Below are 144,179 nucleotides of genomic sequence, written 5' to 3'. Positions count from 1 at the left end.
TTTTTCAAACTGCACCAGCAGCAGAGTCCTTGCTGTCCTTGCTTGGGGACAACCTCAAAGACCTTTGCCCTTTGATTTGGTGCATCTGGGAGGCCTTCCTGGCCAATTGAAGGTTTTCATGTGCAGGCCTTCAGATGGATGTACTACAAAGTTCACTATGGGCTGCTAGGGTACCTATACTTCACTTGATGTGTGCCAAATGCATAGCTGTCTCCAAAATGAAGAGTGAGGCATGGTTTCGTCTTATATTAATGTGCCACCAGACTTTCAGCAGATTTCTGGGTGTCATAAGATTGCTGAAGCTACAGCTTAGTACATGAGGCTGTTCAGTGTCAAGAAGTTATATCTGGGCACCACAAGCATAAGATGAGCTATTTGAAAGCAGAATATAGTTTTTTACACAATTACAACATTGATTATTATTACCATACCATGCTCTTTACCTTCAGGAGAATCAATGATTGCAAAATAGACAACAGAATTGCAAACATTTCAAAAATAGAAAACCCAATAAAAATATCGAAATGTGAAGCGCTGCAGCCTTACGGCGTCTTTGTTAATTTATTTAACACTGAAAATATAATTTTGTAATCCCAGACTTCGTTGTACGAACTAGTTTAGAGCCACGGCAAAAGTTTCTCAAATAAGCTGGGTGACGGTTCATTGCACCCCCCCCCCCCCCCCCCAAATCTTCTACGCGCACGTTCCCCACGACCGTAATTTAGGTAACCTTGATATGGTTGGCAACTTTGCTTTTCCCATTAAATTTCACTTCGCGTACATCAATTATTATTACTCGCGTGCAATAGCAACCGATCCATCGGCCGCTGCCCGAACACGTCGCGCCAATGGAGCGCGCGCCGCAACTTCTGGCGAGTTGGCCATTTCATTCCTGAAGCTCGCGAGCACGCTGTGAAACACAGCAATAACTCAGCGTTTTATAACATCGCAATGCTCACAATGCGTCCAAAAGTTCGCTTCACGAACCGCAATTGTAGACGCACGCACCGCGCTTCCCACTCAAGGACAGACCACGGCGACGTCGCGGGCACGTTTTCGATGCGTCTTTCGAGCCGCGCACTTCCCTATTTGGCGCACGATCTCAAGCATTATCGCCGCGATAATAGTAATGTCACTGTTTAGTACCGCAACAGCTAAAGTGAGCAAACTGCAACCGAGTCGACCAGGAAACCTTGAAAACGTCGGCGGAGCGCAGTGCGCGTAAAATGCGCAGCAGCCCGGCGGCCATGTTTTTACTGTCATGGCGACGCCCAATCAGGAGAGCCGTATCAAAAAACGCGGCCGGACAGCCAATCGCGTGTTACCATCTATCGGTTGCTTCGTTTCACTATCGTTCTCTTTCTGCCGTTTGTGCGTTTGTGAGCGAGCGATGACAAAAGGACCGACCGGAAAACGAAAGTTAAAGAGCCGGCCGATCTAACGCGACCAAGATGGCGGCGCCCGGTGGCGTCGTTCCTAGAGTTCCTGTATATAGCTCCCGCAGGGAGCTAAGAGTTGCGCGACCGACCGCCATCTTTGTTATCCGGATTGCTGCGGGAAAGCCGCCCGTCGCGAGTGAAGGAGCCTCGCCGCCACGCTTCCGACGGCGGCCGACGCGCGGTGGGGGCGCTTCGGTCGGCGGCGCCTTACGGCGGCTACGCTGGATTCCTGGGCGGGGCGCGGTGCCGCCCGCGTCGGTGGCTGCGGCGCAGCCGTAGTGGGGGCTTCTCTGCGCGGCATGGATAACCGGAGTGTCGCAATCACGGCGGCGCGTGGAAAAGGGTCGCGCAACTCTTAGCTCCCTGCGGGAGCTATATACAGGATATCTAGTCGTTCCGGAGATACAGCGGTGCGAAAATATTTTGCCACCCCAGACGATATAAATATTTTTCTTTGGCACTTCGCGATCGTTTGCGGCGGGGAAACTTCGTGAACGCATAGAATATAAAACGTGCAATCCGAAAATGTGACTTCCGAAAAAACGATTTTTTGGTTACTTTTCGCAATCTGATCCCCGCGTCCCCCCTGAATAACAGCAGTGGCAGCAGCGGCTCTCACGCGTTCAAAACGAGCGGTCGGCTGAAGTGTGTGCCTCTGGAGAAACTCGTAGGATGGGCGTGCGAGGCGTGGTCCACGATCCCATCGACAATGGTTGAACGTTCAGAAGTGTGGCATCACCACGAACACGCTTGACGGCACCGAGGACCGACGAGGAGTGAGATGAGTGAGATTACTCCGGGAAATAAATCGCCCGTTTCTCTCGCATTCGTTTGTCTTGCTCACAAAGTTCCATGCACGTTACAATCGGAGGTGCAAGTTTTTTCGGTTTTTTGCCTGGAAAATCAGGTGCGCGTTAGAATCGGGTAAGTACGGTATGCATCATGTGCATGTAATCAGTTCACCAGTGAGCTCATCCTAATGCCTTATTTTCTATGCGCGTATCTTTGCAGAAGCAGTTGATGCTGCTCGGTCAAGATTACCAGCGGAAACTGTAAGGGCCGTGTTTCGCATACCTCAGCGCATTGACTTTTAGGGCTTTACATTTGTAGGCGGCATATGAAGCGGTGGAAACGGGCTGCGGTACTCAAAGTATTGTCACTTGTGAGCCTGTGCAGTGGGCAAGGGAATGGAGGTTTGTTGGAACAGGCGTTCTGTAATAGTGATGGAGTTTGCTGCCAGCGTTTTATTTTTATGAATATTGTTGTTAGTAATAGTATTGTTGCCTCTGCTCTCATAATCGATTTTTTTTTTTTTTAAGGTATAGTTCAGCTTTATATTGTACCTCTTTTATCACTAGGTACTTCAATGCAGGTGGCGGGTTCATTTCCCGGCTGCGGCGGTGATAGAGGTGAAAGCAAAAACGTCCGTGTGTACGAGATTTCGGTGCACGTTAAAGATCCCCAGGTGGTCAAAATAATCCGGAGCCCTCCACTACAACGCGCCTCATCGCCTGCATTGCGTCGGCACGTTAAACCCTACAATAAATCAGGTTACTTCAATGCGGCATTTCTACAGCAGCCAAGGAGGTGTTCAAGCTGAATTCTAAAACTGTGAGGTATACTAAGTTGGCGCTGTGGGCAGTCGCCTGTCTTCCACATGAAAAAAACTTGATGGAGACCAAGCGAGGGAAACTGATACAGCTGTGCGAAACCAGCCGCAGTGATTTATGAGAACAAAATCACATCGTATGGCAGTTTCTTGCATTATTACAATAGGAAGCGGATACTATTTATCGAAATTTGCCTCTGAATAAGAAAAATTCTGTTCCACTTTTGTTGGTTGCATTCAAAGAAACAGTCGCTCTGTAGAAGTTAATCCTCACGTGTAAAGCTGCTAGGCATGTGCGAATATGTGGAACCTTATGATATCAAAGTGAATAACGCAATATTTGATTAGCCTTTGAATGAGATATCAGCATACAGAAATTTTAAGTAAATTTTCGGTGTATTTTATGCACCGGCACTCTGTGCTCTGGCGACTGGCTTTCCTGCACTGTTCCGGTGACTTGAAGGTAAACAGCAAAAGAAAGGTACTTTTGGGCAGGGCCTCTTATCTCCTTGGCATCAAGCCATCGCTTTGTCTTGCTGCTCTTTTCACATCCTGATAATGTGGTCAACTCAAGCCGTCTCGGTCAGCACTCTCTAGATAAGACAGTGCGGTTTTGTAGGGTCACAGACCCTAGGTCACCGGTTTTCTGATCAAATTGTGCATAAATTGATCTTTTTTTTTTTACCTGTAATATCCCTCTTTGCTTTCCATACGGGACATAGGATAAATGATGAATTTTTCTAGCATCACACTCTTAGACACAGAGATTAAGCAAGCAGACATTGACACTGGGCACCAGTGTGCATTTGTATTGATTGTGCACGTTTGTTATGCATATGTGCCCTGATTTCAATCTCAACTTTTTTGTACATTTATACATTTATGACATGCCTTTCTCGGAACACATATTTAAGATTCGCAAAATATTTTTGAAAACAAGATTCATAAGTTGCTATTGCAGGGTAAGGGAGTTGTGAGCGATGGTAAAGCAGGGATGATACCGTATTTACTCGAATCTAGGCCGACCCCCAAATTTAGAAGGTCAGAAAATTAAAAGCTTACCTCGAATGTGAGCCGAAGGAAAAAAAGGCGCTGGACTGAGACTAGAACATGCACTTTATTACGCTTGCGGCGCTTGTCGTAGAATGTTCAATGCTCACTCGTCGACATCGGTGCCCTCATGGTCGCTGTCCTCTTTGTCACTGTCCTCTTCCCACAGCGTACTGTCCTCACTTCCGTCCAGCGCGTTTGAAATGCTGCACTTACGGAAGGCCCGCACAATTACCTCGGCCGGAATTTCGGCCCATGCTGCGGCGACCCAGTTCGCCAGTTGGCTGAGTGAAGCACACTTGATGCTCCCGGTCAGTGTCAGTTGGTGATCTTGCAGCATCAGCCAGTCGTTGTAATGCTTCCGCAGCCTGTCCTTGAATGGCTTATTGATGGCCACGTCGAGCGGTTGTAGCTGGCTTGTCATACCGCCGGGTATTACCGCAATGTCCGTACCACCCTCCGAAAGCGCGGACTTAACGGCATCTGTCAGGTGGCCGCGGTAGGAGCCCAGAACCAGGAGTCCAGAAACAGCAGAGCACCGGCACGTCACTGCCAAACAGTCTTGACCCAATCTTCGACGAGGACACCACTCATCTAACCATTCTCATGGGCTCGCACAACGACATTCTTAGGGAAAACTTCCCCGGCTGGAAGAGTCTTCCTCTTAAAAATAACGTACGGCAGCAGCTTTTGCCCATCGGCCGTGCAGCACAACATCACGGTGGTGCGCTGCTTCTTGTAGCCTGCAGTTTTGACCTTGTCTTCTTTCACGCCCTTGTTGTTCGCAATGTAGGCCACAGGCATGTCGAAATACACCGGAGTCTGGTCTGCGTTACCGATCTGGCCCAGTCGGTACTCCTTTTCTACCCACTTCTTGTTGATAAAGCGAGTGACCCTGCTGGCCTTGAACGGAGTCCGTGCGACGCCTCGTACATTTGCGATCTCCCTCGCCTTTGCCTGTATAATCGCCATCGTCACAGGCATTCCACCCTCTCTTTGGTGCCGAATAAAGTCGGTGACATCCTTTTCCACCTCGTGGTGTCGACCTTTCTTGGGCCCTGTGAAGACCGTACGCTTGGCAGTGTAGCTGAAAAGTTCATTCTGGTGCTCCCTCCATCAGCGCACGTTCTTCTCATCGACGCGGAATTTGCGGTGTGCTTCAAGGTTTGAAGTTTTCTCGGCCTCCAAGACTACTTTCCGCTTAAAAGCCATGGTGTAGTGGCACCGCTTGGTGGGCGCCATTGTGTCGCGAACACGGGTGCTTCTTGAGGTCACGCAGCGACGACCGAGTTCACAACATTCAAACAAGCAAAATGGTGCCTGCAAACCTGCCAGCTGCAAGCTTATGGCCGCGAGATGGCGTTGAGTGGCTAGCGGTGACAGGAAAGCCGCATCCTCGAATCTAAGCTGACCTCCAACTTTCGTGTAACGATTTTTAAAAAAAAAGTATCGGCCTAGATTCGAGTAAATATGGTAGCACCACAAAGTAGTATTTGTGAATCAGGCTAATTTCTCTTGCCTTGCATTGTCCCATATGCTTTCTTTTCTTTTTTTAGAGCTGACGAATGTTTATGAAACTGCCATTCAAATTTCTTGTTCATAAGCAAATTGTCCCATATATCTTATCAAAATATTCAGTTATGCCCTAATTGTATTAATGTGCTGAAGCAACCAGTCAAGAGGTGAAAGCGGCCCCCATTTAAAATGTAATATCAGTAAAGCTAAGAGCAGCCAAAAAGCTTCTTTGCACTTGTTTTATGGTGCATTAACAGTTTGCAAGCCTTTTGCACAAGCCTTTTATTTTTCTTGTGTGTAGTTACTGCAGCATGCTTCAGTTTTCTGATTGGAATTTGCTCAATATTTGATTTGATTTGCAGCTACTTGAATAAAATCATTATTCGCTTCATATCCACTTTAAATGGAAAAAACACTGTTCGCACACCCCTACAAGCTACCCCTACTAAACTTCTTTTGTCTAATGTGAACCTTCTCTGTGCCTAGGTCGATGCACTGCTGCCGTTCGTCGCAATGGTAACGGATCAACTTCTGGCTGAATTTCGGAACGAGCTTCACCAAGCAATCACATCTTGCATGGAGCTGACCAGAACGGCCGTTCAGGGTAGCACAACTGAGCCATGCAGTCCTCATCCCCCAGCAAGCCCTTCCATTCAAGACGAGCTTCATCAAGCACTGGCGTCGTGCATGAAGCCAGTTCTTCAGGACGGCACAACGCAAACGGACGATCCTAGTTCCCCTGCCATGAACCTTTCTGGTGAACTGACTCCAATGTTCTACAGCCCTTGCACTAGCCCCAGCTGGTGTCCGGTGAAGCCATTTAAAAGCTGGGATCCTTTGCCTTGCATGGAACCATCAGGTGCTCCGTCCATCGACTATGACAACGTATCACAGCCGGCAGAGTCGTCTGGGGGACCTCTTTCTAAAGACAACGGCGCGAAGTCGGAAGTGGAACTGCAGACAACACAACTGGAGACCACCCAACTGCAGATGCTAGAACTGCAGATTACAGAACTGGAGACAACAGCACTGGAGGCAACAGAACTGCAACCAACAGAACTGCAGACAGCACAACTTCAAACAACGGGACTGCAGACAACAGAACTGCAAACAGGACAACCTCAAACTAAAGAACTGCAGATGACCCAACTGCAGACGCTGGAACCGCTGGTGGCGGTATTCAAGGAACCTGCAGACAACAGTGCTGCAGACGGCAGACTTGGAGGCGACGCGGCTGCAGAATCTCAGGGAGCGCTAGATGAAAACGACGTTCAAGACCTGTTGGAAACATTGGAGGGAAATACAGCAGTTGTCTCGGGCTGCCATCCAAAGGACACCGTGGAACCATCGTGTAGTGCTGTGCTGCAGAAGGAGTGTTCTGATGAGACGCCAGAAGGCAGTGATGTCTTGTGATTATGGCCTGTTTGGCCAAATGGATTATTGTCCTATAAAATCAATTGGAGGCTTAAATTAAGGCAAGCTTTGGGATGTCATTCATACTTCCTATAGCTATTGATGGCCTCAGCTGAGGCAGTGATGTCTTGTGGTTGTGCATTTCTGTTTGGCCGATCGGATTGTTGTCCTATCAATTCAAGGATGAAGCAATGTTTTGTGATGTTATTTACGTTTTGTAGTCATTGCTGGTTTCGGATGAGGCAGTGATGTCTTGTGGTTATGCATGTTTTTTTGGCCAGTCGGACTAATGCTTCCTACATAGATTTGAGGCTCAAGGCGAATCTTCTGATGTCATCCGCATTTCATAGTTATTGATCTCAGGTACGCTGAAAGTTGCAAAGAAACAACAGATTTTTGATAGACCACATGTGGTAGGCAAAGTACCGTCCCTATTAGAAACATCGGTGAGGGCTTCTCCGTACACCCATGCTCTCAGCTTACGTAATGCAACCTTTGAGCCTTATGGCAATGCCCTACAGGCCTCAATTTTTAGTTCAGTGCTCTATGAGGGCATAATTGAGTTCAATGCATTATCAGTGGGTGTATTGCTCTATTGCTGTTAAAAAAATGGCAACGATTGCATTTTAATAAACTTTCAGGTGTGGATTTTAATTCTATCGTGTATTTACTCGGATGCATGTTTGTCAATTCATCATAACTTCTCCTTTGACTGCAGGCCACTCTTAACCATCATGGCTTCATTACACCATTTACACTCACCAAGCTGACGCCAAAGCCCACACTTTATGAAAAAAGAAGTCTTTTATGGAATGAAATTTTTAATGACAAAATGTCCTTACCGTTACGATCGCACAAAACCCCATCTTGGGTGTTCCCACTAAGTTGTATTCCATCACATATTACTAATTGAGCTTCCAATGCCGAATTCGCGAAAATTGCATCTCCATTGCTGCACATAAAAAAAAAAAGGAAAAGCTACCCTTGGATCTGGTGGTGCACATTGTGCAGTAACTATGATTTGCCTTGTAGCCCAAATATAACCTTAGTGCGTAAAGCTGCAATTTGATTCTGTTCAAGTGACCTTGGTACTCTGCAAAGCTTGCTGTTCCATCCATTATTTTGTTGTCTTGTCAGATGATGCACTTTCTTAATCAGTTTTTTAAACAATGTTTAATCCATTTTCTTCTTTTACTTCCTTTTTGTATAATGCATTCATTTCTTTTGTCTCTCTCCCTCTTTACTCCAGCAACAATTTACTATAGCCCGCCGGCAGGCTAGTAGATGCATTCATTGCAACTTTAATAGCACCACTCTTTGCTGTGTAGTCTGCATGTGTGGCCTGCAAAGAAAAACTTGGCAGCCCTGTTTCTGTCAACCATTGCTATCCAGACCTTTATTCAAACCTCTGCACTCTAAAAACAGCAGGTCAGACCTACAGGCCATGATGTGGTCCTGTCATGAGCTCCAAAATAATACAAATGCCAATAATAGCAATTCAGATATCAATATACTTCGAAGATACAATCTTAAAACTATGAAACAATGGGAGACTGAGTATGCTCAGCTTTACACAGGAGCCACAACATCAGTCCAGGTAGCCGAAGCCATATCACTAGGATCCAAGGAATTCTGGCTGACTGCTGAGGGAGGGAGACAGTCTAAGACCTCCTATTATCAGAACTTCTGTCGGGCATTGGAAGTTTTTTATCTCTCTCTCTCTCTCAACAGAAATTACCAAGTTTGAATTGTCATATAAATGTTTAAGCCACTTTGCTATACTCCGAGCACCCTTAAAGTCGGCTTCATTAATACGCACAAGAGCTTTACTGAGAAGACTTCTTTCCAGGAGCCATAAAAGCAACTTGATACGATGTGTAGGAAGGCATTAATACCCCACAAGATGGCTTGTGTCCCCAGTAAAGACAAAAAAAAATGTTCAAAGGTGGAAGAAAAAAAAAGGAAGACAAAAATGCAGACACAACAGGCCACAAACTGATGCCATGTCTTGTGGCAGTCCACCATTGCCCTAGTAGGCGCTTTGTCACAGCAAACTCATTGGGGTGGGTGCCACAGAAACTGAACAAATGGAAGCTGTGGTACTCCCAATCGTCTAATCTCTGGGGCAGCATAATCCCAGCCCTTGGGGAAGGACAATGCCATCTGCAGCAAGATAGTGGGCTTTTCCGAGAAGCTAAACCCAGCTTCCGTCAATGTGGTGCACTTTCGCGTCTTGTCCACTTACTGCACAGACATGCATGTAGCCGCCATGGAGGTGTCAAAAACCCACCTTGCGCCATGACTTTGGTCCTTGAATAGGAGACCACGTCTTGCACGACAGTTCACTGCAAAGCTGGACCAACCATTTGTCTCCCTGAATGGTCTTGGCTTCTACAGTGCCATTGGCACTTCTCCATCCGCTCTCAAGGTTCTGCAGAAGATTAGGCCAGGAATGTGAACCGGCTTCCAGAGCTTCGATTTGCACAGCCATGTGTCATGCCCCCGTAAGCACTGGCGCAGCAAGCCTGCGGCCTAAGTTCGATCAAAGGACTGGTGCGCAGCTAGCTAGTATATGTCAGTTTTGTACACGCCCAGTGGGGTTTCGAAATCGCCGCCTAAGTTCTATGGGCGTGGCATATTGTTGATGCTTATGGCAACAACTGACAAGCAAGGCCAGTCACGTGCAGGAGGTGATACCCGACACGGCAACGCCGCATGCACTCTTTCTTGGCGCCGCTCTGGTGGCTCCCGTTGCTGCAACCCCGGCGCACTAGTGGTCTGAACAGTGCCCGGGTAAGAGGCGATCGGTGGTGAACCGCACTCTCCCTTTCGAGCAGTCGGAACTTGACAAGCGTATGACGTCTTCTTGTGCATTAAGTTGAAGAAACTGCCGGCCACATATGGACTGTGAACGTTACAGAGTGAATGATTAATATATAGGGTGTACATGTGTTTGCGAAGTCAGTGGAATGAGAGCTGCAAACCAGTTATTTAATTTCCAACACATGTCCAACACCATTCACTTGGACAAAGCTGTGTGCAGGTAGAGGAGGCGATGGTGGAGGTTCCGGATGCCACAACACGCAACCCAAACAGGACTGACCGGATACGAAAAGGGGAGAACGTACCGCACCATTATCTGGGTAAGTATAATGACCCATTGATGCCTTTACCTTAAAAAATCGTTAAGCAGGCAATTAACATATATAATTACACACGGTTACTGCATAGTTGTAAATAAGTGGAGTTTCTAATTAATTTAATGCAGCAACATACCACTTATTAGTGTCACAGAAATTTTAAGTTATTTAAGGTATGTTGGTATTACTTCTTTCACATTTTCCTAATTTTATGTTGTTTTTATAGTTTTGGTCATGCGGTATAGCGCTGGCAACCATTCTGTCAATCTGAAACTATGGTGGTTTCTTAATTATTTGCCTGTCCAGAGAAGTTTTAAGGTTTCAATTTCGAGCAGTTCTTGGGAAGTCCAAAGTTACTTTCTACCTTCATGCCTGAAATAGAAATTCCATGGGAAAATAGAACACGGAGTTGCTCTGGAGCTTACAGTTTTGTGCAGTCCAAAATGACAAATAAAAGAGGCCTTCTATCAACTTCATGCAAGAAATAAAAGCTATGCATTCGCTTTATGACCCTATGCCTTTATCTGCATGTTCACTGTATAATGGCACGGCATGCTATGTGCAGTGGGCTCCGGGATATCGAAACTTTGCAAATGTGAGGTGAAATATATTACAGGGGACCTGGCTTCTGGTCTGATGCTGCCGTCATGCAGTTCATGAGCTAGAACGCTATATCAGTTGTTTTAGCCCAGTTAATTCATTCGCACGTCTATCGCCTTTGTTAAAAGCAGTGTTGGGAGGTGTATACTGATCCTTCATGAAACGCATTATTACTACCGTCCGACTGAACTCACTAAAGCGCTCAACATTCACAGTTCTAGTTGTTTAACTTGGGGTGTGTATAAGATTGCTTGCTTGCACTGACTTAAATGTAGCTATATACAGTTAAACTTGGATTTAACGAACCTCTGTGTAACGGGTTCCTGGATTTAACAAAGTTTTTCCATTCCCCATTGCCAACCCCATTGAAGCCCATGTGTTTGTGACCTCTATGTAACGAAACGTCGCAGCTGTTAAACTTGATGTAACGAAGTTGGCGAGCTGATCAGTCATTGCCTTTTGCACTTTTACTCACAAATCAAACAGAGAAATGAAATAATTTACGGAATACTAGCACTACCGTAAGGACCCAGCAGCAATTAATGAACACGTCTAAAATAGCCTAAACACGAAATTAGTCACGACAACGACGATGATGATTATGGTGATGATGATGATGAAAGGAGGGACCAGCACCATCCTGTGGCTAATGTAGCAGTCACTTCTGGTTCTACTTGTCTAGCGCGACACCACACCAGCTAGCAAGAATAACTACTCTTCACGTTTCTTTTTTTCGCCTGCACCGCAAGCTACGTGTATACCCTGCGTTTCCACTGAGTGAGTACTGTTTTCGTTCCAGACTTAAGTTTTGAAATGCTAGGCCATCCTGTCGGCGTGTATACTCGTGTGTCTCCACTTCCATCTGTGGTATACGTTTGTCGGTGATGAGTGCTGCTGCTAGAAAACAAAAAGTTGTGTCTATTCAAGAAAAGCGCTCAATTTTAAATGCCATCTCTGCTGGCAAAAAAGAAGAATGCTACCGCCTGGTATAGTACCCCAGCCAGCTAGCACCCTGTGAACAGTAATTGAGTGTGGTGAAGAGGATCAAGTTCGCAAAAAGGCATTTTAGCGTAAGTTTGGTTCTTTTAAGCGTTAACGCGCCGAAAGGTGTCAAAAAGCGAAATTGATACTTACGTTACGTTTGTTAACAGAGGTAAGTGACCTTGCTTCTTTGGAGCGCCGTGTAGTGTTTGAGCTCGTGCGAAAGCAGGAGGCGCAACTCGCGCAGTTTTTCGCTGTAAATAAATCTATGAAGGGTGAGTTTCCCCTTCACTGATTTCTAGCATTTTGGCTTCGTTTCTGCTTCATTCCCACTAGCCTTAATTCGAAACCTGCATGTAACGAAAACCTGGGTGTAACGAGATTTTGCGAACTTTTGTCAATTTCGTTACATCCAGGCTTAACTGTAGTTGGTGTACCGCCGGCACGGTAAACTGTTGTGAACTTATCTGGGGGGCTGTAATATTTAGCAGCACCTGGAAAGCTGAAAGCAGTGCACAAGTAAGAGCAGTGGTGACGTCGCATGCAAGCCTTTGACCCCTAAATTGCCACATCGTCACCGTGTGCAAACATATTTTGTACTGATATAGTTGTTGTAGGATGCATATTTGTTACGGGGGGACACTGCAGCGATCAGGAGATTTTTGTTATTTTTCAACCTGTATGCTTGATATATTTACACATTTAGCGTATTTTAACATCCTGAGCACAAAATATGCAGTCAGTTTTCGTCTATTTGGTGTAAGTTCAGAGTTGTGCAACATGTTATGGAATTTTATTTTGGGGAATTTTTTCATTACCCATGAAATACTCGAATACATTTTATCTATTTGTGCTCTAGTAAGACCAGGGAGTGCAACTATACCACAGCAGTAATTTTAGCATTGTTCCTGCAATTACTGTAAATGTAATAAATGTCAGGTCAACAATTACCAAAGTTCTTATAAAACCAACTGTATAAAAAATTGTGGTAGCAAAAAGAATTTATATATCTTTGTGGCTTCATTGCACCATTCAGTTCGTAAGCTTCTTTCAAACGCAGCAAAAATGATACAAATCTGACCAGTACATGCTAAGATATTGTACCCGACAGTTGACCTCTCAGGAAAAAAGTTGGCCCAGAGAAAACAAGGCACGAAGTTTTGAAACATGAGAAAATGGTCATTTGGGAAACTTCAAAGGGTGACAGCTTTGTGATTACTTATTGTACAGCTGTAATATTTTGCAGGTACATTCCTTGGGACCTGTAGACTGCAAATAAAATTAACACAGAAAATTAAATTTTTGCAAATTTTCTGTCCTCGAGACCTTAAATTGTCAATAATGCGCCCTACTCTTGTTTATTTTTCACTGCTTGCAGGGACGTTCCCATGTCCCAGCAAACAGTGAAAAATAAACAACCAGGGAAAAATAAACAAGCCTAGAGCCCGATTTCCAGCCATGACGAGTTCCGTCATGTACCGGCAAAAATGCATTGAACGCAACCCTGGCATAAAGGTTAGCAAGTAGCCGGGTCACATGGCCCAGCTACCACTGAAAGTACGTGCAGAGCATTGGGCTAACAAAATCGCCATTCGTGATTTTATACAAGAGTACCTGGAAGTGTTCAAGATCAACAAGAACAAGGTGTGTTCATATGACCAGCCGTAGCCAAAGACGTCACAAGTGACATTTTACTTTCTCGTTCACAGAAATTCCTAGAATCAAACCAGAGGATCAAGCTAAGTGAGCTGCCTGGCTACCTAGACCTCCTTCCAAGAGAGGCGCACGAAAGGTACTACGCTAATGAGTCCATGATCAGGAGCTTCATAGAAAAGCACTCCGAGGCGTTTGCTATCGATAGTAGCAAACAGGCGTTTGTGCAGCCAAAGGCCTCATCAAATACGGGGCTGGCACCAGCAGAGAATCTTACCCAACTTTGCAATGTAAGCTGCAAGGTTAGCATGATCGCAGCTGCCTTTGGCTTCATTGAAGTGCAGAAGCCTATTAGGACCACTGTTTACTTCAGCATCAAGCAGTTTGAGGATGGCCACCTCACTAATCTGCTGTCTGTTAGTGTCAAGGTAGGCCACTGCATTGTTGTGGGCGCGATTCCAACGTTTGGACACAAGGCACAGTTCAAAGCTACATACGTGAACCGAGTCAACAAACCGGCAGTGGTTGGCATGCCGGTTTCCAAGACAGCCACCTGAGGTGGACCCACACAAGACTAGTCAGGAAGATCGTTTGTACAATCAGAAGGGCTGCAGCGAAATCACATTTGGTCACAAGAAAAAAAAATGCTCGTTCTTGTACGGCACTGTTCAATGGAGTGGACAAAAGCAAAAATGATGTGGTTGATCTTTCTTTCATAGGAATCGGTAAAGCACGAAAGCAAAATGTGCCGTCACAGGAGCATTTGAATGTTTATTGTGCATTGATATGAACTTGCACATCGCTATTTATATTTTGTCGGTATTGCTGTTTGACGCATCAACATTAGGCACTGGATTACACGCGCCGGATCATTGCGTAAATCCGATTGAAACCCTAGGCGCTCGCCAACCGTGCGAATGAAAGCGAACGAATTGTCGGCGAATCGTTTGGTGAAGTCACGGTCCGCTACAGCGAAAGGAGCATGATTTGCGGGTCGGTAGCAGTCTTGTCGGTGTGCTTGGCGAGCGATGTTCTGTCGGCAAAGGTGCGACCACACTGGTCCTGCTCCGTGGTGTGTATGCCAGACGCTTGCGTTGCAACGAACTCAGCGAACTCAGCTTGTGGAGCACAATGGTGGCGTTCCACAAGCTGAGCGGCATTTCACATACATAGGTGGCGGGTGGATAAACACAGCAGCTTCTGCTGCTATACGCCACCCTATCGAGGTGCCAACTATGGGCGCTCATTCGCGTCATGACGCTCTACTTCGCTTCACCCCTCCTAGACGGCAGCACCATCTGAATGGAGACGTTAGAGGGAAGGACATAAGGTGCGTTCGTACAGCTACCTGGGTATGACTTCATGGCTCCATTGGCAGAGCATTTCACACCTCCCGTTGCGGCCAGACTGATCGGGGACTTGAATCCTGGCGCCGCCGCGTCAATTGAACTTTTTCTGGTGATGTCATTTCCGTGACAAATATGACGTCGGTGAGGTTTGTGTACCCCGGCATAAAACACTTTCGTGTTAAAAAAATCTGACAGACGTGTTCACAGTTGGGAGCAAGGTTCAGTTTCAAGCAATGCCCGATTCTAAACCCTCCAAGTGGTTAAAGTTGAAGGCAACGAGGGCGTGTTTCAGTTTTCCAGAAGACAATGCTGCCAGTGATCCAGAACACGACAGTGGCGATGAATTCTTCATCTCTGGAGATGAGGAGAACATTGAGGGTCTTTTCTGCGGCGACAGTTCGCAGGGCTTTTCTGATATTGAAACTGAAGATTATCCTGTGGGCTGCCCAGACTGGGAAGACTACAAAAAAAACTGCTGGGGCTGGAAGCCATGAGCCATCGGACCCTGAAGCCCAGGTGCTTTGAGCAGCTTGCCGAAAGGTGTGTGGCGTCGAGGCCACTTTTGTGTGCGTGACCGAAAGGACCGGCCGTTCCTCTTGGCTGGATGAGGACATTTTTTACACGAAAAATTTTCACAGCAAAAACATTTTCAACGGTGTGCTTGCTAAAATGATGAACAAGAAAGAGCTGGAAGTCCAGAACAACGCCAAGAAAATAATAATAATAAATACAACCAGGGAAACAGTGACACCTGCCGAGAAACTTCAGCGGTGCCCAATGAATCTCAGCTGTCTGTTACAATTTCTTCAGACAGCAAAAGAATCATCACCGACGTTTAGCAACGCATCGCAACCTGCAGCGTACAGTAGTCTGGTGTGTTGAGGGGGCTCTGGTTCACCTCTTTTTTACAAGGATGAACACATGTGCAACTTGGACAAGGCACTCAAGAAGGAAGATACAGTCAGCATCGACTACATGGTTGGTGCTAGCCACGGGAAGGAAGACGTGCACTGCGACCTTGCCTGGCAAGGACAGAAGCTTTCAGGCGTGCTACGTTTGAGCCCTGACGGCTTTTTCAAACGGCTGAGCATGCCGGCATTGCAGCAGGGAAAAATGCCACAGCCAAGAGCAGCGGAGCAGCTTCAGTAAGTAACAAACTCAACCCTGCCTTTGCACCGCTTCCTAGGATGTGCGGTTGAGAATAGTTAACAAGGGGGAAGATCATGTCTTCAATTTGGTTTAAATGACGGGTGACAACTGGCTATCTGTCTTGTGCATCAAGCTGAGCTTAGTTTAGCTGTTGGTGTTGTTATTTCTTATCTTGATTTAATTTTGAAAAGCCACTCACAATTTTTCTGAGGTCTTGGTTTCCCGCCACATTTATTATGATTTATAGAAATGATCAACGATGGTGGTTAAAAGTGGGTTTATGGCATGAAATATTGCAGAGTGGCCAGTTAAACAAATTGATGATGATGGTGGTGGCTTGGCGGCTGTTCTTTTGTAACGGGAGACACTCCTGGGTGTGTATAGCTGTGCGGGGGACCTAGCTTTCGCCATGGTTGCTAGAAGTTTTGCCATAGCTGATGTTGATTGAGTCATGTGGCACCTTCATGGAGAACATCGCTGCCTGTTTGGTTTTGGCAGGGTTGTGGTAAAGGCCTTTGGCTCTGAACAAACGATAAAATGTAAGGTTGGAGCACCGTAATCAAAAACTCGCATTTACGACCCGTTTGTAGTGTGTTGCAAACATGAATTGTCTCGTTCCCTGGGTTGGTGCTCTAATAATTTTTTCTGATGTGAACGGTGTCCTTTACACCAAGTCCAAAACTGAAAGCGGGTGACATTTGCTAAAAGCACGTTGGAGGGCCTCACTCTAAAGAACCACAAATTCTAGTAGCACCTCCCAAGTGCCAGCTTTACCACCCTAGTCAAAATGGGCAATCTCTAAGTGCACCAGTGTATTTTTTGCGCAGGCCTGATCCATCCAGTTTGTCCTGTGCGACACAAGGTACAAGGTGTCCTGTGCGACACAAGGTACAAGGTGCTAGCCGCCAAGCTTACTCACTGCCCAACCATTGGAAGCATCAGCCGTTGTGGTAAATGCTGCTGGATATGGCTGAGTAAGTCTTTGTGCATGTGGAAATGTGTTGTTGTTGCAAACCAATTGCAGAATCCCTAAATTTTATTTTCTTCTCCAAGTCCCTGCTGTCGCACTCGGCTGCCCCCAAATTTTCGCCATCAGCTGGACTATACCCTTAGTACTTTTACTGCCCCAAAATTTTTGCCATCAGCTGGCCTATATCACTTTCACTGCCATAAAATTTTCGCCTAGTCTAAAGGGTGTCAGATGTAACAAGAATTAAAAGACAGTTTATTTGCCTAGTTAAAAAAATTAGAGTGGAATTTCACCAACACCGAACATATATAGAAGATGGTGAAGAAGAATTTCACCAACACCAAACATATATAGAACGTGTATTTATTAAATACACGTTGATAAGCAAAAAAGTTCTTACCATGCAGTCTCTTGTAAGCATCACCAGGTTGCTAATACTGCATTTTTTGTTGTTGTGGTGTGGCTGTAATAGTGTTTGCTCTCCTTTTTGTGCACAGGAAACCGTCGAGGTCTTATATTGAATCCCTTTCAAAAAACAAGAAATCCCTAAGAAAATGTGTTCCATGTGGCTCTTTTGCAAAAGTGTGTCTGTGACATGTCTTCACTCACATAGAAGGCAGAAAATGAAAATTGAAAATTCGTGCAATATTAAGGAAGCTATACTCTCTTGCCGAAGGGTGGGGGAGGAGTTAGGAGATGGGGCCAAAGTGAACTCAATCTTCTTTGACACTGTATGAAATGTCCACACAGCTACAACTGCCCTTGGCCAGTGCCTTCCGGTAATTGCCATTGCATCGACCCAGTCAGTTGTGCACAGTGCAAAAGGAAGTTTGAGAGCTTGTCCCTTGTGTCATGTTGCCACACTTCTCCCTCTATTTCTGCATGGCTGAAAATCCTTCCCTGTGCTGTTGGCTTGGAGCATGTCTGCAGCCGCTGCGATGTGCAACCACCGACGACTATCCTTCACTGCTAACCTACCTCTGTCTTTTATCCATGTTCTCTTCAGGCTCGAAAACCACGGTCAACAAAAAAAGGTTTAGTAGTTGCAAACGCTTATGAATATCGAGGCACTGGGTTTTAATTTGCTGTGCGATGCAAAACGTGCCACCTAAAATTATACTGATACATACCTGTAGCGAGCTGCGCAGTGAATGGGTACTTTGTCTTGTGGCTGTGTAAGATTCACATATGCGCCGTGTGCAACTATAGTACATTCCACTTGATCATGTGTATGTGTTGGTGACAATCCCTACGGTGCCTAGAAGTTGGTACCGAGCATATATATATCTTCTGTTCTTTTGCAGGGGAAATTGTCCAGGATCGGCTTTCTGTATACGCCATGTAGAGTTCATGTGTTGTAACTGTATATAGTACATGCTTTTATTTACAGCCTCTACGTCGCTGTAAAAAGAAGAAAATGCTACGCTGTAATCACGGCTATATAGGCAATATATTCTGACAGAGGCCTGGCAAATGTAAAGAACGACAGGGCAGACCTAGCACATATACTAGTATATGGGCTTGCCCGCAGGCGGCTACACCAGCTCGCAGAGTCACCCAGGTGGAGCAATGGGAGGCCATGTTGCTCAGCTCCAACCCAGCACATAATGTCTAGGCCATCGAGCTGGCCAAGGACGCTGTTGGACTCCAAGGGCTCTTGGCTGACACCTTCGGGTCACCATATGCTTCACAATAAAGCTATTTCTTTCTTTCTATCTCACGCTGCATGTCTTGCAACTTCTTTTTCCATACATGGGTGGTGCTTACTTTACCTTGCCGTTTTACATTTCTGTGACAGCACGCAACTGTTCGTGGCGGAACTGCCGATGGTGGACCTTTGAACAACTGAACGTCAGGCAGTGGAACCCCACGTGATGAACTGCTGACGACAGAACGGCAGAGAACGGTACTGTAGACGACACAGCTGCAGTATCTCGGGGAGTGCTGCACGAAAACGAAGTCCGGGACCCGATGCAAACATCGGAGAGTACTAAAGCAGTTGTATCAGTTTTCTATCTGATGGACACTGTGAAACCATATACTATACATAGTACAGTGCTGTGTAGAAAGAAGATGGAGCTTGCTGACACAAGCCGAAGACAATGATTGTGGTTATGCGTGGCTGCTTGGCCAAACCACTTAATGTTTCTCCTTGAGATTCAATGCTAATAATGGCGTCTGATGAGGCAATGATGTTGTGTGATTATGTGTGTTTGCTTGGCCAAGTAAGTTAATGAGATCTGTAGTTTTGAGGCTTAAGAGAATTCTGTATTTCACGTTTCAATGCATAATTATTATTGGCCTCTGATGATGCAATTATGTCTTGCGATAACGGGTGTCTGCTTAGACAAACGAATTGATATTTCTCCTATCGATTCTAGGAATTGAGGCAAGCGTTGTGCTGAAATTGACATTTTAAAATCTCATACACGCTGACAGCTGCAAAGCAAGCACTAGAAATCCCCAGTAGACCATGGGGCAAATTTGTGCCATATACCTACTGCATATGTCTGGAAATCCTTTTGCATGCACCCAGCCAGCATAATGTAAGCATACGGCGATACTCTAAAGGCCTTCCTAAATTCCCAGTTAATGGATCTGTGTATTCGTGGTTCAGTTCTGTGCTTCAATTAATTGACATTGTTTTGTCTATGGGGGCGTAGCCCCATGTAAATTATTCGATGCATTTGTAAGCTTTCAAATTTCTTTCATGAGCTTGTAAAACAATTTCAAAGATTGTGCTTTAACATTTGTGTGTGGCTTTTAATGCCGTACGTATTGTACATATATTTACGTGGATGCGTTGTTGTTGGTTCATCACTCCTTCATCGTCTACAATTCTGATCAGCTAGTGAAGTGCAGAATTGCAAATCACTGCAAGCAATCCAACGTTAATTTTTGGACAATCAAAGCTGCTATCTCACCATTACATTGATACACCATTTCAGGGTGCATGGCACACGTCAACCTTGCGGTTTCGTTGCGCTGTTTTTGCTCCAAAAACTAGTGCCTGAACCCACAGTTCATTCGGAAAAAAAAGGCGGGCGGAGGTTTTTTATATCATTATAGGATCGACCCCTCAGATTACACATCTTGGGTGTTCCTGCAATTGCAAGGTTGTAACCTGTGAACTGACAGTTTGCTAATTCAGCTTCTGATATGTTCTGTGCAAAAATTTCACCTACATGCAAATGGAGAAAGAGGCTACGTCTGTGAAAAAAGCCATGCTGGTGGTGCACATGTGCGCAGCTATAATTGTGCCTTGTGGCCCAGATATGTAGCTTTTGCAATGGAACTCAAAACATGTTCTCAAAACATGTGCTTCCGTGATTTCTAGATACCTAGTTGTTTTGTTTAGATTGTCTCTTGATTCGAGTGAACTTCCTTGGGACTGGAAAACTGCGAATGTCACTCCAGTTCATAAAGCGGGTCTCCATAAACATGCCCAAAATTACAAACCAATATCCCTAACTAGTGTGTGTTGCAAATCATTAGAGCATGTGTTATACTCAACCATTTTCCACCACTTAGAGGCGAACAATTTTTTCAACCATGCCCAGCATGGCTTTCGTGCGGGTTATTCGTGTATCACTCAGTTGGTTGAATTCTCCCACAATATTTTTTCTTCATTTGACGCTGGCAAGCAAGTTCACTGCATTTTATTAGACTTTAAAAAAGCCTTCGACACTGTCCCCCATTCTCTATTGCTCCTTAAGATATCCTGCCTTGGCCTTCCTGATTCCGTGCTTGGCTGGGTGCAAAATTATCTGTCGGGTTGTTCACAAAAAGTGGTTATCAACGGTTCTGAATCAGATCTCGCGGCTGTCACTTCGGGGGTGCCGCAAGGATCTGTTTTAGGACCACTTTTATTTCTCATCTACATCAACGACATCATTGTGAACATTACATCCAAAATAAGGTTATACGCGAATGATTGCGTGGTTTATAGGGACATAGAAAATGACGTTGATGTTTCCTTTCCTTCCTACAGTGTGACCTTGACCGAATCCTTGCCTGGGGCTTTAAGTGGCTCATGAACCTTAATCCCCAAAAATGTAGCCATATTAACTTCAGCAGAAAACGGGCTAACATTATCCAAAACTACCACTTAGGCAGCATTCCTATTGAAAAAGTAGATCACGCTAAATATCTTGGTGTATTCTTTTCATCAGACCTTTCATGGAATAAACATGTTGAGTACATCACCTTAAAAGCTGGACGTGTTCTTAACTTCATAAAAAGAAATTTTAATAAGGCTCCTCAAGATGTCAAACAAATATTGTACTCTTCTAGCGTACATTCGATTTTAGAGTATGCTGTTGTGGTATGGGACCCAAACACCAAGATCCTTAAAAATAAACTGGAGGCAATTCAAAATCGTGCTGCACGATTTGATTACTAACTCTTACAGTTACAGAATTAGCGTTACAGACCTCAAACGATCTATTTCATGGGACACTCTAGAACTGTGACGAACCTCTTCTAGGTGTTTATTTTTGAAACAGATTGTGTGTGAGGAGGTGGCAATAGATCGACATCTGTACCTTCATCCGCCCACGTATGTGTCTAGGCGAAGGGACAACAGTAAAAAAATTGCCGAATATTTTTGCCGTACATCTACATTCCAAGTGTCATTTTTCCCCCTGTCGATTAAGGAGTGTAACGCCCTACTCGACACTGTTGTTGCCGCCCCCACTGAACTGTTTTCCGCTGCACTTTGGCAGCACTTGCGCACGAGCACAACATGACTTGAATGGGTATTTTTTTGCTCTTTTTAGTGTACTGCTGTTATCTAGCTGTATTTATCCGTTGTGTCCGGAATAATCTCAGTATGCGAAGCCCTGGCAGCACTTTAGCATGGTCACATTATCTAAAACCTTTTTTGTTTTTTTTTAGTGTGTCACTGTTGTCTGTTGTTTGCGCTGGTTTTTCTTTGTTTTTTTTCTCTTGGTACCATTATGCCGTGCGTGTGATTCTTTGTGTTTATTTTCCTGCATCACACCCCCCTAAAACTATGCCTTTTGGCGAATGTAGGTATGTTAATAAATAAATAAATAAAAACTCAAAATATGTGCAGCAACAGTTTGAAGTCACGCGAGCCCCACACAGCTTAATTTTTGCTTGCTTGTTTTGTTTGTCTTAAGTCCTTGCTTGCTTTGTTTTATTTTTCTATTTGTCCGGGTGATGCATTTTTTTAAATTTTGTTTTCACATTGTTGTTCCTGGGCTGTGCATTTTTCTTATATTCTTTTCTAAATGCTTAATATATTAATTTCTTTTGTTTATTTTTCCTTTGCCATCTTTGGACTAAATGCATGCATTTCAGCGTTTTGGAGACTAATAATATTGCACTATATACTTTGCAACGTATCTTAATTAAGTGGTTGGCCCACAAAAAAAGAAAACAAAACCCTGCCTTCGGCGCAATTATTATACGCTAGTCAACATTTTATTAACATTTTAGTAATATTTTGAACATATCATTTATGCAATTTTTTGTCAAATTTAATCTTCATGTTTTTAATTTAAGAAAATGCATGTTCGGATCATGAGACCAATTAACTGCGCCCCAGCGCGTTGCTCAGGAGCAATCCAGATCTTTTGAGCCACTCTTTTTGAAGAGCGGTTGAGCCGCGGCTCAGTAATAGTGAGCAGCGCGGTTCTTTTGTGGAGAGGGAGCCCCTTCCCGCCCGCTCAGTGATCTGTTTCGAGTGGGGCAAGCCACAGCAGAGCCATCCATGGAGGAAGAAGAGCCAACTGAGCTGAAGAGCTGGGTACGTCAAATGAGCTGGCTCTTTAGTGCAAGTTTCGCGCCCTCTATTATCGGCGCGGGAATTCAAGCAACTGCACTGCCGGGCCAGGTGGGGCTAATTTTTCAAATTCCTCCAGCACCTCCTGTCATGTGAGCAGACAGTCCGAGTCAGGAGACCCGGCTCTTCGGCTCTTCTGCTCAGTTACTGAGCCGAAGAGCCAAAGAGCCGGATCAAATGAGCCGGCTCTTTGGGGCGAGTTTCGTGCCATCTATTATCGGCGCAAGAAAGCAACTGCCCTGCTAGCTCAGGTGGGGCTAATTTTCCAAATTCCTCTAGCGCCTCCTGTCGTGTGAGCAGGCAGTCTGAGTCAGGAGAGCCGGATCTTTTGAGCCGTTCTTTGGATCTTCTGAGCCGCTCTTTCAGAACGGTGGTTGAGAGACCGCGGCGGCGGCAGCAGTGAAGACAGATCGGGAGGCCACAATGACAACAGTTAGCGAACTGAATCTGCATTTTGAAAGTAATAAAAAAATAAACTCCTGGGACCAATATGATTCACCACAGTTATATTTGTGCACTCAGCTATAGTCCGAGTCAGGAACGAGCCGCGGTTCTTTAGGAGAGCGGTTCTCCCAAAGAACCGCCACTCAACGGCTTCTTGCTTGATAAGAGAACCATGCTGAACCAGGTGGATCTGGACGAAGTGTCGGCACGTTCCGGTAGAGTTAGTAGAGGCGGATCGGTCGACCCAGCCACTTCTATTGTCAATGCAAAAAAGCGGACCCGCCTCGCTTCGAATAAACTGAGCAAAGTGTTGTTCATAAACCACAATTTATACATTTCTTGTGTTAAAATTAGATTCTTGTATCGTGTTTTCCAGAATCGTTTTTTCTGGCGCCACAGCTCACTAGTAGAGAGCGTACTTGTGTAATAAAGTTGACAAAAATTTACGTTTTTTTTCTTTATATATCGACCAAGAGTGATCTTGAAATACCACAGACATATAAAAAACTTTGTACTGACGGTGAAGCCAATTCTTTTCTGCACAAATACACATGTGCTGTCACAAAAGAAAGGTTTCCCCGAACCAGAAAAAACAGCTCTAGTCCAGCATCAAACTTCACATTGAAGGTAGAGAGATCCAGAGGTCCCAGCCCTCAAAGTCCTTGGGCTGCACATACAATCCACTAGACTAAATCACAAATTTCTCCAAACAGTAGGACGGCACATAAACCAAACCATCAGTCTGCTCAAGAGGGTCACCAATAGAAACTCAGGTTTTACCGAGCAGAACAGGGTTCGCCTAGTCCAAGCCTTCGTCGTGAGCAGAATAGTTTACTCGATTCATTCATTCATTCATCCATTCATTCATTCAAAATAGTACTCCTAAAGGCCCTCACTGAGAAGGTATTACATAGGGGGGCGAAAAACATTGGAAAGAACAATGCAAATAAAGCTAACAAACAGGTTATAGGCAAAAAAAGCAGGTACAAGTTGGTGCATGGCAAAAAATGCATGTACAGCAAAAATACCAAAAACTTGGAAAACACACACACACACCTAAGAAAATATTTAGTGAAGTTAAAAAGCTATGGTAGTGCTTATTAGTTCTTGAAATTTGATTGGATCGGTGACAGTTGCTAAAGGAGATGGGAGGGCATTCCAATCAATAATTGCACTACCAGCTGCTGAAACCAACAAAATTGACGTCCTCATTGGACGTGCCTACAAGGCAGCACTACGTCTTCCCCCCAGCACGTCCACTGCCAAACTGGAAGGGTTAGGCCTTCACAGCAAGGCCAGTGAATTAGTTGAAGCTCACCTAATGGGACAATATGAACGCCTCGCTTGCACACCCACAGGGAGACACATACTCAGCAAACTAGGAATAGTATACCACACACTATATCAGGACGCGAAAACAGTTCCCCCTAGTATTCACTCTCATATTGTAGCCAGACCACTTCCCCGCAACATGCACCCCACGTATCCCTCCTAGCGCAGGAAACAACGAGCCCGCGCCTTGCACAAGAAGTACAAAAATGATCCGCAAGTCGTGTACGTCGATTCGACAGAGTATACCACAAGGAGGCTTTCACCGCAATTGCCGTTCAAAATTGCCTCAACACCAGCATTCTCGATTCTATAACAGTCCGGACACCCATCCCAGAACCAGTGGAAGAGGCAGCAATAGCGCTTGCCCTTTCACTCACCACCACACCCGCAACGATCATTACAGATTCTAAAACTTCTCTCCAAAATTTTGCCGCTGGACGCATATCCCTAGCGGCACTCAAAATTTTGCTCAGAAACCCACTGCAATCCCTAGTACAACTGATCTGGACCCCCGCGCATTCTGGGCTCGAGGGAAACGAGCCCGCCCCTGACCTAGCCCGAGGATTTACTATCCGGGCTGGGCCGAACCCGTATCCTTACCACGGAGCCCGGTCCACGCGGGACCATCTGATCGGTTTTCATGATATTACCACCTACTACCTCCTCTCCCGCCGGATCTATCCTCGGGTGAACAAATTGCTCACATTAGAGCAAAATCACGTCTGGCGCCAACTCCAGACGGGAGTCTTTCCCAATCCGGCCACCATGACTCATGTCCATCCGAGCCTTTATCCAACCTCGGCGTGCCCCTTTTATGTGGCGCCCATGCCAACCTGGTCCACATCATGTGGGTAGGGTTGCCACCTGACCGGTTTTGGACCGGCCCGACTGGTTTTTTAGACAGCGGGCCAGTTGCTGGTCTGTACCTAAAACCGGCCCACATTGCCCGGTTTTTTGAGCATTGTGTCGCGAGTATTTCTTTTTGGCCTTTTGTAAGCATCAATACAGAAACTACGACGATTAATATATGTGTCGACAAGCTATGAAAAGACACGCGAGCCGAGAAATTACGTGGCCGGGCGCGATTACTGAGATGGAAAGGGACCAAAGGGAAGAGCAACACAACGAAATGCCGCCGGCACGGTCAGCAAGTGCACTTTTCACTGCAGCACATTCAGAGCAATAACCAAAATCTCAATCACTTTCGGTTCAAACGTTATGTGGATGAAAACGCTACAATAAATGACATTGCAAGTAAAAAAACAAACAAAAGATCGTGGCGTCTGTTTTTTTAAGAAATCCCCCCTCCCCTTCCCCCCCTTCCCAAAGGGCCGGTTTCTTTTTCGGGAAAAGGTGGCAACCCTACATGTGGGCATGCTCCCAGGACCCTTTCCCAGGTGTAATCCCCCCTCTGAGGAGAGGTGGGAAGCCTCGCTTCGCAGCCCTAACCCGGACCTGCAGGTCCGCCTGGCCAAGAGGGCGGAAGAGGTCGCCGGAAGGCACCAGCCAACGGCCAGCATGGGACCACCAACCTACTAAGTCAAGGAGAAGACGTCCAGGAGGGGGCGGGCCTGAAGGCCGTTACCTGCCATCACCATTCGGATATAGTGCCTAGAATATTCTAGGCACTGGACTTCGATTCTATACTTGCATCCAGCGTGGCATGGAACATGCAGCGTGCAGCCTGGGATGACGTATCACGTCATTACGCGCCATTATCTTTCATCGATCCCAACTGCAAATTTAAAATGCCACCAGGACTCTCCAAGCGGGTACAAGCAATTCTACATCGCATACGATTGAATGTCGCATACACGCGCAACTTCCTCTTCAAGATAAAACAGGCTACGTCGCCACTCTGCCCACACTGTGATGTGCGAGGAACTCTGCAGCACCTGCTCTGTGAATATGCTCGATTCGGTGCTCAAAGAGTATCCCTCGCAGTGGCTTTGGGAGTGCCGCTTTCTGTGGACATGCAGCTAAAGGACGTTTTAGGACCATGGGCTTGTCCCAAACGTGCTTTACGGGCTACCAAAGCTATGCAACACACAGGTCTAGACCAGTCGCTGTGAATAACTCGCCGTATATGTACGCATCAACTTCTTGAGCATCATCGCCATCATCGTCATCACGTCATCAACTGGCGTAGCAAGTTAGGCATTTTAGCCCAGCTAACATCGCCAGACTTCATTAAAGATTCTCTCTCTCTCTCTCTCTCTCTCTCGACCCTTCCTCAAAATAAAGTTTATCTCTCTCTCTCTCTCTCTCTCTCTCTCTCTCTCTCTCTCTCTCTCTCTCTCTCTCTCTCTCTCTCTCTCGAGACCTTTCCTCAAAATAAAGTTTCTCTCTCTCTCTCTCTCTCTCTCTCTCTCTCTCTCTCTCTCTCTCTCTCTCTCTCTCTCCATAACAAGGAAAAGTTCCCACACCCAAATTAGGCAATAATTTAGATCATGCTTAACACAGGTTAATGAGCCGCTGAGCCGTCTAAATGAAACGGTTCACTTCAGTGAACGGACCCATTCTGAGCCGCTCACTGGCTCACTTGGCTCACTGAAGTGAGCCGTTTCTCTATGGTTTCGCCCATCTCTAGGTTGTGTCTGTCGTGATTTGAACATCGCGGGTTTTTTTTACTAAAGCTATTTCTTAAAGTTGTTGCTAATACCTGTTACAAAATTTTATTTAAGCAATTACACAATTTTATGTTTATATTACATGAAGGGATTTTTGTGTATGAACTAAATTTTACTGTAGTGTATAAAACATTTAGCGCCATCTGGGAAGATGGAGCCTACTTTTTGTTCAATGGTTCGAGAGAGCCTACAGTAGTCGGGTGTGCTTGTAAACACTCGCCAGATGGAAATTAATGTTTTGAACCTTCGTTTATAGCGTTGCATATTGTAATTGTAACATTTTTCACGCGCGCGCTGCGCCCTTTTTTAACGACAGCGGAATGAAGGCATCTGTTACGCAAATATTGAAGTAAGTGTCGGCTGTTTAAGTTACCGGTGTACTTGTGATCCTGGCAAGTCTCGCGCGTTCGATTCTAAAGCTCTGTGTGTACGGCCAGCGTGTACTTATTTTACGGCTCTCGTTCACATGTAAGTGCATTCGGGTAATTTAACTGCTGAGAGCCAGCGTTACGTAATCCCGCTACGCTTTTATAGTGTCGATAGATCTTTCGTCAGCCATGTATTCCAAACCTGGGCGAAAGCCGCTTGCGCTAACCGAAGCTGAAATCGACGCTGCCGATCGTTCAGCGGTTGCAAGACTTGTACAGTTTTTGGCTCTACATACTAATACTCTAGATAATGCATTGGTCACCACCAGCGCTAGTGAACATTGATTATCGAGTGTTTATGGCTATGAAGAGCGAGCCCTCTGTTCTTCATGGCCATAAACGCATCTCATTTCTGTTGTTGCTGTTGTATACTGTTTCTGTTTTGTTATCTTCAGTAATACTTGGCAGATTGCATTATGCTTATTTTAGCTTGCCTTATTTTCCAGGGAAGTGGAAGGTGTCAAGTCAGCCCTTGCCGGTAAGTCTTATCTCCCCAGCAGCGTCTCTTGGAATTGCGCAGCTGGCGTCTTGGCGCTGTCTCTCAAAACAGCGTGCCGAAGTGTTTTATTTACTTTTCTTTCTGCACTTGCCACGAGTCTTGCGCCTATAGTTTAGCACTGCCTGCGTATTTGAAGGTTTGCATTGAAAAGAGCAGCGTAGCGTTGTGAGTGAAAGAAAGCATTCCCGTGGGCATCGAGTTTCGCTTACCGCTTCTCAGCTATATTGCGTGCTGCAAACGCGCACTTGCGTCTGTTATTTATTTTTGTTGAAGATAAATTAGAGTAACTGTACTGCCTTCCCGTCTGATAATTCTCTATGCCAGCTACCGGCTTTTTTTATTTGTTTTTCAACTGTTTTCAGTATACTGCAACGTTTCTTAGCGTTAATTCAGCGCTGATAACTCTCGGCCTTTACGCCCTCCTACGTTATTTATAACGCGCGTTTACTGTAGAGCACGATTTTCTCTTTCAATCTTATTACGCTGTAATCGTTGGCGACAAGAAAAATACGTCTGTGGAGAGCGGGACCGCGGCGGCATACTGTGACTTGCTGAATGCGAAGGACGAGTTCCAGTTTCTCCGTAGACTGATCCTATGCCGAACTAATGCTTCCTCTGAGAGGTAATTCCATTGGGCTCGTGTTTCGACCACAGCCTTCTTCACTTCACCAAAAGTAAGGAGTAACGATGCTGCTGAGGCATATGCAGCATACAAGCCAAACATGCAATTTATTGAAAAAAAATACCATTGCCTTAATACCCAGCTAGGAGTTAAATCGTGTTTGTCGAAAGCTGCACTTCGCATTGAAGCACAAAAAGGGCTGGAGTAATGTTTTTATGTGCTGACGAGATCTGTGTTGTCTTCAAATAATTTTAATTGCAGCACATCATTGAACCCTTCTGGGCATGTTTTCTTCGTGCTTAAAACTGTCTACAAAAAAAAAACTGTGCAATATACTTTAAAATCAAGCTGGTAAGTTACACTTCAATTAAACGGGTATTCCAAGGAAACGTACCCAATGGCCAAATGTGATATATGCCTGAGTTCAAGCAAAAAAAAAAAAATGCTGGTGTTTTTATTTATATAAAAGGCACATTGTAACTATCATGACCTGCTCCTCGCTGAGTGGGCGATGAGACGCTAATGTTGGAAGCGAAATGATGAGTGGGAACACAATGTTGCTCCTCTTCGGAGCCGCTCCGTGCCAACGAGGGGGTGGGGGGGCGTAGGGAGTGGGAGTGTAATGGTGCTCCTTATGCGAGAGGATGGGGCCAGGTGGGTAGATTGGGAGAGAGAGAGATGAAACATTTATTGAAAATAAAAAGCCTCGACTAGGCTAGAGTCGAAGTACGCACTGTTGTTGTGCCTCTCTAGGAGAGAGGGATCCCTGTCTTTGTGAGGGAGGGACCCCTCTTCCTGGTGCTGCTTCTCACATTTGAAAGAACATGTCTATCACTTGTCATCATGTTCTGTGTTCTTATCAGCCCCTTTTAAAAACGAATTATACCTGCAACTTTCTGGTGTTTTTTCTTTTCAATGACATTTCAAAAAGGTGCGCAATGGCTTAGTGTGGTGAAATAATAATTATAATAAAAATCTTCATACACACACGAAACTCTTTCACTGTGTCGCACAGTCTGGCCTATTGTCACTGTGTACTCAGGCTACAAGTCTTTGGAGCTTGCTGCCACTCGATCAGCTGGTGCAGAATTACCGTTACCGTGACAAGAGAAAGTGTAAAATTACAATATTGCAGCGCATCATTTGGGACATTAGTCATAAGAATCATCACTTGCCTCACCAGAAGAGCAACTGATGGGCTGGCCCCTTGGAAGCTTCGCACACTAAAGGATCGTTCACACTTGCGACAAAGCGACGTGATTTCTGTCGCTGTCGTCGCCCGGCTATCAGTTTTGTCATTTGGTCTTCACTAATTTTTGGTGCTGCCACAAAAAACGCGTCACTTCGTCGCAAGTGTGAACGGGCCTTAAGTGATGCAGCCATTTTTGATGCATCATGCACGTGAAGCAATTAATGATTCAAAGCTAAAAAAAGCAAGAAAATTGCCAACAGAGTCTAAAATTGTAAAAGTTAGTTCACAGAAACATTGGCATATAGCATTACATTTGCAAGAATGTTGCATTTTCATGCTATATCAAATAAGGTCTTGGCAGCAACCGTGCCATATATAGGGCGAGCCCTCGCCACTGTTCATGTACTGCTGTTAGAACGCCATGGTTAAGACCACCCTGGTGTAGCTAAACAATTCCATTTGTTGTAGTACGCACTGTGCATACCTTTGCCCACAATTTCCTACAGTGGAGCCTTGTTTATTAGAACAATATGGAAAACATCAATTCGTGAAGATGCCAGAGCATTGCTGTGTCACTAGTTGCGCTCGCTTAGGTTCATTTTTGGGCAAACCAAATAAACCATTGTTTAGTTAACAGTCGTTCCAGTAAACCAAACGTATTTTTTCTTTCTATTCCTCTTTAGGAATACTAACACCACATTTGTGTTTTTGGTTTTTGCTCTTATGAGTTTCTGCATAAACTAAAATGCACAGAATAAAAAGGCAATGCAGTCAAAATACAAGCTTGGTTTGTGAAAAAAAGACTACTTTGTCTCAATAACAATGGTGCCAACCTTAAAGGAGCACTGACACGAAAATTTTATGTTACACTTTTATTGCTTTTATCGATGCTTAATGGTCTGGCCAACCTGAAACAGCACTTCAAATACTTCAGCGTGCGATAGTTAGTTACATTGAACGGCCTGAAAATCGTTTGTTTCAAATTCCCGCGCTTTCATCCCGAATGGCGCGTATGACAGATTCCTTTCCCTGCCTGACCTCACCGCTTTGTGCGGACGTCACCGGCGCCCGCTTGAGAGGGTGTTGTGCCCGCTCGCCGCTCATGGGGCCGCGCGCGTGAAGTGACGTCACGAGTTTTTGACGAGCGCTGTCGCGTCACTTCTATTTCCTCTCCTGGAGTGATGTCACGCTGATGTCCATTTGCTTAGTGTTGCTCCGCGTGCTGCTCCGTCGGCGCGATAAATGAGATCCAATTGAACTATGTTCTTCGCGTCGCAGGCCGCTCATAATTCAGCCAGGGTATTCTGTTGAATGAAGGAAGCGAACTGTGCAATAATATTAGCGCCGAAAAATGGTGTCAGTGCTCCTTTAATGCAAACTTGAAACAACTGAGCTAGATGTGAAGAAAAATGGATGAACCAGGGGGCCTGACCTGCCACTTTCTCTTTGGGCCCTTATGACATCACAGGGACTTGTCTGTGCAATTAAAGTATTTTGAGCACGTTGGCAGGAACTTGCGGGTTTTTATTGCTATTTTTCTCCTTGTGAACATGGCTTTTTTGTTTTCCTTGTTATAGCTCCAGAAAATATTAACCACTAGGTGGCCCCCGAAGTTCATGTTGGGGATGAAATTCTTATTTGTACTCTACAACACTCGTGGAGACATATACAAGAGACGCATGGGCAGGATAACCCGTCACATGAAAAGTGAAAAGTTCCTGATTAGGCAGGACACGAGGCAGAGCAGCATCTCACCATAACTGTTTACAGCTTGTTTTGAAGTACTGTATTATCCAGGAAGTTTGATTCAGACAATTCAGGGTTATGAGTAATTTGGAAGTACTTGGGCCACTCGAGAGCAGTGGACAGAGAAGGGATGATGATTGTTGTCTACAGTGCCTGCACATCCCAACGGTGGTGGCAGTGGCATGTGTAGGCATCAGTAGCCCCATTGATTGGGCCATGCCCCATGGTCCAACAATATCAGTGGTCAGCAGCAAACTTTATTGATGAGCAGTGCTGGCAGCTGGAAGTGTGTTCAGGGCTGTAATACTCGCCGTTGCTCGTGTTGGTATTTTCCTTGGCTATGAGCAACTGGTGCACAAGTGTCGGGTATTAAAGCAGCAACAAAACCTTGGAATGTTCTGCGTTAATGCTGAGTTTAGCACAGAGTGATTAGGTGACATTTGGTTCCTAAGATGCTTTTGTGGTCGCACATTCACTTGGGTGATAATCTTCATGACATGCAAGTGTAGAGTGTGTACTTTGTTGGTGTAGCTAAAGGAATTATTTTTACATTCGCCAAGGGATTTTATGGCGACTAATTTTTCAACCTGCCTGATGGTTCAGATATTTTTATTGGAACTGTGTAGGGACATATTAGTGATTTTTAGGGCTTGATTTTTTGAACTGCATTATTATTTAGACTTTTTACTGTCCCCATCATGTCTAGAAAATTGCTCATCGGCTGTATTTTCAGTGCTTCTCTATTTGCAGTCATTCTCTTTGGTGGGGATTGCGCCAAACCTGAGGTGTCACATGAGCTCACCAGTCCTGCATGGCAGCTGACAGCAGCGTGCTTTGCATTGTTGCTCCTTTAACACCCAACATCAACGTGCTTCCATCAAACCTCACAGCAGTGCAGTTTACTCTGTCATGTGCAATGATTGCAGATGCCTTATCTTACTCAGAGTGCTTCATTGCAGGTAGTTGAAAGGTGAAAGAAAATATGTTTGAAGCTCATCTCTCTTTTGATGGTTGGAGGTAAGTCCCTTCATCGGCTTTTTGCAAAAAGCCAACGAAGGGACTCAGTTGGAGGCAACTTGGCAGCTAACAGCTCGTGACGTGATTTTTTTGCAGCTGTAATATTCGATGTCTGTACTACCTCCAGTTATTGTTTAGTACAGTGTGATAGCATTAGTTAGATTAGTCCCCAACCTCCTTATTTTCTTCTGGTTTTGTTGTTTGAAGACGTTGGAACTGTTAATTAACACCGAACGGATATATGGGCTACACGGTTATGTGTTTGTGTGTGCACACGCACCAACGTAACGTTCTTCTCATTAAAAAAAATAGGCACTCTCGCAGTGCAATCGTTTGTTTTATTACTTGCGAAATGGACAACGCTTGCATTTATTTCATTGAAAACTAACGTGTAAGGTATCTCAGATGATACTCATTGCCAAAGGTTGGCAGTGTTGCATAAATTATGGATGCCTCGTGCTACTCTGGGTCAGCCTGATGCATTTTAAGGAGTCTCCCTTTCTTAGCTTGTAATTGAAAGTGAGACGCTAAGAAAATAAGAAGTCATGAATTTGCTCCTGGCAGCGATGGGCAGTAGAGTTTTGGCTGATAGCTTGTAGTGGGCCCTCTTCAAGGTTTAGAGCAGTGCATAACTTCAGTGTTCACCTCAACGTGCTCTGTCCTTCTTGGAGTGCTATGCTGCGCCTTTCAGGCATTTTTGATTTGTTGACCCTGTGTCTCTCCTAGAGCGTTCTATCTCTTTGTGTGATGTACTGCCATACTCAGTAGGGCTTTTTGTTGTTTTTATCACATGTGCAGAAGACAATCCTCGGAACGCAAGGGCTTTCCAGCTTCGCGCACGGCTTTGTTGGCTGTTAGAAGAGTTGCTCCTGACAGACTTGGAATTTGCGCTGGACAAAAAAGTAGAGCAAGAGCTATGGAACAGCGCTTTCCGGAACCCTATTGCAGCATTTCAGTCCAAGCCAGCTGAGAAAAAGGTATGCAATAAGTGCTTTGACTTAATGCTTTAATGTGGGCTGTGTGTGTGGATGGGGGGTGGGGGGTCATATGCTTTGTGAACAACCTCGTATCTGGGTTCTGTGTTCTGTTTGCAAGCCTCGTTTTGCATACGACTTCACGCAGGACAGAGCGAATGGCGAGTCGCACACAACACTGTCAACACTGTTGGAAACAGCCAGTGGCTTCTACCTTCAGGTACGTAGGTTTTCTTCCACACTTGTATTGCACCTGCCTGCCTAATGACAGGCAGAAAAAAATTGCAGGAGCTGGTGGAATAACAGCTGCAAAAGTGTTGTTTATTTGTGCCCCTGGCCCTGTCCCTGGTCGAACTTTGGCGCAACTTTGACGAAGTCCAAAGGATTACTTGAAGGTGTAAGGAACGGCTATGGGCAGAATGAAAAAAAGTAGAACAAAAAGCAGCGAGTAAAACCTCTAAGGGGAGCAACTGTGAAGAGGTTTCTAATTAGGCAGAGATTGGAAAATAGAAAAAAAAAATTAGCTTCATCGTAAATTTCTTTTAGCTGAAGTTTGTTATATTGAGGTTTTACTGAATTGCTTTTGTGAACGTCCTATTTTCACAATTTATGATTTTCACAGTATGAACTCAATAGCATCATTGTCAGTGCAATTTCTGTATCCACTTACGCTTAGCTTCTCAGTGCCTTTATTTTCCATCTTTTCCCCTGCAGTTCAGTCGTGTGTCAAACATGGAATGGCTGAAATTGACTTTAGGCCGAAATGGAGTGCCTCGTGGTCAATTCTAAGCCAGTCTCTGCATTTGAAGTTTTCCTTCGTGCACATGATAGGTTGAAACAAGCAGTTGAGTGCTCTTTTTGATGTCCACAGTATCGTACAAAGCTAGAGAATAGGCTGGCACTGGATACAACTCATTTCTAGTTGTACTGATAGGTCACTTGCTTTGCAGTGTGCCCTTGGCAGGTCATTATTTGTGGGGTGTTAACTCCCTTTCCATTGCTCCGGGCAATTTTTTTTAAGGGGGGGGGAGGTGCTGCGCTTTGCCAGTAACTCGAGCTTTAGTTTCTTGGCTCTCTTCTTTTCTCACCTCCAAAATCACCATTTATGTTGCAGTCGTCTCGTAGTTTTCTGTACTTCTTGTAATGGCAAGAGGCTCGTCACATAATAGGAAGGTACACAGTTTAGCATTTTATGGAGACAGCCATCAATGGTTTATTATAGGGGGTGCTTTTTCTCTTTCTGTGCTTATCCCTGTGTATCATTGGTCCATGCTGTATGATTACTGAGCACATATCCGAAAAACAATGCTTTGACAGTCCAGAAGTTCTGAGTATTGGACCGATGCGCAATGCTTTCAATACTAAAGAACATTCTTTCTTACCAACTGTACCAACTAGCTGCGCCAACTAGCTGTACCGAATGCTGTACCAACTAGCCTCTACGCAAGCCTTTGTCATCTGTGCTTGATTGCAATTCGGTGACTTTGCAATTTGTGGCTGGCAGAAGGAGCAAGGGCTGTTTTCTTTTTAAGAAAAACATTTTGCTTGAGCTGCTTGGCTTCTTTTGAGTTGGTGGTGCAGGACTATTGCACGAACATAAGTTCTTGTTCTAGCCAGCACTTAAGCTATCGCTTATGTGACAGGCTGTTGTAACAAGTCACTCGTGTGACAAAAGCCAGACACAAATTATAGCATTTTATGTCAACCTGTTTAGTGTCAAATGTTTACGTTAAGGATAAGCTACTGCGTATAAGCTGTTAATATCTGAAGGAAAAGAAAATTAACAGCGACTTATCTTGCATAACTAACGAACCACCCGAATATGCATTACCTTTTATGTCAAAGCAAATAAAATGCATTAGGTTGAATGCGGTGGTGTTTACACCTGTTGGTGTAAACGGTGGTGTTTTACACTGTATTTACACCTGGCTTGTTTTTGTTACGGTTCGAAGTAGGCGTATGCTCTACAAACAGGGTCATGTAAGAAAATGTCGCTTACGCTAATCGGCCAGTGTCGAGTGAGACAACCACAAAGCGCCGGACTGCTGTGCAGCTATAACAAGCATAGTGCGCGCAGTGCCAGCAACCGAATGCACTGGTACTACTATGTTTACGTGGGCTTTCATAACTTCCATTGTTTACCCCACCATTCTTGCTGCTATAAGATGAGTATGCATTACATTTAAGTGAAAATAGCTCGCTCTGCAAGCTTATGAGCCATGCCTTACTTGCATTTGCTTTTGCTGGCCAATGGCACAGCTGTGCATATTACGCCGTAGGTTCTAGTGTGAGAAATGAGCGAGTGAGTCGCATGGCCATTCCCTTTTTCCTTAATTATATGGCTTATTGGAGCGAAGTTTATGTTAAAAGTGATGTCAGTATGATTCTAACGAGGCAATCTTTCGAATGAACCAGACTTGTGTTTTGGCTGCATGGCCCCTTTAATTATTCTACTAGGGTATAGTGTGTTCTGGCATACATGTTAAAAAACTGAGTTGCTTTCATTGGTTGGTCAGTAAGAGCTTCAGGGACCATAAAATGCCTTAGTGGACTGTGCATCTCCATTTGGATACAGTTTGCCTGGTGCAATATTTAAAAGTGAGCCCTCGAGATTAAACTAAGTGAATTAGTAATTGACTGCCCTGTTTTCTTTTTTCCTCTCTCTTGGTTGCCTTGATTTCAGCTTTTCCAGAAGCTCTGCTCTGTGTACAATGTGAGCTTGAGGTGCCACTTCCATGAAGCAGACTTTGGCATCTTTCACTGTAAGTGAACTTTGAGTAGCGAATGTTTTAAATGGAGTGGAAAACAGTAGGAAGGCGTGCTTCTTTTTCTCTTCTTGCAGTGGATGAGCCAGAAGAAGAGGAGAATGCTGCAGAGTCAGAGACTGAAACTGACATTGAGAAGCCAAAGAAGTCCTCTGTCTTGTATATTTGTCAACATTGCTTGGTTCACCTTGGAGACATTGGCAAGTTTTCTGCAAACAGCTAAGGATTATGATTGCATTTCTGTATAATGTTATTATTTCTATGAAAATTGCTTCGTTTCTGCAATTCCACTAGTCTTCTGCCAGATAATTCTTGTTCAACTTAATCGGGCATAATACTTAGAAATTTTTAGAAAGGGAAGGACAGCTAATAGGTCCAAAATGGGCAAATATTTGCTATGTTTCAAACGGGTTGAAAGGGTCATATTTTGCTTCTTATGGAGTTAATTCCTGTGCTTGGTGTCTGGTTAACAAAAGTGAGGTGGTTCAGTTGTTATTGCCCTGCTCCACTTTCACGCCTTTCCTTCATGGCTTCGTGTTCTGTGGGCTTGTACGTGCATGTGCAGTGCTGTAGCAAAAAGCCTGATAAAACAGTCCCACTGAGGGAACAGTGTAGTGTTGCATGTGTTAAGTGCGAAGTTTTTTTAATTGAGCACACTTCTTTTTACAGTAGACTTCAGGTTAACCATGTTTGTTTCGGCAAATGTCTTTATAAATTTCACAATTTTTTTTTTTTACAGATTGATTTAAACGGGGGTGGGGTTATGTTTGCCACTTCTTACATAGCTTAGCCAAAATAATATTTGCGTCTATGCACAGCCATAACTTCAGCTAAAACAAAAAAATATCTCAGCTCTGATTTCCTTGAGAAACCAAATATGTATTCTGCAATGACTCCACTCTGAACAATGCACGGTCGGATCTTGTAAAGCATTTATCTTTGACAGATAAGGTACAGTAGAGATTGGAGATGCATGTATTTCTGAATAGGCAGCGCAGAAATTGTTAACCCACTTGTCCAAGCTTCCAAAATGTCTACAACCTGCAGGACAGTGCAAGTGACCACAAATACATGTTCATTTTCATTAATTGTTTCTAATTCACTGTGAGCTTCTCAAATACCCTTTCTTGAACTGATTTCAATTAGGTATAATGGAAGAAATAGCACTGAACTTAACCCGACGACCATAGCATAAAAAGAAAAAAGAACACACAAAATGAAAGATGCGCTACTAGCAACTGTGAAAAGTTTAATAAAAGAGACAACATATAAATACCCCTGCCACCTCGTATCACTTCCCAGTGCACACGCGAGTCATATCACTTCATACAACAGTTTTTTAGATATCGAGTCTTTCTTTCCAGCAATGAGACTGACGGAGCGCTGACGCCCTCACCTTCTAGGCCAGAAACCATAGAAAATGCTTCGCAGATTTCCCTTGCAACTCTGTCCCGTGATTTGAAGAGCACCTTCGTGCTTGGGAAATCTGGAGTGCATTTGCACTAGGTGGAGCGCTGTGCCAGATTGCCAGGAATATCCGTCTGCTGCCAGAGCGCATGGTGCTCCTTCAGCCTTCATTCAGACATCGTCCTGATTGCCCTATGTATGCCTTTTTGCAAGTAAGCGGGACCTTGTATACAATGCCAACAGAGCACTTCACAAACTTGCGCATGTGCGCAACACCACAACCAATATCTCTACTAGTGCCCATTTTCTTGGCCTCCAGCGCTTTATCTACCAGATTGCACATGCTTCCAAGCTTATCTGGCGCAGAACAAACTACCTGTACCTCATGTCTGCCCCCGATTTTTTTTCAACCGATGGGACAAACCATGAATATACTTTATCACCACCGCACGTCTATCTGGTTTCTCACATGTCGATTCTTTTCTATAAACAACAACGGACATAACCGTTCTTGCAACAGAACCAATCAAAGATACCGGATAGCCACTTTTTCTGAGCCTGGCTGTTTGGATGTCAAGGCTTTTGCCCATGACATGATACACGATTTTTTTATTGTTTGCATTAGACAAGCTCTGGCTATGCCTCACTTTACTAATTTACTATGCGCAGAATCAAAAGGAAGCAGCTGTTTTTCTCCCCTAGTATGGTTACACCAGCAAGTGTGCCCCTGTTTGAACTTAAGCCTTAAGTTTAAGTATTGAAGACAGTTATCTGTGGGCAATTCAAACGTGAAATCCAACCCCTCATGCACTGCTTTAAACATATCCAACACATTCTGGACAATGCCATCAGTATCATCTCTAGAAGCCACGCACACAAGGAAATCATCCACGTATCTGGAGCATCTAACCACACCAACATTCTTAAGGCTCCCCTCCAACACACGGTCTCCCTGTGCCAAATAGATGTCGCACAGAACAGGTGCAATGCAGGAGCCAATGCTGATACCATCTTTTTGTACCAACAAGGCACCATCAAACTCAATGTACAAGGAGTTTAGGTACAGGCCTAACAGGTTGAGAAAATATCTGGTACTCATAGCGCATTCATTTTGAAATCTAACGCATCCGTAGGCATCAATGCATTGTTCTACCGCTGCCATAGTGGCAGGGCGCGGCACACTATAAAAAAGGTCCAAAACATCGATAGAGAAGCACGACACAGGTGTACACTCCTTTAGAAAATTCTGCGCCAGATAAGCTTGGAAGCATGTGCAATCTGGTAGATAAAGCGCTGGAGGCCAAGAAAATGGGCACTAGTAGAGATATTGGTTGTGGTGTTGCGCACATGCGCAAGTTTGTGAAGTGCTCTGTTGGCATTGTATACAAGGTCCCGCTTACTTGCAAAAAGGCATACATAGGGCAATCAGGACGATGTCTGAATGAAGGCTGAAGGAGCACCATGCGCTCTGGCAGCAGACGGATATTCCTGGCAATCTGGCACAGCGCTCCACCTAGTGCAAATGCACTCCAGATTTCCCAAACACGAAGGTGCTCTTTAAATCACGGGACAGAGTTGCAAGGGAAATCTGCGAAGCGTTTTCTATGGTTTCTGGCCTAGAAGGTGAGGGCGTCAGCGCTCCGTCAGTCTCATTGCTGAAAGAGAGACTCGATATCTAAAAAACTGTTGTATGAAGTGATATGACTCGCGCGTGCACTAGGAAGTGATACGAGGTGGCAGGGGTATTTATATGTTGTCTCTTTTATTAAACTTTTCACAGTTGCTAGTAGCGCGTCTTCCGTTTCGTGTGTCCTTTTTTCTTTTTATGCTATGGTCATCGGGTTAAGTTCAGTGCTATTTCTTCCATTATGTCTAGATACCAACTAGCCCAACACCAAGCTTTATTGAATTCAATTAGGTAAGTGAAGTTGCACGTAAACAAAACTTTTTTTGGGGTTACCTCAAGCTTTGTTGACTTGCTGTTTCACTGTATTTCTTTGTGCCCCGGTTCTACTCCTTCAAGCTTTCTTCTCAAATGAATTAGTAATTTGGGAAGAGAATGGGTATGCGAAGCTCTAGGATAAGTTTGATTCAAGTCTTTGCATTTATCCTGGCATTGTTGCTTTACAGTTTAATGCTTTTACGTCAGAGTGGTTTGACTGATTTTCATTCTTGTTCCCTGTGTTCATCTAATACTTTTGTGTATGTGTGCGTGTGTTTGTGCAGCGCGCTACCGCAGTCAGTCACTCCAGGCTGAAAACTTCTACCGCCATGCTGTTGAACTGGGACCACAAAATGGTGTGTATCCCTTGAGCCCTTTTCTGGATAATAGAATGAAAAGAGCTGTGTGTCGACATGACAGACTGGGCAGCAAGGCTTAAAGGGACAGTGAAGTTATTTGTAACTATTGTGGGATTACTAGCGCAAATTGTAATTTGGAGTCTCTAGGCCATGTTTCGACCACACTCGCTGCATTTACGCGACTTTATACAGTAGAAAAATCAATTAGAAAATGCTGTCCTCCTCTCTGTAGCCTCCTTGCCGATTTCCTATGACGTTTCGTATGACGTCAAAACGAGATTGCTTGGCTTGAATGCGCTACTGCATGGCTCGCCGACCCTCCAATACAATCAAGTCAGCCCAGCGTTTAGTCGACCGGCCGCTGGCGGGTCGTTACAATTGTTTGCTCAGTTGAAAATAAGCGACAACACGTTTGTGCCTGGAAGAATGTGCCTTTAGTTTGTTAGTTTTTAGGCTGTATCAAGCTCTAAGTCCAAGTCGCTCTTCACAAGCACACATGCGATGCTTCATTTCATTTCATTCTCATTTATTCAACCTTAAGGGCCCGAAGGCATTACAAGTACATCGAAGTTGAAGCTTCACTGGATGGTGCGCTTGTAGAAAAACCTAAGGCCAATTGAAGGCTGGAGAAGAGTCAACGAAGTTAATATAGGTGCTAAGCAATTAAAATCAACCGAAACTTTAATTGTACAGTGTAAAACCAAGGTGTGAGAAGCACTTTTTGTGCTGGGTAAAGTAGCACAGTGGTCAGCAGCACGACCGTACATCTGCGAACGCTTTTCCGCCTAAGGAATGCAGCCCCTAGAGATGAGATATTTGTGCAAATTTGGGCAACACTTACTGCATGAGTGCTATTCAAAAAATCGTAATTAAGTTGCTTGGAATGCTAAAACTAACTAAAAATGTAGACTGGCTATACATTATATACTTTATGCTTCCGCCCCTTGCAGCGTTAGCTTATGGCCGAATGGTCTGGAGCCTTAGATCCGTTGTTTTACATTTAGCTAGTTCAAATTCCTGATAGCACGTTTTCTTTCTTTAAGTTGACTTATTTGTTTTTGGGCTACATTTTTTATACAGAGTTCACCATTCTTGCGCTGTAACATTCATTGCTCCACGAGTGAGTAGGCAGAACGTGTGCAGACTGACACTGATGCGCTGGCGAGTTCTTGTTGGCGTGGTGTTGTCATAAGCACAGACAGCTTGCGGGCACAGTCCCGAATCAGCCGACCCTTGGCCTGGTGCAAACACGCCTTCTACGATACAGGCACGAGCCAGGCAAGCTATAAAGGGGGGGAAAAACGCATTGCATTTGAGCATCTGCGGTGATGCGGAGGGCGTTCATCCACTGCGTACGCCTTAGCTAGTGATTGCTACGATTCCAAGCTGTCCTGGTAAGCTTATCTAACGCATATTACTGCCGACAACATGGCAGAAGTGCGATATGCCTATTACTGAGATATCGAGAATGCCCAGCCAATGATAACAACGGATGCCAAGCATGCTGTTCCACAGAACTGAATTTGAAACTGGTTTGAATTGTAATCTTGGACATCACCCAATCACATTGCATCCCGTACGGACGTCTCTGCTTTAGTTGGTGCGGCCGCCGCAGACTGCCCATGGTAGTTTTTCTTCTTTCGGGCTTTATAATATAAATATCGCTTTATCGAACGGATAAACGATGAAAAGTGTGTTTTTTTGAGCCAGTCTATGCAATGCAAGCAATAACAAGACCTTGACAAATTCACTACAATGTCCCTTTTTAAAGGAGTAGTGACGCAAAATTTCAAAGATGAAATAACTATTCAAAATGCTTCCTTTTAATCAGGAGATATCTCCCAGCAAGTTTCAACAGTAACCGTTCAGTATAACATATTTAAAATCCATTTTAACCTTTGCCCACACGAGAAAGCTCAGAGCGGGCCAGCATGACATCATCTGCTCGTTGCCCAAAACTGCCGATGTCGAGGCTCCCGTGATGTAGCCAACACGCTGGCTCCAGTTGGTGCGCGCTGCTACGCCGTGTGTTTCACGTCATGGTTTTGGGACTGACGTCATGCTGCCCGGGCGCGTGGGGATGGTGAAGACCTCGGCCGGTCTGGGTGCGCGCGTCCAGGCCGGCCGCGGTGCAACAAGAATGGTGACGTCAGGGGAGCCCTCCTGTCATGGCAGCCACTCAGTGTTCTTTTTGTCAAAACCGAAGCTGATACAAGTAAACGACGCCGTAAATGATTGTTTACGCTGCAATCGACGGTCTAATGTGCCATTCTATGTTAGTGGGCTAATAGGCACCCATTGCAGCGAAAAAAACGTAACAAAAATTTCATGTCAGTACAGGTATTTTGTTAGATGAGCCTTTAGAAGCAGGATTTTATCGCTTCCTCTGTACATGTCAAATCATTGTATATTCATGCCACCTGGTCATGGAAGCATTCAGAGTTTTGGATTCTATCAGTTCTAAATTTTTGTTGCCCATGCGTTTTCATTTTGAAGGGTAATCAGAAATAAAAATTTATGCTGTTACGTAATTTCTGTGCTGCAAATAGGCTATTTTGATAAGTGTCATCGATTGGCCCCGAATGCCTGATTTTGAGCTGAGTTTGTTGTTTGGCATCTTTACGAAAACTTCCTTGGGAATTTGACTCATGTATTTACAGGCATATATTTTCGGGCACAGAAACACGGTCTGACTACTTTACCTGGAGTGTGTAGCCCATGTTCTGAGTTTTTTTCTAAATAATTTACACCACACCCATTTTTGAGCAAATCAAGAAGTTTTAAAAGCTTCATTTTCCTTTCACTAATGATCTGCCCCTGCACAATTTTTGACATCAGCTGTGACAATGCACTTGTAAGTCTGCGGGGCAAAATTTATAATTGCGAGTACTTGTGTACGATGTAAATGAGGGCTGAAGTAAAATCAAGTAAAAATTGAGAGGAAATATAGAAGTTAAAATTCAGAAGTTGTCAAATTGTGTTGTGTTCTTGAGCCTTTGAAATTTCAGTAATGAATGGGAAACAGACAGTTTGGTCATTGGTCATTGTTTATAAGTGCACAATAGTGTTCATGGCGAAAATGAGTTTAGGGTATAATTAAAGGGAGCACTCGTCCTGAGGTTGTTTTTATTATTTTTGATTCTATGTACCTGAGGTTTTCACATTAGGTTAATTATATTATGCTGAGCATGAATGTGCAGTGAACTTTTGCCTAAGTGGCACTAGCTTGGACTTGAGCATTATTATGCCAGTCCTTTGTGCCAAAATTTTTTATGGTCTAGCTATTGAACACTGGCACACATTGTATCCATTTGTGCTCTAGGTGAACTTAGGGGTGCAAATACACCACAGCAGCAATTTTGAACTTTTTCATTACAAAAGCTATAAACATATCAAATATCAGTTAGGGAAATACTATTCTTTTGGTGAAATGAACTGCCCAGTATATTATATTCACACAAAAAGAAGAATGTTACATTTTTGTGGTTTGTTGCACTGGCCAGCTGTTCTTTTGAAATGCAGCGAGAATTATACTCAGTGCATTGTGAGACAGTGCGGGCAGCAGTTGGCCTTGCGGTTAAAAAATTAGTTCTGAGATAACAAGGCAAGGAGTTTTAAACCTTTGCGAAAATGGTCAGCTAGAAATCTTTAGAGTGTGGAAGCTCATTAAAATATTTTAAAACATACTGCAATATTTTGCAAGTATCTGCTTTCGGATTTGCAGATTGGAAATTAAATTACTGCATAGATGTGATTTTTTGCCAAATTTTTATCTCTCCATACCGATGTCTTCCTTCAACTGAAGCATGCATATCAGTTATACCTGCTGGGGCTGAGTGTGATGATAGCATTGAGCTACTTGAATATAAGACAACCACTTTATTCACTGGATGCAGTTAGAAAATGCTGGTATACGCAGCCTTTGTTACATGTCAGAGAGAAGAGAGTAGCTTGAATGTCATGTGGTGTTCTCAGTCATAATTCTCATCATAAATGTTGTGCTAACCCTGTCAAAACCAGGGACTTTGGTGGGAACCTTTTGTTTCAGGACCTGTGAAGGCTTTTAGGACCTGCGAAGTTGTATGGACTCATGTTAGCATGCTGTATTTAGCTGTCATGTGCATGTGCTAACAAAAAGGCAATCAAAGTCAAGAACTAATGGCTGTCACTCATGGCTGGAAGCATCTCGAATTTTGACCTTGTTTGTGTTCTGCCTTTCAGGGCATCCGTACAACCAGATCGCCCTTCTTGAGGCAGCTAGCGGGGAGAAACTTTCGGCCGTCTTCTTCCATGTGCGCAGTCTGGCACTGCAGCACCCATTCCCGGCAGCCGCTACCAACCTTTCCAAGCTCTACTCCAAGATGGTCTCGGATGTGTGAGGAGGCTTTCTCTTGCTGAGTGTTCGCTTTCATTCAGTGTTGATAAGCGCGATGCGCCTTGCTTGAAGGGTGCGCACAGTAAACCAGCCTGCAGGGACATCAGAACTAAAAAGTAAATGAGCCACCAGTTGTTTCCGTAGCAACAGAGAGGCTTTTAACAGTGGAGCTGTTTAAGCTTGAGCTTGGTCTGGTGGCGTTAGCCAAAAAAAATACCAACATAAAGAACTCCTTAACGCCTTACTGCATGATTTTTTTTTTTGCGTGAAAAAATTGCAGTAGCCTTGATTTGTAACACAAACACCCAAACTGAGCTTAGTTTTTAAAAATAATGCGCTGTTTAGAATTTTTACAGCTTTCTCTTGGCATATCACATATGATAGATACACCATGCAGTTATGAGTAATATTTTTGGACATGAAGAAAAACATAAAAGGCAAAGAGAAAAGAGAGGCGGGATTGAAAAACGAATAGAAAGTTGATGAAATATCATTTATTGCACAAAGGTGCTGCAGTTTCTCTGACACTTCATCACTAATGCAATTTCAGGGTGAGGATGATGCCGTTGCGGCTTGATGATGACGCAGCAGAAACATGATGATGTCATGTTGAAGCTGCAGCGCTATCATTTGGGAACTTTTGGCACGGTTGTAATACCATTTTCATTTTTTCTCGCAACGTGACGTTGGGATTTTTGAGTCAGGGCGGCTAACTGCATACCCCTAACTGCATAGTGTATCATTTGTGATACGTGTCTAAATGTAGTCTTTGCGGTTCATAATTTCAAAGATATTGAACGTTCATATGGTCACAAAAGGAAGACAAGGAGCCATTTAACGCGCTAATAATTTTTTTGAAACAATAGTAGATGTCACAAGTACAAAAAAATTGCATTCACTTACCAGTTTGAAGCATTGAGAACGCGGCGTTGTCTCCAGGTGTTGTGGAACACAAATGGGGTTCAAAATAGCTTCGGAAGATGAAGCCACTGCTACAGTGTACTAGAAGGAGAAGTGTGTCATTTGTGCCGCGGAGCAATGGTGGAGGCAAGGTCGCCGCAGCGATGAATTTCACCCAGCTCACCCAGAGGGTGCCGCACGTACGAGGACTGCTGACCGGCTCCACGTCCCGGCCTGCCGGGCACCGAGCGAGCAAAAAGCGCGCTGCCGGGCTGGTCGTTCTCGTTTCGTGCTGCGACGTACCTTTTTGTGTCTTAACATCTTCAGCATAACTATGTCTGGTTTGGGTGAAAACTTGCATGAAAATGAATAAAATACTATAACCAAGGGCTTTATTCAAAGCATTCGCAATGCTCTGGAGCCTCTTTGACCCCCTCCATCATGGGGTAGCTTTGACCCAAGGAAGCAGTTATTTATTTATTTATTTGTTTGTTTATTTATTTATTTATTTATTTTATTTACAGATACCTTACAGGCCCTTGGCTAGGGCATTGAGTAAGGGGGGGCTAACAAAGGCATGAGTACAAGTTTAGCAAATACCACAAGTAAATGCGTAAAAAGAGCCCCCCCCCCCCCCCCCCCCCCTTTTTTTTTTTTTTTTTGCTGCGGTGCATAAGAGGTTGGGGGCGTATATGTGAGCAAAGGGTACGTAAAGATCTCGGGGGGTGAAACAGCTGTGCCATTTGTGCCATTGAGCACCAAACTCGTTTATCAGCACCATCCTGCCGTTTATCAGCACCATCCCTCCCTCCCTCTTTCCCTTTCTCTTTCCCTCCCTCTTGTGAAGCTGTTCCAACCATATTCCGGGACCCACCAAAGTACCGCATTTACTCGAATCTAGGCCGGCCTCGATTCTAGGCCGGCCCCCAAAATTCAGAAGGTCAGAAAGCCGAGTGAAAAAAAGGCACTGGACTAAGACTAGAACATGCACTTTATTACGCTTGCGGCGCTTGTCGTAGAATGTTCAATGCTCACTCGTCGACGTCGGTGCCCTCATTGTCGCTATCCTCTTTGTCACTGTCCTCTTCCCACAGTGCACTGTCCTCACTTCCGTCCAGCGCGTTTGAAATGCTGCACTTACGGAAGGCCCGCACAATTGCCTCGGCCGGAATTTCGGCCCATGCCACGGCGACCCAGTGCGCCAGTTGGCTGAGTGAAGCACACTTGATGCTCCCGGTCAGTGTCAGTTGGTGATGTTGCAGCATCAGCCAGTCGTTGTAATGCTTCCGCAGCCTGTCCTTGAATGGCTTGTTGATGGCCACCTCGAGCGGTTGTAGCTGGCTTGTCATACCGCCGGGTATTACCGCAATGTCCGTACCACCCTCCAAAAGCGTGGACTTAACGGCATCTGTCAGGTGGCCGCGGTAGGAGTCCAGAACCAGGAGTCCAGAAACAGAAGAGCACCGGCACGTCACTGCCAAACAGTCGTGACCCAATCTTCGACGAGGGCACCACTCATCCAACCATTCTCATGCGCTCGCATGATGACAATCTTGGGGAAAACTTCCCCGGCTGGAAGAGTCTTCCTCTTAAAAATAATGTACGGCAGCAGCTTTTGCCCATCGGCCGTGCAACACAACATCACGGTGTTGCACTGCTTCTCGTAGCCTGCAGTTTTGACCTTGTCTTCTTTCACGCCCTTGTCCTTCACAGTGTAGGCCACAGGCATGTCGAAATACACCGGGGTCTGGTCTGCGTTACCTATCTGGCCCAGTCGGTACTCCTTTTCTACCCGCTTCTTGATGACAAAGCGCTGGAATGCGACCAGCTTCTCCTGGAAGTCAGGGGGCAGCTTTTGGCACACAGACGTCCGCCGTCGCAGGCTGAACCCGAACCGCTTCATAAAGCGAGTGACCCAGCCCCTGCTGGCCTTGAACCGAGTGTGTGCGACGCCTCGTACGTTAGCGATCTCCGTTGCCTTCGCCTGTATCATCTCCGTCGTCACAGGCATTTCACCCTCTCTTTAGTGCCGAATAAAGTCAGCGACTTCTTTTTCCACCTCGTGGTATCGACCTTTCTTGGGTCCTGTGAAGGCCGTACACTTGGCAGTGTAGCTGAAAAGTTCGTTCTGGTGCTCCCTCCATCAGCGCACGTTCTTCTCATCGACGCGGAATTTGCGGTGTGCTTCAAGGTTTGAAGTTTTCTTGGCCTCCAAGACTACCTTCCGCTTAAAAGCCGCGGTGTAGTGGCACCGCTTGGTGGGCGCCATTGTGCCGCGAACACGGGCGCTTCTTGAGGTCACGCAGCAACGACTGAGTTCACAACGTTCAAACAAGCAAAATGGCGCTTGCAAACCTGCAAGCTGCAAGCTAATGGCCGTGAGATGGTGTTGAGTGGCTAGCGGTGACAGGAAAGCCGCATCCTTGAATCTAAGACGACCCCTGACTTTCGTAAATGACTTTTTTAAAAAAGTGTCAGCCTAGATTCGAGTAAATACGGTATGTTTCAAAGACCCTACGTGTCAAATACGCACCAAAATATGTTTCAAATATTGCAGCTGAACGGAAGCAATGACCACCCCACCCCCGCTCAGCTTTTAGCAGCAGTGAATGTGCTCGCTTTCTACAACCTCGCAAAGCCGCCTCATACTGGGAACTGCAGTCCTGAAGTAGTCAGCTCATTGCTTGGTCATAACAAAACAACACCCGAGCAACACTTCCCAGGCCCCATCGATGCGTTAGATCAACTGATGGACAAAGGAAGCCTAGACAACGCGGAAACTGCCCTGAATGCTTTACTGCCAGCAGACCATGCCAGCTACGTTACTGAGAGCGGCTCAAGCCTCCTTGATAACTATGTTGCAGGGTACGTCGCCCGTAAAATGTTGCAAAGAACGGGCTGTACCCTTTGCACCGAATGCTTAACGACAAAAAGGACACCTGCAAGCCTCAATGAGCACGACTTCATTTGTCAGTTTGATTATTCAAGGTTAATGTTGGTGGGCGAATGGCAGGACCAACGTGGCATTCCTGGAACATGGGACGATTGTGCCTCGTTCAGCGACGTCACACCACGTGACATGCTAGCATGCTACAAAAGGCTTCGCTCGTTTACCCTTCTGGTGCCCTTGCGTACCTGATAACCACTTTGGGAAACTCTTTCACTATCTTTTTTCCAATAAGGAAGATGAGTTCTGCTGCAATATCAGATTTCGCAGGGTTTCTGCAAGATGCCAACCTTCCCAGTGTCAGCTGCAGTGCTCATGAGGATGAGCTTTCCCTGCAAATTGTCAAGTTCTACGTCCTGGTCAGGCTCCGCTTTTACGCGAAATCCCTCAACAAAGACAAAAGTTCTCAGCGAGAAAGAGTGAAGCACCCAAAGCTAAGAAGGTGCAAGTGAATGTGTGAACCCCACGGATGACGAAGCCCCGACATGTTTAGAATGAAGTGTCACTTCAGTCGCTTTCGTCTGGTCTGATTTGGAGACCGGAAGGCTTACAGGTTAAATGCCTTTTCAATAAAAGTATTTGCCTGGAATATAACGCTGCATGGGCTAAAAATTAAGCTTGCTGACCGCCGTGAAAAAGAACGCATGTAGATGAAGCCTGTGCCATTGTAGCGGTGATTCTAAAAGTTGACAAGAATTGACCGCGAGTGCACTCGCGGTTCGGCAGCAGTACACCATGGGTTCGGCAGCAGTACACCGGGCACAATGCTCACCAACCCATTTTGCTTCATGGTGCAGGTGTTCGCTGCCATACTTCAAGCACTTCAAGTTCAACTGATTTCGACTGGTCGCGCGCAGACTGAATCACCGACGACCCATGTCGTCAACACAAGCTTCACGCTATCAACTCAAGGTTAATGTTGGTGGGCGAATGGCAGGACCAACGTGGCATTCCTGGAACATCGGACGATTGCGCCTCGTTCAGTGACGTCACACCACGTGACATTCTTGCATGCTACAAAAGGCTTCGCTTCGTCTGCGGGAGCCAGTGGGTTCGGCAGCAGTACACCAAGCACAATGCTCACCAACCCATTTTGCTTCATGGGGCAGGTGTTCGCTGCCATACTTCAAGTTCAACCGATATCGACTGGTCACGCTCTAACTGGATCATCGACGAGCCATGTCGTCAACACAAGCTTCACGCTATCAACTCAAGGTTAATGTTGGTGGGCGAACGACAGAACCAACATGGCATTTCTGGAACATCAGATGATTGCGCCTCGTTCAGTGACGTCACACCACGTGACATTCTCAGATGCTACGAAAGGCTTTGCTTCGTCTGCAGGAGCCAGTGGGTTCAGCAGCAGTACACCAGGCACAGTGCTCACCAATCCATTTTGCTTCATGGTGCAGGTTAGTGATTACTTGCCTGTGAAATGTTACAGAAGCGATAACCGATTTTTAGTACTGCTGCCTTGCCCACTGAACCTTGGGAATGTCTTTACTGATACTCTTTCCATTCGACTAAGTTTGCTGTCATGTTTTGACATGGAACCAAACCCAGGGCCAACTGAAAAAGAAATGCTAACTAAACTTCTGGAGGGCCAAAATAAATTGACTGCATCCGTTAAAACTATCCTAACAAAGCAGGGTGAGATAGAAGAGTGTTCTCTTCATAACAAAAAGGCTTAAAGGTTTGGAACTACAGTTGACAGCCATGAATGTGCTAAAGATGCAAGTCGATAATTTGAAAACCGTCGTTGAACGTCTCAACAAGAATATGTCATATCTACTGAACAGAGTCGATGACTTAGAAATCAGAAGTAGGAGGAACAACATTATTGTCCATGGCCTCAGTGAACAAAGCGACGAGACAAACGAGAACTGAACCGATAAAATACGACAAGAGCTGTTTAAAGAGAAACTGGGGATTGAAATTAATAGCATGGAGCGGTGCCGTAGATTAGGCAAGCCCAGAAACGTCAGCCGCCCTGTTATCGTAAAGTTGCAGGACTACCTTTAGAAGGACCTGATTTTTGGTGCATTCAAAAAATTGAAGAAGACGGGTTTGTTGGCAATGCATGATTTTTCGAAGACTGTACGAAATATAAGAAAAAAACTATGGGAAAGCTCGGCTGATGAAAGAGATTCTGGCGCAAAAGTCAAACTGATTTTTGTTAAGCTTAGTGTCGACGGAACAAAATTTGCGTGGGATGACGTGAAGAACAGACGCTATAAGGCGAACAAAGCTGGTAAATGACTTCAAAAACAATGTAGGCGGGCTTTCTTGATCTTGAACATTAATTGCTGTAGCATCGTAAATAAAGCCGCTCTGCTGGAGGCTTTGTTTATTGAACACGATCCAGACATAGCTGTACTTACCGAAACCAGGCTAAATAGCGACATTTACGACTGAATTTCAACCAAAGAATTATCATGTGCTTCGCAAAGACCGTGACCAAAGAGGTGCTGGAGTAGTGATGGCTTTTAGGGATTCACTCCAGTTTTTGAAAATGTCATAGTGGGAGACAGTTTATTTTGTAAACTATACGTTGAAAATGTTAGATACGTCCTGGGAGCTGTCTACCGTCCACCCAGCTTGCCTGCCACTATTTTGGAAGTATCAGAAGAATATTTGCATAGCTATGTTAAAGTGGAAGGCAAACTGATTCCAGCTGGTGATTTTAACTTACCTAATATTTACTTGTGCAATTTTTGTTGTCAATCATTGCTACTAGTTAACAACAAAATGCTTGACATTGCCTTCACGTTCGATTTACTTCAAGTCATAGACAATTACACTAGGATCCAGAATGGCTCTCAGGCAACTCTTGATTTAGTTTTTGTAAGCGGAACAATCAAAAACAAAGTCTCATGTGAGGTTACAGCTGGCATCTCTGATCACCTAGCTGTAGTGTTAACTTTATTGAACGTTCCTCCTACCAGTTTAGACAGGGTACAGTTTATCCAAATTTTTCAAAGGCCGATGATGAAGCTATTCTTGACCTTCACTACAATACATTCTGCATTCCCGTGTGATATCAATAATTTGTGGTTCATATTTAAAGATATTGTCTTCGATTGTATACATCATTTTGTCCCTAAAATAGCCAAAAAATCGAGCAATTACAGCCACTGGGTTACTCGGGAGGCGTTACAATTGCAGCGTAACCTTAAGTGCCTTAAGAAAAAATAAAAAATTCAAGCACTCCTCAAATCAAAGTAAAAATTAATGAAGCATCGCTTCAATTAAAACTAAAAAATGGTTGCGGCTTAGCTCAGCTAACCTTGGATATGCAAAGCAAAAGCTTGGCTGTTGAGCCTTGGTTTTGCTTGGTTAACCTTTGATGTATCTGTATTGCCGACCATGGCTCAAAGCCGTTTGGTCCCATGCAGCACTCACAGAAGGAGGCCCGGCCTCGCTTTGATTCTTGGCAAACGCGGTACAAGATGAGCCGCATAGCCCGAGGCGACCCAGCGGTGCATGCGTTGGAGGCTGCGGGTTTGGTCGGCTGCCAATCAGTTGAGCGGCTGCTCCCGTTGCGGCCGCCGCCGCTACGTGAGCAGAATGACTTAAAACGGGGCCTTGCGTGCAGCACCGACAGCGGGCCCGGCGAATCACGCGATGTGCTTCGAGGGGTGTGTCACCGTGGGTGTGTCTCTGGTGAAAAGGTTAACTTGCACATCCTCCGCAAAACCACTGGACAAAAGTAGTAAAGCTTTGCTTTAAAATTGCTGCAGATAAAGCCAACTATTATGGTACAACTCTTCCAAGTTTAATCAAGACGTCTCCCCAGCGGTTTTGGCAGTTGGTAGCGCCCACCTCAAGCTCAAACAATACATTTATGATAGACAACGAATACATTAGTGACGACTCTATGCTTTGCTCTGAGTTTAACGAATATTTTACATCTGTATTCACGAAGTTGACAGCAATTTGCCTGTATTCGCTGCGACTTGTCCAAGTATTCCTGACAGTTTTTTCCGAACAGGGTATTTTGAATTTACTCTTGAAGCTCGAAATCGAGAAGGCTTCTGGCCCAGATGACACCCCCAATATTTTTGTAAAAGCAACATGCGGAATGGTGCGCTAAGTACTTATTTGTTTTATTCTCCAGGTCTTTGAGTGAATGTGCGTTACTGGATGTCTGGAGAACAGCCAGGATCAAGCCGATACACAAAAAAGGAGACAAGTCACGTTTTTCAAATTATTGCCCAATTTCAGTTCTATCCAGTTCATGCGAAGTTTTAGAACATATAATACACAAGCACATTTCTAATTTTATGGAACAGCATAACGTCCTAACAAAATTTCAACATGGCTTTAGGCACAGCCATTCTACCTGTACGCAGTTAGTTGATACTGTTCATGGCTTGGCTAGTGCAATTAATGATGGAATTCAAACTGATGTCATTTTTATGGATTTAAAAAAAATCTTTTGACCCAGTTTTTCGCAATAAATTTTTGCACAAGTTAGACAGCATATTAAAAAACGATAAACTAGTCGCATGGATTGCAGCGTACCTCTCTAACCGCCAACAATTTGGTTGTTTCAATTGTACATCATCCAGATATGTTCGTGTTGATTCTGGCGTTCCCCAGGGATCGGTGATTGGACCGTTATTGTTCTGATTTTTATAAATGACATTGTTACCGGACTGGTGTCAAACTGTACGTCAACGATTGTATATTGTACAACAAAGTTGTGTGTGGTGAGGATCAAACTAGGTTAAATCATGACTTTGAAAAAGTTGTGGATTGGTGTAGGCAGTGGCAAATGAGCACTAATTTTGACAAAACTGTTTTCATGAAAATAACACACAAGAAAGACCATTTTACACTTACACACAGCTATACTGCTGGTAACATTAGACTGACAGAAGTAAACCACTATAAGTACCTGGGCTTGTGGATTTCTAACGATTTTAACTGGACTAAGCATATCGATACGGTCTCGTCTAATGCTCTTTAAAAACTTCTTTTTAAGACAAGACGTGCTTTAAAGTTTTGAACCCCCTCCAACGCCTCCTAGCTTACAACACAATTATTCGTCCCATGGTAGAGTATGCAGTAATTATTTGGGATCCATACACTCAAACCAATATTAAAAATCTAGAAAACATTCAAAAGAAGGCGGTGAAGTTCATATACAATTCTTACGGGCGCACATCGATAACTGCACTTCTTCATAAGAGCAACCTGCCAACAGTATCAGAAAGGAATTGAATCTTAGGTCTTAAATTTTTCTATCAAATAGTTACTGCTCAGTATGCTATTGACACCTCCAACATCTTAAACTTTTCAACTGGTTACGATACAAGACGCCGACATGCACTATCAATCACGCTGCTCAATCCATGCAACAACTGCTTCAAATACTCATACTTCACAAGAATCATTGTCGATTGGAACAACCTCTCGAACAATGCGGTAAATGAAAAATCACTGTGCTTTCGAGTCGCATCAGCTCACATGATGTATCTTTTTCTGTTTTATGTATGTTTTTTGTATGTTTGTGTGTGTTTTGCCACGAATGGGACTCATGTAAATTATGTTTCTCCCATCCTGATAAGATCTTGAACAAAGATCGCGATATTAATAAATAAATAAATAAATAAATAATGGTTAATTCTTGTTATTCTTCTCGCTTCATTTGCACAAGTTGCTGCACTCAAAATAAAGCTTTTACACAAGGGGAAAATTCTGTGTATTTGGCAGAATAGTTAAGAAGCTGTATTAATACAAGCCTGCCGATTTCTACAGCGCGACATACCGCACGGTTAGATGTACAACCTACATGCTGGGGCGGCGGGCTGGTGGCATCGCTGCGGCAGCAGTCCTCTGACGTGTAGCGGTCTTTCGCGCCTGTCGGATTCGTCATTGCGAAATGAGCCCGTGCTCCCTTTTAAGACTCCACACTTCTCCTTCTAGAACACTGTACCACTGTGGATGTAGTTGGCAGACAGGGTATAAATTCAAGCTCAATGTGTAGCAATGTTTTTCTTTTCATTCGCGCTCCGGGAGAAGTAGTAGTTTGATGCGTATCGTATATGATACACTATGCGGTAAGGGGTTAACTTGTTGCTTTTATTTAAAGGGCGAAAATGTATTAGATGTTGCGGAGAGTCATGGACAACTATCAGTTAATTTACTGCACTTATGAAAGTGAATGCAGTAAAGGCATAATGATAGGTGGTGTACTTAATGTACGCAACTTTTTTGCAGTTCCGCATCTATCGGCAAGACCAAAATGACACCCTATGAGTATACAACCGCATTTCTTCAGTTTCACGCTCATATCTACCTTTACTCAGGTAAGTTCATCCAATGTCCTTTTCCTCTTTTTTTCCAGTTCCTGTTGTTGCTTGTGTGGAGAAAACATATGAGGCACAGTAGTTCAGCTACTTGGGCGGGGAAAGTATATAGTGTAGAATATACTAGAGGAATGGCCGGGTGTCCGACCGGTGTAGGGGAAACTTGGGTGATTAAAATTAACTGGGAAAGTAGAGCTGCTTCGCGTGCAGTACTGGAAGGGCAGCTAAAATCCATTTAGCTCCAAATTTTTTCTTCGGTACTTATCGAACATTTCATTTTAATGGCACAGCACAAGGGAGTGCGATGTATCACACATGTTAATACAGTAAAAGCTTGTTAATTTGAACTACAAGGGGGAACCATCTCAGTTCAAATAATGAAAATTTGAACTAATGAAAGTGAACAACAGTACACTGCGATTGGGAAGGAGTAGGGCATGTCAACAATTTGGTGCTTGAAAAAGTCTCCGAATGCAGTCTGCCTTTTGACCTTGAAGGCGACAGCCAGCACTTTTTGCTCTAAAGAGGGAATGTAGTAAAAGCTGAAAAAGAGGCGGGTGGCATTCAATCTGGTCCTAACGTCCAATCGGACGCCGCACCGGTGCTTCCCCCTCCTCGCCGTCACTGGCAGCAACCGGTTCTGCGCTTAAATATTGTTGCGTCCTGCCAAATGAAACGCAAATTGGCTCCACACAAGGAGGAGGACTTTATTAGGTGATAGGCCTAGATGGCGTGATCCGGAAGAGCAAGCACCAAAGGTGTGGCCAATATGGTGAACAAAGTAAAAGCCGGCTCTTCTTCGCCGTTGTCTTCCGTGGTCCATTTTAACAGCGTGCTGCATTCCATGGCATGTACCCACACGGGGGATAGCGGCTGTGTCTGGACGGCGTAGATGTACAGACAACAATGTGATGCTTTCATCCATCAGCACACCACACACTACTTCACTTGTATCCACATCAGAGTAGTCTGCAAAGAATACATCTTCCAAAACGTCCGTTAGATTGGTTTATTTCTCTTCCTTTCGCGGGCAACGCTGCCTCGTGTGTAGGCACCGGGTGCTTTTTCTGTTAACCAGGCGCCATGCTGCCAGTGTGGTGGTGTGTAGTTCGACCTATCTGTGGCGGAACCTGCTCAAGTTCGAATTAACAGGCTTTTTTATTCATAGACTTAGATCGAGCTTGGCTGGGCTAAATTTAGTACAGTTTGAATTATCCATAAATTTGAATTATTGAAGTTCAAAATAACGAGCTTTTACTGTACAACTGTAAAAGAGAACGACATGAACATTCTGCTGGTGTGTTTTGATGTTGTCCTATACTATTTGTCATTTGGTATAGCATCCTGTGTTACGAATGCTTAATTTTGTACTATGTTGTTCTTTGCCTTCACGACAATGCAAGTTAAAGGGGCCGTGCAGACAAAATACAAGTTTGTCTTATTAGAAATAGTGCCCTCAGCGCTTGCCAGGCTGCAAATGATGCTTTATGCACTGAGAAGTTAGACATTTTGAGTCAAAGTTTTAATTCTCCCAATAAATCGTGGGTTTTCGGGGCGTTGACAATGACATATCCAAAGCAGGGCCTTAAAACTAAAGATAGCCTGCTCTACAGGGCTGCTACCATCTCACAGGTGGCTGTTTGGTTATCTTGTTATCGCTGACGCTCATAGATGGCGCTGCAGTACTGCTGACCTGCCAAAGTTTGCACTTTGCTTCTGGCTGGGCTTCTATATCTGCCGTATTTTTAGTAGGGCTCACACTAATCGTTTCCTAAAACATAAGCTATGACTCAACAAACACGGTCATGTAAGTGACCGTGCGCTTATGTCAGTTGGTCAGTGTTGTGTCAGACAAGTGCAACGCGCCCGATGGCTGTGCTAGGCACTGTCAGCTGGCAAAGTGCTGCACTAACTGCTTCGGTGTTTACGTGTTCATTTGTAACTTTAATTGTTCACCCTGTAATTTTTACTGCTATAAAAAGAACGTGCCCTTAATTTAGGCGCAGATAGCTTGTTCGGCAAGCTTATAAATCCCACCTAATTTGCGTTTGCTTTTGCTGGCCAACGCAAACGCTTTTGCTCAGCCAATCGCATAGCTGGGCATATGGCTTCGTAGGTTCTGTTGTGGGAAATGAGCTAGTGGATCGCATGGCTATTCATTTTTTTCCTAATTATATAGCTTATTCGAGTGAATTTTAGTTAAAAGTGGTATCGGTATGATTCTAACGAGGCAATGTTCCAAATGTTTTGTCTGCATGGCCCCTTTAAAGGGACTGTGAAGATGACATGCAGCTTTGATACAAACAAAAAGATTGCCTTGGTGTGATAACAAATATGCAAAGTTTAATGCGAACTGCATTTCATTAGGCTAGATAAGTATAAAAAGTGTGGATGTTGTAGAGGCACTTTTTGCATTGATGTCCGTGGGCAATGTCCACCTCTGGCTTGTGCGACTGGCTGACGCTGTTAAAAACAGACATAGGATTCGCGAGGACGGGGCCCTATCTCTGTGTGGTCCTTGCAACAGAGTGAGACAAGTGTTGTCTACTCGGGCCGTGCGCATTAGAAACTAAAACAAATATTTTGGTGGTTCTTATTGGAATGTTAAAAGTTCAGTTAAGAAAGCTTGGTTAAATACTAGTGCTAGGTTCCTTAATTAGTTGAGTAGGAGTAAAAAGTGGTTATGGCAACTGCACCAATGCAGCCTATAAATGTGATTGCTTTGTTGCTAAATTTATTTGCCGTTTATTTGTCTGCAGGGTGTAACCCAATGTTTTGTTTTGAAAATTTGAGTACACATAGAGCCCTCCTAATGATGTACTCATTGCAAAAGCATTAGTGTCCCATTGCCAAACATGTCCTATTGTCATTATCTCTTACCTTTTGACTTCTTTTTTTTCTTCTCTCGGCTACCGTGAGTGTGCACATACCCCCACTCGCATTGCTGCTACTCTAATTGCTACTTCTGTAATTAGCAGGCTCCGTTTAGCAGGAGTGTACTTTGTTGCTAGTCCGTGGTCACAAACTCCCGATTCAAGCTGAAGCTGGACCATTTCTTTCCTAGAATTTAGGCATTCTTCCCATAGTGCTGTAAAGCACTCTGTGGTGCATAGTAGTAGCCACTGTCTTCGCAAGAGGCCCGAGGGGGACCGAGCTGAGCAGCAGTTCCCCCCATGTGCGGTGCAGACATGGTGCGGGCAGAGGGCCTGCTGGGCTCCCTGACGAGCTCCCTGCCGGCGTTGGTGATGGTGGAGAAGCTGGACACGTGGCAGCTGCTGCAGATGGTGGCCATCTGCATGTTCAGCCAGCAGCACTGCGCCCAGGCTCCCGAGCCTCCGGAGCCCAGGCCTGGCCGGAAGCCCTCGCAGCTCCTTCTCGACCTAGTCGGTGGGTCTGTCAAGCTTGCGTTTTTAGGAATGTCAAGGAGTATCTTGCCGATCGGCTGTTCTCATGTAAAGACAGGAGCACCATTTTGGATCTACCAGAGGCATGTGCAATGTGTGCACCCTAATCCCTGAAACCCCAGTAGCTGTGCACAGGGTTCCCTTTGCCACAAAGCACATACATCCTTCTGGCTTCATCACGCAGGCATTGATTTTCCACAGAATGCCAAAGCCATAAAAAAAGAAGACCGACGTAAAACTAAGTTCTTGCAGCCCCTTTAAAAAAAAGGTAGTGCAGTTCGTACCTTGTGATGCTCTGGTAGAAAAAACTTTATTGAAAGGCTGTTTCAGTGTTATGCACGTTCGAAACCGATTAAAAAGTGCAGTTTTCTCCTCCAAGTTGCCAGAAATTTGATTTTTTAGGCTCTTAAGGTGACATAATAAATGTCGTTCTTTGGCTCCAAATCAAGGTTCTTCTGCTCCAAAATTGAAATTTCACTGCTCCAAAAACTGCTCCCAAAATAGATTTAGCTGTCTCACCCCTGGGCTGGTCATTTTTTGAAAAGAATGTACCTGGTTATGGTAAGGGCTTTGGTACCGCGTAATTTTTGGTTTGTATTTAGATGGCAGCGCTTAGGGTAAGCAAGAACTTCTAAATTTATTCACCATGTGCAACGATCTCTGCACGTTTCAATTACTTTATTCTTCATAGGAAACTGTCAGGTTATGGGCAAATTTTAAAGATGAAGCTCGATAAGTAATATTTTTAATAATTTTAAATTGTAAATTGTAGCAACACAAAATTTTTTTGGTAAGTACGTGTTCAATTTTGAATAAAAATGGCAAAAGTTCTGGTTATGTCTGGTGGTTAAGTCACAATTAAGCCGGAGCCCTCCACTACGGTGCGCCTCATCGCCTGTGTAGCGCCGGCGTGTTAAACCTCATAATCAATCAATCAGTCAATTATCAAAGAGACCAACTGTATACCTAATCATGAGATTGGCAGAATTTGTGAGTATGCGCAGCTAATGTGTAGGTTGCTATTTTTTCAACCATGATCGGTTCAAAAATCCTGGCCAGGAGAAAACACTACATAGCGTACCAAAACTGAAGGAGTACAATTATAGCTGCATGTGAAGGGGCAGGATGGGTCTGAGAAGGTTGAGGAGCTTTGAAATACATGTCTGAATCTGTTGCTGATGCTGAGTGGTTGTTGTACTGGAGGAGTTCATTGTGCAACAGCACTTGCATTTGGAGCGGGGAACCCGGACAAACTGGTTTAGAAAGAAAGTGTGTTGATCCGTCCAAGTGGGTGAAGAAGTCGTAGCGTGGAAGAAAAATAACAGTAGATCCTGAGACTCGATGAGCAGTTGTCTGGCCTATGTGACATGATGGACCCACTGCAGTCTTTGTGACTTTAGGGAGAGCTGTGCAATGTGTTCAGTGAGGCTCTCGAGTTGTGCTGCACCTTTTTGTTCTCCCTGAACTCTGCACTTTGTGTGCAGCCGGGGCTCACGTTCGGGCGGCTCCCCGTTGTCTCTCTCTTGCAGCAAGCATGTTGCACGCCTTCCTGCTGCCCATGCATGCGCTCCAGGACCCTCGAGACATGCGGGACTGCGTCAGCGTGCCCGTGGTGAAGGTGGTTCTTGACTGGCTCCTGTGCAAGCAGGAGATTTTGCGCAGCGAGGCTTTCGTGAGGAAGCCACAGTGAGTGCACACTCTGGCGCTACTGGGGGAAGCCCTGTCACGAGGGGATGCTGGAACTGAGATAGCGCAGCATTTGTTTTCTATCAGCTTCCACGGTTGGCCTTGTCTGGAAACTCAAGGTGCATAGTCACATGCCATTGCAAATGTTAGGGTGTTTTTGTGCACCTCATGTACAGGCACGGCCACTGTTAGAACTAACACGGAGTGCTACGACGGGCACTGCAGGAATCTTGTGGCACATGCGCAATCAGTGCCAGAAACGGAGATAGCTGCGCGTTGTCTGCTACGGTTCCTTCCACTTCGTCACGTGCAGCGAAAGGGCGAAAGTACTGCTGCCATGGTGCTCTGTTTAAGTATTTGAACGGAGTTATCGAGGCACGCATGCAAGATGCACCCAAAAATTTTAAATGTTTTGTAATTTATCGTCTAATTAATCTGAAGCATGGGCTTACTAAATCAACGTTGTTTCTTGCGTGATTTTTCTTTGCAAGGTTAAAGTTCTGAAACCGACCCTCTGTAACGAAAATGACCCTCCGAAAGTGGAAGGCGCATTCAAAATTTTCTGTGCACAGCGATTGGTGCTTTGATAACTCAGTTCGAATATGTTATGTTACAACACCGTGGCTAGATTGTTTGTGTCTTTTCTCCACGCGCGGCGAAGTGGGAGGAACCATAGCAGACGATACGCAGCTATCTCCACCTCTGGCACTGATTGTGCATGTGCTGAAAGATTCCCGTGGTGCCCTTCGTGGTGCTCCATGGAGCATGGCCCCGTTCTGCCATGTGAAAATGAGCCCATTTGAGCCCAATGAGCCTGAGTGAGTGGACTCATGAGTGAGTTCGCCAACCTCTGTAACAGCCTGCGATTGGCTATCTGAACAAGCAGTGCGGGTTGGCCAGGATAATTTTTAGTATGGGGAGTGTCGACGGCTTGCCTGACATGGCACAGTCATGTTGAGGGCATCAAGGGGAAGCAGCTGCCCATGAGCTGCCAGGCTAAATCACTCTTCAGGTGTGTTAGTGGGTTGCTCCTCCACCGCCAGGAAAAGCCAGCTTGGGGGGGGCACTTTTGCGCCACTTGACGTTTGACATATGGGGGACACTGCTAATTTTGTTCAATGGAAGTGTAATTTTTGCTTATTGTTCACATCGTAAATGTATAACGTTCATAAATTGTTTGATATACAAGATAGTTCGATGTAAACAGGTTCATTACAGTCAGGTTCGACTGTATTTTGAGAGAGAGAGAGAGAGAGAGAGAGAGAGAGAGAGAGAGAGAGAGAGAGAGAGAGAGAGAGAGAGAGAGAGAGAGAGAGAGAGAGAGAGAGAGAGAGAGAGAGAGAGAGAGAGAGAGAGAGAGAGAGAGAGAGAGAGAGAGAGAGAGAGAGAGAGAGAGAGAGAGACTTTATGTCCGGTCGGATTACATTTTCAATTGCTTTGTGAATTTTTGCTGATTCTCATTATAAATATATTATGTTCATAAATTGTTTGCTATACAAGATAGTTTGATGTAAACAGGTTTGTTACAGTTGGGTTTGACTGTATTTTCGATTGCTTTGTGGTTGTTTGCTTTTTGCTTTACTTTTTTCTCCTTTTTTGACTGGCCCCCTATGAAATGAAATCCTGCATATGCCACAGGTTCAAGCAATGCATTCTGCAAAGTATTCTACAGTATTCTACATTCTATCAGCCAAATGCCTTTGGCATTTGATTAAGAGGTGATGGAAGTGAGAAGTGCCTGATACTGTGCTGCATTAAAGGGGAATTTGACCCACGGCTGCTGATGTGATTGGTTGACTTTGCCTACGGAAGGCAAGTTTTGCATGCAAAATAAGAGGGCCTTCACTGCTCATGTGAAGCGAAGTTGTCAAGTCGTTATTAGGTGCTCATTGGTGGGGCACTGTTCTTTAATTCACAGGGTCTGGCATGGGTTTTGCAAGCTCCTGAATGCCTTGGTCCTGGTGGTTCCTGCAGATTTCCCAAAAGAAGAGTGTGAGATTTTCTTTTTCAAATCATCGCTGAAGCATACGTTGTACACTGCATTAATTTCCTTTTAACTGTGGGCAACTTCAACATTTTTTTCAGTTACCACTATTCCCTTGCCAGAAGACTGGGATGTTCAGTGTTTCACACCACTGCAAGAAGCCCACAGGTTTGTTCACTGCTCTTTTTCAAAGAAAATGTTAATAGGGCATGAGAGTTGTGAAATTGGGCAGGGGCATGCTTATGGTTGGAAAATTATATAGGTAGCTTCGAAATTCAGCCTCACAATATCTTTGCAGGTAAAAGCAGTATCGTATTGATACGAACAGGAATTTGTGTAGTTGTCTTTTTGAATGATCGGAGCTAATTGCGTTATCAAACAGCTGTGATAGAAGTTTTGGCAATGGTTGTGTGCAAGATAATTTATTTTTGCCTTTGTTGTCACTTTTTACAGTCTAGTGAAAGCAAGAATGGGGCTAGTAGAGGATGGCCTTGTGTGAACTTTTAATTTATGCCTTTTCAGGGATCTCATCTTTGACTTTTATGCCTTTTCAGGGATCTCATCTTTGACTACAGCAGTTCAATGTTGGGCAGGGAAGAAATGGGAGACCTGAGGGCAAGCAGGCTGCTGGCCATTGCAGAGGTGTTGGGCAAAATTGTTGTAAACAAGTGAGTGACTTGCTCCTAAAGATCTCCTTTTTAGCCCTGCTTGTTTTGTTTTTAAATGCATTTCCTTGTGGCAGAATTACCTTATGTAGACTTGGTGAAGGCTGCACCTTTTTTTTTTACCCGTGATGTCGATGCCATGTAGCTTTTACATAGGTGCGCCATATCCAATTCAATTTTAGGGCCATGTGCAAACAGCTCGTAATTATGCTGTTATTATGGCATGATATCTGGCACTGAAAATTGTGCTACCTAGCTTATGATTGGTAACTGCCCCCTCTCCTGACCGTGCTCCTAAGGAACCCCTCGCTCCTGCCTGGTTGCAGATGCGCTTGGTAGCAGTGTTATTGTTATCGCTGTCGCCTTTTCTCGGGTTCTGCGTATCAGCGTCTTTTCAACGCGTGTACGGAGTTCGGTGGGTTTTCTCTCTTTTTTTAATCGTAGTTGGGCAGGACCAGTGAAAGGTAGGAGCACTCTAAAAGGCAGGTAAGCAGGGTAAAGCAGAAGAGAGGCTGAAAAGTTGCTATGCCATATTCGGTTGAGGACAAATGGGGCGGAGAAAGAATTATCTTACAGATAGGGCACATTGCTCCATGTGCTGTGTAGTAGAAACTGCTGAGTAGCTATCACCACAGCCACTAGCAGAGCATGCATACAGATGTGAGAGAGGCTGCATATTGACCTGCACAGACCATGGCAGAGGTTCTGCCGGTGCCACTAGCCTGCAGTACCTTCACAGCGCTGTAGGCAGGGCATGGCTGTTGTGTGCCAATTTTTTGTACCTAATTGAAATTTTTCTTGCCCAAGCTGGCAGGTGCAACCCTTATTCGAGTACAGTCAAACCTCGATGTAACGAACTTCAATGTAACGAAACCCTCGATGTAATGAACCTCTGAATTTTTTTTAACTTCAAGTGTATGCACACCATGTATTTTCGCCCTCCATGTAATGAAGACCCGCTTGCTGAAATTTCAATGTAACGAAGTCCCATGGACAATTAGGCACGAAATTTTGGTTGTAGAAGTAGAGTTTGGGAGACGCAAGTGCCAAAACGGGGTCTCTAATAAAACGCGAACGGCGACACGGGCCGCCCAATGCCGTGGATGCAGCGAGCTGCAGAGCCCATGAGCGAACTCCTAGCCTAAAACTGCATATAGCGCTACCGCCGCCGCATGCCGCCGTGTTGCCTTTCGTTCGAGTTCACTGAGGCTTGCGGGGTTTCGTCATTCCAGAGGTGCACGGCAAGGCCTTTGCGGGTCATTATGAGCCTTGCGTGCACGTTTTTTTCACACCTGTGTCCGTGACTGCGCGCACCGGTGGCGGCTTCTGTTTCGGCTAGAAAGCAAGTCTCGCCGCGGGCCGCAGTAGGAGGAGCCTGGCGACTTTAGCCAATAGGGAGGCACGCTTCCTATTGCGGGAGCTTGGAAGTGCTTGGGGGTGCCAGCTCGCCCCGCCAGAGACAATTAGGCTTGCCACCGCGCAGGATATTTGATGGGCACTTCCCTAAGCGGCGTGTATGACAATTTGAAATGCAAATTTTGCCCATATTATCATGTTTTTTCCCGCATGAACAACTTCGTTTGCCCCTAGTGTTGCATTTGAGCGAGCAGTTATAAGCGGTCACTGGAGCTACCGGCATCGTGCAAGGGGTCTCCGTGGCTGCATCAGCATGCCTCTGGCTTGCGAGGCCCATTTTTGCAGGCAAAAAATGCTCCATGCGGTTCACACTAATGCCCGCGTAGACGATTAAGCTTCGACAGAAACAGTGCGCCAACTGTGTATGCGCACCACGTTTTTGTGTGCAGGAACTGCTTCACGTGGTTAACTCTTCATTTTAACCACGAATTTCAATGCAACGAAGTAAATTACGAATTTTACTGGCTTCGTTATATTGAGGTTTGACTGTATATATGGTAGTAACCTCTGGGGAGAAATTTCGTTTGGGTATAGTAATCTGAAACTCTGCCCCCTTTCCAGGGCTAAGTGTACCTGGAATCCCATATGCAAGTAAAATACATGGCCTTTTTCATGCAGTTTGAAAATTGGGCTTTATCGTAAAGTCTCATACACGCATTTGGTTTGAGTTTACACATAAGCATGAAAGAGGTGCAAATGTCTTGACTGCAAGTTAAGGATCTTTGAATAGAGATATTTTAAGTTTAGTGTGCATGTAATTTCTAACTTGCATGCCAGTAGCCTCATTACTTAGAATGCTTTCTCTATCATGCTTTTGGGGCCTCTGTCATGCTGTAGGGTTATGTTGATGTGTATTCCTGCTCCAAGCTGTGGCGAATTGATATGTTCTCAGTGTCCTATGCTGGGCAAAGACGTCATTTTCCAGCTTAGGAAAGCCTGTGGAGGCGAAAACTTGTGCTTCATGAGCCAGTAATATGCAGAATGCTTCGTGTGATATACCATCACAGTTGCAATTCGGCTTGTGAAACATGGTTTAGTAGCACGGTATAGACGGGACAATATAGAAGAGACCACAAGGAGTAGCGCTGGACATAAACTGAAATTTTTACCACACACATAAGAAGATATTCAGGCTTGGTGCATGCCCTCAAGAAGTCCTGTCAGCACCAAGCTGCCGATAGTGTTCAGCACCAAGTTGCACGTTTGAAAGATGCCGGCTTCCCTCAGGAAGTAATAGCATCGGTGGTGGAAAACCTTTTGCGAAACGTTAAGTCAGGGGCACAACGTCAAGGGCGAGATGAAATTCACAAAGAAAGGAGGCCTGTGGTCGTCCTTTACGTGCACAATTTCTTTCGCCGCCTTATAAAGGTGGCGGGGAAATGTGGTGCCAACGTTGTTTTCCGCCCCAGAAAACTAGCACGAATGTGCTCTGCTTTGAACGGCGAAAAAAAGGGCAAGCGCTGTGCTAAGAGGCATGCCACGCAGTTTGTTGGTTGCAAACAAGGTGTTGTATACAAAGTGGAAAATGCTACATAGGGCAGACTGGTAGGTGCATTAATGACAGGCTCCGAGAGCACCGTACAGCTGTTCAAGCGCCCGCTGCGGAAGAAGGCCGTTTAGCTGACCGTTGCCGCCGCTGCCTGTGCATTTCACAGTGTGTTGCACTTTTCGAGAAGACACTGATATTGCGCTGTTTTAAAGACCAAGCCAGCCGTGAGTATTTTGAAGCGGGGGGCATCATGAAAGCTGGCGATAACTGTGTATGCACGGCATCTATAAGTTTGTCAAAAAGGAAATAGATTATCTGAATGTGCACTTGCCACGTGCGTAACAAAATGAACCACTTGACTTTGTTGCGATTTTTCTTGTTGCTTTGGCCATGTTCACGACGAATGCGCCGTCCCTGTATATCTTATGCGTGTGGTAAAAATTTCAGTTGATGTCCAGCGCTAGACCTGTGTGGTCTCTTCTATATTTTCCTGTCTATACCGCGCTACTAACCAACTAGCCCAAATTTATTTATTGACAGGCAATTCGTCATTGTGAGCTGTGCACACGCTAGCTTCTCCTCACGTGTTACTGGCAACTGGGTGCTGAAATTAGGGGGCTTTTCAAAAGAGAGCGTAGGGTGGTTATAGCTACATCTTTGCCTTCTTGCCCTTTACTTTGGGGATTTTAGCTTCTGTTTCTTTTGTACGAAACAGTTTTTTCCCCCCTTCCCACATCTTGTGGCTGCAACCTTAGCGAAGTCGCATGTTGCCAAAAGCAGTGAGGTTGGCCGAGAAATGTGACAGCACCTTTGTACCAGTATAGTCGAACCTGGGATTGGGGCATCACCAAAGTTAAAATGGTTGAACTGTGGGAATTAGGCAGGCACAAGGTTATGGTGTGACTAAGTAAACTTTCTTTCCAGCCACCTTGACTATTACAGTTGGTAATCTTGGTTGCCAGGTGTGAAGGTAGGCTAATTGGGTGAGATCGCCTCCTCAGTAAGTGTTTGTAAATGCAGCAAAAGCCTGATTGGAAAGACCGAGGACACACCACCCAGGTACATTGCTACCCACTACACCGAAGCCATGCGTAAGCAGGTGATGCAGCAGATAGAGCAGCTCTCCATTGAGCCCGAGGGAGACTCTAAAAAGTCTGGTAAGTACTACTCACTGTCTTCACTGGAAATTTTTTCGCCTTAACACTAGTCGTCTTCTGCTGTAACAGCGCAGCAGTGATAAAGAGCTTGTTTTAATAGACACTTATCCCCAATCTCAGCATAATCTCGCATAGCTTGTGGGGTTCTACATTTCACACACTAGTTATTCCCTACCCCACAGCCATCGGCGCTCGGCAAACATGCCTTGCGAGCGCCGCCTGTGGACGGGTCCATTGTTTGCGGAGACAGACAAAGGCAGGAAGCGACAAGGACAGAACATCAATGGCAGCATTTATTGCAATGTGCAAATCAAATATACTGCATACAGACTAATCGTGGGCCATAATGGTAACATTGGGAGTGAGGCATTAAACAACGCTAGAGATCAAGATGGTTCGACGAGTCACAAGGACGGATGTTCAAACGAACTTCCAGTGCATCATGAGGCTGTGCAGCCTTGCTTATCGTCAGTCCCCCCTGATGGCGCTTCCATACTCAGCCGTGGACCATTGTCCGCCGCTGCTTTGTTTTTGACCGTATTTCCACCTGGCTTGGTTTTGTTACGGTAGAAAGTAATCATTTTGTAAAACATGGTGTGCTCGACAAATGGTCACGCGAGACAATGTCGCTTAACCCAATTGGCAAGTGCCGTGTAAGACAACTGCAAAGAGGTTGTCTGCTCTGTAGCTAAACAAGCACAGTGCGCCCTGTACCAACAGCAGTGCGCATCGGTACTTCTATGTGTACGTGTATTTTCACAACTTTCATTGTTTACCCCACCAACCTTACTGCTGTAAAATGAATATTCATTAAATATTAAGCTTATAAGCCCTGCCTAATTAGGGTTTGCTTTTTCTGGCCTCAGCCAATGGCACAGCTGGGCATATGACATCATAGCTTCTGTTGCTGGAAATGATATTCCCTTTTTTCCTAATTATATAGCTTATTTGAGCGAAGTGTATGTTAAAAGTGGTGTCAGTATGATTCTAATGAGGAAATCTTTCGAATGGACCACACTTGTGTTTTGTCTGGCATGGCCCCTTTAATAATATTGTAATGGCTACAAGATTAAGGATGAGCACCGAGGTAGTGTGGCAAAAGCATTACAAAAGGGACTTCTGCAAAGAGGAAAGTGTGCAGGATGAGGAGTAGACAGTTTGGGTCTATTCGTTGCACCTGCACCACGTGAACTAGTTCAAGCGGTGCAGCACTTCGCTGTTCGATTCACCAATGGTGCCGACGGGTGCAGGACGAGTTCGTGGCTTGGCCTGCACTCCCTGCCGAGGAGGTGCAGAAGCAGACGAAAAAAGTGCAGGTCTTGTTCCGCCATCGGCGGAACCCGCTTTGCACCACTGTGAACTGGTTCAAGAGGTGCAGGCTGAATCGAATGGACCCTTTGTAAAATGGGACGTTTGTTGGGAAGGCAGTGGGCGTTCTGGAAGAGACCTGTACGAGAAGGAAGGTGGATGGGATGAGCATGGAAGTTTGTAGGTGAGAGTGGCAGCTTGTGGAGAGAGTAAAGTAGGGCAGGCAGACTTTTCACCATAAGCAGCACTGAAGCGTTGGCAGTAGGAAGGAGGATGCCAGGATGAGGTAATTGAAAGCCTGTGCAGAAGGGAAAGACACTTGTATCGAGCCTTTAGTGCTGTCGACTCAATGCCTACCCTGGCACTGAGCCGGCAGATCCCGGGTCCAGTGAGGGCATCTCTGGGAACGCCCAGGGGCGGCAGGCTCATGCTGTGGCAGTGGGCCACCGTAACAGAGGTGGCGAGCCAGCTTCCACAGCGGGGGTTCCCTTTCCCAGGATCGGCGGTGGCTTTGGACAGGGGCTCCGAGGGTGGTGGCCCCGAGGTGCGGTTCAAACTGGAGAACGAGGGCCAGCCCAGCAAAGGCATCGACCTGATCCGGAGGGGCACCAAGGGCATGATGTCCGGGAGGGACAGGCGGCCGGCCCGCACTGTGTCCATGCAGGGCCTCCTGAAGCACGAGGGCCGAAACCAGCCCACTCAGCAGCAGGTGAGTGGCCGCCATAGAGGGAAATGTGTCGCACACTTGTTGGCAGAGACAGCGCACTCACTCATGTGACTTGCAGGAGTGTTGCTCCACGCTGGGCCTTGTCGGCCACCCCTTTCTCCATTATACATTCGGGGTGTGCCAAAGCTTGGCATGTGCCTAATTGTTGCAGTGCAGAAAAGTTACTAATCGTACCCGCTGCTGTTGTCTTCCTTATGGCTTTTTTTATTTGTCACTTAGTGCAGGTAAACAAAAAGAACAGAGCAGACCAGCAGCTACTGTATTTTTCTTACAAGAGCAACAAGAAAAAAGGGGGGAGGGGGGAGAAAAAAGGAAAAAAAAACTTTTGTGGCACGATAAAAGATCCCCAGATCGTCTAAGTCAGATCGTAGCCCTCTAGTATGGCGTACCTCATGGCACAGGTGCTTCTGTGGTGTGCAAAACTCCAGTTTGATTATAGGTGTTTCTGTGATATGCAAAACCCCAGTTTGATTGGTTTGATTTGATAAACAGAAATGAACACCTTATTGCGAAAGTACTTATAGCATGTTTCTGTAATATTTATGTGCAATCTTTGTTCATCAGTTTTTAAAAAAATCACCCGATTACGGCAAGTCTAGGACGACATTACACCATCAGCAATGTGCACGTTTGAGCACAACATAAAATAAACGGACTGAATCCAGTCCAGTAGTGAATGCGTCACATTTATGCACTTCCTAGCAAGCGTGCTTATACACCTCGAGCTTCGCGATAGCTGCGCCACCTGCCACCGCTTCTCCGCACCGTCTACGAAATGAGCGCTGGGTGTCTGATAAGGGCTCAAGCAATCCTTTGGTTCTCTTTCACTTCTTTATGCCTTTCAGCGACCTCAATAACTTGTTATGGTAACTTCTGGAAGCAAATAGTACGTTTAGGGCACTTCAAAAAACAGCTGCGGCTTGGTATAGAGCTCGAACTCGAGAAAACCCAGTGCAGCTTCAGAAATGCTAAAGACATCGTCTAAATTAAAGCCAGGTAGGACTCAACAGATGCGAAATGCACTGCTGGACAGAAGAGGGGGGGGGGGGACGCCTAATTATCGTTCTGCCAGAATGCGGAACACAATCAAGGAATGGACGTTTTAGAAATCATACACACAAGCTGCGTGTGTGTATGTATGTGTATACTTTCCTTTGGTTTTTCCACTTCAACAAACAGCTGATCACTCGGCGGATGCATTTTTTGAAGTACAGGGTAGGCACTTCACAAAGAATAAAAGAGTATGGCGGAGAGTGGTATCTGATAAGGCCCTCTGGTTTTAGTTTGTGCTAGTGTCTGCAGGCTCGCTGTGTCACATGGTGATGTTTCGAAGAAGCATTCAGTCGCGTACGCAGCGTATACCCTACAGGCCCATCGCCACTCTGCTCGCGGAGGATATATTGTCACATAGCGAAAGACGACACAGCTGTTTTTAAAGAAAAGCAAGTTTGTTGGAGTGAACTTGTGCTCTTTTAACAACTAAATCAAAGAATACAAGAGGCGGCAAAGCAGCTGTCGACAAAATGACGTGCGTAGGCAAGTGTCAGCGAATCGAATGTCGCGGAGTCTGCTCGGCGAGCATTTATCTTTTGGCAGAATCGTTTCTAAACGTCGAATTATATCGAGAACACTGGAGAACGACAGGGCAAAACACTCTCCCTATCAAACGGGATAACCCGTGCAGCATAAAAAGAAAGAATGGAATGCGCGCTTCACTTGACACACAGATAACACAGCTGGGCGCGGCTGGGCGATAAAACACAACACATACATAAACAAACCAATGCAAGGTTCGTGGCAGTATGCAGCAGACCATGAATGTTTACGAGCGCTCCCCTCTGGGCAAGACAACCCAGCATTAAATTCTTTGTCGTGTGCTTAACCCACTGGTATAATTTTGTATGTCCACCATACTTCTTTCGTAGATTGTTCGTAAAATTTATGCCACATTACTTGTCCAGGGTAGGGATTAATATCCGAGGTATGATATTTGCAAGCGTAACTGCCGTGCTGTCAGGTATGAGTGCTCTGCTGGATTATGTGAGCGCACAAAACCAATTTGCATCATTGTGTATAGCTGTAGCATGACCATCTGAGGAAACACTGCTTACCGAGACACTGTTGGTAAATTTAGGGGCAGTGGAATTACAATCAGCTCCATGTATAGGGTGGTGTGACAATAATTGGAACACTTCAAAAATTTTTCCTGAGCAAACCGCTGCTCTGTTCGCGCTCAAACTTCACACGAAGGTCGCATTTTGTGGTCTATTTTATTTGACACCGGGAAAAACGATGGTACTCACCTGTTTATTCTGAAAATAAATAAAAATTATTTTCACCTATGGGAAAATGGTGGCCCATTGGGACATGCGAGCCAGCGCAAGTTGATGTTAAAACGATGGCGCCACCTGGAGTTTGCCACCTGGGGTATGCAAAAAAAAAAAAAAGTAGTTCTGATGTACCGTATTTACTCGTGTAGTGGACCCTCCCCCCCACTTCTCTTCTTGAGAATTTACTTTTTTGTCACTTTGAATAAAAAATGCAGCGGGAATATGTTTTTATCTCACCATGGCTGCTGATGCCGTAGACGACCGCAGTAACTTGGTATCACTACAGTACGTGCAGAAATGCTAAAAACGCATTCCAACAAAAATAAATCTCAACAGTAGCCGGAGACATGAGTGCGAATGCTGTGGCTCACAATTCAAAAATTGCGCGCTTGAGGAGTGCCAGCTGCTGAACGCAAAACAAACCTTCTTGCGCCATAAAAACGCTGCGGCATGCGAACAGAGATCAAAACATACCCGCACTCCTTCCCTGCTCTTTGCCATTTCGGCTGGTTTTGGCGGCGTGCAAACAAAGCACTAAACGTACTCCACACTCCTTCCCTGCTCTGTGCTGTTCCGCGACTTCACTGACTTCGCCATTACGCTCCATGGTTATGTTAAGCCGTGTTCCGACCTTTTCTTATAGCGAAAGCTACACTGCACTACTTCGGGCAGTCTTCGCGGCGTGACCAGTTTTGACCTTGAAAGCTAGAGGTAAAAACCACACCCCCTTCCGCAAGCGCCTGGCACGGAGGCTGGGGAGAGGTAGGAGAGGAGGGAACAGAGCTTGCACGGGACCCGTGTTGCCACCTGGCGGAGCACCCGGCACGGAGCAGCGGCCCGATGGCGGGGAGAGGTAATCAATCGGCAGGGAGAAATAGGCGAAGAGGGAACGAAGACGTGCGCGGGACTTGTGTCGCCACATGCGGAGGAGGCGAGAAGGCCACGTGCAGCGCAGAGCCGCTAGTGATTGAGGAAGAGGAACATCCAGCTGTGGTCGCTTGTACAGCCGGGAGGCTTAACAACGCCGGGAGGTAAAAAAAAAGATGCTGAATAAACAGTGTATTCATTGCAAAAGAAGTTTCCCGGTGTGGGAAAAAATGTTTTGGAGTGCGTTGACGACACGGAAGACGGTGCGCTGTGGGCCGACAACAAATGTGAAGCCACAAGCGACTTCAGTGGGGAGGACAGCTTCATGGTGACTAGGGGGCCACGAGCATGTTGGTAATATAAAAAAGAATTTGATTACATAATTACCTACATGTTTTTTATGAAAATGGTAAGGCTCTGACAGCGCTTCTCTTAGCAACTTTATTGTATGAAATTTCAACTTTTAGAAAATCTGTTGTGATTTTTTCCTGCATAATGAACCCTCCGCCCAAATTCATGCCAAATTTTCTGGAAAAAAAGTGGGTTCATTGCGCGAGTAAATACGGTACATTTGAGTGGCTGGATAGAGCCTTGCATAACTTCGCCTCCAGGATTTCTCCAAAGTCTCTTTAGCGTCTTCATGAGCCTCATCACAAGCTATCTTAGTTCACTGTAGAAAGGCCAGGTCTCTAACTGCAGTTGTAATTGCCATATTTACTCGATTCTAAGCACCTCCTTTTTCCCATCATCGCGATGCCCAAAGGGAGGGGGGTGCTTAGATTCGAAAAACCGAAATCTCCCCCGCCACTTTTTTTGCCGGCCATACCTCGATGAGACGGGTGCAAGGAATAATGTTTTATATGGCAGACATTAAACAGAAAAATAGGTACATGCAGTCAATCCACAGCTTACGTATAATACCCAGTTACATTCACTACCATTTGAGTTTGTTGTGCTGCTTGGGCCACCGCTCTGAGTATCCCCCAGCATGTTGTCTGCTGTTCCATTGAACTGGTTTGGAGCTGGCAACTTCATAAATGACTTGGCCACGTCAACTCAAGAGACGCTTCCACGCGTCTGAAATTTACCTCGTGGTGGTTGCTTATAAAAGGGGGTGCTTAGAATCGCATGCACACTGTTTTTCCATCTTTTTCCCCGAAAGTTGGGGAGGGTGCTTAGAACCGGGAAGTGCTGAGAATTGCAATAATACGGTGAATACGGTATACGGTAAATACGGTAACACCTCAATACTTTGTGTGTATTAGTAATACTTTGGGGCCTTTGTTGGGAACTATCATCCCAATCAGACTGGCTTCCGTCACACACTCTACTTCCAATCATTTGTGATGTTGAGCAATTCACCAGTTCCTGTGTGCATGCTTCCACTTTGTCTCAAGTTGTCGCTTTAACAGTAATACACGTATGCCTGGTGCATCATAAAAACTGAAAAATTGTATGTATCTGCGTGCACAGGCTTCTGCTAGACAAATGTTTGTTACTGCATGTGCTAACGTAGGCAGTGGGGCTCTTCGATTGACAGTCTCGGCCTCAGCACAGACAGTCTGCGGGTAGTCCGAGGATTCTCCACACCATAGGGATGCATGGGAAAACTGAATGCCGGATTTGCTTCTTGGGGAGTCCGCGGTGAGTCCGAGACTGTAAATCGAAGAGCCCCAGTGCTGGCAGTAGCATCTTATAATTACTGAATGTATGTAATAAGAATGAGTTTAAAATAAAGTTTAAAATTTGCACCAGGAAGGATCGTAATTTAAAAGAATCTAGTACCGTAAAACATCAATACAAGAGGCACTAAAGGGACCCAGGAAACATGTCTCTTGTAACCAAGGTCTCTTGTACGCAATGTTGCTAACATGGTAAACATAGAAAAACCAACCAAACCATTTTCATATATAAATCTCCTTTATAACCAAGTGTTTCTTGTAATGAGGTTTTACTGTAATGTATAAGTAAGCAATCCATGAGTAATAAAAAAAAGGTTAGGTTTGAGCGTTATCAATCATAAACATTCTTATTGCATTTGTTTTCATTTTTTGTTTACTTAATGCTTTTTGTTTATTTAACTGTTATTATTCGGTTGTTGTAGATGACGTCCCAGGGTAGCAGCCCACGTGATGAAAAGCCACCCTGGTACCATCAGCCACAGATGTTTGTGTGAGTACTCATTCTTTCCCGCTGCTCTTCCTGCGATCGTTCTTTGTGGCACCTTTGTTGTCCTGGTTGCTCTTCTAGGACAGTTTCTGAGCTTTTGTGTTCTGTGGGCCGCTAAAAAAATCGCAAAATATGCAGGGAACGTAGACTGCTTCTTCGGCTTCAGATATTGAATCAGAACCCCACTACAGTCGAACCCGGATATATTGAATTATCTATATCGAACAGTGTAAACATCCCCTTGGAAATCTTATGCAAAATTATTGCGCTGTTGTACTGTTGATCATGGGCACATTCGATATATTGAATGCCGTGCCACAAGTGCGCCTGCAAGTGCGCTTCTACTGATGGGTTGGAGGCGATGATGATGACTACTTCTCACGGGCCCTGCCGCGCTTGAAGGAGGCGGCGGCGGTGCATCGCTTCAATGGCCTTCAACACCTGCTCGCATGCTAGCATTGGGGGCAGCTGCATGGCAGTGAGAACATGGGGATTGATTGTGTGCGAAAGGCAATAAAAGAGGAGGGGAAACCAAGTGCTTGGTTTCTGTGCTTGAGTTGTTTAGGCTTGGTGGCTTGCGCAGAGGGACCAATTATGTCCGCAGCACACGTTTCGGAGCATCGAAGGTGGACATTCGACGGGTAGAGGGCGGTGGGTGTGAAAGACAATAAAGGAGGAGGGGAAACCAAGTGCTTGGTTTCTTTGCTTGAGTTGTTTGGGTTTGGTGGCTTGCACAGAGGAACCTGTTATGTCCGCAACACGCATTTCGGAGCGTCAAAGGTTGACATTCGACGGGTAGAGGGCGGTGAAAAGACATCGGTTGCAGATTCGGATACCTCTGCAACCGATATCTTTTCACCCGTCTTTCCAGAATGGCCCGTCCGGGCCATTCTGGAGTGGGTTGTGTGCAAAGTGGCTTCGTTGCGTGGCTCCAGGTACGACGTGTTCGGATACTAAAGACGACGGCTCTGAGTGCCTCGAAAGTGAATTGAGAGAGCTGTCATCATTCCGATGCACCATCCCGAATGACACAATGACACACGAGTTCGTATATGCTGACAACGATGTGCAGGCTGTGGCAGACATCAACGATGCCGAAGATGCAGGATCTGGACCCTACTAGCGGCCCTTATTACGTATTATGTTCCCAACCATCTATTGCGGCCGAGCTTGTGTCAGTGTTAGTTGCCACTGTTGCGCCACAGTGAACAGTGCCGAATCTTCTCATTTGTACCGCGTTGTAAGACAGTTTGGTGAACATCATGACACAGAAGAAGCAAGCGAAGCTCGCAGACCTTTTTCATGCTAAATAAAGTGCGGTGGTTGTCGCGCTGTGGTTCGAATTTTCCGTGCTTTGAGGAACAAATTGGTAAGCTGCCACTTGTGATCTCAGAAAGCTCCCAGTGATGTGCAGAGTTGGGAAATAATCATCAGATAGGCCTATTTTATATTTCAAATTATCGATACATCGAACTATTTTGCAATCGCCTTGGAGTTCTATATATCCGTGTTCGGCTGTATTAGTTAAGGAAAGAAGAGATTATCGTGTTTGCCAGTGCGTTACTCACAACTGTCTTCTGAAATTAGCTGCCATGCAACCAATATGCAGAGCTTTTAAACTAAATGAGGCCATATTTTCACCCTATCTGTGCACCCCACAAGGATTGGTGTGGCCACTGGATGTAAAGTGGACCATTATGTGCAGTTGCAATTATGAAGTAAAATCTGAACAATAATTGGTGTGGCGAATTTGGGATTTTTTGCTACTACTGGCCATACCACATGTATTCTGAAAACAACAATTTTAACGGATTGGCCTAAATTGGCAGGGCCCAACAACAAACCATCTTGTTCACCTAGACTGAATTTTTCTTTTCTGTTTCTTTTCCATGTCTGATCTATTATACACAAATATGTGACTTCTGCACAGTTGGCACTTGTTTATAGAATTTTTAAGGAACAGGGTAGCTTATAAGTAGTGCAACTTATATACCGCTAACAAAAACTGTGGGTGAAAAGTTGTCGCTGACACACACATGCACACAAATGATCACAAGCAGCACTTCGAGTTCGATGAGTAAGGGGAGCTGTGTGCGAGTCTGCAATGTACAGGCCGCACTGTTGGAGGTAACATGGAGCATGTGGCCGCGCTCCGCGAAGCGCTACGACGGGAGCCGCGGGAATCTCGTGGCACACGCGCAGTCGTTGCCAGAGGCGGAGATAGCTGAGCGTCGTCTGCTACAGTTCCTTCACTTCGCCACGCATGCTCATACGAAAGCACTGCAGCCATGGCGCTCTGTTGAAAGGGGGAGGAACCGTAGCAGACAACGCTCAGCCATCTCCGCCTCTGGCAACGACTGCGTGTGTGCCACGAGATTCCTGCGTAGCCCACCGTGGTGCGGTGCTCCGTGTTACCTCTAACAGCGGCTGCGCCTGTACGTGTGTCGGTACTGGGCGAAACCTACATGTAGTGGCACGCAGTCTGTGAAATGCGTGGCCCAAAAATAAAAGTGAAGTGTCGTGGCCAACCTTTGTGCATACAGTTACAACCTTTTTTGAAAAGCTGGTTCATGTGGTGGCCAGGAGGAAGGGTAGTTAGTTGCCTTGTGCAACTTCTCTTTGCAGGCATGCAATGGGCAACAACAGTAGTAACAGCCACCTGAACTTCCCACCACTTCCACCCTTACCAAATGGACAGCCCCTAAGTGGGGCGACTGCGCCCGTCACCTTCGACCCAGGGGTTTCACCGTCGCAGCCACAGCAGGCGCAGCAGCCGACACAGCCGCTCTTTGGCCTGGTAAAGTCATCGTGCATGTCCATACCATGTCATCTCTCAGCCAGGCAATCCCATCTAGGCTTATGTTCCTTAGGGTGTAAACTTCAAGGTGAAGTGGGGCAAGTAAACATGCCATATGCCGTATTTATTTGCATGTAAGGTGATAATTTTTTGGCGAATTCTCAGCCTCGAAGTCACCCCCATCTTATTAAGTTGTGTTGGAGGACCAGTGCTTTAGTATGGTAGCTGCCGCAGCGCAGCTTCAGCTTGCGCCTTCTTCCTGTGGCCCCTAAGGAGGACTGCAGGTATTGAGAGCAATCAGGGTTAGGGCCATATTTACTTGCATATTGAACGGATTTCTTATTTTCTGCACAGAAATATCGGGGGTGTGGTCATTCTGTGAGGAGAGTAGATCTTTCCCTGCCTATTCCCCCTTCTATGTCTACTTTATGCCTGGCGCTGCACACTTGGGTTCAGTTTCAAGGCTGTCTGCGCAAACATCATCTCATTACCTCTCAACGAAGTTGCTCAAGTGCCACTACTGATGCACACGACACCCCATTAGGGTAAACAATAAAGGCTGACGAAGTTCCTGGTGTGTTCTACTGTGCATTATAACTTACTGAGATTCGGGGACGGAGTGCTTGTACTGTGGCGGGGGTTTTTTTGAAATGTGGAGTTATCTGCGGGCTTTAGGAGCACGTTCTATCAGTTTGAATGTCGAGCCGCGCTAAGCCAAGCAGGGTCATACGACAATACAAGCTGTGGGAGAGCATTTTAGGTAGCAACTGTCTTCGAGTAAATGAGTAGCTGGAGCTAGCATCTTGCTGCATTGCTCTGATTGGAAACTTAAGTTTCTATTCATTACAGTGTTTGTCTGAAAAGGCCTTCAAGAACCATGTCAGGTTGTTGCACAAAGGCTAAATGGCTCCTATCGTATTAAACGCCGTCGAAGTGTCTGAAGTTGGCATCACAGTCACTGTTTAGTGCAGTGGGTGGCTGATTCTTGGAGAGCTATCTCGAAGCAATTGGGAAGCTTCATGCAAGTAAGGCCGAATTTTGAACTCTTCTGACGGGGAAGAGGACTGCGAACTTTGCGTCTACCAGAGCAACAAAGGTGATCCTTATGTGTACGAAGGCTTATAGGGCTTGATTCTGGCTAGTAGGATGTTGAATGTAGATAATGCGCCTGCTCCACCACCCTGCGCCTGCGCAGTGACCCCAGCATACGTCATATCTTGGCTACTGTAGAATCTAGACGGATTTTGAAATCCAATTTGTATAGTGTTCCAATAAATGAGGGTAGCAGCGTATCCTCGTTATCACAAATGCAGAATTCTACATTATTATTTGCTGAGACAGTTGTGTTACGATTTATATAGTCAAGAGAATTTTGTATCTCTTATGCCCCCTGTTCTGACACTTCGGCCACATGACCGGTTTGTTGCACCTTATGTGCGCACAGAATGGGGTGAATGCATTCGTACATATTTTGTCCCTGCCACACTAAATAAATTGCCCGATGAACTGTTTTAAATAACTGTATCAAAAAAACTAAAACTTGTCGTTTACAGCTGTATACAAAATAACATAAATATATGCTGAGCACCATGTGCAGTGTTTGTAACTTCGCTATAACTATCAGTGTTTGTTATAATGAGGTTCATCATTATAACAAACACTGATAGTTATAGCGAAGTACATACAAACTTTGGTTGGTCACGCTTCATTTCAGTAGCCCTTATTCTTTTCATAATGAAACCGTAACCATGAGAGTAGCGCATGATATCGGCTGCAGTGAAGGAATATTTGGTTCTCACAAGGCTCAAAACTTGGAAGCAAACATGGAAAAAAAAAAAGCAAAATGGAAAAAATTAGGCGTTTGAAAAAGTTGAATTGTGGGTCGCGTCAGGTTGCCCGAGAAAAATGGCAGCAGCAAGAGCAATGATGATGACGAAAGCGAACCTCCGATAGCAGTGCATACACCGTGGACATGACCAGTAGGCTAGAAGCATGGAAAAGCTCCCGATGTCCAAAACCGCAGAAGTAGAAAAGGCCTTTTCGTGAGTGGACACTGTGGAAAACTTCAGCCTGCGCAGTGCTGTGAAAGGCCTCCAGACAAATAAATAAGAACCAAGGCCTGTTTTGTCAAATGAACTTTGTTCGGTTTTAATTTCCCATTCTCATGTTCAGGTCCTTTCAGTTTGACATGCCACAAGGAGACAGGTAACGATTACCTCGTTTATAGTGAGTTCAAAGCCTAGAATACTGCGTTTTTGTATCCAGGATTTTTGTGCGAGCCAGATTGCCGATTCGTTAGAGCCAATTTTTGCCTCTACTGTTACAATGAATATGGGATATAACGAACTTATTTACTGCACCTGTACTTCGTTGTAACAAGGTTCAACTGTATTATGTATGTAAACTTTCCCCCCTCCTTTTTTTCTTCTTTCTTTGTTCCCAACACATGGCTTTGATATTCGCCACTTCCAAGCATTGCCCCTCTAGCCCATGTTCAGCTTTGCCAGGCCCGATTTTTGAATCGTACTTTTTGAATGAATAAATCTTATTATTGTAATTATACAATTTTATTACACCTGCCGCTTGTAGTGCCCACGTCGTTGCCCTAAAACTTGTTTCTGCATTTTGTTCTGGCATTCACAAACAGTTACCAAATTTGTGCTAGCACCTGGGCTGAATATTGGTCAGGGTTTAGCAGTGGCTTTATTTTTATGCTTAGTTTTCATTTAGCATTTTTCTAGAATAAAGATTATATGATGTTCCTTTTTTATGAAGAGGTTCGGGTATGCTAGGCCAATACCTTGGCAAAACTGGGCGCCACTCACACACATTCATTCAAAAAAATATATTTTTCGTCACACACTCACTTTCGCCACTCGCCGTCACCACCCGCACTCACTCGCGCTCACATTCACCACCCGCACTCACCACTCGCACTCACTCATGCTTTCACTTACCGCTCGCATTCGCCTCTCGCATTCACTCACACTCACCTCTCACATTCGCCACTCAGGCTCACTGCACTTGCACTCACCACTTGCATCCTCCACTCACACGCACTCGCGTATGAGTGGAGGAGTGTGATGCGAAGGGTTACAGCTTCGATGACAAAGCAAAATGCACCAGTTTAATCATTATGAATAATATGCTCCTGTCCAACAAGAAGCCCACTAATAAAATTAGCAGGCGGGGACTACTAAACTGGTCTGCACAGTGCACTAACAAGTGGCGCTACTAAGCTCGCCCAGTACTGAGCAATTTCAAGCTCTTTTCCATTCCAAAAGCAGGAGCATTGAGCATTTTCCTAGTATCAAGCCGTGACAAGCCCCAATTGCAAAGCTCTGACCGCAAACCAACACGAGGGCAAACGGACACAAGCTCGTGACTTTCTGTTGCTTTGGAAACAGCGATAACGACAATAACGTGGCACCTCACAGTGGCACAGGTAGCACCGACGCGTGCACACGTTTCGCAGATCAATCGAACAAACATGTTGTTGCACTCACTCACTCACACTCTCACCCAGTCACTGTTTCCCTTGCTCACTCACTCACTCAAAAATTACGCTATCCGATTGCTGTGAAAGCAAACAATTCGCCACCCCACACAGTGCAGAGCGCAATGACGTATACCAGCAGTGGTATAATAGTCTGTACTCCATTGGCATGCGCACAACGATGTAGTCATAGACAAATGAAACGCGAACACCAAAATATGAACCAGAAAACACAAGTAGCACAATTTCTTTTCATGCCGTGTGGCTTAGTTATAAAAACAATGTTTGGAAATGTGGCTTTCCAAATATACCAATACCGTGCCATTACTGGACAGTAATGGCGCAACGAACAGTATTTTTCAATTTTGTGTGTTCTGGTTCATATTTTCGTGTTCGCGTTTCATTTGTCCATGACTGTACATATGGTGCACAAAATATGAGGAACACTAGACTGGGAAGCTTTTTTCAGCGAGGTTTAGCGTAGTGTAGACCATTTATAATGTAACCGCTTATGATGCGGGACCGGATATAACGCGGGTTTTTGTGACCACCGGTTCACCTCCCATAGAACTCAATGCATAAGCATACGCTTAGAATGCGGTTGGCCGAAGCACAATACTGTTTATATGTAGTACAGTTTTCTGGTGGGACTGCTGATCGACCGGCGCAGCTGGGGCATCATTTTAGGATAGCAAAAGAAAAAAGAAAGGATGAAATTGACCATCTACGCAGCGCGCACCCCTTGCTACTCCTCTAACTTCGGCACAGAAGAAAAAAAATAGGCACCCTTGTTCATGCGTACGTGATAACCACAACTGACCTTGCTTGACGCACCTCGGAAGATAGCGACCCCTGTCCCCGTCTGCGCGCGGCACGTTTTCTATTAAGCGTGAACCGCATGGCCCGTTTTCGCACACGATTCGTGCATGTCGGCGTTGCGCGTGCGTTTTTTTTTTCACGCTCGTGTCGACGATTTTGTGCTCGCGGTGGCTTCTTCGCGTGGCAGTGGGAGGAGCCTGACGACTTGCACCAATGGGAAGACGCGCACCTAATGGCGGGAGATCCGAAACGCTCCGACAAAGCGGCTGGCCGCGCCAGAGGTGTTTAGGCCTACCACCGCGATGTTTTTTAATGGGCACTTTCACAAGCGACGTAAATGGCAGTTTATATTCCTCTTTTTGCCCATATTATCAGCTCTTTTCTTGCGTGAGCATCCTCACTTGTGCCTCGTGCGGCATTTCAGCGAGCAGTAGAAGCGGTCGCTGGAGCTGCCTGCACTACTTCACGGCCAGGGCCGACGCCATGTTGCCGCCTCTTGCCACGCCGCACACCATACCAGTTGTAACCAGGCCGGCGTCGCCGCGCCTGTGGCGTGCACTGCATGTTTTCGTGAGAAGAAATCGCTCCATGCGGTTCACGCTTTATGACGTTGTGCAGATAAGCCACCGCTCTTTCCCTTTCCGAACAAGCGAGCCGCATGAAGCCGAAGATTTCCACCACCAGAATGCTGCGCTGATAAGCAGCCGCCTTTGGTATCGTGAACACAAGGTGGGGTCCCACTGGCGTTCTTATCACGTTCCGCACCATCTGTTCATAGACGCTAAAAATGCAACCCACGATCCTCCAAGACACAAACACAACAAAAGTTAAAGCTGTGCTTGCTGTTTGTAAGACCGCGCTTGCAATGTGTAAAGGCCCAAGCACATGCACGCGTAAAATCGACATACTCACGCAACAACGTACGCCTGCGGCGACATACGTTGCTGCCTTTACGTTGACCGATGACATCGGAGAGGGTGAGTAACCACATATCAGCGCAACGCGCGCGTAAACCAATGTGCCACACAGTGTGGCTCGACTACCCCGCCGGACTCAGCTTTGTGGCGACCAGTTCAACTACATTTTAACGCAGATAAAACAAATTATGCCTATTCTCACAAAAGTACATATATTTAATACAGAAACAACTAAAACAGTTCTTGGAACATTAAAAAACGTTAAGGATTAGTATGCATACTTGGCAGGCACAAAACCCTCCGCTACATTTGGCGTAAACTGCCTTGCTCCCATAGTTGCTCGTTGCTTCGCGTGTTTTGTCTGGTTGTTTGGTCTTCGTATTTTACACTTCGTTTTATTGCATAAAAAAAAAAAATGCGAGCGAAGAGGATGGTGAGTGACCTGAGTGTTGTGGGTGCTGCTGCTGTTTGTGTTTCTTTCAGTGCAGTTTGAGACATGTTTGAGCTTATTTATCAATTCGCTGTCTTGTTATGCGACCTGACTGCCATATAACATCACCACCGGAGGTCTACGTCAAGACTGTGCGCCCGAAAGTTTGCGGCGATGTCTGGCAGGCTCTGACTTGGGCGTAACAAGCGCGTAACAATGCATTCAGCATACGCCGGAGTATGCCGGTTCCTTACGCGCTTATGCCGGTTTACATCGTTGCGCAAGTACGTCGGTTTTACACGTGCATGTGGTTGGGCCTTAAGACCCTGCAGCAGTGGCTGATGTGAAAAAAAAATATGATATAAAGACCAGGCCTTTGCTTTTAAGTGCCGTGCATTTGAGTGATGATAAATATATATATTACTTCAGAGGTCTGTTGCGATGTGGTTGGATTCGCGCATGTTTTAGTTATAGTGCGGATTTTTGCGGCTCCCGCGACATACGTTATAGGCGGTCTACACTGTATAATGGTGGGGACTGCAGTGTTTGGGCTAACCACAACGTGAAATACAAAAAATAAAACAGCGCAAGAAATTTCACTTTTATAACTTGCTGGTTGAGGACTGTGCACAGACAGAGTGGACGGGCAAAGCATTCAGTGTCACAGCCGGACTCGACCTTCCTTCTCCCGTGCTCCCCTTACGGCCTTCGCACGCCGCAAGTTGGGGGTGGTGCTGCTAGGCCACTATTGCTCCGCCGCCGCCAAGCGCTTTCACAGGCGCAGAGTGTGCGCCGCAGTACGGTTACAGCCACATGTGTGACAATTTGTGACGCAGAAAGTGCATAGCTGCACATCCTCCGATGAATATGCACTATTGTCCGGTAAGCTGCCGGCATCTAATCTAGTAACGTTGGCCAGTGCTCATAGAGGCGAAAAATAATGGTGTCGCCATGAAAAGATGTCCTGAAGATCGACTGCATTGTGGACAAATGGCTTCGTGTTCTGCAGGTTCAATTCAAGGACCTAAAATCGCTACATTCACATAGCGAGCGCCTTATGGTAGTGCTGTTGCCTTCAAACAAGCTTGCATTATTTCATCACTTGAAGCCTCATTGTTGAACTGCTATCCACTCAACAATCGGATTTACGATTTATCAAGGAGGATTGCCAAGCTGTATATAAATATCCTTACCAATTTTTCCGAGAAATGAACTGGAAAAACTTGCACAGCAGGGATAGGAACACAGCTCACAAGGAATATATTTTTTTTAATCTGTAAACGACAGATGGGATCATTATACTTGCAGCAAACTGGGCTAGTCTGCCTTTGTATTTTTTCTACCCTGTTTAATTTTTAAGGACTGGCGTTTCATACCTAGTTTCCTGATGGACTGTATTGTGCAGATTAGGGCGGACTTCTGGGAAAGTTTGTATTGCATCGCAAGCCTACCATGCGGTCACAAAACGTAGGGCAGACAACGCGATGGTTGAACATGCGCTTGCGCGAGCACCTGCGGGACGGGAAGAATGCGAATGCATGCCTCTCTTTAATGAGACTAGGGATAGTAAAGCAGAAAAACCAGCTCGCAAGGGAAACCATTGGGACGTTTTAGATGGCTCACCTTGGTCATACTCGCATAAGTATGCTGTCATTGGGTTTATCGGCCAAATAAATGGCGTATCTTGCCTCTGAATAATTCCAAACGGCTGCACCCTGCTTTCTCTGCTTTGTTCTTTTTTTCTTTTTGTGTGTGTGGTACCAGGTGTCACACAGTTGTCGGTTGTTGCCTAGTTGCTATCCGTACTTAAGAACACGAGCTTTGATATTGCCATTTTGTTGCCTGACAGATGGTTATATACGCTGCGGAATCTAATTTTTCGCTGATGTGCGCATGTTTTGTGTAATATATGAGCATTTTTACGAATAAATGCTGACTGATTGATTATGGGGTTAAGTGCACCGACACTACACAGGCGATTAGGGGCACCGTAGTGGAAAGCTCCGGATTAATTTTGACCACCTGGGTATCTCAAACGTCCGCCGAAATCTCAAACACACAGGCGTTTTCGCTTTTCGCCTCCATCAGAAAAGCAGCCACCGTGGCTGGGAATCAAACCCGCATCCCTGAGCTACGAATAAATGCTAGTCAGAAGTAGCACTTGTCCCCGTCGTCCTTTTTAGTCCTTGGTGTACCGTAAAAACCCGCGTATAATACAAGGTTTTTTTCCAAATTTTACTATGTAAAATTTGTGCCTCGTATTATATGTGGATCCCAAAGTTTTCAGCTGAAAATTTGCACTTTTGGTTTCAGCGGGGGGTGCGCCATCTTGCGGTGGCGTTAGCTGGCTGCTCCTTCTCTCAGCTGGCGCCATTTTGATTATTTTGACCACGCGAAGGTTCTAGGCACGTTCACCGCAAGTCTATCACGATGTCGGGTGCATGAAAACAGTATTCGGCTGCAATTAAAAGAAAAGTTATTTTATGTGCCGAGACCATCAGGAATTACGCCACAGGACGGCAGTTCGGCGTCACCGAAGGCAGCATTCGTGGGTGGAGAAAGCAACTGGTGCTTGACTGGATAAAGTCTGTGTGGTGTCGGCGGCCTGGAACACTGTTGGGGATTCCCCTCAGTGCTCGTGTTGGACGCCTTTCGCTGCCACCTGGCAGATTTGGTGAAGAAGTTGTTGCGCGAACCCCGCACCGAATTCATTGTCATGCCAGGAGGAATGACATCCCAGCTGCAACCGCTAGACGTTTGCATCAACAAGCCTTTCAAAGACTGCATCAGGTCCTGCTACCAAGAGTGGATGAGGTCAGGAGACCCGTAAGTGACAGCTACCGAATGGCTGACGTGGATTTCTCCAGCGGTGCTTTGTGGCTGGATCGCGGATGCGTGGGCCAGCATCCCAGAGGAGCTCGTCAGTCGCTCTTTTAAGAAATGCGGCATCTCCAACGCCCTTGATGGCACTGAGGACCACTTTCTGTGGGAAGACATTTCCGACAAGGCGACTTCAGGAGACAGCAGCAGCGAATCTGACGATGACTGAACGGACGTCGGGGGACAGTGCCAGCGAAAACTGACAATGACTGAACGGTAACTGCAGTGCAAATAAATGTTTTCTGTGCTCTTTACCTCGCATTATATGCGGATGAAAACTTTTTTTCTGATTTTGCTGTCCCCGAATTACACCTCGTATTATACGCGGGTCCGTATTATACGTGGGTTTTTATGGTAATTTTTTGCGTTTGACACGTCTACATTAGGCAGTTCTTGTGGGGTGTGTTGCTTTTTTATTCAGGTATAGTCATACGGGATATGCTTCTTTACATAATTGTATAAAGATGCGCATAAAATAAAACTTTGTGTCACGGTGCGCCTCAAGTCAGGAATGTTGCAAGCAAATATAGTATATACGCGAACAACTTTTGCTCTGATCTTATTGTGTAAACAACTGCCTTGCGTATATATCGTTTATACCAGAACAAAAAAAATCTGGGCCATATCAGTTACACCAACTGCCCCGTTTCATGCGGAAATACCATTACGAAAGCTCACTGGTTATGTTGTCGACGCTCAAGCTGCCTTGCTCTTGCCTTGCGTGGAGACGCAGCGACGCGGAGCTTGCGGTGAGGTGGTGCTGCCCTCGTGCGGTCAGCCCCTCCAACTGCGTGTCAGAAAAAATCCCATGCGCCAAGCCGGTATCGCGAAGGCCATAAGGGGAGTGCGGGGGTTGAAGAGTCGAGTCCGGCCGTGGCAGTGTATAGGTGTATTCATAAATGGCAAGTCTCTCTTGCCATACGGTGCGTGCTGATAGTGCCGGTGAGAGGAGCAATCGCATGCTTGCTGAGGCGGTGGCGCCCTCTCTTGCGTTGAACCGGATTTAAGCAATTAAATGAGAGACAGACTGGCCGTAAGTTGTCTTCGTGTCACTTGCCGCAGCATGCGTCCTAGTGCAAGACGTTGGAAAACAAGTGCCCCAGTGTGTTCTTTTAGTACACCTTTTTCCCATGGAGATGAAACGTTCAGCGCAAGACGTTGGAAAGTGAGTGTTTCGGTGTTTTAGAACCGTGACTACATGAGATGACAGGAGACGCCGACAGCCCAAGCCCCTAAGGTGCTTCGCCCCTAAAAGCAAAATCTGGAGCTGGGGTCTCAATTTCAAATTGGTTATGCAATTTCACAACCGTAACGGTAAATTACAGTCGATTACAACATATCAGCACGAGCAGCGCATATTTTACCTTTTGCTATCGAGAAGATATAAAATGTATATTTAAAGGAGTACTGACACCAATTTTCGGCATTAATGTTATTGCACAGTTCGCTTACTTTGCTCAACAGAATGCCCTGGCTGAAATATGAGTGGTCTGCGACGCGAAGAATGTACTTTAATTAAATTGGATCTCATTTATCGCGCCGACGGAACAGCACGCAGAGCGGCACTCAGCAAATGGACATCAGCGTGACATCATCCCGTGGTAGCCAAAAGGAGCGACGCAGACACCACTCGTCAAAAACTCGTGACATCACTTCACACGTGCGGCCCCGCAAGCGGCGACTGGGCGCTGGCGCATTCACAAATGGCTGCACATAGCCAGAGCTACAGGCATTACCACTACCCATAAAGGCACTGTCGGCAAAAATAAAGTTCCACACACTGGAAAGGAAGCGATAATATAGCCCGGAATCGCAATAGAAGTCGCCATCAGGACTTTTATTGAAAGCGGTCATCGAATTTCCGCTGCAGTGGTAGGCCTAGCACCTTCAGGCAGCTCGTCCGTTCAGCTCCGGCGGCGGCGCGGTCGAAACAACACCGGCCTCCACAGTGTTTTGATGTCCGCACAAAGCGGTGAGGTCATGCCGGGATTCTGTCATAGGCGCCTTTCGGGCTGAAAGCACGGGAAATTGAAACGAACTATTTTGAGGCCGTTCAATGTAATTAATTATCATGCAATGAAGTATTCCAAGTGCTTTGTCAGGTTTGCCAGTCCATTAAGCATCAATAAAAGCAATAAAAATGGATCACAAAATTTTCGTGTTAGTACTCCTTTAAGAAACTGCACGCAACAGCAGCGATTCGTACTCCCCGATTCGATAAGGCGTATGAAGAGTTAGACACAACATGCAATTCTTGTCAACCTGCACAAACATATACACAAACTTCAGCAGGAGCCAGGGAACTAAGCGAAGGGGCGTAGTCGGCGATTCATAATGACAAATACTAAGGCAGGTCCTTGTGAAGGTGAGCTACTTCGTTTGCTGCACTTTGCAAAAGGTACGCACATTGGTGTATATGAATCAATGCAACATATATGCAATATAACGAAACGTAATAATTTTTGGTGAATTTTGCAACAGTATAACACTCACTGAAGTTTTCAGGTGTGTCAAACAGGGACAGCAGCAAATCACATGCCTCAAGGCAAGAACCGTAACGGCCGTAGAAGGACGTGTGATGCCAGTTATACGTGAAAATGACATATCATAAAAGTGCTGCGCCGCGACAAGTACTGACAAATACTGATACGTATTGTGGGATCCATCGACCCCCAAGGACGAGACTCGAGCGTCAAGGGGGGAGAGAAGTGACCATCAAGGTCTGTCTTTTACTGGAACGTCAGGGGCAAGTGGAGACGAAGAAGCAATGCGTGCGCTCGTGCACCCCTAGACATGACGATGCCAGAGCACAGGGGGATCGACCTCTGTCCTTTCAATACAATGGCTGGCCACACCAGGCCTATGGCAGTCGATGACGATGCGGCTGCGCCCCTTCAAAGAGATTCTACATCTTCCCGGCCGCCAAGGACGTGGAGCCAGCATGCTTCTAAAGGGTAGAGATGTTGAGCGGGCAGCCTGGTTCAATCGGGTAACGTTCACCAAAATCGAAGTCAATAACTGAAGGGTGAAGTACTGTGCACTAGCCTCCTCCGCTGTTTTCTGTGGCAGCCCGAGATGACTCTTTGCAAGGTTCGCACAGGTCCTTGAAAACCTTGAAAACCCTTGAATTTAGAAGTGTAAATTTCAAGGCCTAGAAATTCTTGGAATTTTTAAAAGGTCCTTGAAAACCCCTGATTTTTCTGGAGATAACCAATGGCCCTATCTTTTCACAAGAATTTCAAGTGTTTGTCGGGAATTTTAGGTGTTCAAAATGTAAAGAAATATTGTAACAATCAAGTTTCAGTGTATTGCGTGAAATTACGAGTTGTGGATTCTCATTATTACGAGGCAACATTGGGAGCAGCACTGCTCAATAGAATTCATGTCACGATACAATCCCGTGAAAGCCGGCTTCTGTTCTCTATCTTGCATGTTCCATCTAGTCTGTGGACGACCTTTCATTGCATGTTTGCTGTGCCTCATACGCTCCATCTGCGTTTGCTTTTACCTGCAAATGGTGGACGTGTACATAGTTCATCCTGCCTTGCAGCAACACTTGCTGAGTTAATTTTAGCTGATACTCTTGCTGAGACAGCAGGAGAGGCAGGTAATATTACCTAAGTTTTGAAATCAAACAGCCTCAGCAAAACACCAAGAAAAAAGAAAAACCTCTAAATATAAACTATGAAAAAAAAAAAAAAGCTGGGGGAGCATTCATGAACTTATAGCGCCTATCTAAATGTGCATTAATGTTCTTAGGTATTAGGCAACATCAAAATTTTGCATTTTGTTGAAAAAGTTATAAATAATCCCAGATGAAACATAAGATGGGGACCTTGAAAATGTGTATTCTGGTCCTTGAAAGTCCTTGAAAACCCTTGAATTTTTGCTTTTGAAGCCCGTACGAACCCTGTCTTTGGTTCCTGGAGCTCTCGATGCGAAGACATTCACGCAGGTTCTTCCCACCATGATGGGGACTGTAGCAGCGACTGGTCTCCTATTTGTTTTTTTTAGGGCGTCAGTCAGGTTCTCGCTTCTTGAATAACACTGCCTGTTATCCGGGGTCTTAACCAACAGGTCACATCTTCGCTCCTGTGCATCGAAGTTGTCGGATAGGTCGATGTCCTGCTTCCAAGGAAGAGCGTGTTCGTATCGTGCGTCTTCTGAGACTTGAACCCTCGTTTAAGCGCGTACTGGATCTTTACTGACTGTGGCCTCCGATTCTCCAAATCGTTCGAAGGCGAAAGGTACACCAGGCAGGCTCGCGTGTAAAACCACGACGTTCTTACAGTGGACTGTTTTCGGTGTAGTCTGAACACGTCCTCGAACTGTCCAGCCCCGTCGTGTTTCTACAGCTTTCATGCTGGGTCCAACTGTTTTTATGTTCCCTGTCACGATGTCTCAGTAGAAGTCGGAACCAATCAAAATCGATATGCCCTTGTCCTTTCCTGATCTGCACAGTACAGCTCTCGTGTCGATAGAGTGCAACTTTAAAGCATTTATGGTCTTCTGGTCTGGAACAGGAATCATCTGTTTGCAGATGGACGAAACCTCCAATGCTTCCACGCAGAGTGTCGTTAATCGCGTGGGGCCTTGCAGGTGTACTCTAACCTTCCTTAATGTTTCATTTGTCTTTTAGGGGCGAAGCTCCTTAAGTCATGGGTCTGTCCATCCCTTGTGTCTCGTGGTACGTGACCGCCGCATGCTTTCGGAGATGTCGTAAAGTGGGCCGCGTTGCACGCGCAAGAACCGGCTGCAACCGGCAGCGCAAACTCGGCACCGGGAGCGCGAGCTTGTCTGTGTTCGCCAACGGAGGCGCGAGCGCACGTGCACTGCGAGGGGGAGATCACGCAAGAGATCACGCCACGAACGCAGGCAGTCGTTCTCGGAGATCGAACGAGACGCAAGGACCTTTGCTCGTTTCCTCTCGTCTTGTTCGGGCACAAGTTCGCCCTAAATAAAAGTTCTTTCTTTACCGTTGTGTCCCATCCTACGTGACAAATTGTGGTGGAGGTGCGGGGTAGTCCTCGATGGCGCGGGGTCTTTCACCAGGTCTGGGCCTGGGAGCATTGACTCCGAAAATAAAAGTTGATTTGTACAATGTACGCACACAGTCTTACGTCTTTCTTAATGATGTAATGGGCGAACTTTCACGGGAGAGTTACGGTTACCGATGATCTCCCCCTCTCGAGCTTCGCCCCACTTATCATCATTCATTCCGTGGATAGGGCGTGATTTTTTTCCCTCCGAAGATTCCTAGGGTCAGGACCTCCTCACCGATGAACTCGCAGCCTAGCTTCCGGGAGATTTTGGTAGTGATGAACGTTCACTGACTACCACCGTCTAAAAGCACTCTGCACCTTTCAGCGCTACGGGTACCAGAAGACTGGACAGTCAGTGTCTGAAGGAGGACAACACATTCCGCCTGTCCGGAGGGAATTCGGACGGCGACGGAAGTCACTTGTCCATTTAGAAGACTTTCGAGGTTTTTGTTGCACATTGAGAGAACGTTCCTGTTCGACGCTGTTCCCTTGGTTCGTCATTCGCCTTAAACTTCGTTCTTGAAGGCGAGTTCAGTATAGCTGTTTCCAGACACTCAAGTTCGTCTCCAAAAAAGTTAATTAAGTCGTCGAACTGTTTCTTGTAGTCTGTGGGTTGGTGGTCACGCTCCACTCCAGTTGACGTTGAAGCATTAGACGACGTTTTTGAATGCCGGTGGTACCTTAGTACCAGGTCTCAAAGGAGTGCCCTAAGAAGGATCTCGCGTAGCATAGCACAATAAGTCTCTGGGCTCGTACCAAGTGCATTCAAGCTACTACAATGTATCTGCACGTTGTTGTAAAGCTTTCGTAGTTTCATTGCGTCAGGGGATGAGGAAACAGGTGGTATGTCAATCAGAGCTCGCAGGTGGTCTCGGGCAATAAGAGTCTGGTCACCGAACTGCTTCTGAAGTATCTCGATCGCGTCATTGTAGCATTGTTCGGTCATGGGCAGCCCAGAAACTGATGCAGCCGCGGAGCTGGTCAGAAGGCTACTCAGTAGTAAAATTTATCCGTCGCCCGCAGTTCAGAATTGTTGTGTACAGAGGGCTCGAAGAGACTCCAAAATCTGGCCCAGTTCCGACGATCTCCGTCATCAGTTCTATTGTTGGTAGCTTCGTTCTGGTGGTTGCGGGCTCACTATGAGGCGGTCTCATTACAGAAGGCAAAACGAGAGACTCACCAGCCTGCTGGTCTCGAGATCTGTAGCGAAGCTCCGCCATGATCTTCACCACCTTGTCATTGTACGAAGTCGCGTTGGAGGTCTCTTCCGTCACGAATTCTTCTGTGGTGTCCACAAAAATGTCCTCGTCCAGCTTCTGGATTGGTCGATACATGGCCCCGATCCTCTCCAATAATATCGCTGCGTCCATTGCTGTAGTCAGGGTGCCACTTCGGAGGCCGTCTTCTATCTCGGTCAAGACGGCTGAAAGCTTGTCCCGAAGGGCAGTTTGTCGCCGCAGCTTCCGTCCATCGAAATCATCCTTGGTCCTTGGAGGTAGGTCCGCCGGTCTCAAGCAGAAGCCGTCGAAGAAAGGCTGTCTGTCCTGCTTGTCAGTGTCGGCCTGGCAGGCACGAGTCCCGGGTCGTTTCGGCACCAAGTTGTGGGATCCGTCGACCCCCATGGACGAGACTCGAGCGTCAAGGGGGGGGAGAGAAGTGACCATCAAGTTCTGTCTTTTGCTGGAACGTCAGGGGGAAGGGGAGACGAAGAAGCAATGCGTGCGCTCGTGCACCCCTAGACATGACGATGATGCCAGAGCACAGGGAGATTGACCTCTGTTCTTTCAGTACAATGGCTGGCCACACCAGGCCTATGGCGGTCGATGACGATGCGGCTGCGACCCCTTCAAAGAGATTCTATGCGTATAATATGCCAAGGCCTTGAAAATTGGCTACTTCTTCCACAACACGTAATTCACACATCCAAACCGTTTTGCCATTCTGATACGGATTCCGTAAAAATCTATAATGCCTTTTCCAACGAGTGCGGGCACTCACAATTTGCACTTTAGAACAGCCATATATTGACAGCTGTAGCAAGCAAGCCAATTATGTACACCAGGGCCGTAGTCAGGAAATTTTTTCGGAGGGGGTTATGGGTTTTCGGAAGAGAGGATTTTGCCGAAAGGAACACTGAGTTTTGGCTTAAGCGTTGCCTGGAAAAAAAATTTGGAGAAGGTTCAAACCCCCAATTCCCCCTCCGGCTAAGTCCCTGACTACGACACTATACCGTGGTGCTTTGCAATGCTTCCATCGCAGCGCGCTGCGTTAGTAAAGTGCATTCGCTTTGTTGCGACGTTGCCAACACCAATTCCAACACAGAACGCTATAAGCCCGAAACATCATTCAGCGTTAGTGTGCACAGCAGTACCTCCATAAGTCGTGACATGAAAAAGTATCAGCATTATGGCGTCGGATGTCCATCCAAATCGTATTCCTAAATCAACACGCCACTCGAGAGGTAATTGCTTGGTGCTCCATAACAGGAGCGCCGTGATGACATATTCCTGAAGCTAAATGCAACCGCATCTTTAGCAGTGGCTGTGCGTACGAGTAAATAGTGCCAGAAGCAACCACCACAGCGAGTGGCTCCTGCCACGAATAGCCAACAGCGAGTACAAGCGTGCTCAACTTGGTAAGCTCCGCACATCGCTCGAGTACAGTAAAACCTCGTTACAAGAGACACTCAAGGGACCCGGGAAAAACGCCTCTTGTAACCAAGGTCTCTTGTATGCAATGTTGCTAATGTGGTGAACATGGAAACACGAACCAAACTGTTTTCATTGAAATGTCTCTTATAACCAAGTTTCTCTTGTAACAGTGTCTCTTGTAACGAGGTTTTACTGTAGCGCGAGGGAACTCGCCACTCGTGAGCTGCATGCGGGGCTTGTCATGTGAGTGGCTATCGGCGCTCAGCCCTCGCAAGTTGTGAGCAGGGCTCATGGCGGGCGGCGCTCGTGCTTGTGAGTGGTAAGCAGTGCTCGCCGCGAGTGGCGCTCGCACTCATGAGTGCTGGGCTGGGCTCGCCACGAGAGCCGCTTGCACTTGTGAGTGATGAGCGCGGCTCACCGCGAGTGGTACTCGCACTCACTTGTACTTGTAGGCCCGAAATGATGGTGAGGCTCACTTGCCACTCACAAGTGAGTGGTGAGGGGCGGGGGGGGGAACACACTCGTTAGTGAGCCTGCCGTCCTATGGCTAGGCCTATGATATCCATTTTTGGTTCTTATTATCAAATATTTATACATTTCATCGAAATAAAGAGTGTATTTTTTACAACATGGCTTGCTTTTAAAACATCCACTGAACAATCAGGATTTCCATTTGCCGAGAGAATACACTTGAAGTGTTAAAACTTGCCACAGATGCTGCTCCAGCATCGTAGCACAAAATAAAAACAAAAAGCACTGCTGCCTTTCATATGCAGCCACAGACACTGGAGCTTAGATCACAGCCAATCACTAAGCAGTGAAAAAAGTCGGTCTTTAATTTCAATCACAGGTTTTCTTTTTTTATATTCATATTTTTTTTTTTCCCTTTTTTCTTTTTCTGGTAATGTGGTCTATGGCTGCTTGGTTAGAGAGGAAGGTTTCTTAACTCGTTGAAGTTGTGTGTGCTTGGTATGCAAGTTTCGTTTTTGGTTTGCTTTTGGTCTTGTTTATGCAAAGTGCAGAAATCTTCATTTACTCAGAGTACTTTTACATTATTTGGATACAAAACAAAACTACTATGAGATTGTTGGTCTGTGGAAATCTATTCAAATGGTGTCTTTTACTGAGATCCTACTGCATTTAGGTCACCCCCCTCCTTTTATGCTGTAAACTCTGGAGATATGGTTTTCTTGCATAGCAGGGGTCCCAGTGAATATATGGCAAGAGAAATACCTAAAGGTACCAGTCACCTTTTTTCAAAGCTCAGTTATCTGCTGTAACCTTGTGCAGGCGTAAGCATACTCTTTTATATTGGAATATGGAGGCTATTGTTAGTCCTGTCATGAGCATAATTTACAGCACATGCTAATTCGTTTTGCTAAGTTGTGTACTTGAGTGAAGCAATCAACACTGCAATAAGCTGCATCATTCACTTCCACATTTTAGCATTGAGTGAATTCACAATGATATATAAATGTCTTCGTATGAAGAAAATTTCTTCGGAGTATACCTTTGACACCCCTTGAACAAAGGACTAGATTAAAATGGTGACTTTTATTTGGCAGAAATTGAAAGAAAGAAATTGACTGCGATTGTGATCTGTGCACGTGTGGCCTTTCACTCTGCATTTCGGTGTGAAGTCGGATGAAACCTAGGGGGGAATTGCAGCATGGTGGGTTTGCTCCTTCCCCTTGCAGCCGCCGCCGGTGGAGGGTGCCGGGAGCCAGGCGTCCTTTGTGAGCTCGGGGCCCCCGTACCTGTGGAACTTCTTTGTGCCCCAGATGGGCCCCCTGGCGTCCACCCCAGGCGTGCCCCCTCCGTCCCTGGTGTACCTGGGCACCCAGCCGGTGCCCGCCAGCCAGCAGCTGGAGAGCCTGCTGCGCCAGCAGTCGCTCGAGGGAGCCACGGCCAAGGTTGGGCCCGACATCTACCAGGCCCCCAACCCCCCGGCACCCCCACCGTCCTCCATGGCGCAGCCGCCCGCACGGCCCCCGTGGGTGCCGCCACCACAGCTGGTGGAGGTGAGCGACCCCAGCTGCACACGGCAACAGGCTGCCTGCCCCCACAGTTCTCCACTAGTAGTTCTTTAATCAAGCGATTCTCTGTTTAACTCTTTTGTTGCGGCGGAAAAACGGCCGATTTTTAGTGCTTCCACAAAACTATTTTTTTTTCCTCTTGAGCTACTGGACACATTTAGTGTTGCTGTGCATGAGCTTATAGAGTGCTCTTCCAAGGACATAACAGCAGTTTTGGGAAAGTACAATTATTTACAGTTTATTGGTCAAAAGAGCAGAAAAAAATGCTCAAAAAAGTGTGCACAAAACACAGATCAGTGATTTTAGTGAGCCTAAAAATATTTCAGGAATTCTAAGATATAAAAATTGTTCCTAGGTTCTTTGGCTATGACTCAATGTACAAATGAACACTGTACACCAAGTTTTGTGTTTTTGTGAGCCCGTCAACCTAGCATAACTGACGGCTGTGCCACTCCATGAAGGCACATAAGGGTAGATCTGTCTCTCTAAAATATGTACCCGAGCATACCTTTTTGTGTTCTCGCACAAAATCCTTATCACTTCAATGGTAAAAAACAAGAAAAAAAATCCAGCGCCCTTGAGAAGCGTCACGCATCATTCTGCAGTGCTAATCTGACAGGAGCGCCAGGTTATCTTGAAGGTGATAACGCGATACGACGCGGTGCATTTGGCAAAATATTCCTGCCGTACTTTGTCCAGACCCTAAACATCAAAGTAAAACTGCAGTCGTCAGATAGGAAGCTTGTTTTGTTTATAAATACAGCGCGTAGTCAAAAATGAACTTACCTGGCAGCACCTGTCGCATCTGAGGTATTTGAGTGGGCGCATCTTCATCAGGACTAAAATATAACAAATTTGCAGCGTTGGTTGAGTCATCACTGCTGCTGGGGTAACAAAAATCTGCAGCAGCAGCTGCCGAAGTCCCTGCCACAGCTGTTCGCATTTGTGGAGCGCGCCGTGAAGCAGACGCCATATTCGCACAACTTGCCGCTATCGCGGGTTCAAATTTCACTCTCGGCGCCATCTCCGCACGTTAAATGTCAACAAAACATACTAAAATCGAAAAGGAGTTGTCAATACACACGCCAAATGGCGTTAGTTGTCCACCAGGCGCCGTTTTTAGCTTTCGCGGGATATTTGAAATCATCGGAACTTCGTGTCTGATGACCTATGGCCCCCGTAAGGAAAGAGTTAAAAGCAGTCTGGAATCCAGTTATAAAACTTAAATCTAGGAACTCCAAAAAGTTTAACAAGGTATAATGGATGGTGTGCAGAGCCCCAGTTCACCCGCCGCAGTGGCTCAGTGGCTAAGGCGTTGCGCTGCTGAGCACGAGGTCGCGGGTTCGATTCCCGGCCGCGGCGGCCGCTTTTCTGATGGAGGCGAAAAGCAAAAACGCCCGTGTGTACGAAATTTCGGCGCACGTTAAAGATCCCCAGGTGGTCAAAATTAATCCGGAGCCCTCCACTACAGCGCGCCTCATCGCCTGCGTTGTGTCGGCGCGTTAAACCCTACAATCAATCACTAAGAGCCCCAGTTCATGTCAGTTCATGGCAAGAAACTTTGCCACAACCCATGCGCAATTGCTAGTTTCTCCACCCAGCACTTGCAGGCAAGTTGGCTTCACTGCACAAGAGATAACTTGCGCAGAAGAGCGAAACTGACAGTGACAGGCATACCTAGCACCAGTGTACGAGGAACCGCTTTGAGACTTAACAGCAAAGCGTTCCCTGGCAGCATTTTGCTGGGTTACAGTCCTCCTCCTTCAGAGGGTTGTCTCTTAATAGAACTCTTGCCAGTCCAGAAGGGATCCCAGCCCATTTTTCTTTGCGGACCATTGTTGTAACGCACTGGTTACGGCTGCAATGGGCTCGAGTGGTGATTATGAACTAACATGGAGGTAAAACTTTCAAGCTAGTTTCTATACATTGAATTTAGTGCATGCTTTCGTTTGGGAATGCAAAAAAACACCAGAAGGAGCCTGGCACCTTAGCAGGTGCATTGTTCGCAGTTCATTGTTATTTTTCATCTATGAAGTGTGAATTCCTGTGAGCATCATTTTTTTATTACTGAAGTAATGCCATTAAAATATTTGGGGATGATCATGGGACGACCTTTGAATGCATATTTCCATTGTTTTAGTCTGAACATGATAGGAAAGCAATGCACCAATATGTTTGTTGGCGAAGCAATACTTTCTGTGAGTGTGCGTGCATGTGTGCATACATGCTGCTTCTGTTGTGGGCTAATTTGTCATGAATTGTTCAGACAAATCCCGCTACAACGAAGTTGATGGAACGTGTGAAAAATTTTGTTGAAGCGGAAACTCGTTGAGATGAAATTTGCCCCAACACACCATTGGAAGCAAGAAAAATAGCCCCGTGTATTATCCTCGTCACTGACTGCGTGATGCAATGAGTGATGCATGATGCACAATTACGTCGGGTTTATTCGGAAAACAAATCTACCAATGGTGTTCTGTTAAGGGTTGAAGGGGGGTAGGTGAAGAGAGAGAGAGACTAAACATGTTTATTGTTTCTTATTAAAGAGTCCTTAGGGTGGCCTCCTCATTCCAGGAGTCCATTGGCACGGGCCGCGTCTTCTGCCCTCTCCACCAACTTGCGACGTCCAGCGCAAGTTGGTGGAGAGGGTAGGTGAAGAAATGCAGGCGCATAATGCTGTACAGCAAGCATATGCATATCTACCAAGCTGATTACTTGCAAACACAGTAATCCCTCGTTAACCCGAACTCTGATATCTTGAAATATCGGTTTTAAGTTGAAACTTTTTTTCGCCGTGCATATACCTCCCATAGGCGCCATGTCTTAGCCCCCCTTATCTTGAAACGTTTTTTGGGGGGACCACGGATATCTTCAAATGCTGACAGAGAGGACACAAGGCAAAAGTCTGCTACAGACAGCTGATAAAGCCTCCTGTCTAATGCTTAGCTCCCACCAGACGCCGAATGCTCGTGAACGGCAAATTTACGATGTTATGAGGCCGATGTCCCCGTTACCGAAATGGTGTCCAACGCCTAAATCGTCGAACAGAGCTGTGGACGATGCAGCTGGTCATGAGGACGAGGAGGACCCTCAAGAAATGCCTACGACATGAACAACAAGGATGCTGCGCCAGCTTCGCAACAAGTTAGATTGTAGCGGTGGCAACCAACAATTGATACGATGCATTAAGCCGCTCGAGAACGCTTTTCTGGGACCAGATGCGAACGCGAAACAGGCCAGCATCACACAGCTGTTTTTTCGGGGTTAATAAGCTTCGTTTTTCCTGTGAATTTTTTTGCCTTATTATAAAAGCTCCCCTGTGCAGCGAAACTTTTGTTACCAGCATTAGCTCTTATTTCAGTGACCTGGCCACATATTTTTAGAATTTCGCTTTTAACTCAAAACTCCGCTTATCTCGAAATTTTCGGCAGATTTTACGACTTTGACTTAACGAAGGATTACTATAGCTGCTAGGCCGTTGGAAGCCCCCCTCTCGCTTGAGGCAAGGGTGGCGCTTGTTATCTTATCCTCTGAGTGGGCACTGCGGCAACTGACCTTGGCTGACAAGAAGCACGCGCTTGCATTTATCACAACTGCGCGCTCGCGATCAGGAGGAGGAGGAAAAACTTTTAATCCAGAGCATGTCAGCGTGAAATGCGCTGGATGAGAGTGGCTCCCTCTTCACGGGATTCCATATGCTGCCTTCGCCACCTGGCTGCTGGTAACCAGCTGTAGCAGATCCTCCAAGGCGGGGCTGGACAGCAAAATCTCCCATCACTCACTAGGGATTAAGACTAAACATGAAAACGTTATTTTTGCTTTTGACTTTAAAGAATTGTAGAAGGTAATCTTCAATGACAGCTGCCCACAACGCATAGTACATAACGGCGCCGCACCAGCAGCAGGGAACATTTGCACGATTTCAACTCGATACGGATTAGCTGTAGCTCCAGCTTGGTGAACCAGGCCTGTACCTCGTGTAGAGACAGCCAGCCACATCATTATCACTAGCAAACAAGGGCGTCCATCTATGACTTTTGTTTCTGTTCATGGGTGGTGTGGGAATGCACGGCATACGTTTTTCGTGAAACAAAGCACCCTGAATGTATAAAAAGTTACAGATAGCTGGCATTATGCTTAGTTTATTGTAACATGGTAAAACCCAGTTCCATTGAGCGAAAATGGTTTTTTGAGGCAAGGATTTTGCTGCATTGACTTCTATGGCTACCTGACGGGGAATCGGAAATATTTCATTGAAGCGGAAATTTCATTGAAACGGAGTTCATTGTAGCGGGGTTTGACTGTATGCTATTTGTGAAAACCAAGTCGTTTTCATTGTCCAGACTTGATGAAGCACAGGTTGGCTGTAAATTGGAAAGCACCTCTTCAGGTTGTGACTGCAGGAGAGTGAATTAGGCACAGTGAACAGATGTCTGTGGAGGCTTAGTGTATGTGCACCTCGATGGCAGCTGCTGAGTGTGCATTAAAAAAGAACAACTCGTTAGTGATATAAAGAACCCAGAAAAAGAGCAGAGCGTTCTAGTTATTTTATTATTGATTGTTATTGTGGTATATGATTAAGAGATAAGAGTACCTTTGTTTTTACATGCTGATTGACTGAAGTGCTGCAAAATGAGTGTGAGAAACAAAACAACGTTGTTTCTAATATACTATTTAGCATACTTCTGAGTGGCTTAGTTTAATTTGGTAGGACTATAGACTAACCAAGTTTTACTAAACTACAATACTCGGAAGTATCTTAGCAGATAAACATGGTGCGGTTGCAGTCTGTTTCACAGTGGTTTTTCCGACCCTGGTGATGCTACTGGCATGGCATAGGAAGCGGCGCCTTTGTGTTGCCTGTATTAAAACTACGACTGCTAATTATTTATAATACTGGCTGGGGTAAAACTCCTTTCTGTTATGTGGTCATGTGAGCAATCAAACACCATAATATTTGTCTTCGGATATTTGTAGAACGGGGCTTACAGCCATTTTCCGGAAACATACTCATCCTGTAGAAGCTCGCGTATTGAAAGGAGATAAGAATTCCACCACTTTTACAACTTCATTGTGAACTGACTAATTATATTAAACAAGTAAAACTTAGCGCAGTGATGAAGTCGTCTTAGCAGTCAATTATCCTGTGATTTTTTCTGAGATCATTATGTCAGAATGAGAGCTACTAAGCTTTTCTGGGAAACTAGGCTCTACTGCAAAGCGTATTTTGTTTAGGATGTGAGGGTCGTAAAAGATTTTGTGAAGGGGACCCTGACAGCTTCACTGTAATACTTGTTGCCTGGCGACAGGTGAATGGTGGCTGCCAGGTGGGAGCCACTGGTGGTGCAGCTCAGGCCTCGGGGTCCGACCTGCCAGCCAACACATATTCTCTCTTCAACTCTCCCTGGCCTTCTGGACTGCATCACATGGCCAAAGAAGGTGTGTTGCTTTTCCCTGCTTCTTGAAGCCCCTGAAATTACACTGGTAGTGAAAAAAAAAGGGGGGGGGGGGGGGGGGGGGGGGGGGGGCTAGTTGTATTTTAAATTTTATATCTATGCTCACAGAGCAGGTGGGGATTTCTTTGCTATAGAAGCATTCAATGGCACAACGAGGTGGTCTTTGCTGATTCAAGTTGAAAGGAAACAAACAAAACATGAGCAGTAATGATCCTGGGTGACTTAACGGTCTTCAACATTTCTAAACCAAGCAACCTCCACCATGACTGTTTGGTTGGTTTCATGGTGTGGGCATGGTGGGACTAAGTGGGCCAAAGGGGGATATAGGGGGTTTTACTCCACCCGCGAAATGCCCCATCCAAAATGCCCCAGAGAGGTTCGCAGCGTCTCGAAGGACGCCACCTTGGATTCAAATCACTGAAAAGGCGACGACAGGCTCCAAAGGGCCAGGACAAACCACGAGATTTATTGGCCGAAGGGTAGAGCACATATTGATCGCCTTGACAGGGCAAAGAACTACACTGTATCAACGCGCCCCTCAAGGCCCGGCCTCAAACGGGCTGCGATGGCCGAGGCGACACATGGGCTGCCGGCGAGGTAGGACTAGGTCTACTCGATTGGCGTCCGATTGGGGCCAGGGGCCCCGCTCTGGACGGGTGGCGGTGAGGGCAGGGCCGTACCCAGATGGGGGTTCGAACCTTTCCCGAAATCTTTTCCAGGCAGCACGTAAGCAATGCTTACCGTTGCTTTCAGCAAAACTACCCCCTTCCCAAAATCCATACCCCCCCCCCCCCCCCCCCCCCCGAAAAAAATTTCTGGCTACGGCCCTGGGCGAGGGCACGGACGAGCCGTGTTTCCCCGCATTCCCTACTATTGATCCTCCATCTCCCTTCCAAGAGACCAGTGAAGTGTGCGCGCCGCACTTGTAAGGCGCGGGGGAAGGGAAAGGAGGTGGGCTCCTGGATGAGGAGGAGCCGACGGCGGTGGCAGGGCAGTGTTTGTGTCCACAGTCGCGTTGGCCCGTGAGGCAACACAGGAACGTGACGTATCTCGCCGACAAACGCGCCTGAGCTGAGGTTCGTGCTCGTGGGAAGAGGAAAAGGGGATCTAAAGGATCCCCACAGTGAATGAGAAGTGTAAAGTAGATATGGCAATAAGTACAGAAGCAGCAAATGGTAGAGGAGAGAGAACGGCACTCAAATGTCAACCATGGAGAAAATTGGACACTAATACATTTTTTTTGTTCATCTAATTTACATCACTCCTTGCAATTGTGAGCAGCATCATTTGCCTTGTCAGCATGCAATTTATTTGGTATGAAATTTAAAGTTAAATTCTCAAATAGATATACATGTACATATGACAAAAGAAGGCTCAAAAGGTCACCTGAGTAAGTAGTTGCTTCCCTCTCTGGGCATTTAAGTACCCTTTTTGAAATTGTAGTTACACCCCCCCCCCCCCCCCCCAAGCCTAATATTTGTTACGTCTTATAAAGTGTAGCTTGTTTTATTTCATGTTTTTCCCAATTAAAAGACTTTTTAGTTCACTTGTTCATTTCTATAAATATTTGCTAGGAAATTGAAGATGATGAAGCACGAATTCATAGCATTAGGCTGCTCTGAACCCTGGCACTTTTCATGGGAACTTGCAAAGCAGGCAGACATACCTTGATTAGTTAATCCAAAAATAACCAATTGCAGAACACTGTTAAATAGTAAGTATAGTCAAGCTTTCAAGGCCCTATGTTGTGATAACACCTTACCAAAAGTAGCACCTGAGGATGAGCATGAAATTCGCGAATTTACGCTAAAAAAATACATACAACCGTCAAAATTGGCCTGAGTCAGGCAGATGGGTGTACTAGCTACTAGGGTTACAACACAGTTGGCTACCTGTAGACTGTGGGCTCAGTCTCGACCGGGGCACCAGGGGGTTTTCTTTTTTTAATAAAGGTGAACAGTCAAGATGCCCATGTACGGAGATTTCGGCGCATGTCAAAGATACCCAGGTGGGCAAAATACGTGGTGCTCACTACAAAGTGTTTTATAGGCCAAGTGTAGTTTTGGCACATAAGATTGTGAATTGGGAGTTAGCTGTCTCCGTGGTTTATTAAAAGAGTACTTATTGCAGGAGGATGTCCACCGGCTGGAGCTATTGACCCTATGGTGATGCATTCCAGGATCCAGGTAAGGATTTATGAGAAGATAATTTTGGAGTTGGTAGAAGCATGTATTCTTGTTGTATTGCTTCTGTGCGGGCACCAAAACTTGCTGTAATATTTGTGCATATACTTTATGCTGCTTAGCCGCAGCATTACAGCTTAGCTTGGGCAGCTCAACTTGACAGGATTGTAAATGAACTTATCAGGCTTGTTAAATCAGCCTTTTTTAGCCAGGTAGCTACCCGCGGGTAATCTGCATCGCACGCATACCATGAAAAGCACACATTTTAGCTGCGTTTAACTGCAAGCACGACGACTGCCAAGGAGAGCAGCTTGAGAGCTGGAAACCTCACACCACGTAGTGAAGATAAGAAACTTACATAAATATTCAAGCAGTGGCAGTGCTGGCCTGTGGACAGAGCAGGGTGTGGAGTAGTGTGCACAAACTGCGAGCCACCATTGCCACCAAAAGTTGAGTGCACTCCCACTGCGCTGCAACCATGCCTACAAGGGGTGTGCTTTCATCGCCACAAATAGTAGGTAACCCTCACAAAGGAAAACAGCAATAATTTTAATAAAACAAGCTTCAGGGAAGATACTTCATGAAGTGGGACCCTCCCAGACAGCAGGGTCCTCCCAAGTACGGCAGCATTGTGCTTCGGCACGCATCTTTGAACGGAGAATGCAAAATGTACTGGTGCATAAGTGACACTACTGTAAAGAAATGGGGCAATGTTCTGGTATGTCAATGTTGCTGAAAGGATTAAGGGGTGACTAAGGGGATTTACGGAACTCTTATTGTGTATTTTATCTTTCGCTGTGTAATTTAACTCATTTACCGTCGGGCCCACTTATAATGACCACAGTTGTAACGAACACCTGATTATAACGTACCAACATGGACCAACCATGAAAGTATGCACTGTTGCACTGAAGCAATGGCATTATGCCTTGCATAGCAGGAACACGCATGAGAAGGCAGCTTCGTTACAGGGAATGCGCAGCCATGGCATGTATTTCCAGTTCCCGCTTCAAAATGGCTCTTCAGGTGCACAAAGCTTCAAGTATACTTTGCCACCCTCCCAGCTTATTCAGAAGCTAATGGCAGACAGCAAGATAAAAGAGCACAAGAGAAAGAAGCTGTGAAAAAATTGGTCACTGATTACATTTCTTTGGGATTTGAAATTTGAGTGCAGCTTCCGAGCCTTTTTTCATTGCTATGATATGTAGCTTCTGGTCAACCCGGAACCAAATGCAGCAAAAGTCAAAACTGGTTTTTGAGTAGCCGTTCTGGAAACTGCTTTTAACCAACGAGCTTCTGTGCCCCCCAAGAAAACTGATTCTGCAGTGCTCATGCGCTAGCATACCACAGGTGTTTTCTTGTGGTGCGCACACGTGGGTCGGTTTCACAGGTGAGCCACTCCACATTACCATAACTGTGAAACTTTCCCACTTCTGCTCTAGCAGCAGGCATTCTCCTCATAACCATAGTCACAGCATTGGTCAAGCATTCAGTCAGCTCTACAATAGCAAGATCATGAAGGAGCATACCAATAACTATGTGCTCCTCCTCTGCTCTCCTCCTCACTGTCCCGCCATTTTGTCCTCTTTCGCTTTCCTCCTCACACTACCACCGCACTCTCCTTTCACTTTTCTTGTCGCACTGTCTTCGCTATGGCTGTACTTTCATCCTCCGCTGTGCTCCTTGTTCGCTCGGCCGTACCGACGTCTCGACCCATGGATGGTGCCTAAGAGCTAGGCGCATACTGAAAAGAATGTTGGCGTGAGTTCCCACTGCATGGAGCAAGCTATGCGGTGTCCTTTAGCAGGAGAGGAAGAGAAATGCGGTGAAAGTGAACTTCAGGGGAAAGCGGAGGATATAGCGCCCATGGAGCTGTAGGTGAACACACTTGCTTTCTCCTCCAGTCTGACCATGGAGGAGGAAAAAAAAGGGAAACTGGGGAAACCAATGCCCATATGTGTTTGCTACGGCACGTGAAGTCATGCTGTTATTTCATCGCTTTGCTGTTGTTGTCATGAGCAACTTGTGCTTCTGCTTAGTGTTGTTTTGCAGCGTTGAGCACAGGTTCAAATAGTTACGATTGAACGCCAATAGTTGTAATTAATGCCTGCAACGTTGGATTTTATCTTAAAAGCAACCTGACGAGCCATATCAGGGATAATCAAAGTATGATATGTTGTGGTAAATGGGCGCCGCGATGTGCAAGCCATGTCGCCTTTTTTGCACAACTGAGTTCGGAATAAAAACCTGTTCACAGCGTTAAGAGTGTGTCTTGCTGTTGCTGAACTTAACAGATTGAATTTTTTAGGGAAATTATTAATACCAATGCATACATCTGCAGCTTAGTGCATATTGGCTGTGCTGCAAGGAATATTGGATGCTCTGAATGTCATGAGTACTAAAAAAAAAACGTATGCAGAATATTATACCATGCTTCAAGTAGCTCGTTTGTATCCTTGTTATATGTAAACTTTTGGCAATGAACACCTGCACGTACGAGTTCTAAGTTGCGGCTCCAGGCAAGGTTATAAAACATAAAAGAAGCTGAAAGTCAGTTTTCAAATTTAAGTAAAAAAAAAAAAAAGTGCTTCACTTGTTTCCATGGTCACAACACTGCATAGGGAAGTTGTCCAGTGCAATACAGGCAACCAGCTAACATACTTTGCATTGAAAGCCATCTCCCCCCATTTGGTCTGCAAACTGGGCTATGTACTCTTCACAGAGGAGCCGAAAATGATGTTTTGTGAAAAGGAGGAGGCTGCAAAAGGCCCTCCAATTTCAAGGCAAAACATCCCAGAAGACCTGTGTCCAACGGGACACAAAAGGCTACAACCCTAGTGACTTTTGATAAATGAAATGTCTTTCGCAACTTCGGAAACCGTTTTCTCAAAACAGTTTTTTTCGCCACCTGCGTCGCTTGTTCCAGGGATTTCTTCATCACCGCTGGGTCTATTTTGATTCCGTTTTTTGCATTACATTTCTTGAAGAACTGTTCAGGTTGTGACATTCTTGGTTTTTCTGGTTTAGTTTTTGTGAATTTTTTATTCATGTAGTTGTTCACAGTCTACATGCCTGTTGTACATTAACCTCTGAAAAACTGAAAACTAAAAAAATTAGGCTATAAATAAAAAATCTACGAATGCCACGGCCTCGTCCATTCATTCGGGGATGCAAAGCATTTCAAACAAGTTTTATACCATGTTTTATAATGCACTCAAGCTCGGTACAAGGTGAACAAAAAGAAAATTGTATAAATAAAAAAGTTTTCAATATGTTACTTTGAATATTAATAGTGTTATCACAGAAGCATTTACAGTTGCTGTGTCAATTTTCATCAAAATCCGCAAGGAAATAGAAAAGTTGATTTCGAAAGCCACGTCCACCCTTAAAAGAGGAAGGACCACTTCAAGCTTCACAGGCTAGGAGCTTTTACGTGACACACGTCATGTGGCAACCAGTCCATTTGACATCACACAGTGGCTGGGCCGCCATTTCCCAGTCTCTTGAAACTGCAACAGTAATGTCAATTTAACGCTTTCGTGACCGCGGAAAAATGGCCGAGTTTGAGCGCTTTCAGAAAACTTTATTTTCTCTTGAGCTACTGGACACATTTAGTATTGCTATGCATAAAATTGTAGCTTATAGGTTTCTCTTGCAAACACATAACAGCAGTTTTGTGAAAGGTGTAGTTATTGACAGTTTATTGGTCAACGAAACAAAAAAATATGCACAAAGAAGTACCGTATTTACTCGCGTAATGACCCCCCCCCCCTTTTCTTAAGAATTTACTTTTTTGTAACTTTGAATAGAAAATGCAGCGAGAATGTGCTTTTATCTCAGCATGGTTGCTGATGCTGTAAACAATCGCAGCAACTTGATATCACGCTACAGTATGCGCAGAAATGCTCAAAACGCATTCCAACAAAACGAAATCTCAATGGTAGCCGGAGACGCAAGCGCAAATGCCGTGACTCACAATTTAAAAATTGCGCGCTTGCGTAGCGCCACCTGCTGAACACAAAACGGACCTTCTTGCGCCATGAAAACGTTGCGGCGTGCGAGCAAAGCACAAAACGTACTCCACACTCCTTCCCTGCTCTTTGCTCTACCAGCTGGTTCTGGTGGTGTGCAAACAAAGCACTAAACATACTCCACATTCCTCTGCTCTTGCTGTTTCGCAATGTCACCATTACGCTCCGTGGTTTTGTTGTTCAGCTGTGTTCCGACCTTTTTTTGTGCTCCTGGAGCGCGCCGTACGGTGGGCTAGTACGTGAGCTACACAGCCGGTTTTAAACTGAAGGTAGTGGAGCATGCGTTGATGCACATGGAAACCGCGTGGCTGGGCGGCACTGCAGTGTTGACCCAGTGAGTGCGAGACGTTCTTGGGCGATGAACAGGGATCCCCGTGTGTTTCGTGGCCCCAAAGAAGAGAAGTTTCCCGGTGTGGGAAAAAAAAGTTTGAGTGCCTTGACCGCGCGAAATATGGTGCGCTGCGGGCCGAGACAACGAATGTGAAGCCGCAAGCGACTTGAGTGAGGACAGCTCCATGGCGAGTAGGGGGCCACTAGCATGTTGGAAATAAAAAAGAAATTTAATTACCTACATGTTTTTACAAAAATGGTAAGGCTCTCATAGCGCCTTCTCTTAGCAGCTTTATTGTATGAAATTTCAACTTTAAAAACTGTTGAAATTTTTTCCTGCATAATGAACCAAATTCATGCCAAATTTTCTGGAAAAAAAGTGGGTTCATTACGCGAGTAAACACGGCGTACCCAAAACACAAGTAGGCGATCTTACTGAGCCCGAAGACTAGCTTCAGCGATTGTGGTAACGGTGCTCCTCATTGTTGCCACGTTGCCTTCTTGCGCGCAGTCGCTGTGGTCGGGGCCTGGCCCGTCGCCGCTGGAGCGCCTGCTGGAGCAGCAGAAGCAGTGGAGAGATGGAGCCACGCAGTGAAGAAGGCCCCCTCGTTGACCCATCCGTGGAGCACAGCACTACCGGGTTAGAGGCTCTTGTCCACAAATGCCCAAATGTCTGGTTGTCCTGGGCACGGAAGGCCTTGGGCTCAACTAGAGCAGCCAGTGGGACGCCCTGCCAGTGAAGGGAAGAACCTTGGCTTTCCAGGACCCGAGACGGAGATTGGGCCGGCAACGGAGTGCCTGGCCTGATGGAAGTCTGCGCCTTTTTCCACGTCGCATGCCTCCCAGTTGGTCCCACAGGAGATGCGCAGTGGCTGCGGGAATTGGGCCACCATCCTGGCCAACTGGAGCTGGAGCTCGGTTTTTGATTCCTGGCATTTTCCTTTTCTCCCTTTATAAAGTTTGTATGTGCGCAACGTGACCCATGGGTTGCTCCCTGAACATCTGGTCTCATGCATGATGAGTCGTTAGCTTGCTTAACGATGAAAAGGAGAAAGGAAAAGATGCTTGCTTCTTCTTTTTTTTTAGGCTCACAGCCTTTTGACAGGGGCTGTGAAGTTCCAAAGAACTGTGTGCGAGAGAAAAGCAAAAAAAAAATTGCTTGGCTTACCTCCTTCAGTTATTTTTGTCTCTCGTTGCATTTCTGGGATGCCACTCTTTTTTTTTTTTTTTTTTTTTTGTGCTTACTCTTGGTGCACTGTTGGTGGCTGTAGAAACAGGGTAAGCAGGCGAGAAAGCGTGGCCGCCAGTCTCAGGGGGCTCAGTTTGAAGCCTTGCATTGAAGCTTTGCATTGAAGCACAGCAGCAGAGCCCTGGTCCGCACACACTGTCGCTTAGTTTTTCAGGCCAGTCGAACTATTGTAGCAGTACAAATCGCTCTAGTGTTGTCCTTCCTCTACATCACCTTGAATACCGGCCGAACGAGCTTTGTTCTAGAGAAGTAACCAGAATTTTTATTTCTGGAAAATACTTTGGGTGCGCGTGTGCATTTCAACACCTTTAAACACTGCATGGCTGAGGCAGTGACGGGAGTTCCTTGGTCCACAGTCATGTCGCTGTCACTATTTAGTGCACAAGGTGTTGGAAATGTCACTATATGCCAAACAGCAAATTGTTTGTGTGCCATATCTAAATGCACATTCTATGTCTTGTTTTGTTTTGGTCCTTTTCTGTATTTTTTTAAGATTCAAGGGTTGCCCCCCCCCCCCCCCCCCCCCCCGGCCCCCCTTCTCCGTTTTGACAAGAAAGTCCTTGTCATGCGTGCACGTACAGACATACTGCAATTTTTTTTCCGTACAAGCAGCGTTGCTGTCGGCACAGCCTTGTCTGCGAAATCCTCGTTTTCTGGTCAGCAGGCTTCTGTACCGTGTCTGTAATCTGTGTAGTTGTTTATTGGGGCACCTGCACCTTGCCTACAATAAAGTTTGAAGGCGGGAAGGGAAGCTGGCCGTGTTTTGGCATGGCCTCCACTTTCTCATTCTAAAGGTTGTAAGGCGAGTGGTACTTGGAATTTCTCTTATATATGTTCCTCAAGCGTGATCATTTTGTTGAGGAATCTTCTTTGTTGAGAGAGTTTGCTTATTTTTCAGCCCTGTGTATTTTTTATGCCAATCAAGTGGCATTCACTGTGCGCTCCGGCCGAGGTCACTTGTATTTTGTTACCCCCTTTAATAATATGTTGATCATTGTAGTGCGAAGCACTGCTTGTGTCAAGCAGCGTAATGGAAGTTTAAAATTATGGTTCCTGCTTGACCTCCTGTTTCAAAGTACCCTGCCGACATCTAATAAACATTTCCTTCACAACAGTTGGAGACTGTGTGTGCTTGGCATGTGGCCGTGGGGATTCTGTTCTTCGGTCCTGGGTTCACCACCTGCGTGTGGCACCAGCTGCGCTTGGAGAGTTCTTCGGGACATGAAGGGCACTGTTGGGGCAGTGATATCTGAGAGCAGTATTATCAGGGACACTTGGCCCCACCAGCTATCACTCTTCATATCCCCCTCGCAGGTGGTAATATGAGGACCTGTTGTTTTATTTTCCAAGTATTCTTCCCGAATGCGACTGCATTCAAAGGTGTAGAGATGAAAAAAAAAAAAAGGTTCATTTTAAGTTAAGCTAAACCAAGGGAGGCTTGAACTATAGTTTAGGCCTTGGTATTGTTACCTTGTGCATGTGTTTAACCAACGAGATTTAACATCGGCTGTGTAGTCGTGAAGCTGAAGAGGCACATACACCACCACTGTGACCATGTCGACAAAAGTGTATGCATTTGTCACTTTATGTGCAAGTGGTAGGCAAAACTGTGGCCTCACTTATCATGTTACGGGGCGGCAGCCCTTTGAGCTTGTGCAACCATGAGTAGCGGTAGTTGTGGACAAGTGCAACGGTTTACCCCGCCTGAGTGACTCACAGCAGGAGGAGTGAAACAGATGGGTCAACGCACGATGCTGCACTGAAGCAGGCCATGCCTGCAAATGGTTCCCCATTCTTCCTGCTTGTGGCATGCTTGAGATGCAAAGTAGCCTGAAATCAAGGGCCACTTCGTGGTCCATAGCGAGGTTTTCACTTCCGTTGTAGTTGCAGTGCAGAAATATCTGGGAGGAGCTGTCAGAATAAAGCTATACTTTTAAAAGGGCCATGAAGACAGCATACTGTTTTTATTCAGCCAGAAGGTAGCCATGGTGGAATTTGTAGAGTTTAATGCAAACTGCATTTAACTACATAATTGGGAAAGCCGAAGATATTGGGGCTCTTTGATTTAAAGTCTCCGACTCGATGCAGATAGTCCGTAGGTAGTCCGAGGAGTTCCCACACTATAGAAACATGTGAAAAACAAATGCCGGATTGCTTCTCGGGAAGTCCTTGGTGAGTCCAAGACACAATCAAAGAGCCCCATTGTGGCAGTCATTTACTGCATTCTCTGGACTTTGCTGACCGGCCTGTAGGATTGGCTGATGCTGTTTTACTAAAACACAAATGAGCGAATAATATGGCGCCATCTCTGTGGCTCTTGGAACAGAGCAAGACGAAAGTGCTGCTCACTTTGGTTAGGCAGTGCTGTCAGTTGGAATATCAGCCATTTGGGACACCCATTGTCTAATGGGAACAAATGAGAGTTGTCCAAACATGAACATGAGCTTGAGGTTCATTGCCTGAAGCGCACACGAGCACTGTGGCCACACTATTGCACACGGGATGCAATCCACCAAATTATTGGGTTATTTTGCACCAAACAGAATTGCAGTGAAGTATAAACTGCCTAATCTTTCGAATAAGGCAAAGTTGTATGTCTTCATGGTCCCCTTAAAATGGCGCGTATCAATCATTGTTCACCAAACGCTAAAAAAAGACAGCTCACCACTGCAGAAGCTGTTCATTTTTTTTTTTTTTGGCATGAACATCTTACTTGAAAATGAACAAGTTAGAATTAAGCAAAAATTAGATTGCATGTGTAAAATTGGCGAGACAGTTTCAGTGTTTGGGAATTTGCTGATATGTACTGGTGGAAAACAAAGCCTATTGCAAATGCAGCCAAATCCTGTGGGTTGCTTTGGAAAAAATGTTCTCCAAGCGAGCTTGCAGTTTTATCCCTTTGAGGCTCGGTAGCCCATCGTACTGATGTTGAACATGAATACCTATGCAAGGCGCACACGAAATGTCAACAGAAAAGTGTCATAAGCCGCACTATGCTGAATGCAGATGTTCCTGGATGGTAAGAGTGTCAGCTGCATACCTCCACAGCAAATTGCTCATCAACCCTCTATAGCACACAGCGCCAAGAGCTCGATGCCTGCAGGACTAGGGTAAAGGAAATCTGAGAAAATTGTGAGAAAAGCACACCAAGAACATATTCACCCAGTGCCCGAAGAAGCATCAGGGGACCTCGCATTGAGCTGCAAATAAGCAAACGTGCCTCACTTAAAGTGTAACCTAGAGGAGTTCATCATATTGTGTACTATTGTCCAGTTTGTCATCTTCTCTAACAGCACGGAGTACAACCAAAAGTTGTGCAGCACGAAGAGTTCTGTTGGCGATGATTGTCTAGAGGTATCTACCAAATTGCACTGACTGAAAAGAGCACAATTGTCACCCAAGTCTGGCAATGCCCCGATGGCAATTACAAATTGGCACATCACTTGAGACATACTATGGGTGGAGCAAAGCAATAGTTACCAGACCAGGCTGCTAGGCATGTGCTGTCTCGTGTGCACCAAGGCGTGAGCAACGAGACGGCGTGTGCCATCTCGCCGTTACGGTGCTTCTCAGAGACTTCCCCCATGTGTGCGGAGAGCTGCCTTGTGCAGCCCCAGCCTCGACGATCAACTCTGGGTCGTCCAGCAGGCCTTTGAGGCGGTGAAGCGGCATGATTTTGACGCCTCCAAACGGGCAAAGCGGATCAGTGGCGACGCACCCAAGCGGGTGACTTATTCCCGGTCAGCGAAAGTTCTGCAGGCATTCAATATAAAGTTTTTACCAACCAACCAACCAACCAAATGGTGGCTTATGCCGAAACGCCTTGCGGCAAAGCCAACTTTATCTGCGTGATGTAATGATGACGATGATGATGATGCCCCTCAAGTGTTCGGCATGTATACCCACTCAAGGGGATTGGCCAGGGATAAAATGTTAGACTGCCCCTGTTGGGCCTTGCCTTGTGGTTGTGCCTTGTGGCAAAGCCAACTTTATCCAGGTACTCTTTGGAAGAGACAGAAACGTTTATTGAGAGCATTTGTGGTGGTGGTGTTAAAGTAGTTCCCTCTTCACAGGAATCTATAAGCCATCTTAGCATCTTAGACTGCCCTCTCCCTGTAAGCAAACGCTAGTCCGAGAGGCAGGGGCTGGACAGCAGTGTCTCCCACTGCTCTTGAGAGGTGGGGGGTGCAAGGAAGGGATGGTAGACGCTTGTTTTTCCTACACTCTATGATAGCATTGGTGTGCCTGGATTCTGCTGGATAGTGGTGGGGATATCCGGTGCTGCCTAATTAAATTCGGGCAGGTGTTTATTTTTTGCAGTCTGAGTTGTTTCTTGGGACTTCATGAGGTTTGGGTGAGCTAGCGGGAAAGGCCATCGATTAACCTTGCAATGTGTTATTTCTCGGTACGTCAAGTGGTGTAGGCTTCTCCATGGCCTCCGAGGCCTGGTCGGCAAGTTCTCGGGCCTGTTGGCAGGCAAATTCGTTGCCCTTAATGGAGAGATAGAGAGAGAGAAAACATTTTAATGAGCTCAAAAGTGAGAGTGGAACCCTAGTCCGGGAATCCATGCATTGCCCTAGCTGTCTCAACCCGAGTCGCCAGGAGAGTCTGGTCCTCCGGTTGACAGCTGGTCAACAGTGTCTCCCACAGCTCGGGAAAGGAAGGGATGGAGAGGGGTGGTAGGGTTGGTTTGTGGGCGCATTTCATAATTATATGGAAGCATGTGCAGGCGTCCGCAGAATCCTTACTCTTGTATCGGGGGATTTGGTTGAAAGCATGAGGTGCGTTGCTGGTGCCACCCAACCCGACCTGAAGATCCTGCACACTTCCTATGAGTTAGTTGCAATCTCCGTGGATTTCATCTAGCTCTTGCTCGCCGTTCGCAGCTGGCGCGGGCACGTGCACGAGTGTTTTGCTACATCACGCCATAATGAGAACCAATCAGCGTCGTCGTTCGCATTACGCCACATTGCAGGTGCAGTCGCTCGCTCTCGTGGGTCAGTTCGCCTTCTACAGGTTTTCCCGCTCAAATTTAACCCAATCGCCATCTAATTTAATCCAGGCACCAGCCAGTTTAATCCAAGTGCCAACCAATTTAATCCAAACACCATCTGATTTAATCCAGGTGCCAGCAAATTTAATCCAAGTGCTAACCAATTTAATCTGGGTGCCAACCAAATTAATCCAGCTGTCAGAAGGTTGTCCAGGGGTGTTTTTTGCGATATTAGGCGCAGCTTTGCGAACTTTGGTGCGCGTGGTGTGGTCAAAGTGTTGCTTCTTGGTGTATTGTGTGCAAAGTCTCTTATGCGCAGAGCTTAATGGACTGACACGCGCAGACCAAGAGAGCGGCCTTTTCTGGTCCGTTGGTGCCGCGTGCTGTGAGCTTCATTACAGCCTGCCAGCCATTTCAAACTTGCGAACTTCTTCCCGGCGTACATTGGAGAGTTTGCAAGCACAAGCCCTCAGAATATGCTTGGGACTACCACAATGTACCTCTACTGTGGGCACAATTGCCGAGGCACGTGTGTTTCCAATGGATGCACTTCTTTTGTGCGAACCCCTTCGAGTCTACCTTAGATACTTCACAAGGCACGAACACCATCCATTATCAACTCTTCCTACTACGTGCTCGAGAAGTAGTTTTGCGGCAGCCATTTTGCGACATCAACATAGAATTCCATCCGGTTTCGCCCCAATGGTGGTTTCCCAGAATCCTCTGTGGGTACTATCAAAGCCATCAATCCACCTTTCCATCCCGGGAATTGGGAAGAAGTCCTCTTTGCTATCAATAGCCTTCAAACAGTTGACTCTAGCATTCTTGACAGGCAAGTACGCCGGAACTGTGCATGTATATACTGATGGCTCTGTGACTGCATCCAGGTCTACCGCGGCTGTAGTAATTCCAAGCCTGTGTGTTACCCGAGGATTCACACTAGACCACAAGACAACTTCTACTGCTACTGAGTTGGTTGCCATATGGGAGGCGATTCGTTTAGTCTCCCGTGAATCGCCTCAAGCTTGGACCCTGTTTTGGGACTCAAAGCCAGCACTCCAGGTCCTCAACGGAGTTATGAGGCAAGGACCTTATTATGCCCTTGCTGCGGAAGTGCTCCAATTATGCTCCTTGGCACTGCAACAAGAACATGTCCTCACCATTGAGTGGGTACCACGCCATTGCGGGCTGGCTGGTAATGATTTGGCTGACAAGGAGGCAAAGAGGGTTTCTGAAAATGCAGATGTTGTACGTCTGCCTTTCGCAAGGACGGACACGACCGCCCTTGTCTACCACTCTCCGTCTTGCCTCGGCGAGTCACTGGTCCCACCCTGGCAATCGTCATAAAAGACCACACCGTCTGGACCCCGACTGCAAGTTTCGGTTACCTCCTGGTATTCAGCGAAACCACTCCACACTGTTTCACCGACTACGGCTTGGCGTAGCCTTTACCCGTCGCTACAAGCACCTCATCGGCGTTACGAGTGACCCCGATTGTGAAACATGCCATGTACCACAGACTATTTCGCATGTTTTTTGCCACTGTCCACGCTACGTGCATCCTCGAGAACAATTAGCGAGAACATTGGCCCGTTTGGACTGTCATGTGGTGTCGGAGGAAGTACTGCTGGGACCATGGCCAGACGCGCAGCGTTCCCACAAGGCATTTAAAGCTGTGCTGACATTTCTGCGCAGCAGTGTCCTCTCAGCGATATTGTAGTTGAGGCCCATCCGGCTGAACTTTAACACATGCACAGTATAAGTATAGGCATCTTCTGTACATAGCCATTTATTCATTTCTTCATCATCTTCATCTCTCTTGTCCTCTATCCACGCTCTTTCCTCTCCTTTCCCTTCCCACACACAGAATAGCTGGCTACCATCAGGCCGACCTTTCTGTGTTTTTTCATTTCAGTAAAATTCCCCTCTCTCTATCTCTCTCTCTGTGAGCTGATAGTCTTGGAGAGCGCTTTCAATAACTCATGTCAGAAGTATCGTCTGCTTCTCGCTTTGCAATGCCTTCAGAAGTTCCTTTGATAACAACACATAACTTAAATGCTGTTTGCATTCTGATTTTCATTCAATGAATGCTTTTCTTCAGTGTTAAGTATCATTTCCAAATTAAAATATCGTCTGCATGCGTCAGAAATATCTCCTGCTCACGTCAGCAGTATCGTCTGCCCGCGCAACAATGCGCTAGAATGTCTTCTGGTGCAAAAACACGCGAGCAGACGACACTTCTGATGATCTCGCAGACAATCAGCACACGGCACCAACACATCTAACAAGACCGCCCTCCTGGTCTGCGCGTGTTAGTACATGTCCTTTAAGCTGTGCGCATAAGATATTTTACACGTAACGGATCAAGAAACACCACGTTTTCACCGCACCACACGCAACAAAGTCCGCAAAGCTGCGCTTATAAGTTCGCACAAAACACCCCTCAAGAACGTTCTGACAGCTGGATTAATTTGGTTGGCGCCCAGACTAAATTAGGTGGCACTTGGATTAAATTCACTGGCACCTGGATTAAATCAGATAGCATTTGGATTAAAATGGTTGGCATTTAGATTAAATTAGCTGGCACCTGGATTAAATTGTATGGCAATTGGATTAAATTGAGCGGGAAAACCTGTAGTGCGGCAGGGGTAGACAGCGCGGGGTTCGCTCCATGGAAGAGCGGGCAAGCATTGAAAGTAAACGTTCCCGCTAATCGCAGCTACAAGAATGATTTACAATGACATATACCAAACTTTTGCGTTCAAGTAAAGCCCAGCGAAATGAAAGGGTTTAGTTTTGGTTGATCGACGGTTTTGCGATTTTGGTCAATTGCACCTTTTGCTTTTAGCAGTAGTGTTTTCGTATTGCAGTCATTTTGGTCATTTTCGTTTTCACTGAAGTCGGGGTTTTATGCAATCCTGTTGTCGGAGAGAAGGGGTCATAATTTTTTTCAAAATTTCTTGCATTTTTTTTTTTCTATTAAGAAAATGACCTCCATGGCAGGGAGTTGAATAAGTGGCCAGAGTCTAGTCCTTCCAAACTGAATAAAGTTGTATTTCGTCTTCATGTCCCATTTGTTGTTGCAATGAAACATACGAGTGCTGTGGATCCATATCAAAGAAAATGTAGTGGAATGGATTAGGGTAGACGTAAAGGTAGTAAAACACAGTACTCTGCTCTCAGGCTTAAGAGCATGCAAACCCATGCATTATAGGCCACTTGGAACCTCCAACTGGTCGGTGTATCGGTGCCTACAGATTACGCAAAAAGCCTGGATATTACAGTGAGTAAAAATTACAGAGGCTATATATGAAACATGTGATCAACAGTGAAAAATAAAAGACAGCTATCCAAAATGACAAAAAAAGTCAACATTGATTGAACCGGATTACTGGGATGAAATAAATGGAATCGAAAATGTGAGAACTTCCATATCGAAACAGAAAATCTCTAGGATAGCGCAATGCATTTTGAAGCCAGAGCAGCTTATTGTTTGAGAATGAAGAGCTTTGTAGAGTGGCATACTGAAAGTGGCGGAATATGTGCTCTGCATGAAAGAAAAAATGAATAAACACGTTGTTATAATGGGATGTAGTACCCATATAAATCCGTGTGAAGGTTTAAACGTAAAGAGAGGAAGTTAATTACAAAGCTCTGGAGGTGGCTGAGATTAAATACTGGTGAAGGAAAAGTAGAGAAGCGAATACAAATTGTAACAGTATACCACCTAGCTGTTACGGACAAAATTTAATTTACTTTAACCTGCTTCTAATATAGAAAATGTAATGTTTTGGGCAGATTATTAGAACTTTAAGTGAAATGGCATAGGCCATCACCCGATACGAACAGGATGCTATTAACAATCAATCAAGCAATTACGATATCCACCTTTTTTGAAGTGTTCCTGACAACAGGAGACTGTTACAGGCTCATTAAAATTTATACCCACCCTCCTCTTGACCCCAATGCATAAATATAATTACAAAAACATGCTGCAGTAAAACCTGGGGAACATTAACTCAAGATGAAGCACACTATGATGCCGAGTTGAGATCACCAGTGTGGACATAGTGAGAGAAAAAAAACATTAATGGCATTGTTACGCAGTACCGCCTAATAATAGCGTGTGAGGTTTACGATACTGTGGGCGTCTCAACTGAAGAAGTGCACGAAATACAGCGGCCATCCTGTCCTAGCTAGAATAAGCTGTTGGGAATAAATCCATTTAGTTGCAATGCACTAGGTATAGATTAACACCGTTAAACTGCACACAAGTCCTTTCAAGTAAACCTTAGAGGTTGGTTGCAGACACCCTTGAAAGTTGGGCCCAGCACAAGAGATGACGGGCGACTCAACCAGACCACTTGCGATGTGCTGAGGTGCCCGTTCTGTGCCCTCCATCTTGCGTTCCTTTTTCGTGCTACACCTCCCAAGAGAAAATGGTAGCTTGCCCCAGCCAGTTTATGGTTAAATTCCCGGCTAGAACTAGCTGGTCCGAGCTTGGCCCAGCTGGGAGTTGAACCATAAACCAGCTGGGACCAGCTACATTTCTCTGGGGTTGTGGCTGCATTGTCAGCTGGTGGTGTCCACGTAGTCGGAGGCTGGTTGCGCAGTGTACAGATTCGTGACGTGGTCTTGAAGCCTTCATGTTTTAGGTATTCTAGTGGTATCCCGGCAGGCCAATAGGGAGGCGTTCTCTGTGACCTCGGGTGGCTGTGTCGTGGTCATTCTCGACTGTTGGCTCGTTTTTAACAGCAGCACTGTTCTAGAGCTGGGCTCGGCAACAGTCCGTCCTGGCATCCTGTCACGCTTCCTCCGGAGCAGGCTTCTTCGCCCCTAAAGAATCGCTTCCCAGTATAAAAAAGCCCTAAAAAATAAAAGGTCATAGGGCCTTTATATTTTTATTTAAGACGGCTTATATTGCCCCTAAAAAATGCCTTCCTAGCAATGCACTTGCGTTTAGAGGTGAAGCCGACTTTAAAAATGTCGGTGTAAGCTAGGACTTCGTAAGCTGGCTCTCCCTCATTAACTGTAGCGCAGTGAAGCATATAGGATTAGAGAAAACTGCTCTGGTGTAATCGGAAGTATCCCGACACAAATAACACGATAGTTAGCCGCCAAGACGACTCTACCATTGCGCCGAGTGTCATTTACTTCTCATTATTAGTTCACAGTGAAGTTGTAAGCGTTCCAGAATTACAGTCTGCTGTCATATACATGACAATCTTCGGAGGGAGTATGCGTATACAGTAAACGGCTGTAACTGCTGTTTTACCGAAAGTATCCGGAAACAAATTGTATGACAGTTAGCCGCTAGGACGACTCTAACATTACGCGCAAGAAAGAAGCCGGAGCTAAACTGAGTCTTTGTAAAGAAAACCCACAGCTCCGCTGTCTCGGCAGATTTCACATTGGGTGGAACTGGGTTTAGTTTTTTGTTTGTTTGTTTTCTTTCTTATTCTTCGGGGGCACGTTAACGGTTGTGTCGCGTTCATTCTTTTCTCATCCGCCTCCTTTCTGTACGCGGAGGCCACGATAGAAACACCTCTCCCTCCAACGAGAGGCGAACAGCTTCGCTGTAAAACTGCGCGATGGGTGCCACAATTGGTGACTGATCCAAAAGCGCCCGCGGAAAGGCGTTTCCATGCGGTGCTTGGCAGTGCTCAATCGCAGTTCGTTAGACCTGTTGGGTTGATTCATGAGCGTGGACAGCACAACGATTCACCATTACACCTGAGTCGAATCATCAGTCGAAGCATGTGGTTATAAGGTGAGGTGAAAGCGCTCGTAAGAAAGCGAGGACCATTTTGTCGGCTATGAAGGTGGTGACCACTGTTTTTCAAGCGGAGCTTCTATTGCCAACTCGCGCCGTCGGTGGTGGCGTACGCCGAATCGTCTTGTAGCAAAGCCAACTTTACCCACGTGCTCTAATGACGGGGAGGGTGATGATGGTGATGCCGTTGCAGTGTCTGGCACGTACCCACTCGGGTAGATTGGACAGGGATAAAGCGCGCGTTGACTGTGCCAACTTGGGCCACGTGCTCTTCGAGTTAAAATTGGCATTCTTGTTATTGGGTCAATGCCGTCTTTTGAATGAGGCAAACTTGTATTTTGTCTTCATGTCCCCTTAATTTTTTAACGTTTGATATATTAAAAAGGCCGCTGTGTTCTGGCTTCTAGTCTAGCGAGGCGTTCCCACAACGTTATTCCCGTCGGCATGAGCGCTACATGGCGCCAACAGGCAACCTAAAAATATTACAGCTCCTTCCCTCCGGAAGCAGGGGTGCACGCGAAGCTTGACCTCAGTGAAAACGAAAGAGGCCAAAATCGAGGCGCAGTGACCGCAAAACGAAAGCGAAAACACTTCTGCCAAAATCAAAAGGCAATGACCGAAATGAAAACGTTTTTTTCGCCGAGGTTCACTTGAACGCAAATGTTTGGTTTATGTTATTGTAGCTCATTCTTCTGCGATTATCAGGAACGTTTACGTTCTTCAATGGCGGCATGCTCGCCCGCAGAGCGAGCCACGCGCGGCCTACCGTGAACTTGCTGACGAGAGCGAGCGACCGCACCTGCGACGTGGCATGACGCGAGCGGCGACGCTATTCCATTGCGGCATGATATAGCGCGGCACTTGTACGCGCGCGCCCGCACCAGCTGCGAACAGCGAGCGAGAGCTGCGTCCGAAGAGCACGTGGATAAAGTTGGCTTTGTCGCATGGCACAACCACAAGGAAAAAGCTTTGCCGCAAGGTAAGGCCCAACAGGGGTACAGTCAACACTTTATCCCTGTCCAATCCCCCCGAGTGGGTACATGCCAAACACTTGAAGTTGGCTTTGCCGCAAGGCGTTTCCGAGTACGCCACCACCGACGGCGCAAGTCAGCCAATACAAGCTTCGCTTGAAAATATTCATCACGCGCTTCCGCGCATGAAAGAAGGACGAAACAACTTGTTCAACCGTCCTATCACCGCAGACATATCCACAACGAAACCTGCACGCCCATTACTTTTAAAAAACGCAGTGTCTAGAGTTACGTCCGACGGAACCCAAAATCGAAAACTAGAGTTACGTCCGACGGAACTTTAAGCCAGTTTCTAAAGTTACGTCTGACGGAACTCAGAATTGAAAACTAGGGTTACGTCCGACGTAACTTTAAGCCAGTTTCTAGAGTTACGTCCGACGTAACCCAAAATTGAAAACTAGGGTTACGTCCGACGGAACTTTAGGCCCGTTTCTAGAGTTACGTCCAACGGAACCCAAAATTGAAAACTAGAGTTACGTCCGACGGAACTTAAAGCTGGTTTCTAGAGTTACGTCTGACTGAACCCCAAATTGAAAACTAAAGTTACGTCCGACGGAACTTTAGGCCAATGTTTTGAGTTACGTCTGGCATAACGTAAAGCACAAAAAATTTACAGCTCTTGAAGACTCTTGAACCAATTTACATGGTTCAAGAGTAATTAATAGGGTTGGGTGTCAGTTAATATTTCAACCCGATTAATTGGCATCGATTAATTCTATTATGCATGGATTATTCGGTTGTGTGGTTTTTTTTAGAAAAAAAATGACCAAAAATAATTATGTAGTAGTACATATCAGATCGATATGCTCATACACTTGTTCAGACACATTCCGGATGAGGTAAGTACGTCATCATCACGGCGCATGATGCGGACGCGACGCTTATCAGCTCGTTCATCACTCCCATTTTTTCTCACGCCGCGCTTTGTCTTCGGCACGAACAGAGGCAAGGGACATCTGAACAGGCGAAAAGCATCTAATAGCCAGATTTCCGGATTACAATGTTTTCAGTTTCTTTTAATTGTATTTCCTTTTAGAGAGTTTTAGCATAGCGTGCTCCGTCCGCTAACGCTACGGCGGCGGGTAGCGGGGCGCGACTGGGGAGAGCAAATTAGTCACGGTGGGGTGGATTAGTTCCGCGCGGCCTGCCTTCGCCATGCCCGCTCTTTCCCTCCGCTGAGGGGCAACCTCCTCGTACTCCCCGCGCGCGCATGCGCAGTCCGGTCCCACTACCCGCTAACCTTAGCGTAGCGTACGGGAGCCGCTATGCTATGAATCGCGACCGCCGCACGCAAACGGCGGCAGTTCTCGGCCACACTCGGCAATCATGATGCCAACTCCCATTTGGGCGGGCGAGAAAGTTCAATGAAAACTACTCCCCTTGCCTCTGTTCGTGTCGAAGAAAAAGCGCGGCGTGCGCGTGACGTGCACAGCTCTGAGTGCCATGAGCGCGTGGGCGTGGCTTTGCGGCGCTCAGCTCCCGCACGGAGCCCGCTGTGCGCATCTGGAGAGCTGAGGTTCTGAGCACTGTGGCTCTGCACGAAATTACAATTTCAAAAATCTAATAATCGATATCGGATGGACTCATGATCCTTTACAATTTCCCTATAACAACCAAGCACCTAACTAAAATAAATAGAAAGTTAATTAATAACTTCTAGTTAAGTATGCCCCTAAATCGCACTTGAAACCATTTTATAGCTCCCGCCACGGTTCCTGTTCACTTGGCGCAATTAAAACAATTTTAGCTCCGAAAGCCTATTTTTAAAAATGACTTCGTCTTCCCGGAAACACCCAGTATATATATCCGCCGCTGAAAATCGTTAGTCTCCGTCCACGAGGACGACCTGCTGTATCCTAGCGATATACAGTTTCGATGCAAAAAACAAACGCACGGAGAATAAGATGAATACTTGACGTGTTGAACCCTCGATTCGCTACAATAAGGGAAGAAAACAATGCTGGTCATACACGACATGTTAAAGCGGAGCTTTTTATGGACACGCGAAAGGACCATCCGGCGCTGCCGTGTACGCAGAAAACTCCGCCGGCGCAACAGCATGCCATACGCTAAAAAATAAATACAGGCTGGAGAGGAGTTAGAAGTAAGGGGAGAAAGATTGGCTGAGTTTGTAGATGACGTAGCTATATTATCGCTTCTACCGACCCTAAGTGGGAACGGCGCATCGGACGGAGCGGAAACGAGTCTCTCTGGAAGCAGAGCGCGAGCGCAGCGCGCTATCTACGTGAAGCACAGCTCAAGCGACAACGGCGGGTAGGTTGTAATAAATAAATAAATAAAAATTTTGAATTATTTAATTGAAAAATCCATCGACCCAGCTGGGATTCGAACCCACAGCGCTGCATCGTACATCGTACGTCGTGTATCGTACAAGTGACATATTACACCTATGGAGCGCCATGGTATTGGTGCCATTAGCTGTAATTTTTTTTAATGCTTTACGTTCGCCGGACGTAACTCAAAACATTGGCCTAAAGTTCCGTCGGACGTAACTCTAGAAACTGGCTTATAGTTCCGTCGGACGTAACTTTAGTTTTCAATTTTGGGTTACGTCGAACGTAACTCTAGAAACTGGCTTAAAGTTACGTCGGACGTAACCCTAGTTTTCAATTCTGGGTTCCGTCGGACGTAACTCTAGAAACTGGCTTAAAGTTCCGTCGGACGTAACTCTAGTTTTCAATTTTGGGTTCCGTCGGACGTAACTCTAGACACTGCGTTTAAAAAAAGGGGTTGCATTTACTAACAGAACACTAACCAGTTATTTGTCACAGCATCCACTCGGTACTTAGTAACTGGAGGTAGTAAATGTAGCACTAGTGAGCTTTTGTAAGTGGAGCAGGAAGTAAGCACCATTACATTCAGTAGGAATTTCCTAGTGAGAACACTCCCCTTCGCTACATGCATTTACTAACTGCCCATGAATAACCTAGTAAAAAGCGCGACCTTAATCTAGTGTTTGCACGCTAAACTTTTTCACACTCTTTTTTGGCCGAAAAGGGTGTGCAAATTTTTCACTATAAAAATGGTGTAAGGATGAAAAAATGAAGGAAGCTCACATTAACGCGCACGACTTGAAGGTAGCGAAGCTGTACGCAACCTTGCTTCTTCGCTGCCGCAACGACCTTTACTCCACCATTTTTGCCAGAAGTGTGGGCATTTTTCTTTTTTTTTTTTTTCGAAGTGATAATCATTACACATCACCTTGGAGGGGCGTGCGCTATGACGTGCCTTTCTCGTTCCGAGCAAGTGTTTCCACGATTACGACGAACGCTGGAGATTTTTTTTTTGAGGGGGGAGGGGAGGAAACCATGGCCAATCTCTTTATGTGGGTATGGTTGGCTTGACAAACGTGCGTCGGGGACGCTGGGCGGTCGCCACGAGGCACGTACACAGGAGCGCACAACATTGTCGTGGTTTTGTTAACTGCCGGGTGGTCGCCGCGAGGTCCGCGCTCACGTGCGCGCGCTCGACAATTTCTTTTTTAACTGCGGACACGAACAATTACGATTTGCTGAACAGCGTCTCTGTTAAAAAAGGGTATGCCTAAACTAAGGGTGTGGGCAGAGCAGCTACGCGTGACTATGTGGATCGGCTGAGCACGCAGCACCATGCACATGGAGACACATTCAACACGCACATATCGCACTTAGACCCCAAATAACTTGGGCAAGAAAAATAACGGAATGCACCGCGAGACCGAGTATAACTTAGTTACCTTAGAAATGCACCTACTTTTCTTGCTTTTATAGCCAGCAGCGGAAAGTCCGGTGTCGGTGGGCTTGTCGCAAAAATCAAATATTTGGGATTTGGGATTCAAATAATTTTGGGATTCTGCGCATTTTAATGTGAGGATATACAAGCCAGCATGTGGATTTGCAAAAACTTTTCAATCGTGAGGTTGAGTGGAAAAAGTGCTGTGGTTATTATGTTCAATATGTCATAAAATTTTGTTAGTATCATGAATGTGTATCAAACAAGCAGCACTGAATAAGGCACAGCCTAGACTAGTAACGATAGCAATTAGGGTTCACACTTAGTGGAAGAGCCTGCAGACATTTCTTCGGGGTAGTAAAGTTTGCAAGGAGTTATACTCAGTTACAACTCAAGAACGGCACCACCTCATGTAGTGTATCACTCCGCCAAAGCGCCGGACCCATGACGTCAGTGCGCGCGCGTTTTGAAAGGGGTTTGCTATGAATGCGTGATATCGTCTGCTTTGTCTCGCGCAGTTTGTTTGTCGTCACTGGAGTCGTTTATAAGCATATTAAGTCCAAAAAATTACGGGAACGGCTCACGCCATGTTCAAAATAGTACCAGTAACGCCCTACTTGCGCCGCACGGAGAAACATCCGGCTACGGTGATAAGGCACAGCGGCCACTTCTGGTTATATTAGTCCTTTTTGGTAAGATGACATGTCATCACCCCGCTTCAAAGGGGAAACCAATAGCAATCATCATCATCATCATCATGGTCATACCTCCTTGTGAGGGTATCCATCCAAATCTACATGAAGGGAATATTGGGTTTCCAGAAGCCCTAGGATTTGAGGGTATCAGAGAGGAAGTTAACTTAAGAGGAAGCCGTTACTACCCCTTTACTAGTTTCTTTTTCTTTTCCAAGACTGATCGCCTGCCCACCGTGCACGGTGCTGGAGAGGAATGTGTTTTAGTGTGAAAGCACTGTTAACTTACATCTGCCGCTTTCATGGCAAAATCGCGAAGCCTGTTTTGTGGAGCCCCATTCGTGGAAGCTCCCGAATTTTTCACTGTATAACTCGCAAAGGTTGACGCGTAGCAGAGGGCGGGAGAACAATACGGGTGTGCGACGGCGCGGCGTTACCACCCAACGTAACGCTTTAGGTCTAACGTTGTCAACCGTTGACAGCAGCTCGACGTAAAATAAGTATGACGCTGCACGGCATGTCGTTAGGCCCATCATTCAGGTTACCCAACATTAGGTTGAAACTCTCTACGTTAGGCCTGACCTGACGTTTTGATGTCTAGCATCGTCAATTGGTATCCATTGGAAAAAGTACGCATTGCACTTCAAGCTGTGGGCGCTGGCTGACGGCTTAAGACCTCAAAGCGTAACGTTATAGTTACATGCCTACCCAGTAGCACATACCAGCATTGATGTATTAGACAAGGCTTTAGAAGAAATGTGTCTGTGCTTTGAATCATGTGTGCGTATTCTGAAGTCTACCAAAGTGACACTTTTGTAGATTTTGGCACAAGCCACAGAGTGGCTATGCCGCAGAGGGCAGGGTATTGGACAACACTTTATAAGCAGGAATTTGTGCTGTTTTTCGCACGATATTGTGTGGTTGGCGCCACCAAAATCGCGATTATACCCGCCGCGGTGGCTCAGTGGCTAAGCCCAAGGACGCGGGTTCTTTCCCCGGCCGCTTGTCTGATGGAGGCGAAAAGCGAAAACGCCCGTGTGTTCGAGATTTCTCCGCACGTTAAAGATCCCCAGGTGGTGAAAATTAATCCGGAGCCCTCCACTACGGCGCGCCTCAGTGCCTGTGTAGCGTCGGCGCGCTAAACCTCATAATTAATCAATCAAACTGGTATCATAAATACACACGTACACCCGCTTCAAGAATGAACTACTGCATCCTCAGTGGCTCCAACACCGTTGTTATCGTTTTAACTGTGCACCATCAAGCTGCAGCAAGAGAAATATAAGAAAGACATTGCCAGCTATCCCTAGATTGCACATGAGATAAGTTTCTTTAGTTTTAGTGAAAATTATAAAACAATGTAATCCCACCAGGGAACAAGGCTGCTAAGGATAAAGAAAATAAACACCATTTTCGAAATCACAATAAATCTGGGATTTCACGCTCTAATGTTTTATTCGCGAATTATTCCCAAAAGTTTCCGCCCCGTAATCGTTTTTCTCTCCGGCATGCATAATTCTTGCTAGTCTGTTAGAAGCTGCCTAATGGTTGGCAGAAGATCTGCCTGTCCATCGGTTGAGCCAATTGGCCAAAAGGTAAAAGAATTCTGAAACAGGAAGATTATATAGGCAAAATGTTTTCCAAACCACTAAATCTGGTACCACACATCTAACGTTAACATTGGGGAGATAAAAGAAAACATTCGTCACATTTGAGGTATAGTTAAACAAAAGTACATAACTGGTACTACGCAGCGTTCTTTTTGTTGAAAATAGATCTGCGCTCGATATTTGCGAGAGAAAATTTTTAAAAAATGAGCGTTGAAAACAATATTTTGACCCAAAAATACAAAAATGATCGCGTCGAGCCTTGATTTCGTGCCCGCATTCCAAGTCCGACAGAAACGAGTGGTTCCAATAGATGGCGCGTGAGCAGTGGAACGCGGGAAAATTGAATTGACTTGAGCAAACCTTCACTGTGTTTACCGTTGGAGTAACGAGACTAGAGGGGAAGGGCGTGGGAGGGGCGGTGGAGAGAAGAGACGCGTTTGCGTGGCAGAGGTAGCAGTAGACTATCGTCTTTCGACGAAATTTGCAGCAAAGTGAGCAGACACGCGGCCAATTTTTTATCGGGCTGTTGAACAGACAGACAGACAGACAGACAGACAGACAGACAGGCAGGCAGGCAGGCAGGCAGGCAGGCAGGCAGGCAGGCAGGCAAGCAGGCAGGCAGGCGGGCGGGCGGGCAAACGTGCGGGCGGGCGGGCGGGCGGGCAGGCAGATAGGCAAGCAGGCAGGCAAGCAGGCAGGCAGGCAGGCAGGTGGCCAGGCGGGCGGGCGGGCATGAGTAAAAAGGGTGCCAAAAGCAAAAAAACCGCGGACACGAGAAGGCACGAACTGGACAGTTAAGGCGGCACTTCCACCTTAAATTTATTATCGAAAAAAACTATTTCAATGTTAATCACACATGACGCCCCAGATGACGTCATGACCTAGAACCCGGACCAGAACGTAATTTGTGACGTGATGTGTGGCTAACATACATAGTTTTTTTTTTTCAATCATAAATTTCAGTTGGAAGTGACGCCTTGTCTGTCTTGTTCATTTCTTCTTGGCCGCTCGAACCCCCAGCTCCAGAAGGAGCTCGTAACTCGAGTGGCTGAGGTCGTCCCAAGTTCGCCCAATCCTTTAGGTTGCGTCCACCGCTCCCTAATCTACTGTGTACCTAAACGTTATTTCTCTCCCTGTGCGTGCGTATATATATATATATATATATATATATATATATATATATATATATATATATATATATATATATATATATATATATATATATATATATATATATATATATATATATATATATATATATATATATATATATATAGAGGCCAAAGTCTCTGTCAGCCTCAACTGGCCGCAGCAATTATACATCCCTGGAGGTGTTACCTCTCAGAGAGGGAATGGACAGTAATACAGGGCAGCCAATAAAAAGGTAATAGGTATAGCATCAAGAGTGGAAATGAAACACAATGTTTTTTGGGACAAGGCCTGGTTGGTTCTACAACACTTTCGCTGATAAACTTCCTAAGCTTGCTTTTTCGATAAGCTTGCTTTACGCAGAACACATTTGTTAACATATTATTATGATGGTAGAAACAATCCTCGGCGCGAAACTTGTAGCAACGAGCACCGTTCGTACAGTCATGGGATCCAAGACCTTGTTTTCGCGGGGAGAAACGACCTGCGCCGGCAGTAGAGCACTTACGATAGCAGCTCATCATATAGTTGGCCTTACGCGTAGATAAACTAAATTTGCAATTATAGTATATACTCTGCTGCACAAAATATTTATGCCTAGGCCTACTAAAAGCACGATTCAGAAGCCCACATGAGAAGTAATTATGCGCCGGGACGGCAACGTGAACGGCCGGCAGCCATCCTTCGATGAGAACTCCAGTGTCGTTTCACATAGAGTTCCCGGGAACACTATGTTCGCAATGCAGTTCCTGACGTAATCGTTCCGCAGCCGAACGCGTTTGGAGGGCTGACAGAAGCGACGCTTCGGCAGACGTTGATTACTCATGAAAAAAATGAATAAGAGTTGTAATGCTATGGAGTCCGAAGTTCTGCCTGCAGAAGCTGTTCAATGCGTGTATAGCGGCACTTCAAATTTTGCGCACTCTAAGGCAGCCTCCCGTGGTTCAGCCTCGCCACAATGCACCAGATTGACCAATCCATGCCACCAACAAAGCTACAGCGAAGATCATACCATTGGACTCAAAAATGCGATCTGCGCTGTTGTGCCCGCAATGCAGTACGCCACACTTGCATTGCGGGATGCCACAGCGCAGAACTAACTTGCTCGGCACCGTCATTCGCCAAAATTTCGTTGTCGGAGGCACGGATTGGTCAATCCAGTGCACTGCAGGGAAGATGATCCGCATTATTGTCTTTGAGTGCGTGGATTGCATTATATTTCGCACCCTCGGAATTCGTATTTCCTGTTTCGTTACCTAGGCTCTTCAATCTGTGACGTCAGTTTGCCGTGTTCGTTACGATCGGTCACCGTTCGCTCCAGAATAGGGCATTTCATAACACCAAAATACGATCGGCGTTGTTCTTATAAATGCATGATAGATTCTTACGTTCTATGCAATTGTTCACACTCAAAGTCTCCGTAGGTCGTCCTCACCACAACGCTCCAGAATGAAAAATTGAAGTGACCAAGTGTGCAAATTCGGCGAAGACGAAGCCCAACTTATGATTTGACTAAAAAAAGTGCATGTGCGCAGGGAAAACACGCGAGGCGTAAAGGGCGTTTTGCATTAGTTGAGCAATATTTTATGTGCAGTTGCCCTTTTTCACTCAGATTGAATTTCATTCACCGAATTTGCACACTAGGCCACTTAGTTTGGTCATTCGGGGGCGTTGTGGGGAAGACGCCGTACGGGGACTTCTTAGAGTGCATCTCTGATGCATCGTTGCCGAGCGTCGTCATTCGAGCACGTCATGAGCGCGCGTCCCGACTTATCTGTCTCCTTAGGAGTACAGACTCTCGAGGGAGCCAAAATTTCATTATGCCTTGAATTCACCCACTTGAGGGCAGTAAAGGTCACACGGGAGATATAGCTTTACTCCAGAAATTTTCGCTGCTAAGGAAAATATGGTATAATCCAGTGTGAGGACCCGGGCTAGTTGAGGGCCGTCGCTCTACCATGATGCTAACAGAAGGCATTGCGAGAGCGGATTTATCTTCAACTCGAAACAATATCCATGAGGCGGACCAATAAAAATGTTGACGCCTACTCGAGTGCAGCTTAAGGCCACAGATAAGGCAGCTCACCTTTCCAAAAATTTTGCAGCGAAAGGAGGAATGGTCTTTGAAGAAATGGTCTCCGTTTCAGAGGTTTACCCTGAACTGATTCGTCTTAAAATTTGACCATAAATTATGGGCCTCCTGTAGTACAGCTCTTGCTCACCGCCGGATTTAGGCCCAAGCTGGGATGTGCGCCACAGAGGGTTCGCCGTCACGATCAAAGGGATCAGGGATTAGATAATACCACCTAGCTGGGTTCGCTTCCAGTAAACGCCCTGACATAAATTTTGGAGTTAGATTCCGCAGCTCTATACAAGTCGAGACAAGTGACCCTTTAGCCGCGCCAGAACGCCAATCGGGGCAGGTGTCTTCCCAAGCGCGTTATCAGCTCTCTGTTCACGTATCACCACTGCACGAAACGCAGTCCTCATAGAATAATAAAGCGTTCCGGCTAGTGCAGCAGCTTGGTCCAACTCTGGCCATGAATGAATGAATGAATTTATTGTTACCACCATGGAAATGAAAGACCACCAGCAGGCGTAGTTTGTCTCACATAAAGGTGGACACCGGAACGCCTGCTGGTGTGGGGATGTGGGGAATGGGGAACATAGGTAGACAGGAAAGAGAGGAGAGAGATAAGGGGAGGATACATATATCCAAAACGAATAAGTACATATATGTACAATATATACAAGACTTAACACTCAACACTATAATATACAAGACAAGATAACACACACACACGCACACTCGCACGCACATTCGCACATGCACACACACACGCGCGCGCGCGCGCATGCACGCTTGCACACACGCACACCCGCGCACGCACGCACGCACGCACGCACGCAAATGGGCAGTTCAGTTTATCTCGGGAGAAAGCGGAGAGCCAAGAGGACCCCAGGGCCTCATGTACTCCGTCCCGCTCTTTGGCACTGCGCGGCGGCCACAGAATCTCTTCGAGGGGCCCTTCCCCCGAAGGCTGCCAACAGTTCATCCCTCCCTGCCGCAAACTGGGGACACTCGAGGACCAAATGAGGCAGGCTCGGGACCACCGCCCGGCAGTGCTGGCACGACGGGTCGTCAACCGGCTCCAAACGGTGTTTTCGCTCGGCCGTCCGCACGCATCCCACGCGGAGGCGCAGGACAGCCGAGCATTGCTTTCGTGGCAGCCGTGTGGCCCGCACGGGTGCGGGGCCTCTCCAGCGGACAACCTCGGGCCAAGGTGCTTGGCCCGCACATGCCGCTGGATCAGCAGGCGGGCGCCATCCGCAGCTACCTGGGCCGCTGTGGGCGAAGGGGGCAGCTTGTTGGCGTCGGCGGCCAGCTCGTCTACCCGCTCGTTGCCCTCCAGCCCATGGCCTGGCACCCACTGCAGCCGCATGCGAGCTCACCGTTCAGCCAGCCGTGCCACCTCGTCCCGCACGGCCCGCACATGGAGTGAGCGCGTGTCGCCTTCTCGGATCCGCATAGGGCCACCCGGGAATCGCACAGCAGAGTGCACCGCTCGGGGGGCGGCTCCAGCTCCAGTAGCAGGTCCGGGCCAAGGCTTACGCCCACCATTTCGGCCGTGGCGGATGACGTGGCGTTGTGCAGCCGGGCCTGCCTGGTGGACTCCCCCAGCACTGCTACTGCTGTGGCCGAACCGTGCCGCTGCCGCACGAAGCCGTCTGTGTAGACAAGGGTGTGGCTCTCCAGGTCGCCACACACGACGGACCGGGCCAGCTGCAGCTGCCCGCAGTGCGACGCCCGCCGCTTGCTGCGCAGGTCCGCGATCTCAACGTGCACCTCGGCCACCAGGGCAGGGGGGTGGCAGGCGCGGGGGCCTGCTTCCAAAAGTGCCACCACCTCCTCGTACAGGGCCAGCATGCGCCCCATGCGCGAATGGCTGTGTGTGCGCAGCCGCTGCAGCAGGGGTCTGGGAGGGGTCGCCGCACACCACTGCTGTGCACTGCCTGCTGTCACACCCCGTGGGACTATGGTAGCCCGTGTATCCCGGCAGCGCGAACCCCGAGCCATCACCCGCACGCACATAGCTCTCCTGCAGAGCCACCGCATCGGGCGCGTGCTGCAGCAGGTACGCGCTCAGTTCCGCACGACGCAGGCGGAGCGCATTGACATTCTACTGCAGCGCAGTGGGCACCGGAGGCTGTTTGCGGCGGCTCCTAGCCATGATGGGGCGCGGGGTGTGGTCGTCCCTGCACGGCCTGGACGCACAGGGTACGGAGGGGGTTGTCAGCAGGCATCAGCTCTCCCAGGCTGCGAAGGACAACGTTTAGGCGTTCCCGCTGCTGCCGTAGACTCCACCACCATCGTCTCGGCCGTGCTGGGGCTACTTTGCTGCCGTGCTGCAGCTGCTGCCATCCGGCTTTCTGGCTGCAGCTGCTGCTCCCTGGGGGCTGGTGTATCGTTGTCGCCGGTGCGAGAGGGGGCGGCTTGAGCTGCGCGGACGCCCGCACGGCCGCTCGAGCGTCCACACGAGAGGTTGGTGCCTGCGCTCGTGCTAGGGCAGCACACACTAGGTACTTCCTGCCAGCGATGGCTCAGGGGTACAGCACTCGCCTCGTATGTGGGAGGTACCGGCGGGGCCCCCGGCCATCATGCCGCGTTGCGCTATTGCCGGGAATGAAAGAGTGTGGTGGCATGTCCTGCCAAAGGCGGTTGCGAGTTGAGTGTCCACCGTGGCTGTGGAAGGCATCATGTGCATTCGTGTACCTTGGTGGCGCCAGGCACCTACCGGTAAAATAGGTACACGCGACTCCCCGGCCTGGCGCTCGGCCCTTGTGTGGGACTACAACGCTTGGGAAGTTCACCCGGCTTGCACGGGAAATCGCCCCTATGGAAAGGGGCGGCTGCAAAAAACGCAGGAAAAAAACGGTCGTGCGTTTTGCTGCAAAAAAAAAAAAGTTCCTGCGTTTTTGCAGCGGAAACGCGGACAGCAGCTCGACCGCTCCTGTCCGCAGTTAGTGCAGAAAGGCTTTGCTGCCTTGCACATTGTAATGGGGTGGGAGCCCCGGCATCGCCAGCACCTCCTCTCGCGGTTGCAGCTCGCTGTGGGGTGGTCGAGTCCGCCGCACCTGTCGCACTGCAGCGGTCGCGGTCGACATGGCCTCACCGGCCGCCTGAGCTTGTGCAGCGCTACCTCCTCAGGGGGCGATGGGTGCCGAGAAGCGCAGATACACTGCGGGCCCCCTGCGAATGGCCGGCTGCACCGGCACGGGCGTCTCAGGGCCGAAGACGACTGCCTCGGCCGTGATCGTCATGTCGTGGACCACGATGACGCCCGTGCTGCTCGACGACGGCTCGCGGGGGCTCACCACGATGCCGCAGATGGCAGTTTCTTTGATAATGAGCGTAAAGGATTGCACATATGGCGTCACTTGTGGTCTCCCGAGGATCTTCCACTCCTCCCCTCTCTGTTGACTTGATCTGAAGATGAACGGGAGAGGCTTCACCACCACGCCGCCACGAATGGTCGACTACTAGCCTAACCGTGTCACATTAAATGGCAGTAATAAACGTTTATTGAGCCAAAAGGGAAACAAACAAACAAACAATAAGAAAAAAATTGGCGCAGTTTGCACTAGTAGTGCAAGGCTGGAGAAACAGAGGAGCTGGGCGTTGACCTAGCTTCTTACGGTTTTGCTAAGTTTTTCTAGGTTTTGGCTTTGCTAAACTTTGTTAGGTTTTGCGATGTTATGGCTAGGCTAGGATAAGGGTTGAATGGTGTGGCCAAGTTTACCCGGATTTTACAAGGCCGTTCCGGTCGGTACCCTACGCACTGACAGCGGATCCCAGGGGGAAGAAGCTAGGTCGACCCCCAGCTCCGCTGTTTTTCCAGCCTTGCACCACTATGGAATTAAGCTGCGCCAATTCTTTTTTTTTTTTTTTTGCGTTTTAGTAGACCAAGGAAGACTATCACATTTAAAAGTGTATAGTAAGGGAAGCGCATACACATATGCCCTTGTGCTCACACTCTAGCACGCACGAAAGTCGGCTTCACCCTATCTGCGGTGGTGCACCCTTTACAAGCGGTGAAGTTTTTTTTTATTTCTTAGTATTTTGTTTGTTAACGCCACCGGACCAAGCTAAGCTTAAACAGCTCCGCGATTAGAAACCCCTAGCGCGTACTTCGTGCCCGCTGTTGGCGGTTAGGAATGACGGCAATGTGCTGTATCTACAGGTCTGCCTTTCCCGCGAAAGAAGCTGCTGGTTTCCCCGCCCGTTGGGAGGCCCGCGATGTGTTCCGGCAGTGCCTCCCTGCTGCACCCTCGCCTCGGCGATGTTGTTATTGCAAGAGCCGATTTTGTTCCCGCAGGGGAAATGGCGGAAGTGCGGCCGGTGGCATCCCCTGCTCGTCGGCCTTCCCCGCCGAGAGCGCGGCAGAGAAAGCTCAGCCAGCGGCCGCGCCCTTGCGGAGGGCTGGCGGCAGCGGGTCAAGTGGCGGCGGCCGCAGCCGGCGACCCCGCAGACAATAGCCCCTCGCAGCCACCCCGCACGCCTGTGCAAATCAAAGCCAGTAGGGCAGTCGAGGCCAGTGAACCCCGCTGCTGTCAACCGGCCGCCGCTCCCCTTCCTTCCTTCGATGCGCCCATTTCTTCCGCGTGCATGCTCGCTATGCCTTGGCTTAGTATGCTCAAACCCCGTGGCATTCGGCCGCCCTCGCTAGCTGCACGATCGCTTCTTGTAACGCCGCGCGCGGGAGCCCAACAGTGGGTGGGGAAAAGGTATTCAAAGTGTAATCTCACTAACCGGCAGGCTCAAACAGGAGCTCATAAAATGGGCCGCGAAAACACGCAAAACACGAAAACCCATGCAAAGCCCATCACACGTGAAGAGGTAGCAAGGTCACTCGTTAGCCGCAAAGGTGTCGAAAATATTTTCCCGTCCGTCGCCTTGAGTGGGCACCAACACGTTTCTCTTATTTTGTGTTAAATCGCAGAACAGCATGAAACCCGAGCAGTCCAGGAACTGTTTCAACGGATTTGTCGGCGCCATAGCTAAACACGCCGACGGGCGTAACGTAATGTGAACGCGTCGTTTGTCTGCAGTTCAGAACACGGCGGCGTTTTCAAGTGCTGCCGCGTTTGGTAGCCGACGCCCAACTTCTCAAGGTTCTAATGCTTACCGCACTTAGCCGAATTCTGTTGATCAAAATATTCCCATGCGACCACGGCATCGCCGAATTTATATCCGGAACCCTGAGAGGAAAGCATATCCACTGCTAAAATTATTTTGATCCGACACGCTGCGTGGATATACTGATAATGAGAAGAGTAAAAAAATGCGCTTTGCAGACAGTAAAACTACCCTCGAGTAAACCTCAATTCAGCGAACATTTCTTATAAACGAACGGTTGCGACATCACACGTGTCATTGTATTCGGTGCCGTTGGATACGGTATTTCGCGGCAAATTTAAATTCTGCGAACAATGTGTGGTGACACAGCTGCATACCTTCCTTGGTTTCTGGTAATGCTTAAGCGAAATTCACTCAAATTTCCTCCTAAATTGCGATTTCAGGGGTGGGAGGGGGGGGGGGGGGGGCGTTATTATTCATTGCAGCCATCTTTGCCGGATTTGGCCAAGCTTGCAGCCGAAGTCCTATTCGTTTGGGAGTTAAGACACTGCATTTGTGAGTTAAGGGTGTTGTTACCTCTGTGAATGGATGAAAGTCTCTGTAGCTTAAACCAACAACGTGTTGACGTTTGCTTACGCGATTTATAGGAGCTTATAAGACGACTGGAAGTCTGTCAACATGCGGTCGGCCCTAGGAAATGGTTTGGCATCCGCACTACACTGCTGCGCCGGATATGCAACAGGGCATGTGCGGCTCAGGCAGTTTACAAATACCGCCTTGGAATATGAACCAACCAACAAAGGCTTGGGTGGGAGCTGGTTGGTGCAATTTCGAAGCAGTCGAGAAGAAGACACCACAATTTCGCAAGATGACTGCAAGTGGCCTTGTAATTTATTCATAATGAAATATTTGCACTGAACAAAAAAGGTCTGAGCGCTCGTCCTTGCATGTTCTTTCTCGGTACTCGTTCGAAATCTAGCGCAAAAATTTTACTATGAGTTTTCCGCAAGGCTAAAATGTAAAGTGCATACGAGCTAGGCGTTGCATACGAACACAAACAGTTATTATTTTGTTTAAAGGTTAGAAGTACCCTTTGGCCTTCTAAAACATGCTTTTGTTCACTGATCCTAGTTTCTCGTAGTTTCACCTAATCCGACTTTATATTTGGTCATCTGAAGTTTTACCATATTACTTTCACAAGTGAAACACATCCTGTACTATGCAGGCCTGTAAGCTACGAAAATTGATTGATTGATTGATAGATTGATTGATTGATTGATTGATTGATTGATTGATTGATTGATTGATTGATTGATTGATTGATTGATTGATTGATTGATTGATTGATTGATTGATTGATTGATTGATTGATTGATTGATTGATTGATTGTAGGGTCTAACGCACCGACGCAATGCAGGCGATGAAGCGCGCTGTAGTGGGGGCTCCGAATTAATTTTGACCACCTGGGGATCTTTAATGTGCGCCGAAACCTGGTATACACAGGCTTTTTTACTTTTCGCCTCCATCAGAAAAGCGGCCGCCGTGGCCGGGAATCGAACCCGCGACCTCGTGCTCAGCAGCGCAATGCCTAAACCAAGCTATGAATATTGTTCTGAGAGTTGTAAAGCTACGTTTAAAGGCTATCCAGGACTGTTTGTGAGTTGCAGGCGATAAAAATTAACGATAAGCGTTCGGGCCTGCGTAATGAGCACAGAATCGCTAAATTGTATATTAAAAACAAAAAACGCGGGAGGAACGATATCCAGGTATACAGGAGTCTCAAGACCTGAATAACTGTTTGGCCACAGCTCAACGAGGGACGCGCGCTTTATCTAAGCTTTGAAGCGAGGAATACCAGACAACTTACCACCAAATGTACAGCACCACAAACAAAAAAAACCCTTTGTTTAGTGGCTGTACATAAATCCACTGTGGGACTTGTAGCCTCGTCAATCGGAAGCTGAAGTCGGGCGCATTTACCAAATTTACCGGCTCAGCGTCCTTGTTTCATAGGGAAAGTTAACAGCTTTGACTGCGTTTAGGCTCGCCACCGGCTGGATATTTTTCCACTGTGGAGGTATCTATGTTTCCGCCTTTTGTGCCGTAGGGAAGCCTAAAAGAGCTCAGTTTTGGCAAGTACTTCCGTAGCAAGCATCAGCTATCGACCTCATCCTTCAAACAGATGGCTTCTCCCATGCATATTCCACAGCGGATTAATCCCGAGGAAATGCGCCTCGTATATCTTTCCTGAACCGCTTGTTGCAAGCCCCCTCCCCTCTTCGCACGTCATCCTATGAGCTGTGATTCTAAAGTTTGCTCGGACAGTGCTGTAATATCTGGATGACTGAAGCCGAATGGCGCTAGAGTATTCTAGTTCACTCTAATGGCGCTCTTGACGCGGCGACGCTCGCTGGAGGAGCGCGCGTGGTGGCCGCGCCGCGGCGTCCTTCCCCGCAGTAAGCGCGTAGCAACGCGGCCATGCGGCCCGCATCGTGCCGCCGGGAGAAAGTCTCGCCCTTGCGGCGGGTCCTTCGGCAGGTTGTTGATCCGGCGACCCAGTTCGCGGGAGGGCTCTGTCATGTGCCACGTCTGGCAACCGCCGCGTGGATCACGGCCGGCGACTCTCCGCACCGGCGGCAAGGTGAAGTTCTCGGTGCACGCGCCGCCGGACGGGCCGCCTCGCTCGCTGGCCCGCTTTTTCCGCCTTCCTCGTTGCCACTTCCGCGATTCTTCCGCTCGGCCCGGGAAGGAGAAAGGAAACGCTGGCTCCGTGGCGTCCGCCCTTCGGCACCGTTACCTTCTCACGGGGGGAAAGGGAGCTGCTTCGTCTCGGCTCCGTTTTCGCTTTCCGCCTTCTTCTCGTAACGGCTGAAATATTTTCCTTTTCCTCGCTCTCGTAGCAGGAATAGATACGCGAAAGTCTGAGCGTTGTCCCCTCCTTCCGCTCCCCTACTACGCCTGCTTTGTTGCATGCCGTGCGGGTACATGTGTTGGTTTCTTTTTTGTGTGCGTGAGTCTTTTTATGTGTGTGTGTGTGCATGGCGAATTTATTTTAAAACGAAGGTGTTACGTACACCCGGCGTCAAAAGTTTCCCGGACGCGATTACGTCAATTTCGCACTTCGTAGCATCATCACCATACTTATACCAGTAGCTTAGCCACCAAGCAGCAAATAAATTGGCTGCTATTTTCGAAATCCCGTCCCGGAAACTTTGTACGCCGGGTGTACATACAGTTTTCCTTTGCGCTTATGCGGCTCCGATGTCAGATGTTGGGGATGATCACTGTGATAATTCGTGCAATTTGCTTAGACGGGTTATTTTAACATTTCCTCGGATCTAAAAAGAAACTTTGTTATGTTACCAAAAAAAGTAACATTTTCAAACACAACGCGAGGGGGCTTGCCGATGAGAATGACAGCTGCCGTCAGAAACTCACACCCGACTCTCATTTGGCTGCGACAGCTTACCCAATCACAAAACTCACATGCCAACTCAGGGGGATTGGTCTGTGACGATGACAGCCGCCGTATACCCAGCCCACTCAAAGGGTTTGACCAAAAACGGTGACAGGGGTGATGAAGATAGCGTACGTAATGCGTAACATACATAGTTGCGCACATCTCGCCATCCATTGCAAATCACTCCTGGTACTCTGCGATTTCAACAAGACTGAGCAGTCAAAACTTTACAGCTCCTGTCATCTTAACCACTCGAACAACAGAAACGTGTTTCACGTAGACTACTGTAACTTACAGCTGCCATTCGGCGTAATATCTCTTAATGTTTTTTTTTTTCCCTATTCCTAAGTATTATGATTTTTTTTTCGCATAACTTCTACCATATTCAAATATTTGCCGACGTAGTTTTCAACTTTTTGAATCCCAACCACGGTCAATCCCCTCTCCGTGGCTATATGCTAAGGGAAAAGGGCATAAGTCATGCCGAGCTCTGAGTTCAGCGCAGTGAACTGTCATCACCATCCCCATTATCACTGGCGAGCCTCGCGAATCCCAATTTGCGCATTCGCGTCAGCCTTGTGGATAGCAGTGGAAAGCGGGAGAATTGAATTGACTTGAGCAAACCTCCACTGCGTTTATCGTGGGAGTTACGCGACTGGAGGGCAAGAGCGCGGGAGAGGGGCGGCGGAGAGAAGAGAGGCGGCAGTACAGACTATCGTCTCTCGACGAAATTTGCAGCGAAGTGAGCAGATACGCGGCCAGTTTTATTTTTGTATCGGGCTTTTGAACAGGTGGGCAGGCAGGCAAACACCAATATTTTCGCGGTTGGGTAGCCCAAGAAATATCAAAGCTTTTAAAAAATCCCCTCACTAATAAATGCATATTCATGGTCAAAACTTATCGCCACCCCTGATGAAAAAACGGAGTAGGCTCCAAAACATTGGGAACGCTTTCATTAAATGCTTTGGTTGGAGTATCTAGTTCTCGGTTTCACCTGCGGGTAACACCAAGAGTTTCGCCTCCAGCAAGCGCTCTTCGACGCTAGTACAAGCGCGAAAAGGTTTCCGCTTTGAGAGTTGCGCGGCCCTCTCCTTTGGGTAGTGCGCGGCCCTCTCCTCCACTTCTGGCAAGCTTACTAAGTTCGGTTTCCTCGTTTCTGTACACGAGGCGTTTGCGTCTTTTGATAAACAACCTACTGAATCCTGCCTTCAAAGTTTAATAAACGGATACATTTTAGAGAAAATCATATTGATTGATTGATTGTGGGGTTTAACGCGCCGACGCAACTCACACGATGAGGCGCGCCGTAGTGGAGGGCTCCGGATTAATTTTGACCACCTGGGGATCTTTAACGTGCGCCGAAATCTCGTACACACGGGCGTTTTTGCTTTTCGCCTCCATCAGAAAAGCGGCCGCCGCGGCCGGGAATCGAACCCGCGACCTCGGGCTCAGCAGCGCAACGCCTTAGCCACTGAGCCACCGCGGCGGGTTAGAGAAAAATCATAGAGTTTTCTCTAAAAGTGGTGGTCAGGTGCACAGGTTGCGTCGGTTGTTCATTGGTGTGCAGAAGCTGCCTGGCTAAATTAACTTATTCTATTTAATTAACTTACAAATTGGGCTGATGTCGTATTTCTGAGGTATCCTGAAAGCCAAAGTGATAATAAAAAGCCTGTTAAGAAATTATGTTGTCAAATCCATGCGACAAATAAGGCAAGGTCAATTGTACGAATAAATAATCAGCTGAGCACGAAAAAATTGTGCGTGAAAATTCAAAGAAATGAAGAAAATAATCAGAGGGAGACTGAATTTATTTATAAGCATTGTATGATTACTTGTGAAAATTAAGTCCGGAGTCCCTAAGCCATGTTTCGACGGCTCTGGGTGCGTTTACGCAAATTTATTTAGTATAAAAATCAGTTCAGAAGCACTGTTTTCCTCTATCCTCCTTGCCGATTTGATGATGGTTCCTCCTACGCAGAGTTTTTTTTTTCTTTTTTTTCCCCTTTTTTTCCCGGATTGGCTTGGCTGCGCCTACCGCGTGGAGCACCCATCAAAACCACCTACGAAACCAGTGGGCCATCCGGTTCGCCGACGAGTCGTCGGAAATCGATTGCGCAGGGAAAACGGAGCACCGACAAAACTTTTGCATTAAGGAACGGGGCTCTATTTGACTGGTTTGCAGAGCGTGTAAGTTTATTTAAGTCCGTGGAGTCAAAAAAAAAAAAACAAAAACAAAAACAAAAAAACTAAACCCAGTTCCACCCAGTGTGAAATATGCTGAAACAGCGCAGCTGTGGGTTTTCTTTACGAAGACTCAGTATAACTTCGGCTTCTTTCTTGCTACCTTCACATTTCCAGGCCCCAGCACCTTTCCTTCAACTACCGTGGATGTTCCCTCCCATGAAAATAACAACCACTGTACCTGGCTTCAACCGAAAAGCACCCATACCGGCCCCAGCTTTGAATTTTTTTTTTTTTGCCTTGGGGCTCATTAATACTTACTATAGAGCCCACACGCATGTGTACACGGATGGATCAGTGACGGGTACCTCTTCGGCGATTGGGGTTTGGATTCCCTCGTCGCGAACCACCATTTGTGTCCCACTTAGCCACAAGGCGTCAACGATGGCTACCGAGCTCGCTGGGCTGCGGGCTGCTTTTCACTACATCTTAAAGCAGCCACCCACTAAATGGGCTTTTTTCACTGATTCCTGGTCCGCTCTAGTATACTTAGGATCACTGCCGAAAGATCAGATGGCATGGGAGATACATCATCTGCACCTCCACGCAACACAACAGCGGCACAGCGTCGAACTGCAATAGCTTCCTGCTCACTGCGGAGTCGCCGGAAATGTTGAAGCCGATACCACAGCCTCATCGGCCCACATCCTATCTGTTCCTCCGCTGCCCGTTCCTTTTACAAGAAAGGATGCGGCAACCCTTGCACATTCGATTGCCTGGAGAACACAGCGGTGCATTTGGACCGACAAGAATCGTCGTGCACGCCTCTGCATATCATTGACCCTACATGCAGCTTCAAGATTCCTCCTGGGCTCAGCAAGTGTGAGGAAGCGGTATTGCACCGCCTACGTCTCAACGTGGCGTACACACGGCATTTCCTCGACAAAATTCAGCCGGACATTTCACCACTCTGTCCAACATGCCATGTAACAGAAGACATCAAACATATCATCTGTACCTGTCCAAACTTCACAGTACCAAGGCAGACTCTCCTAACATCTTTGTGTATGCCACACCACGCAGACCTTGAGCTAAGGACAGTTTTGGGCCCTTGGTCGGACCCACGCCAGGCCGTAGGGGCTACCAAAGCTCTGTTGGTGTTCTTGCGTAGTACTGGCTTGGAACAAGTGCTGTGACCACCTTAACTTCCAATCTCTGTGTATGTGCTCTCCAAACTCTGTAAATGCGCTTGAACACTCGTGCGCATCAACTCGTTCTTTCATTATTTTTATTTATTTATTTATTTATTTATTTATTTATTTATTTATTTATTTATTTATTTATTTATTTATTTATTTTAGTTCACAGACCCTCATGTTTTCATTCCTTCATATAGCGTAGCATGCTAAGCGATATGGCTCGGCTAACCTCGCTTTTACCATTAAATGCATTCTCTCTCTCTCTCTCTCTCTCTCTCTCTCTCTCTCTCTCTCTCTCTCTCTCTCTCTCTCCAGTAAGTCAGCCCAAATAGTCCTGGTAAGATATTCCTAAGAGCCCTGTGACATGCTTCCAGAACGTTTGAAATGCGAATAACATTGCAAGTAACTGATGCCGACTTAAGGGAAAAAACCGTGAGCACTTGCCGACGAGGAAGAGAAGGAAGCTGGAATTGTACAAGTTCTTCAATGTTACAATAAAGGTGCGGTTGTGTACCGCATCCCTATCTCGTCCTCTTTCGCCTCGCTGAGCTCTATAACGGCACTGTGCATTGATTTGATTGATTGTAGGGCTTAACGCGCCGACGCTACACAGGTGATGAGGCGCGCCGTGGTGGAGGGCTCCGGATTAATTTTGACCACCTGGGGATCTTTAACGTGCGCCGAGGCCCGCGTCGCGGCGCGTAAAAACGTCGTTTTTCCGGCTTAAATGAAGTTTATTCAATCCAATCCCGCTGAATTTAATCCAGTCGCCATCTAATTTAATCCAAGTGCCAGCCAACTTAATTCAAGTGTCATCTCATTTTATCCAGGTGCCAGCGAATTTAATCTAAGTTCCAATCAATTTAATCCGGGCGCCAACCAAGTTAATCCAGCTGTCTGGAGGTTGTTCAGGGGTGTTTAGTGCGAACTTGGGCGCAGCTTTGCGGACTTTGTTGCGCGTGGTGTGGGGAAAACACAATTTTTCTTAATCCATTGTGCGCAAAATACCTTATGAGCACAGCTTAATGGACATTTATTAACACTCGCAGACCGAGAGAGCGGTCTTTTTTTGATCCGCTGGTGCCGCGTGCTGTGAGCTGATCGTCTGCGAGAGTACTGTCGATAACTCACGTCAGAAGCATCATCTGCTCCTCGCGTAACAATGCCTTCAGAAGTGCCTTTGAAAAAGACACGTTACTTAAATGCCCTTTGCATTGTGATTTTCAACCAATGAATGCTTTTCTGCCGTGTTAAGTATTATTTCCAAATTATAATATCGTCGGCTAGCGTCAGAAATATCGTCTGCTCGTGTCAGAAGTATCGTCTGCTCGCGTGAAAATACGCTGGCAAGTCCAGAGTTGGCAAGTCTGCTGGCGTGACAATACGCGAGCAGACCACACTTCTGACTACCTCGCCGACGATCAGCACATGGCACCAACGGATCAATGAAGACCGCTCTCCTGGTCTGCGCGTGTTAGTAAATGTTCATTAAGCTGTGCGCATAAGGTATTTTGCACTAATGGATCAAGAAACACCACGTTTTCACCACACCACGCGCAGCAAAGTCCACAAAGCTGCGCCTAATTTCGCGCAAAACACTCCTGAACAACCTCCTGACAGCTGGATTAATTTGGTTGACACTTGGATTAAATTCGCTGGCACCTGGATTAAATTAGATGGCGTTTGGATTAAATTAGATGGCACTTGGATTAAATTGGCTGGCGCCTGGATTAAATTGTATGGCGATTGGATTAAATTGAGCGGGGAATACGTGTAGTAGCCTACAGCGTTGGCTGTTTGTTATATGATAATTTAGGCCGCATAGGCAGAAACTGCGAGGCAACACCAACGCTGAATAACAGCCTCACGTTAGTTAAGCGCCTATAAATATGCCAAAAAAAGAGCGCGAAAAAAATTAATATTTGTTGTCGTGGATGTCCTAATTGGTGGCAACAAAAGCGATGGCCTAGATTCAGCAAACTGCGTAAGTGTGAGTAAGAAGCAAATGGGAGAGCGAGCGAAAGAGAGAGAATAAATCTCTATTCATCGAGCAGAGTCTGACGTTATGGGCCTCACCCCGCAGAAGGCATCCCCGGGATTCCTTGGCTTCGACTAGCTGTCCCCACTCGGGTTACCAGGTTGAGGTGGTATCCGGGCCGGGTCTGGCCAGGGAAGCCCTCCGCTGCTCGAAAGTGGGGTTGGGAAGCGAGGGAATATCTGGGGTGTGTTGGCGTGCCCATACGGGGACAGTAAGCGCAGAAGGAAGGAAAAGGCGAAGAAACGAAAGCAAAGAAATGGATGCATAAGCACGGTGCAGCAGTAAAGAGGTCTTTCATAAGTATCGCAAGAGTAAGCGGTAATGCTTTCGCCTTTAAAGCACGTAAGCATGACTTAAGTGCCCCGAATAATTTTTTCTGGCTCATAACGCAAGCATCCAAAGCCATTTTTCAAAGCCATTTTGGCGGGACGACTTTGTTTCTCTCTGGGATAAGTTTAAAAGTTGTACTGCCTTGACCACACTGTACACAAACAAGCCCGGAGGAAAAGGCCGATAATAAGCGTGAAACCAAAAGTGAGACACAGCGAGACAACGCTCCCTGTCTAGCATATGCATCGTGAGTGAAAGCACAACAAAAGTTCTCCACCGGTCGTGCGCGAGCCAGCGTCTTTTTCTTTGCCTGATTTCTGTTGCGTTTGCCGCCTCCCACACCAGCCAGTCTTGTCTTCATCTTGTGTTTTCAAGGCGACTATCGGGGTCCCATTGTGCGAAAAACCGGTGTTGTAGTTATGGTGTTGTAGTTATTGTGTGGTGTGAAAAATTGCCGCCGCTGTAAACAGTGAATAAAAAAAAATCATGCACTTTTTTTAGTGGGTGCCGGTTTCAGGTTTTAAAACCCAGGATATGACGTTAGGCCTAACTCCTAAACCTCAAAATGGGAAGTTAGGCCTAACGCTTTACTGCACGCAGAGCAAAGCCATTCTTTTTGTGTCGGATTCGTTGGTTGCCGTCCGAGTTTTCCAAACCGCTTCGGCTACGCCTCTGTAATCAACCAGAGACAATTGATTATTGTTTTGTGTTGTGCCGGGACGCTGTGTTCTTCTGGGACGTTTTGCAGCGGACACTAAAAAAG

The 144,179-nt window shown here is 46.4% G+C and overlaps 2 protein-coding genes across 3 annotated transcripts in view; both read left to right on the top strand.

The window, feature by feature from the left end:
• The window catches only part of Fog (folded gastrulation), an 18,699-nt gene extending 10,418 nt beyond the window's left edge, over positions 1-8,281 (top strand). Inside the window, exons 7-8 of the mRNA XM_077686084.1 lie at positions 2,451-2,491; positions 6,100-8,281. Coding sequence (XP_077542210.1) covers positions 2,451-2,491; positions 6,100-7,026 — 968 coding nt within the window. The 3' untranslated portion in view covers positions 7,027-8,281. The remainder of the gene's footprint in view (positions 1-2,450; positions 2,492-6,099) is intronic.
• An 18,965-nt stretch (positions 8,282-27,246) lies between these two features.
• LOC144154939 (nonsense-mediated mRNA decay factor SMG7-like) lies at positions 27,247-109,203 on the top strand. 2 transcript variants are annotated; one of them, XM_077686081.1, is made up of 22 exons: positions 27,247-27,432; positions 27,958-27,989; positions 33,386-33,564; positions 33,710-33,781; positions 36,245-36,323; positions 36,404-36,526; positions 39,960-40,031; positions 44,256-44,409; positions 54,482-54,570; positions 57,757-57,957; positions 59,504-59,660; positions 61,579-61,652; positions 61,746-61,812; positions 62,199-62,312; positions 66,235-66,371; positions 68,177-68,388; positions 73,708-73,775; positions 76,398-76,569; positions 94,502-94,825; positions 100,150-100,279; positions 102,427-102,482; positions 107,352-109,203. In XM_077686081.1, exons 1-22 carry the CDS (start codon positions 27,404-27,406, stop codon positions 107,433-107,435), a joined length of 2,625 nt encoding a protein of 874 aa, XP_077542207.1. In that variant the 5' UTR covers positions 27,247-27,403; the 3' UTR covers positions 107,436-109,203. The 2 variants fall into 2 exon arrangements, with proteins under 2 accessions (XP_077542207.1, XP_077542209.1); XM_077686083.1 differs by lacking the exon at positions 27,247-27,432 and adding an exon at positions 27,465-27,551.
• The last annotated feature ends 34,976 nt before the right edge of the window (positions 109,204-144,179 follow it).

Source organism: Haemaphysalis longicornis, unplaced genomic scaffold (genome assembly GCF_048455015.1).
Source record: "Haemaphysalis longicornis isolate Haplotype H1 unplaced genomic scaffold, Haemaphysalis longicornis Haplotype H1 scaffold_1, whole genome shotgun sequence".
In the NCBI taxonomy this organism is placed as follows: Eukaryota; Metazoa; Arthropoda; class Arachnida; order Ixodida; family Ixodidae; genus Haemaphysalis; species Haemaphysalis longicornis.
This window is presented reverse-complemented; position numbering and strand designations above follow the sequence as displayed.

What these genes read in the sequence shown, in the direction of transcription:
- LOC144154939 (XM_077686081.1), top strand. Translation starts at nt 27,404, where the DNA reads ATGAAGGCATCTGTTACGCAAATATTGAA. An exon ending in AGATTTCCCAAAAGAAGAGT is followed by an intron (nt 61,653 to 61,745) that starts GTGAGATTTTCT and finishes CATTTTTTTCAG; the next exon opens with TTACCACTATTCCCTTGCCA. An exon ending in CCACTGCAAGAAGCCCACAG is followed by an intron (nt 61,813 to 62,198) that starts GTTTGTTCACTG and finishes ATGCCTTTTCAG; the next exon opens with GGATCTCATCTTTGACTACA.